The sequence below is a fragment of the Pituophis catenifer genome, unplaced genomic scaffold (genome assembly GCF_029215685.1).
Source record: "Pituophis catenifer annectens isolate HBS135680 unplaced genomic scaffold, rPitCat1.0.hap2 SCAF_6, whole genome shotgun sequence".
NCBI classification, from domain to species: domain Eukaryota; kingdom Metazoa; phylum Chordata; class Lepidosauria; order Squamata; family Colubridae; genus Pituophis; species Pituophis catenifer.
Window position 1 is genome coordinate 64,483,662 of NW_027256886.1, and position 144,179 is coordinate 64,627,840.

At 39.5% G+C, this 144,179-nt stretch overlaps 2 protein-coding genes across 2 annotated transcripts; both read left to right on the plus strand.

Annotated features, from left to right (window-relative positions):
• Positions 1-9,242: 9,242 nt before the first annotated feature.
• On the plus strand, positions 9,243-76,812 carry KNDC1 (kinase non-catalytic C-lobe domain containing 1). The gene is made up of 29 exons (XM_070945617.1): positions 9,243-9,474; positions 18,448-18,506; positions 29,582-29,728; positions 32,091-32,208; positions 33,718-34,664; positions 40,969-41,083; positions 43,206-43,277; positions 43,371-43,432; positions 45,897-46,055; positions 46,485-46,562; positions 48,496-48,571; positions 48,747-48,909; positions 51,231-52,135; positions 52,503-52,647; positions 55,400-55,479; positions 56,240-56,574; positions 59,870-59,963; positions 60,060-60,157; positions 62,194-62,414; positions 64,381-64,494; positions 66,792-66,939; positions 67,132-67,314; positions 68,188-68,349; positions 68,984-69,066; positions 69,804-69,954; positions 71,864-71,986; positions 72,116-72,175; positions 75,837-75,994; positions 76,584-76,812. The coding sequence occupies exons 1-29, from the start codon at positions 9,243-9,245 to the stop codon at positions 76,810-76,812; spliced, it is 5,517 nt and encodes a 1,838-aa protein (XP_070801718.1).
• An 11,585-nt stretch (positions 76,813-88,397) lies between these two features.
• On the plus strand, positions 88,398-91,291 carry VENTX (VENT homeobox). Its single transcript, XM_070946131.1, has 3 exons — positions 88,398-88,785; positions 90,036-90,271; positions 90,971-91,291. Exons 1-3 carry the CDS (start codon positions 88,398-88,400, stop codon positions 91,289-91,291), a joined length of 945 nt encoding a protein of 314 aa, XP_070802232.1.
• The last annotated feature ends 52,888 nt before the right edge of the window (positions 91,292-144,179 follow it).

Consider the following 144,179-nt stretch of genomic DNA (forward strand, 5'->3'; position numbering starts at 1 on the left):
AACCTGAAGAGACATTGCTCAGTATTCTGTTCTTATTTATTTTATTTTTATTTATTTATTTTGTCAAGCATGTATTAGATAACAGATATAAGTATAAACATGATTATGAATACATGAAATGGATACGTATAAACGGAGACATTAGGACAGGGATGGTAGGCACATTGGTGTGCTTATGCATGCCCTATGGGCTTCAATCACTCACACATCAAACACACAAACACACACCAGAGGTGGGTTTCAGCAGGTTCTGACCAGTTCTGGAGAACCGGTAGTAGAAATTTTGAGTAGTTTGGAGAACCGGTAGTAAAAATTCTGACTGGCCTTGCCCACTTCTATTCTCTGTCTCCCAAGTCCCAGCTGATCAGGAGGGAATGGAGATTTTACAGTATCCTTCCCCTGCCACGCCCACCAAGCCATGCCTACCAAGCCACACCCACAGAACCGGTAGTAAAAAAATTTGAAACACATCACTGACACACACACACACGATTTAAGATCACAGCTAAAGCTTGGGATTTAGCTCCGAATACAGATTATATATGCACAGAATTGTGCTATAAGTGAAGGCTACTAAAAATCCTATGAATATTTGTCATTTTCCAAGTACAAATATTAGACATGACTTGAATTACCCTGCTAGAATATTATATTGGAGCAGAAACTAGGTAGTAAGCACAATATTTTTAAGAATAATAAGACTGAAAAACTGGGTATTGTTTATTCTGTAAAGATTGTTACCCAATGCCAGTTGTGATTTCAGCTGAATGTGTATGCAATGTTTTAATGTTAACATATCTTCTTAGTGTAGCATATTTGTGATGGTCTAATCATACTGACTGTAATGCAAGATAGGTGTTGTTGGTTTTTTTTGGCAAAAGTCTTGTTATGTGCCTCTGTTGGCATGATTTCTTCTCCAGGAAAATGTACCCATTATTAGTCTCTAAGTGATTTTAGTGCTTCAGTAATTGAACTACTGAATTTAAGTGGAACTCCATCCAAACCAAGAATATTTAGGATTGCATCCTAAACTTGACTTTACAGATGCTCAACTTTTTTTCCATTCTCCACTATGAACTCACCCACTTTCTGCAGAAAATAATTAATATAATGACTCTGGAATAGTGTTCAAAGTAGGGTTGGACAAATTAATCTGGAGGTTGGGTTTGAAGGACACAGTGAATCATTAACAAGCCAACATTTCAGCCTGACATGTCAGATAAATCCAATTCAAATAGGTAACTAAGCAGGTATATACAAAAGTATGAAGGCTATTGCTTAACACATTGTAAGCCGCCCTGAGTCTCCGGAGAAGGACGGCATATAAATCGAATCAAACTATCAATCAATCAATAAGTATTTAGGGGCTACTGTGCTCTGGAAACCCTAACTTACCCATTCAAACTAACCGCAAGTAAATGCAAAAACATCGGCCAAAGGCAGCCCTTAAAGCAGTGTTTCACAATCTGTGCAAGGGAATTCTGGGAATTGAAGTCTACATCTCTTAAAGTTGTCTAGGTTGAGAAATTCAGGTAGTCCTTAACTTACGACCACAACTGAGGCCAATATTGTTACGTGAGATATTTGTTAAGTGAGTTTTGCCCCATTTTACAACCCTCCTTGCCACAGTTGTTAACTGAATCACTGCAGTTGGTAAGTTAATAACCTGACTGCTAAAGTGAATCTGGCTTCCCCATTGACTTTGCTTGTGAAAAGGTCGCAAAAGGGGATCACATGACCTTGGGACACAGCAACATTCATAAGTATGAACCAGTTGCCAAGCATCTGAATTTTGATCACATAATCATGGGGATGCTTCAAAGGTCGTACCTGTGAAAAATGGTCAGAAGTCACTTTTTTCAGTGCTGTTTTAACTTTGAATGGTCACTAAATGAATAGTTGTAAATCGAGGACTATCTGTAATGCCAAAGGAGAATATTTGTTGCTCAGGGTTGAAATGGTGCTCTCTGAGCTTGCTGGTTTTCTCCCAGATGTTTCATTACCCAAACTAGGTAACGACATCAGTGCTAGCAGCTGATGGGCTTTAAACCATCATGCTAGCACTGATAATGTTGCCAAGTTTGGTTAATGAAACGTCTGTAAGAAAACCAGCAAGCTCAGAAAGTACCAAGGAGCCCTCATAATGTCAAAGGTTCTCCAGTCTCTGTGTTAAGGCTTAGCCTGGGCTACTTGAGGCTATCACGATTTGTAAGACCCACATCCTAAAACTTGATCCCCTCAAACCACATATTCCTGAGACATTTTTCTGGATTCTGCTTCTTAGTTCAAGTGTTAATGCCACTTTGTAAGACCGCACTTTAAATATTGAGTCCAGTTTTGGTCGCCATGATATAAAAAAGATGTTGAGACTCTAGTAAGAGTGCAGAGAAGAGCAACCAAGATGATTAGGGGACTGGAGGCTAAAACGTGAAGAACAGTTTGCAGGAGTTGGGTATCTCTAGTCTAGTGAAAAAAGGACTAAGGGTGACATGATGGCAGTGTTGCAATATTTGAGGGGCTGCCACAAAGAAGAGGGGCTCAACCTATTCTCCTAAGCACCTGAAGGCAGGACAAGAAGCAATGGATGGAAACTAATCAAGGAGAGAAGCAACCTAGAATTAAAGAGAAATTTTCTGAGGGTTAGAAGAACAATCAGTGGAAAGCTTGCATTCAGAAGTTGTGGGTGCTCCATCACTGGAGCTTTTTAAGAAGAGATTGGACAACCATTATCTGAATTGGTATAATGTCTTCTGGTTGAGCAGGGGGTTGGTCTTCTAGAAGACCTCCAAGGTCCCTTCTAATCCCTGTTATCCTGTATTCCTGTATCTAGTCGCCATTGACTTGAGTCACCAAAAAACTCCGTAATTTATCCTTTAAAAAAAAAAGGCGGGAAGGCTCAGCGTTTCAGGAGCCGCCGGCTAAGGCCAAAAACCAGCCAATCAGCAGCCGCAGCGCGGAAACTTCTCCTCCGCTTATAGCGGAGTTACTCTTTAAAGGAGAGCCGGCGATGCCTCCCCCTTTTTCGGCCACCGGCCCGGAACAAGGCGGAGTCTCCCTTCTTGGCTCCAGCCCGGCCGAGGGCGAGGCAGCTCGGTTGCCAGGGGCGCTGCCTCGCTCGGCAAACACATTTGTCGGACGGCGCCGGGAGGGAGGCGCGGCGAGCCAACCCGTCGGGGAGGGGAAGAGACGGACCCCAACTAGCTATAGGGGAAGAACGTGGGGACGGGGCGCCGCTGGACAGGGGAGGCGGCGGCGGATCCCGGAGAGAGCCCGGCTGGCTGTTGGAAGTCGAGTCCTCTCGGGTCGCTTCTTGTCCCGGCGGGGGCCAGAAAGGACCCTCGGAAGCAGCCGCGATGGATGAGTTTGCGGAGGAGGAGTGCTGCGACTTCGATCCCTTGCCGGCGCTCTCGGAGGACGAGGTGAGCGGCTCCGGCGGCGGGAAAGCAGATTAACAGAGTTGGAAGGGACCTTGTAGGGCATCTAGTCCGGCTCCCCACCCCCGCCCCTAGCAGGAGATCCTGCACCATTTCTGACCGATGGCATTCCAGTCTCTTCTTGGAAGCTTCCAGGGATGAAGCTCCCACAACTTCTGAAGGCAACTTCTGTTCCATTGCTTGATTGCTCTCACTGTCAGGAAATTTCTCCTTATTTCCAAGTTGAATCTCTCCTTTTTTTTTTTTTTTTTTTTGCTTTAATTTATATGCCGCCCTTCTCCGGAGACTTACAATGCGTTAAGGAATAGCCTTCACACTTTTGTATATTTATACAAAGTCAGCTTATTGCCCCCACAACTGGGTCCTCATTTCACCTACCTTTGAAAGGATGTAAGGCTGAGTCAACCTTGAGCCTGGTGAGATTTGAACTTGCAGTAATTGCAAACAGCAGATGTTAATAACAGTGCTTAGTCCACTGTACTACAGGCTCTCCTTGATCAGCTTCCGTCCATTATTCCTTACCTGGCCTTCTGGTGCTTTGGAAAATAGCTTGACCCCCTCCTCTCTGTGGCAGCCCCTCAAATATTGGAACACTGCTATTATGTCTCCCCTGGTCCTTCTCTTCACTAGACTAGCCCATGCCCAGTTCCTGCAACCGTTCATCATGTGTTTTAGTCTCTAGTTCCCTAATCATCTTGGTTGCTCTTCTCTGCACTCTTTCTAGAGTCTCAACATCTTTTTTAGAGTGTGGTGACCAAAACTGGATGCAGTATTCTAGGTGTGGAGCTGCTGAGAGGGAGGGCATATAAACCTGCCAAGGAGTCTCTTGGAACAGCATCCCTCCCAGATCCTTCCTAACTTGGAAACAAGCGCAAAAAAAGTGATCTCTTTGTAACCTAAGTCAGGGTTACTCATCCTTGACAACTTTTAAGATGTGTGGACTTTGACTCCCAGAATTCTTGCTGGGTGGGGAATTTTGGGAGTAGATAACCACACTGGCCTAAGTCATAAAAAGATGCAGTACAGGAAGTCCTTGACTTACGACCCCAACTGAGCCCAAAATTAAGTGAGGTGTGTCCCATTTTACGACCTTTCTTGCCACAGTTGTTAAATGAATCATTGCAGTTAAGTTACTACCATGGTTGTTAAGTGAATCTGTTGTTAATTTATCCATTGACTTTGCTTGTCGGAAGATCACAAAAAGTGATTACATGATCCCAGAGCACTGCAGCTGTCATAAATGTGAGGCAGTTGCCAATAGTCTTGAATTTTGATCACAGGACCATGGGGATGCTGCAATGGTTATAAAATGGTCCTAGGTCACTTTTTTTTAGTGCTGTTGTAACTTTGAATGGTCACTAGTTGAATTGTTGTAAGTTGAGGACTACCTGTAATTGCATGAATCTGTCTCTTGTAGGACAGGTGGGTAAAGAGACTGCAAACCTACCACCCGAAAAGGCATGATTCAGCTGTATTGTCTTTCTCATGCAACATTAGTAAAATGTTTTAAGAAAGGGGCTGCTTTCAAACAACACTTTTTACTCTCCAGCCTGACTTTGGAATGCCTCTCATTGGAATCAATGACATGATCGGAGTGGGGAAAAAGAACAAGGCTGACTTTCATGCTCCTGGGGCTGAATCCATTCATACTTCAGTGTTTCCTTAACTTCCTTAACTTGTCAGTGGTGGGTTCACCCCAGATCGGACGAACTGGTAGCGGCAGCGGGAGGTTCTGCCCACCCGCCTGGACGTCTCTGTGCATGTGCAAAAGCGTCGTGCATAGAAGCACGTGCGCACCCACAAGCAAACCAGTAGCGGCCAAAACTGAAACCCATACTGGTCCTATCTGATCCATTACTAGTTGCCAGCTCATCTGAATTCTGTGCTATATTCACTCGTATCTGGTTGAAACAAGTATTTATCACTTCTAATTAAGTAGACTGAAGTGGAATTGTGTATAGGTTTCTGATTCATCCTAATATTAAGGGATGTTTTGCTAAAGAACGTGCCTGAGAAACTGTGTTTACAATAACTTCAGTACCATGACAATATTTCTCTTAATGAAAGTCTCTTTACAAGTATTATTAAATCCTTAACTGAGTGTAACATGGTTGAACTAATATACAGGGAGTCCACAACCAATGACCGTAATGGAGCTGGCCCATTACGGTTGGAAATTGTGATAGCTGTTAAGGGATATAAAGTGGCAATCATAAGTGATCTAAGTATGATTACCACTTAGAACCCCCCCCCCATCCCTGTTCTTCCTGATGCAGTTATTAAGCAAAATACGGGGTGCCTCGGGCCTCCCCCATCCCTTCGTGCTCTGCTACCTTCCCCTGAGGCCTGTTTCCCACCTCACTGTGCCCCACACCCTCGTCACCCTGCGTTGTCTATTGGTCGCTTATCTTTCAAAAATGTCCGGAGCCAGGGTTAAGGAAGGAGGGCAGGTCACTCCTTTACTGGGATAGGTGGCACTTTTCCAGAAGGGGCTGCCATTTTCTGGACAGCTGCACTGGATTGGGGGATGTGGAGTGAGGAGGAAGGTGTCGAGCCCAGTGGAGTTTGAAGCAGGCCCAAGACCTGCAAGTACCGGTGGGAGGAGATGGGGGCGGAGTGTCCTGCTGAAGCATCCCTGCAGTTGGTCTTTAGATGACCACAGGGACACTGCAATGGTCGTTAACTTCTGAATCGGATTGTAAATTGCGTTTGGGGAGGGCTGTCTGCCGTACCTTCAAACGGTCACTAAGTAACCAGTTATAAGTTGAGAACTACCCGTAGTACCTCCAGCTTTGCAGACAGCATGCTTATGAGAACGGGAACACGTAGTAGTTGCTGTGGGACTTTAATCTCCTACTTGTATGATCTCTATAGAAATCTGGTTGGTCGCTTTGAAAATAGAAGATTGAACGAGATTGGCCTTTAGTCCAAAATGTAATCCTTTGGGAAGTATTACATTCCTCTTCCAAAATGTTGCATTGCAACTTTAAATTGCATCTGAAAAACCACCTGGGGACGTACCTTTTGCTTTCCACTTATCCTTAGAAAGAGCTATGTCTCTTTTGTTTATTCATTTATTTATGGCCAGATGACATAATGAATGTGTGCTATTTATTTTTATTTATCGCTAGTATTTCTATGCTGCTCTGCTTCAAAACAGAGACTAGAAGTCAAGATAAAAGACAGCAAAGAAATCACAAGTAATATAAATTACAATAGCACTAACCAGCTGATGTAGATCAGAAAAGAAAATCTGACATCCTCCAAATGTTATTTCAGAGCCAAGTTTTTACCACTTTTCAGAAGCTTAATCAAAAAAAGGCTTTTAAAGAAATATTTGTACTCAAGCTGTTCCACAGGAGGAATGCCGCCAAAGCTTCACATAAATAAAAGCAAAACAAGAAGAAAATAAAAACATCAACATTTAAAAATCAAAACCAAGCAGATATCAAATAGAACTGCTAACCTAACCAATGTAGGAAATTAAATCCATTTTATTTATTGAACAAATTTGTATCCCATCTTTCAATTTCAATTTGGATGCTCAGTGGAACTTCTTCCCTTTGAAACTCAGTTCAGGATATAAAAATCCAGGAGTAACACATTTCAGCTAATTAACTGCTGAAAAAGTTATATAGTTCTTTGATGTCAACCTATGCAATTAAAAATAAATTGGAGTCAAATCTTTCCTTTTGAGTTAGAACACTATTTTTTTCTGAGGACAGAAAAGCAGAGGAACTCTGGTGTGTTTTTATCCTTCCGTTAATGCTTAAAATGCTTTCCCACGAATATGGCCACCCTCAACTGGAGAGAATGTTACTTTCTCATGGTCTGTACAGAATTTTTATACATTTATGCCTTTGCCATATGGTACAACCATTTATATTTACAGCAGTAGAATTGTAACCAGGGAGAAAGCATTTGCCATGGGGCTTAACTTTGTAGCACTACAGTATTCTTTTAGCAAGAGAGTATGCCTTCCATTCTTAAATAGGCTTGCCAGGAAATGTAGTACTGAAGCCAGAATGTTTTACAAGCACACTGGGGATTGAGCTAATTGTTCCATTCATTGGGCTTCTAATAAAAAATATGCTTGCAGGTGTTTAGGGATGCAGTGTGGACTCTTTATTTGAACGTTCCATTGGGACCATAATATTATTTATTTATTTATTTTCAGTTAGAGATAATTTTTTTTAAAAAATGTGGACAGAACAAATAGAATAAATTAAGAACACATGGAAGTGAGTAAAGAATGTACATATACTTTATAATAATAATGAAATCCTAATAAGCAATAAGATATTAACTGTCAGGCACAGAAAAACCAGGTCTACATGTGAGGTTCCAATTAAATTGATTTATTGCTAAACACAGCCTACCCATAAGAATCTTCTCAACTAATGGTTAGCACCTGCTAGGAGTTAGATAAAGCTCAATACAATTCAAGGAGCGGTTGGACTGAAGGCTGCACACCTAACGCAAGGTGAAACACAACCCCGATGCAGCCCTCAAAGAAATCGAATTTGACACCCCGCTCTATAGAAAGTGGCAAGGACAGCAGGAGGAAGATGTATTTTTTTCATGCGATGCAGAAAATGCAGGCACTGCTGTGCCCGCTTTGTCAGTGTCTTGCTGTTGAGCGACCAAAGCAGCTTACTCGTTAGCGGCATACAAGGAGGCCTAGAACTGGAATACCGAATACTGAAGCGGGAGTCATACTCCCCCTTCTACTGTTCTAGTGGGAATCATGAGTTCAAGAGGATCCCCAAGTCATGAACGCAATCCATATGTGGGAGGGTGAGGCTATCCAGAGCCAAAATTGGATACGGGTAGGTTATAACTCCAGCCTATAGAAGGCAGAGTTCATGCCACAGAGAGCTCTGTCTAAATCCCAAGTCTTCCCAAAAGAACTCAAAGAGACTCAGATGGTCTCACAAGACATTGTCTGAGTTAATCTTACTAGACTTTGCCCAGCTGGTATCCATCTCTGAGTGAACATGAGCAATTCTATTATGTGTTCTGGAGTGGATCTTCATTCTTACCCAAGAGACAAAGTGTAACCTTAGACAGAGCCTCTAAATACAAATCTCAACATGCAGGAAACATAGTGAAGTGCACATGTTTCACTGCTCTTACCACCATGAAACACTGCCAAATATAGCATGTAACCATGTTCATTCACATTGTTTTTCTTCATTATTGCTCCAAACATCTCGTCATTTGCTTTGTTTCCCACAGCTTCTCAATAATCAAAGAACCTGCTGGATTCTGCACAGGGCAGTTAAATGAAGTGATATAAAAATCAATAAAATGTCATAGACAATTTTTTTCTCTAGGGTTTCTCTTTAGATTTCCATGGCGGATTATGTGTTTTTCTTCCCACTTGCCTGTAGAAAAATAATATTTATATTGGTAAGAAGATATTTGAAGGGAAGAAAGAAGGAGAGAGCATGAAGTCAATTTCTAGTGTTGATCATGAGATCTTTGTTTTATGAATCTTCTGCGGTCGGATACTGTGATGCTTGATATAATTGATCAAATCCACTCTTCCGGATAAGATGCACTTGGAAGTTTAGAGATGGTTGCAGCTACAAATTAGAGAAACATTGAAAGAGAGGGGAAAGAAATCTAAAACAGCAAAATAGAATTTAGTAAGCAGGTTTAGAACAGTTGACCATGAAGGTACAACCTGAAATACAAGTACCTTTTAGGTTTTTGTCTTAGAAAGCTTTGAACTTTTTGGAAAAGTGTTGGGTTGGTGGATTATGCATTACCTGGAGCTAGCTTCATCAGGTTCACTGTGCTGAAATGTGGAGTAATTCTGAATTCTTGTCTTGGCAGGAGAATGTGTCGCTCGCTGATGTTCTTTCACTGCAAGATAGCTGTCTTACTGAGCAGGATATTTGGGCTATTTGTCTGGAGTGTAGTCAGTCTTTGAAGAACATTGCCCACTCTACAGTCTTCCAGACCCTTTGCATTACTCCTGACACTTTGGCTTTTAACACCAATGGCAATGTATGCTTCATGGAACAGATCAGTGGTAAGTATGCAGGCTGGTAGACGATTTGTTGAAAAGTAAAAAAAAAAAAAAAATCCTACTGAGAAAATGTAGTGAAACATTATATTCTCTCTGTCAGATTTCTACATGGATTTTAATTAGAGTGTGAACCATAATTTCTTAAATGCAACAATGAATGTCAGCTCACGTCAAGCTAAATTAGGTTATATCTACTATGTATGTTCATGTAGGTGTTATAGTATTGAACAAAGATTACTAGATTAAATTTAATGTGGTTCTAAATTAATTCTTTGTTCTAGTCTGTATTTTCCAGATGATTTTATGCAATAAATGCTACCATGCTTTTATATGAATGTTTTTAAACAAAAACAGAATCTGAGAGCCAAGAGAGGATATATAGATAGATTATATATTTAGTGTTCATTATATATTCTAATTGGAGAAAAGCTGACATTAACTAGCTCTAGTGGTAACATACATTATTTAATATATAAAAAGCTAAAACTAGCAAAAACAACCCCCCCTTTCCTTTAGTGAACAGATTTTATGTGTGTTCTGTGCATTTATTTTATTTATTCATTTAAAACTTTTATATAGCTGCCCCTTAAAACAACTCTGGGTGGCTTGCAACTAATAAAGCACTATAAAAATAGGATAAAATAATACAAACGGCATAAAAATCAACAGCGATAAAACTAAAAACAGAAAAACCTGGTGCGATAGCCTCTGATGCACCCACATTCTCATCCCGTCCTGGGCTCACCAGGTTTTAAGGTCCAGATATTAAATGATTTCTGGAAGGATAGAAAGATAGAGATCTGTCAATCACAGGGAAGAGGGTGTTCCATAGCTGCACAAAAATGGTATGTTTGAAAATTCCCATAAGATGGCAATATTTAAAGGAAAGAATCTGGAGTTTCTTACTTTTTTCTTTTTCTTTTTAGTGTAGGGTGATGTTATATTAGCCAGAAAAGGACAATGCTAATGCAGAGTAGTAGTTTGGCTGCCTAACATCGCTAGATCTATTTGATTCACGCTCGCGCGCGTCCCAAGGTGCACCACAGGATGAGCTAACTACACCAGAAAGAAAGATGAGTGGCTTTTCTGCTGTGTCATCTGGGGTCTTCTCCCTCCACCAAAGCCACCTCACAAACGGGTGTCACAACTGGAAAGATGCAGCACCAGCAGGATTCTAACCATCCGCAAGAAGTGCCAGCTAGTCTCCCTACTGAAGTGTACCTATTTATCTACTCGTGTATAACATGCTTTTGAACTCCAGAAGCTGAGGCAAGTGATGGGAGCTCATCCCGCCATACAGTGCTAGGACTCAAACCGCTGGACCAAAGACCATCTCCGGCGTCATTAAGTCACTGAACTGCCTCCTAAGGGACGTGGAGTGTGGCCCCACTATCCATTCTGGTAGGATGGATAGATATTCTCTGGGAGAATCAGTGCTTCAGATAATCTAGTCCCATGCCATGTAGGGCTTTAAAGGACATTGAATTGCATCTGGAAGAAAACTGGAAGCCAATGCAGGTCATGCAACAGGGGTGTAATCTTTGTGCATTTATTACCAATTGGCTAAGAAAGCATGGCTATGCGACAAAATATATTGTGGGAGATGAGAAATAAGCAAAAGTAAAGTTAGTACATTGATGGAGAACTCGCCATATTTGAAGCTATCTAACATTTCAACTTCTTGATATGGCCAAAGAAGCTATAATTTCTTTTGCCTCCCCCCCCCCGGCCCGGAGCTTATGTGTGATTTGTGACATTTTGGAAACCTTGATTAACTCTGATAGGTTGTGTTGCAAGATGATAAGTCAAAGAATGAATTGGAAGGTATGTTTGATATTTCTGATGCTTTAGATTTATAAGTGAAATTGTAGCTTGGTAGATAACAGTGGGTGGCAGTGTGAATGATATCCATGGACAGGGACCAATATTCTTACAGCTTTTCCTATTGACATTATACAAATCTCTAGAAGCCAAGCCTCAAGGTTCTGTAAGCACCATGTCCTATGGCTCTGGAGGAATCCACCTTTCTTCCAATTTCACTTTACTTACTAAAGGAAGATTGTGAAGAGAACAAAACCTGCTCATAGGGAACAATGGGTATCTTCAGGAGCTTGCTTCTTCTGTCAGAAGTAACACACTTGAAAAGGGGTGTGAGACTTGTATCACAATGCCTGGTGCTACTTTTCTCATTCTGACTCCCCCTTTGTCCCACCATAGGTGCTATTTTAAGGAAACCTTCATCTGAATCTGTTTTCGTAGTGTCTTATCTTTTTATGGTGGAAAGAATCAGTTTGCAATTAACTTCAGGATACTTGGGAAGTTTTTGAAGCATCAGCATTCTTTGTAACCAGCTTCACTCCATCCTTATTCTTGGTTCTTTTCAGTGAAAGTTGTGAGTTTTTTTTAAAAAAAGTTAAAAGATCCACATAATGGATGGGAAGATTGATAGGTTAGTGTAGTTTGTAAGCCAGGAATTTTTGTATCCGGGTCTCTGTGCATAACAATATAAGAAGATAATTTAAAAGAAAAGGAAATGCTCTCTTTGTATTGGGAAAAACAGAATTGTGACAGATCAGATCTCTGAAAAATACAAAGAGTGATCTGGTACAAATCTAGGGAATATTTCCTTGTTTGTTTTGAACCATAAATAGATGTTTTTATTTAAGATATTGGGAAACAGTGGGGGGGGGACCCCAAGATAGATTTTGGAGTTTGCTATTCTTAAATTTGTTGAAGTATTGAAGTATTGAGATGTTTATTACTTAGCAGAAAAGTTCAGAAAGAACACTGTATCACAGTGGAATGTTGAAGGGCTATGACCTTAGCTCCAGAAAATAGGACCAAGAACCTTACTCTGATAAGATGTTGGAGAAAATAGATCAAGGGTTAAAATTGGGGAGAAATAGCCTCACCGTGAAGGTTGTGGATGGGTACCTATGTTTCATGTTTAGTTGAGTAGAAATATAAATATTAAAGAGCAGATAATATAGGCCAGGAGTCCCTAGCCCTTGGTCTGCACAAGCTGTGGGTGAGCGGAAGAGCGTGCAAAACTCCATTTGCGCAAGCGGTGTGTGTGCGTGCCCTCCATTTGTGCAAATAGAGTTGTGCGCATGCATCCACCACTTGGGCAGAACCAGCCCATCTCCCGGCCGCCACCAACCAGCCCACAGAAATGTGAATGTTGGGGACTGCTGATATAAACAATTGGCAAATAAGACTTCCCAGATAATACTGAAAAGATAGCAACAGGGGGGAAAAATTGAAACGTCCTGAAGGTTTTGATAGAAGAAGGATCTTGTAAATTCTTAGGATTCAGAGAAAATTTTAGATTAAAACAAAGTGGAAAAGTGTCTCAATGGGCCCATTGCAGGTATGATATATTATTTTCCTCTTAAATATTTCCATTATATTCTTTGGAAGATATTAAATTGCTCAAGCTCCCTATGTGACCCAAAATAAATGGAGCAGATAATTTTGTCCATGTACTCATTTCTGTCATGCCAGCCTGACAAATTTTACCATGTTTCACGTTAACTTTCAAATTCCCATTTTAGCAAAGCAATTGTATTACTTCCAGTACATTACAATGCAATATACAGTGATATCTCTCTAAATACCTCCTCTAACTTTATTGGAAAGCCACTTAGCACTAATATGGCTAGAGTAACTTTGTCTACTCATTGGCTCTACAGTACTGACTTAAGATATGCATTTTGTCTTTGGGCTTTAGTTTAAACCAGGGCTGTCCAACTTTGGCAATGTTAAGACTTGTGGATTTCAGCTCACATAATTGAGGAATTCTGAGAATTGGGGAATTCGGGGAGTTGAAGTTCACAGGTCTTAGAATTGACAAGTTTGGACACCCTTGACTTAAACTGTAATGAATTTACATCCTCATTGCCTTTTTTCCAACCCTATCATATTTGGAAAGCCAGTTTGGTTTCTTTTGCAGGTTAGCTACATTCTAAAATGAAATTTATTTGAATATTAGTAGCTCAGGTTGGTAGTTACGTTGTTGGTTTGAGCTCCGAGCTTGGCAATTAGTTTGCAAATGTTTCATCACTGTTCGAGGAGACATCGTCCGTGCGTTTTGAAATGTGCTTGTGTGTCAGAACACTGGTATTTAAATACCTTTTTATGTGATGCAAATTAGTATGGATGTTGTTTATTCGACTACTTCCAAGTCATGGTCTGAATTTGGACTGTTTGATTTTCTCCTTCCTTCCAATTTCCCCAGCATTACAGACTTCTCCAGAGAACTAAAGAAATCTTCACATCTGAATAGGATAATTTGAGTCTGCTCATTTTGGGTTGTATTTGTTTGATGATCCATTTGTTTTCCTGGCTATCCATGGTATTCTTAGGAGTCTTCCCCAAAGAGAAGCATTCAAAATTCTCTCTCTTTCTATTCTAGTACTTCAAAGTCAACTTTTTTGCTTCCATAGAGTGCGACAGAGAAGCCATTTCCTGCATGATTCCAGTAGACACATCCCACCATCTGGATAACTTTTCCAAAGCTTTCATTCTTGTCTTGTTAAGTATTGGTCTGTGGCATATTTCTTGATTGCCGATTTCTTTTGCTGTTAATACTTGATTCTAAGAGGCAAAGGTTATCCATCACTTCAGTATCTTCACTGCCTTTTCTAAGGCTGTTTGCTGAACCTGTTATCATTAGTTGAGTCTTCTTTACATTTAATCTACCTCATTTTTTTCCACTACATTCCTCGATTTTTATTCCTAGGGTTTGCAGAAAATTTGTATTTCAGCTGCCAGAGCAGTGTCATCAGCAGAGCACAAATTATCGATAGATTTCTTCCTCCCAGTTTTAAAACCATGCTCATTTTACAGTTAATACAGTGTACTAGTTCATTCTAAAATCATGTAAATTAATAGACTGGCATACAAATGCACAACTGAAAAACCATATTGGGAACATTCATAATTTTGAAGTTCTACCTTTGGATATCTATTTTATTAAGAACTGTCCTCATGTTGTAGCTTGGAAAATTTAGTGTTTTTAAAGCCTCACTTGATTGAGGAAAAATTGAGTGTGTGGAGATATGAATAATTTGTCATGAATATGTTATGTTGGAGTTCCTTCCACAGTTTCTCTACACAGATAGCTTCTTGTTTACTTGTCCTAATTAATGCTGGTGTTTGTTCAGTCAGGAGCATGCTGATTAACTTCCGAAGGATATGCATAATTTTTTTCTAGGATGTTACATGGGGCCTATGCTGGTATTAACATCTCATTAATAAGATCAGGCAGAGCATTCTATGTGAACTAGATTTTTTCCCCCGGTGTCTAACAAATTATAGTGTGTTACCTCCTGTAGATTGATGGATCATTAGAAGAGTATGTGATTTCAAAAATCCATGCCAAGCTGACATCTCATGAGCAGCCACTTAATGGAAACTTTTTTTCATACATTCATGATTTGTCAAAAAATTGGAAATACTTAAAAGGTAAAGGTAAAGATTCCCTTTGCACATATGTGCTAGTCGTTCCCAACTCTAGGGGGCGGTGCTCATCTCCATTTCAAAGCCGAAGAGCCAGTGCTGTCCGAAGATGTCTCCGTGGTCATGTGGCCAGCATGACTAAATGGCAAAGGCGCATGGAACGCTGTTACTTTCCCACCAAAGGTGGTCCCTATTTTTCTACTTGCATTTTTATGTGCTTTCGAACTGCTAGGTTGGCAGAAGCTGGGACAAGTAATGAGAGCTCACCCTGTTATGCGGCACTAGGGATTTGAACCGCTGTACTGCCGAGCTTTTGATCGACAAACTCAGCGTCTTAGCCACTGAGCCACCGTGTCCCTTGGGAATACTTACTGTATCATTAAAGAAACTGATGCCCACAGATTGTGTAAATACTGTTTTCCAACATCCTTTTGTGTAATTGTTTATTGAGATATCCCTTAAAGTTGTATGAGAAACTAATTAAAGATCACGTGCTTGTTCCCTTCTGTCATTTCACTTGTCATATTTTCTAATCAAATGACCAGCTGATCAGCTTCAGAGGAATATATATTATTCTAGTTTATTGTCTATCTGGTATAGGTTTAGCTTCTGTAATTTATTTTATTCCATCACCTGATTCTACTTATAATCAAGGCTTTTATATAATGGGGCATTATAACATATCTGTGTATAGTATGATAGTATTATGTGTCTTGAGAAAATATTTTGTATCTGGAGTAGATGTAGAAGAGCACATCTTTTGGCCAATGGATCTCAATGGAAGGTGATACAATAAAGGAAATTGAAGGGCATGTTAAATGTGGTTGGCAAGCATTTGGCAAGCTAAGCATCATTTTCAAGAACAACCTCCCCCTATGCCTGAAGAGAAAGGTTTTCGATCAGTGTGTGCTACCTGCTCTAACATATGACAGCGAAACATGGACAGTAACCTAACAATCGATACAAAAGCTAAGAGTGGCACAAAGAGGAAAGATATATGCTCAGCATTACAAGACAAGATAGAAGGACCTGCACATGGATTAGAGAATAAGCAAAAGTATATGATAGCAACAAGAGAGTAAAAGAATTGAAATGGAAATGGGATGGTCACACAGCAAGAAGAACTGATGGCAGGTGGACTAAGGCAGTCATAGAATGGATCCCACTTGATAAAAAAAAAAAGTCAATGAAAGAGACCTAAAACAAGATGGAGCGATGACATCAGCAAGTATCGCAGGCCCAATTGGCAAAAGAAAACTTGGGACCATATGGATTGAAAACATGCAGAAGAGGCCTTCATCCTGCAGTGGATAGACAATGGCTAAAATGATGATTATGTGTTATTAAGCGTGGGGCAGTTTAGCAACTAGATTTGTCCAGGAGTATCTTCTGCTATTGTTCTGACCAGAAAGCTAGGGAAGGCAATTGTTCTGAAGGTTTTTTTCTGCAACTGCAGAAAAAGTCAAAAGTAAATGGACCTGGGTATGGTGGGGCATGAAGAGGACCCCAACCTGTGACATGTTTCTGCACACCAGTGGCCCTGTAGCTGTCTGAAGTCCATGACAGGTTTATGTATGATGGTGGGTGCCAGGCTTCCCCTACCTCCTGAGTCACTTTGTGATTGCTTAACAACTACAGCTGAGAGCTGGAATTGCAGTCATTGAGATCATTGATCCCAATTGTGATAAATTGAGCTTCAGGGATTAATGGCCATGATCCAGATAATAGACTTCCTGAGGTTCCACCAGCAACTATGACTGGCATCTTCAGAGGCAAGGTGGTTTGCAAACAGGGACTGTTTGCTTGTTAGACTGTTTGCTAACAAGATTAGGAGTCTTGTCTTTACAGCCACTGACTTCTGATTGGTTTTTAGCTAAGCTGGCTTCCTATTGGTACAGGCTGGAGAGGGCTGGTTTCTGATTGGTTAGGGTTAGGGCTTGTGCTTGTGCTTGATCATGATTGATTGTTTTGGTGGTGTTGGTTCTTGATTGGATCCTTCCACAGGCAAGTTTCTAACTTGCCCATTTTGGGAAGTTGATTCCTACTTGGTCCTGCTTTTGGGGCAAGATCTTGGTGTGGTGCAGGACAGGAACCAGAATAATGAAACTTTCCCTAATTTTTCCATGTATCTCTTTCATGAGCTTTGTATTTCAAGATTTATGTAGTTGATTAAGTAATTCTTAGGGATATTTGAGGATGACAGAGAATGCTGGGATGTCATGCTGTTACTTTCTTAAATCTCAAGACATTTATTTTTGCAGAGTGGAATTAGAACTCTGGAAGATTCATTCCCCCCACCCACCCCTTTCAACTTTATAGATCGTATTGTCTTCTAGAAACTGATGCATTATAAATGTTAAGGATATGAAGTTAAATGTAAACAAATTCCTCGGTGTTCTTCTGAAATATATTGATATATGACTGACAGTATTTGTTAAACATTAAACAAATGGAACAGCCCCAGAGAGCTTCAACAAGGTTGTTCTGTGGTTTTTAACCCACGCATATGCGCGCGCACAAACGCACACACATATTTTATAATAATACCAGCATTATTGAGGCTGCTAAATCTCATCATAAGTGCATTAACAGTACATTTTTAAGTTTCGTTTCACCCCAATGTAATTGTTGAAATGACAAGGGAACACATTCTGTGGAAAATGTTCTGATAGAATTGTCTCTCTTACTAATGAGGCAATGGCTTCGATTGTGATGTGTAAAAAGCATGAACTGAGCAGATTTGAAAGGCTATGAATAGTCTCTTCATTGTACTTGAATGTTTAAAACAAAATAATTGAGACACTTGATATGCAAATACATTCTTTGATCAACATATTGACAGCAAGTTCTTTCTCCAATGCTCCATTTAAAAATTTGATGCGATTCCACCCAAGCTGCATAATGTATTACATAGAAAATGTCGTAGATTTTGTGTTTGAAAAACTTCGCTTTGCTCACTAACGTAGATATTTTTAACATGAAATTAGACTCAACCTATTTTTAAATGGTTTGGAGCATTGTATTTAATGTATCTATCACATACATTTATATGTTTTGCAAAATTATAAAGACTCCAGGTGGTTTATAAGAAGAGATTATGTTACAAAGAGGAAAATCCGAACACTCATCGCTCTGAATAAAAACCAACATCTTTAAACTTAAGCTAAAGTATTACCATTTATTGATTTTTGATCTGTCGTGAATTGATTTTTTTTTTTAATTTGATTTATATGCCGCCCTTCTCCGAAGACTCAGAGCGGCTTACAATGCGTTAAGCAATAGCCTTCATACTTTTGTATATTTTATACAAAGTCAGCTTATTGCCCCCACAATCTGGGTCCTCATTTTACGTACCTTAGAAAGGATGGAAGGCTGAGTCAACCTTGAGCCTGGTGAGATTTGAACTTGCAGTAATTGCAGGCAGCTGATGTTAATAACAGTGCTTTAGTCTGCTGCACTACCAGGGCTCTTTTTTAAAAAGGTTTTAATCTTTCAATATGATTTTTTTTTTTAAAGATGATCCAGAAGGAGCTTTTGTCCCACCAGAGATTGATGAAACTGGTAACACATTTGAGGTAAGTAATGAACTCTTCTTGTACAGCTCAGAACGTCTTTAATTGTAAAGAAATGTTTTAAAAATGTTAAATGCTTGGTATGGTTCCAAAATATGAATATCTATCTGGTTCCTCCTCTAGAATTCAGTCAAAATGTATTCTATAAATCCTCTGTTGCCATTTTTATTTGGTTTGATAAATGTTTGATAAATGTATTCCTTTATAATAAGCATACTTTCATGTTTTGTGTGTTTCATTGTATGTATTTGTTCATGGGCTAATTATAAAGATTGTAGCAAGCTGCAACTTTATTTGGTATTGACTCTAAAAATAATGTTGGAATATTTTATTTTCTGGATAATTAACACATGAATCTTCCTAGTCTAATAACTCTTAAATGTTATTTAGGGTTGAATTGCATTAGAATCTTAATTATGCCCACTAATTCATTAGCTTCCAAGATCAGATATCCAAAGGCCTCATCAGTGTTGGTTTTCGACTGAGAATTCTATTATTTAAATTCTATTATTAAAAAGTAAGAAGTTCAGCATGTGTGGGAATCAATAGAAGAGAATATGTGTAGCTCAGGGTTGAACTATGGAGTCCTTGGTGCTATCTGACTTAGTTGTTTGCTTGCCAATGTTTCCTATTCAACTAGGTATATTATCAATGTGAGTCTGATGACTGATGATATTGCCTAGTTGGGTAATGAAACATTGGTAAGCAAGCAACAGAATTCAGAGAGCACCAACGACTCCATATGTGTGGGAATGTTAAGATGAATTCCCTCTTAGGTTGGGTCTTGCTAGAATGTGATATCTGAGCAGGTGTGGTATTTGTCCTACCTTGCTTAGACTTGGCAGACCCAGCTAATATAGGGAAGTGAAATTGCTAAGAAGTTCCAGGATTGTGGCTTAGACTGAGAAATCTAAAAAACATCCTGGAAGAATTAAAAATCACTTCCATACTTCTGCCAACAAAAATCCACAATCCAACCCTTAACATTATCAGGAATTCAGTAAAGTTAAAGGGGACTGTTAGATATTCTATCATATGCATTGATGTATTTCTAATTATTAGTTATTGTTTCTGAAATCTTGGCTGGTAGGACTGCACAGGTCTTCAAGGGATACTTTATTATCATAAAAGGTCAAGTAAAATCAAATTAATGTAGCTTTCTCACATCTGTTCAGTAATGTCTCAATTAATATTTTTTAATTTACTTCAATATTACCTTTACTCTATTTTAAAAAATTTTGTATTTTTAAAAATTATTGTAAGCTTACTTGAGAACTCAGTTGAGCAGAATGGTGAACTAAAGATCAAGAGTACTTATGTCTTAAAAAAATCTACCCGGTGTCTAGCATTTTAAAATAAATTCAATACATTATAAAATATATTTTGTCTTGCGAAAATGGTCACAGGTTACACAAGAATACAATTATGAAATTGTAAATGTCAAGGTGATTTTTTAAAAAAAACTTAAACAACTTATTGTTGTTTATTTGCTTTATTTCTGACCAGCCAAGATTCTAAAAACGAAAGCTACCTCTGATAATGTATTTTTCTGCATGGCATCAGATGAAATAGCTACAGGCATCATCTGAAGATGATTGCATTGGGCAGACTGAGCATATTTAGCCTTAAATAGGTTAATACTACAACCTTATACCTGACCTGGTGGCAAAGTGGCAGCCAGTAAAATTCTTAAAATAACATTATATTGCAGTGGCAGTAACTTGCTCAATGTTGCATTAGCCCAGCTTTCCATCATATTGACAGCCCTACACAGAATAAATTACGGTAATTAAAAACTGAGGTTATCAGGGCATGTATCAATTGCCTAAGCTGTCCCCTATCCAGGGGGAGACATAATTGTTTTATGAACTGAAGGACTTTGTCAATTAGGCTTTTAGTGACTCTGCTAGATCCATGAATATAGCTAAGTGATGTATCGATTCCTATGGGAATGCAGATCTGCAAGTGTTTTCTACATCTGGAAGCAACCTATCCGTAGGCTGTTATATAGATTCAGCAACAACTGATCAGCATCAGATCAGTTTCCATCCTGCTGGCCATTGCATCCAAACGTTGACCCAGAACCAAAACAGCCTCTCCTGAGTCAGAAATAATAGTGCAATAGAACATGACGCCATATTCTTAATCTGTTGATGACCACTTCTGCACAATCTCATAAATTAAGAGGCTCTCAGACTTTACAATGCAGATAGTCCTTGACATATAACTGTAATGGAGTCTGCCAATTATGATCAAATGTTATGATGGTCAAAAAATAGATTAAGTGAATGCGGGGGTCATAAAGTGAATGCTGGGATTGCTAAGTGAGCCAGTGGTTCACTATGGGTGCAGTTTTGCTGAAAACTGGAAGTCCCAGTATTCAAAAAAAACCTGCCAAAAATGCAATTATTGCAAACAGCTTTACAGGCCATATATCACTGAGTTGTCCTTGGGCTAAAGATTAATCTGGGAGTCCTCTATAAAACGTTGACTCCTAGAACAAACTGACCAAAATATTGATTCTAAGACTCCTTCCAATGTTCTCCTGTACTTTGTAAGTCATAGAAAACATTAGAATTTTATTTTTCATAGACTTAGCAATAATAATTTAGTTGTCAAATGGGATGAGGTGAGTTGTTCTTAAATTCCATACAAATAGAAATGTAGGTAGCAAAATTTCCAGCTTATATGTATTTACAGAAGATAGAAGTGAGAAGAAATGGTCTATTAGGCACAAGAATTCAGGAACCAAGGCTGTTCAAATAAGCACGACTTTATCGTCTATAAAAATCTAAATTATTATTTAGTGAGGAAGGAGAAGTAACACGCGTATCTTCCTAGCTGATGTGTTATTGCTCGCTACATTTCTTCCAGAACTGCATCTTTAGTCTTGAAGGCTGAGCTCTACAGATTTCAAGGGAATGAGAGCATGCCCTGTTCTGTCCCCGTCTCCACACACACACAAACACAGCCAGCCGAGGGTTAAGAAAGCACTTGGCACACACACAGGTTGTTATCTAAAACTTGGCAGCTATACAAGCATCGACTGCCAAGGGCTTTACTTCATCAGATAAACAGAAAATACATACAAATTGCAAATAGTCCAGTTCAAAACAAGGAACCTTCGGCAGATTTAGGCGTTGTTCAAGTGACTAGCCAGAGTTAGTTTTTGTTCGTCACAGAGTCTTAAACAGCCACCACACTCTCTTATATAGTCTCTGGGGTGTGGTCCAGTGACTCAGTTATAATCCCTGGCACGCCTCCTTAACTGCTGCAACCGTTTATCATGCCTTCGTTGGCGTGGATCCAGGAATGACAGATCACCTCCCTCACTCTCATCGGAGACACCTGGCTCCTGGCTAATCTCCTCTTCCTCGGCTGGCACTTGAGGCAGTGCCAGAGGGGCGGGGCCTGGAGAGGGAGGCCTGGCCGACTCCTCTTCTTCATGTTTGGAGCCTTCTTCCTCCGATGAAATAGGCTCAGAGGGCGGGGCCACAACATGCCCAAGCATTCTGCTCTCAGTTAATAATGGGACCACAGATTAATGGAGAGTATTGTGGAACAACCTATAAGCAGGGGTGCTGTTCAGCAGGTTCTGACAGGTTCTGGAGAACCGGTAGCGGAAATTTTGAGTAATTCGGAGAACCGGCAAATACCACCTCTGGCTGGCCCCAGAGTGGGATGGGAATGGAGATTTTGTGGTATCCTTCCCCTGTCACACCCACCAAGCCACGCCCACAGAACTGGTAGTAAAAAAAATTGAATTCCACCACTGCCTATTATGTACATATTTAAAAAGAGAATGAAAACCTTAGACCAGGGGTGTCAAACAGGATTTCTTCAAGGGCTGGATCAGCATTGTAGTTCTCCTCAGGCCAGCCGGAGGGGAAGGGAGGGGAAGATGAGATGAACACCTCCTGCAGCACTTTTCTGGCTGGCCAAAACAGGTCACAGGAGGACTGTGCGCCCCCCCCGTGCTCCGTTTTGGCTGGCAAAGTACTGCAGGAGGCCATCCAGGCCAAAAATGGGCGGCATGGAGGCCGCATGCACCCCCCCACACCCCATTTTGGCTGCCAGAAGCACCATGGGCTATTTCAAGGCCGGCCCCGCAGGCCAGATTTAAGCACCCTATGGGCTGCACCCGGCCTGCGGTCCTTGTGTTTGACATCCCTACCTTAGACTGTATGTTACTTTTTAAAAAAAATAGTTTCTGCCTCGAATTTGCAATTAAAACATAAATTTTTGCAATGTGCCAACACCGAGCATTTTTATGAAATGCTTAGTTTTTAAAAGCTTCCATCTTTACGGGCTTTCATTCTCCTTGTGGGAATTCCGTTTGCCTTCTTTTCTCCCTAAGTCGCACTTACACCGAAAAGAGATGACAGTACATTTCCAATAAGGTTTGCTACATAAATTCCCACCTGAGATTTCTTTAATAGATTCATTCTATTCACTGGCACAACAGTAGGCTTCTGCTGGGCCTAAGCAGCGTTGCTCGTGTCAGCTCAGCCTCAAATGGGCATTTGTCCATATTACAAAGCTACCATTCAAACTGATACCGCAGATTGCAAATATGGATTTCCGTTGTTCGCGGTATGTGAGTGCTCAGTGTTAAGAACATCTAAGCATCTAAGCTATTGTATCATACAGGTTTTAAAAATGTGACTCATTTAATTAACTATAGGAACAGCAAGCATTTCTCCCCCCCCTTTTAGCAACCTTTAAGACATACATAATTACGTTATTCTAAACAGCTTTGTAGCAGCTAGTGTCTGCAAAATCTTGTTTAAAAAACTACTCTGCTTTCTGTGTTTTTCCTTAATTTTATCTCTGCCTAACTCTATCTGTGTATATACAGCTGCAACTTTTAGTTTCAGTGCTTATGGGCAGATTTCTGTAAATGATACTGCTTAGAATTAGATCCATCTAATGTTTTCTTTTCTTTGGGCTTAAGGTATTTTCCCTTGACTTAAGAAAGGGAGATTATAAACTATGACTATGTGTTTAAATTCTTTTCTTGATCCAATAAAGGTAGTCCCTTTAAACTAATACACTTTTAGAAATAGTGTGCAAGATTTCAGGGCCTCTTTCCTCCTCTGTTCCTTTAGTCCTCTGTGTTGAGGTTTGCATATTTTCTCTGATCCTGCTTAAAGTTTTCATTATTATAACTACGCGAAACAGAATACATTATTGAGTTTCACTGAGTAAGTTTCAAATGGAAATTTAATCAGAATAAGAAGTTTGTCATACTCTTTTAAAAATGTCTGTTCTTTGCTCAGATAGGTTTTATAGAATGTAATATGATAAATGGATTGTTTTATTAAAGCTGAATATAAAAAAAAACAATTATACACATGCTAAAATAATTTTCACCCTGTGTTTGGTGATATTTCTGCCATTTAGATTTGAAACAGTTGTTTGTTGTCCAGAAAGTGGCAAGGAACCTCATTCCATACTTCAATTGAGAAGTTAGTATATTTTAAATGCCATTTGAAGGCAAAAATGAAGAAAATTAAAGGGGAACAATGGCAATAAGATAAAAATCTATATTAATTTCTTATTTATGATTTAAAATATCCTATCCATTTCTTTCTTGTTTTTGTCTCACATATGTTCAACACCTCTATTTCAGATAACAGTTATCTGCTTCTTTCATATTTTCTCGATAGATAAATTTCTCCCACTCTGGTTTTCCATAATTGCTGGAAGTTTCTGTCAAGCAGCCACCTCCATCTGAAACCAGCTTGTATTTTGAATTTTTCCAGTGTTCAAAGCTAGGTTGAAACAATAACATATTGCAAATATACTAGATAATTTTTAATGTCATGGTCTTGTCAGAGGTGTTGTAAGGATAAAATTTATGGGATGGAAAAACATTATATATGCATCAAGCATAGTATAAAGTGTCAACCAGCTAAAAACAAGCATCAAAAGTTCACTTAGAAATCTCACATGTTCTTTCAGGAAATTTCTAATTATTTCTTTGAAAGAGTTTCTGTGTGTTTGTGTGCACTTTTGAGTAAGTGCTGTCTCCTGGAAAGTCTCTGCAGTTTTCTTGGCAAGGTTTTTCTGAAATGGTTGTCCTTGCTTGCTTCTTAGGGCTAAAGGTGTATAACTGGCTGAAGTTTGCCTATCTGGCTAGTACCTAAGACAGGACTAGAACCAGTGGTGGGATTCAAGTAATTTAACAACCGGTTCTCTGCCCTAATGATTTCTTTCAACAACCAGTTTGCCAAACTGCTCAGAAAGTTAATAACCGGTTCTCCCGAAGTGGTGCGAACTGGCTGAATCCCACCACTGACTAGAACTCATAGTTTCCCATTTTCTATTCTTGATGCCTTAACCACTATACCAAACTACCTTTCTTTCCCTTGGAGTGCTGAATGATATTTGAAGGATCGAGACTGTTTTTGTTGAATGTACCATATTTTTCGCACTATAAGACACACTGCTCCCCCCCCCCAAAGTGGGTGGAAATGTCTGTGCGTCTTATAGTGCAAATGTCACCTCTGCCACTGTTCACCACCAGCAGGGAACTGTGGAGCAGCTGATTGGCAGTTGGATCGGCCTCCCGGAATACCACTGATCAGCTGTTCTAGGTGGCAGTGATCGGTGGCGGTGATCAATGGCAATTGGTGGCGGCGGTGATCGGTGGCGGTGATCAGTGGCAATCAGTGGCGATGGCGATCTGTGGCAATAGGTGGCGGCGATATGTGGCAATATGTGGAGGTATTTGGTGGTGAACGGCAGTCGGCAGCGATCCCTGCCGCCTAGAACAACTGATCAGCAGTATTCCGGGAGGCTGATCCAACCACCAATCAGCTGCTCGGCAGCAAAGGCTCCAGTGTTCCCCGGCGGCGGCAGCAGCTCAGCTCCGTTGACCGGTGGTGGGCGCAATGGAGCGGAGCCCTGACAAGCCACGTGCTGGGGCTGCGATAATGTGCTGAAGCTGACCAGGCTGTTTGCTGCAAGAACACTAGCCAGATAAATACCGGATGGATGCTGGGAGGCAGAGGCAGATTTTTTTTTCTTGTTTTCCTCTTCTAAAGCTAATGTGCGTCTTATGGACCGGTGTATCTTATAGTGTGAAAAATACAGTATATTTGATTGCTTTTTAAACAGTTCACGACTTGGAGCCCCTTGGAGCCAAAAGATTATAGGCCCCAATAGTAATCATTCTCAGAAACTCATCACTTCAAAGAATATATAAAACTCTGTGTCGAGCTCAACTTGCTTACTTTATCTGCTAAATAGCCAAATATATTAGCATAATTATTGCTTGATTGCATTTAACATATTTATAACTTACTTTTCAGCCAAGATTTGGTCTCAGAAAAGTTTGCTTTTAAAGCAGTGTCAAAACCATATGCTATATTTCTGAGTACTGCCATAGTTTTTTTGACTCACAATATATTGTACAACATGTGTTTAATATATTATATCTGGTCCAAATGTTAATATATCACCATAACTAAAGTTTTTCCCATCCCTATATCCCATTACCCCTCTTGATTTCTCCCATGTCCAATGTTGTTCATATTGCAAAATACGTATGATTTTATCTGCATCTTAATTCACAGAGTAGCAATAGCAATAGCGCCTAGACATACATATCGCTTCACAGTGCTTTACATCCTTCTCTAAGCAGTTTACAAAGTCAGTATATTGTCCCCAACAATCTGGATGCTCATTTTCCTGACCTCAGAAGGATGGAAGGCTAAGTCAACCTACATGAGTAGGTATTGTGGATAACTAGATCCTTTCTGGAAAATTCACTGTGCATGTATTAATATAGAAGCTATTCAGTTCAGTTTTTTCATCTGTGATTTAAAAAAAAAAAAAGAAACTGATCATTTCTATTCATTGCACTAATATACATTTTGTCTATAACTTCCATAGAATTGGGAGGGTTTATTTAAGCCTTTGCTAGAGCATGTCCAATAAAGGTGAGCCAATCACCCCTCTTTTTCATTTTTTGCTGCCGTGCAAAATTATTTGAAGATAGGTTCTGATTATTGATCTTGGTTTTGTTACCAATACAAGTAATTCTCGACTTGCCACAGTTCATTTAGTAAACGTTCAAAGCACTGGGGGAAAAAAATCATTTTTCACACTTACAAACATTGCAGCCTCCCCATGTTCATGTGAACAAAATTCAGATGCCTGGCAACTGGCTCACATTTATGACGGTTGCACTGTCCCGGGGTCATGTGATCCTCTTTTGCGACCTTCTGACAAGCAAAGTCAATGGGGGAAGCCAGAATCACTGTGTCACTAACTTAACAGCTGCAGTGTTAAGTACGACCAAGAAAGGTCGTAAACTGGGACAAAATTCACTTAACAAATGACTCACTTAGCAACATAAATTTGGGGCTGAATTGTGGTCGTAAGTCGAGGACTACATGTGTTTAACCTGAAGGGAATGAACCAAGTTTCCCTTCTTTTCTAGGAAAACCAAGAAAGAGTGGGGCATGCATTTATGTAGGGTGCATTTGTACAAAGATGCACTTGGACTGGCTCTACTGCTCTGGGAGCCCTAAAGATCTTCTGTTCACAATTTATGTCAGAGAGGCTTGTACAGTGGTGAAATTTCGATTTTTTTCACTACCAGTTCTGTGGGCGTGGCTTGGTGGGCATGGCAGGAGAAGGATACTGCAAAATCTCCATTCCCACCCCACTCTGGGACCAGCCAGAGGTGTTATTTGCTGGTTCTCCGAACTATTCAAAATTTCCGCTACCGGTTCTCCAGAACCTGTCAGAACCTGCTGGATTTCACCCCTGGGTTTCTACCTTTGAATTGTCCAACAAAACTTAAAGGAGACATTTTGCCAATTAATATCTGAATTTCTTAGATTACAAATGCCAGGTTTGCTTTGTAGCAAGCCCTTTAAGCTGTGCCTTTACCCATCTCTTGTGCTTTTTATGAAACCTGGCAATAGGGATTTCCAGTCTTCATTAAGTTTATGTATAAGTAAAAAATCGTATTTTCAGCAGGTTGAAATTTCTGCTTTGATCCTTTCTTACTTTTTCCCCCCTATCTTGTATTTCATTAAAAGAGTCCTTAAGAACTATTAACTCATTAGTTTTAATGAAGTTAAATTTATAATTCTTTTAAAATGTTTAAAGTATAACTCTTGGTATTGTTCTAAGAAAAATTTGGCAGAGGTACTTCACCTGTTCTGTTAAACTTGCAATGAATGAACTGACTTGAAGAAAGCTCCACCTAGTGGAAATCTGATAAACTACTGGCTTTGTTTTTAACCTGAATTTAAAAGAATCATTCATGTTGACAATATGTCAGAGTTGTTTCAGATACTATTTTCCATCCTGCTGATGAGCATGTGTATAAATCAAAAATAAACATATCATATTGCAATTTAGCGTGATGCATAAATCTATAATTGCATTATTCGGTATAATTAACTCTGCCATATTTGCTCCTTCCCAGAACTATGAAATCCTGATATAATGTTTCATTTGAGACATTGTAGAACTAGTTAAAGGTTGTTCATTACTTATGTTGTATTTGTGAAGGGTTTGCTTCTTGTTTTAGTGCAAAGATATGCCTCGGGAATCAGGGAAATGGGTAAATATTTTCCTTTTTATACTCTAACTCCAGCCTCCATGTTAGCTTAATACAGAGTTTTCCCCTTCAAGTATTTAGTCAAGAAAAAAAGAAGCATTCGCATTATTAAATATGAAAGTATACATTTAAAGATATTTCAAATATTCTATAATGGCATGTCAGTAAGGGTCCTTTTATATTGGACACAAAATGAGATATCCATCCATCCATCCATTCAATTTATATGCTGCCCATCTCCCAAGGGTGATACTAGGCTGCTTACAATCATTCCCTTACAAGGTTCAATAAAATTTTAAAACAATAGAGATCTTAAATATAAAATTCAGTGAAAATTAAATTGACCAATGTTAAGGTTATTGTTGTTGTGTTACCAACCAGCAGAGTGTAGAGCACAGAGAAACGTTGCTGAGAGCAATGAATAAGAGATGTGCAAACTGGTTTATCAAAAGTTTACTTTATAGTGAAAAAACAATCTCATAGTCTTTAAATCAATCCAAATCTTTCCCAGTTAAATCAGTCCAGTGATACAAAATCTTCTTACCACACAAACAGTAGTTGGTTAGAATAACAAACTCACTCTGGTTCACAACCCACAATGGTGGCAGATCCATCCAACAATGATAGCACAATGATCGCAACTCCACACACTATGGTAGCTTATCATCAACTGAATACGTTACAGTACCTTTCTTAAATACATTCACAACTAATTACAGCATGACTCAGCATTACAATGAATCAGCAGTAAAACTTTAAAGTCACACAATACATATTCAGCTTAAAGTTACAGTACACATATATTGCCTGGACAACTTGTTAGGCTCAAACCATACCCTAACGGGAGTAAAGTACACACTTTGAGAGGGTGGGAGGAGATGGGATGTTATCTAATCCATTCACCATCTTCAGATTGCCACATCCCCATTGGGGTGCCAGGCCAGTTGGCACAGCCATGTCTTCAAGCCCTTTCAGAAGGCCAAAAGGAAGGGTGTGGATCTCACCTCAGGGGACACGAAGTTCCAGAGGGTGGGACCCACGGCAGAAAAGGCCCCTCTTCTAGACCCTGCCCAACAGAATTCTTTGACAGATGGGGTCCACTGCATGCCCTTTCTGCCGGTGTGGGTGAGACTGTTCCTCAGATAGCCTGGACCCATGCCATGCAGGACTTTAAAGGTGATAACCAACACCTTGAATTTGATCCGGAAGCAAAACTGGGGACCAGTGCAGCTTGCAGAAAACTGCCTGAGGAGTGCATTCTGTAACAGCTGAAGCTTCCGGATAATGTTAGTTATAACTCACTGGTATCACTGGTTTTAATGAAGTGAGTTTGTGGTAAGTATACGATTGCCGTGATCGTCTAGTGGTAAGTATCCCTGCCTGTCATGTGGGAGCCCGGGGTTCGATTCCCCGACAGGGAGCCAGACATTAAGTTGGGTTTAAATACAAAGTGGTACTTGGTAAAGTGCCTTGTTTTTGTTTTTAATTTCTGCAGGCCCATCTGTATTCCTTGGGAGCTACTTTAACAGCAGCACTAGAGTATACAATGGAAACTGAAACAGATCTGGAATTTAGCCAGGATCTGTATGCTCTGCTTGGACAAATGCAGAAAGAAAATCCTAAAGAAAGGCCAGATATTGAGGTAAAGGTCTTGATTTGCCATCTTGAATAGCAACATTTATCCAATCTTCCTTTGACTGTTTCATTACAAGACAATTGGCTGAAGCTAAGTATGGGTAAAACAACATTACTAGAAATATAGGCATTATTGTTATATAGTATATGTTGTTTGGCATTAATATAATTTGTCATTTCCACATGGGAGTTACTATTCTTCTTTAACAAAAGAATAACACTTTGGAAATATATGTTTCTTTTATTAGTGCCTGAGTTTATAGGGGGCAAACATTCTAAATAAATATATGCAATGGAATTTTTAAAATAATACATTCCAAGGAAATGAATTATGGATCTAGCATCTATGATGCTAACAATAATAACTTACAATATCATGTGTGCTAACATAAGAAGTCAGGATTGTATGCAATGTTCGTTAATCAGAATACTTCACTTTAGACTTGGCAACTTGGTTTGTTTGGCTTAAATACTTTGACATTGGTCATATGTATATTTTATTTGCTTATTGCAAAAATGTATACTCTGTATTCTTTTGCTTATTGCAAAAATGTATACACTGCCAGCTCCCAAAGATTCAAGGCAGCTTACAAAACTCTCTAACAAATCTCAAACCCCACAATAATAGATAACATTGCAGTAACTCAGTTTTTTTTTTAAAAAAAAATCAAAACACAAATCCAATTTAAAGCTTTCTCAATTCCTCCCTCTCCCTCTCCAGAGGGTAATGTCTCAAATGTGCCAGTAAAATTCAGGGCTTTGTAGAAGGACAAAATTGTGGGAGGGCAAATGTACCTCAAGGGACAAGCTCTTCGAGGTTACTCCCTCGAGGTGGGCAACCTAAGTCTTCTATCCAAAGATGAAAACATGGACAGGATAATAGGAGAAGATCGCCTAGCCCTAGAAGGTAGACAGGAATCAACCCACATAAGTTTTATAAGCTGAGTCCAGCATTTTGAATTAAACACAGAAACCAATTGCCTTCTAATGCCAACTGGATAAAGGCTTCCTTGCTCATGATTTCTGCCTGCTGCTGCAGTAACACCCAGGAGCCCAGGAGAGCCCTCAAATCTACTCCTTCAGTTTAAAGTTGTTTTGGCCCATCACATGCCTCCAGATGCTAAATAACAATTGCTACTGCATATCTGGCCTTGGGTGATACTGTGCAACTACGTTTTTGCAGCATTCTGATGATATCTCATCCTAAACTAATATTTGATCTACCGAAGCTGCTTCATACAGATTTTTAATATCATGGGTGAGTCGAGCACAGATGGACATTTCCTCTTGTGATCTGGGGTACCTTACAATAAAGCAACCACAGGCTGGACATCTCCCCTCATGATCACCAATTAGAATCATACACACTCCAGAAGATTAGATTAGGTTAGAATTCTTAATTGGCTATGTGTGATTGGACACACAAGGAATTTGTCTTCTTCACCATTTGCGGGCAATTCAGAAGAATAAAATGATGGACGCTATTAAATGCTACTAAGAGATTATAGAAGCAAAGGAACATACACCCTTCTTCCACATTTCAGTCCAAGTCATCTATCTGACCAATCAATGCAGCTTTGGTCCCATGCCCAGGTGTAAACACAGACTGGAAGGGATCCAGATAATCCACTTCATTTTGATAAAGGCCCCAAATCTTTTCAATCTCACAAATATATCACGACAGCCTTCCAGAAAGTCATCAAACTAGCCCTTCCCCAGAATAAATCTTGAGCAACTTTGAACAAAGCTTCTGAATGAAAAGAACCCAACAATGACCTTTTCATTCACCATTTTCATCACCGCCATAAACTTGTGAATGGGTGTGTCCCATTGGGTTCACTTACACTCATTTTACCATTTTCAAGTCTAAAGTATAAATTTCTGGAGAGCAAAGTGCAATGCTTCGACTTGAGTTGCATTTTTAATTACATTTCTGTTTCTTGGAAATTGCTGTTTTAGTTTCTAGGAGATATTTCATGTTTACCATTGAAACTTGATTTACTGCTATAATATATTACAAACCTAATTCAAACCCCTTTTATTCATTTAAAATCCACTACCAAAAAATGAACGAAGGATGCAATTTTAACTAAAATTTAAGTACAAAAAAGATAAGGTATTTCCCCAATATAAACTATATTGCATTTTATTACCATATCTATATTTTAAACAGCATAAAATACTTTCAACTGTTATGCTACATAGTGATTTGTATACATGTAATAAATGGACAGTTGAAAAGAAATGATATATATAGGACCTCTGTAAATGCAAAATGCTGAAGTTTCCAAGGTAGTGTTAATCTATTGGATCATATGAAAACATAGCTAGATAATTGATAATGTCTTTCGATATAATTGTCATTGTAGGTTGTTCTATCATTATGCAAAGAGAAACTCAAGCTTTCCTCCCCAAGTGATATTTGCCAGGCTCTTTCAGCTACTGGAAGAAAAATGCTTTCAATTGAATCATATGGCACCTTTCAAGGTATAGTTTTTGTATTTTTGATGCATACCATGGACCTTGGAGTAATAATAATAACATAATGTTTGTAGCTCATGAACTGAAATCCAAAAACATATGAGCTGAAGTGACCTCTAGGTGTTTATGTACAGGAATTTTTTTTTAAAGGCAACACAGTTCTAGGCTGCATTAACAGAGGGATAGAATCAAGATCACGTAAAGTGTTAATACTATTTTATAATGCCTTGGTAAGACATTTGGAATACTGCATCCAGTTTTGGTCCCCATGATATAAAAAGATGTTGAGACTCTAGAAAGAGTGCAGAGAAGAGTAACAAAGAGGATTAGGGGACCGGAGGCTAAAACATATGAAGAACGGTTGCAGGAACTGGATATGTGTAGTTTAATGAAAAAAAGGACTAGGGGAGACATGATAGCAGTGTTCCAATATCTCAGGGGCTGCCACAAAGAAGAGGGAGTCAAGCTATTCTCCAAAGCACCTGAGGGAAGGACAAGAAGCAATGGATGGAAATTAATCAAGGAGAGAAGCAACTTAGAACTAAGGAGAAATTTCCTGACAGTTAGAACAATTAATCAGTGGAACAACTTGCCTCCAGAAGTTGCGAATGCTCCAATACTGGAAGTTTTTAAAAAGAGATTGGACAACCATTTGTCTGAAATGGTATAGGGTTTCCTGCCTAAGCAGGGGGTTGGGCTAGAAGACCTCCAAGGTCCCTTCCAACTGTGTTATTCTATATTCTAGATATAGATAGTCCTTGACTTATGACTATAATTAAGTCTGGAATTAATCGTAAATCATGCTGGTTGTTAAGTGAGTCATCACATGACCACACTCAACTTTATGACATTTTATACAGCAGTTGTTAAGTGCATCAGTGTGGTCATTAAGCAGATCAGTTTTTACCCAGTGAGCATTTTTCTCCCAGAAACCCGAAGTAAATGCCAGATTCTGGCAAGAAACACTATAAATCACAGTCATGTAACCATAAGATGCTGCAAATGGACATAAATGCAGGCCAGTTGCCAAGCACCCAAAATACAAACATGTGACAGAAGACAGTCAAAACTTCAAATCTAGGACACAAATAGCCCTGGGAAAGCTTGTCATAACTTCAAATGGTCATTAAACAACCAGTCCTAAATTGAGGACTACCTGTACTTTGAAATAATCTTCTCTTTTAATGGAAGTGTGAATTTCCGAGCCTCCAGCTTGGCATTGTGGACTTGTTGAAGTTTTCAAGCAAGCATATAAGCAGTGGTTGGCAATGATCTGTGTAACCTAATCCTATCCAGACGTTGCTTCCAGGCTGTGAGATGTTAGGGGGATTGCTGGCGTGCAAAATATCGTGGGAAGCCATCAATAGTTTGGTATTTTTTTCTTTCTTATTTAACTTTTGATAATAGCACTCCGTATTAATTTCCAATTCTCATGGCACCAACAAATTCAGGATGGGATGCGGAGGCAGGACAAAAAAAAATGCTTTTAATAAAATCCTCTCTCTTTGTATCTAGACAGTTCTGATGACATCTGGGAAGGAACATTCTATGAGAGCCCTTCGCCGAATGAAGAACGCCCAGATAATAACTTGGCTAAGACTAGAACACCATCACCAGAGGACTTGAAGTTTGCTAGAAGTGAATGTTCTTCTGGCACGTATGCGTCGAATGACGGAAACGGTGATGTAAAGACCATGAAAATCAACAAGAAGGAGGAAAGAGTTTGCTGCCAAAGTATTTCAACCTGGGTTACAAAAAGTCAAGAGAGGAACAGTTTTATGAAACACAACAAGGAGTTAGATGCTAAGCCATATGCAACCGGAGCGGAGAGAGATACGTTTGAGAGATACTGTTTAAGGAAAATTAGAACTTTTCCAAATGTTCCATTTAACTCTGAGACATACTCAAGAGCATGTTTATCTTTTATAGGGAATCACATTTCACCGACAAGGAAGCCGTGTCAGGGACAACCTGGTTGTACTGAGGACACTATCTTAGAAGGAACATTAATTCAGTGTGATCATCCTGAATCAAAATCAGAATCTCTTCCGCATAACAATTTCGGAGAACTTTGTCTGAGCCCAAATACATCTTCAGTGTATCCAAACCACATGACATCCAGTGATGACAAAGAAGCAGTGGATATTTTTTCATATCGTTACACCATTTCTGAAACTTCAGGCCAAAATAATCTATCGGATGCAACAGATGAAACAAGTCCTGAGTGCAAGGCATTAGAAAACTGTGGTGTAAGAGAATTCCTTAATGAAGCTCCTCTAAAATCAGGTCAAAACTCTTTGTTTTATATTAACAAAATGTCTCCCGCATTTATGGCCTTTAAGGAAGATGGATGTAAGTCAACCATGCTAAGTTCTCCTGAAGAGACGCACAGTGAGGGAAAAGACAGTTGGATTGAAGACAGACAAGATGATGACGGGGACTCAGAAATGAGAAACAATGAGGTAGCAAAAACAAATCCTTCATTTAAAAACTATTTTAATTAGTCTGGCACATAAAGCACTTTCTTTGTGGAGATGGGAGAGTGTGGCCCTACAATTAAACTCTTTTAACACATATATGCCATGGTGAGTTAGTGAGGCAACTTTTGATTACCAGCACTTTAAAAAGGAAAGTTTGAACTGGAAATTGTTAATAAACCTTTGGATTTGAAAATTCAAGAAGTTAAATTTAATGCAACTGAAATATAAACGAAGTAAATTTCTACTTTATCACACTAAATCAAAAATCACCATCTGCATACAAAATTTATTTTGAATCACATTACAGCCAATTTTATATAGATCAAGGTTCTGAGTCACTTTTTCTTTAAGATAATACATGTGTCATGTCAGATTCCTCAGGTAAAATGCTTTTCTCAGCAATTGGATATGTTCATCAATTCTTGGTGTAGTAAATGCTGGAGAAAGTGTATTGGAAAAGATAGCAACTTGTAGGTGGAGAATTAGAAGCAATTTTATGTCTGAGGCTGCTAAGGTCTAAACCAGTATCCCTTAGTTTATCACGTACACCAAGGTTTTAAAATAAGATGCCAGGGATATATGTAAGAAGTCCCATTCATGCAGTAAAATAAGATAAGCAGGCTATTATATGAGTAAAAATAAGGAACAGAGTAGAAACAGAGGAGTAAAATTTGCAGTTTGGTTCAGTGTTCAGGAATGATCTGCATGCTTTCTGCTTGCATTAGGTGTTCATTTTGGAAATGAACACTGTACAAATCTTGATGCGCTCTTCAGATTCCAGCTTTCTTAGTTTTAATGTTCCCATTTGTCTTGGAAACAACATAAATTTCCTTGATGCTTGATCGGTCAACTTTAATGTCACCCTCATGCTTCTATGCTCCTCTTTGCTTTATGTCAAAATTATATTGCCAAACCTGCTGCCTGCCAACTTCATAACTGTATCTTCAGACTTTTTAAAATGGCTTTTGCTTTGCAATTCATAAATAAACCAATTCAAGTGTGACTGAGAAGACTTTTTCTCTAACCTTAATTTTAACCTCGTTGCCTTGTCTCTTTTTCATGCAGTTGCCATGGCTTTTGAACTGCAATATAAAACTTTTTTGTATGCACTCTTCTCTTGCTTTGTTCTGATAATTTCAACCTCAGACTGTCATAGAAGTGAAAATCAAGTTGCCGGAAGACAATATATAATTTTCACAGAGTTACTATTCTGATCCCTAGATAAACCTGTTCAGAAGCTGGATGCAGTTTTCAGGAAATAATTTCTTTTATCTCTCAGAAATAGGAAATTATTTCTTTTTTCAAAAAAAAAAAAAAACCTAAAAAAAAATTCAACTTTTGTCCAGAAAAAGAATGTCCCCTGAAATATTGAAGCTTTCAAACATGGAGTAGAATGGATGCGGATGCAAAAATAAACTTAGAATTTTCCTTCCTTTTCTACTGTACATGAGCATTAAGCATTCACAAATGTTGTTCTTAATATTTATAAATGAGATAAAACTCTTAGCAGTAAAACATTGGTTCCTGGCAGTTACTCTTACAGGGCACTACAGGTGCCAGGAAAAAAAAATCTTTACTTAAAAAAGCCAAAATCTTAGAAGTTTGCCAAATCTGACAAGATGTTACAAGTCTTCTCAGAGGCTGTCCACTTTAATTTTTAAAATATTCTAATTACTTGAGGGGAAGGGATTGGGTCAGCTAGAAGGAAGACATATAGCATGGAATCCATAAGTGCCATGTTCCTAAGCCAGGGGTAGGCTGCTGGGGGTTCGCAGGGGTTTGAGAGAACCTCTAGCTAAGATTCTGGGCAGTTCGGAGAGCCCCCAAATCCCACTCCTGGCTGGTCCCACCCACCCCACCAGGAGTCTCCATGCAGCCCGTTTTGGATGCAGGTAAGTGCAGAGGCTCGGGGAGGGCAAAACATGGGCCTACTGGAAGGTCGGGAGGGCCTCCAGAGCCTGGGGAGGCCATTTCGGCTTCCCGGAGGCTCAAGGAAAGCTTCCGGAGCCCAGGGAATGCAAAAACACCCCACCACCATGGTGCAGGAAGCTGACTAGGCTAAACCCACCATGACCACGCCCACCCAGCAACTGGGCAGAAAACCCCTTGCTAAAATTTTTGAAGCCCACTCCTGTCCTAAGCCTTGTGTCAGCACTTCAAGCTGCATTGTACTCTAGTGCTGACATAAGAAGGAGAAGCGGAGGCGTCTGGAAAGGGACGTTTGACTTTTCACCTACTTATTTTGCCTGGAGATAATATCCCCTAGGAGATGGGATGGGAGGGGGGAAATTCCTTTGAGCTGGAGCAGTAGATTCGGGGTAGAGTGACTTGGAAGATGGCCAATGAGTGCAGGGGAGTGAGGAACGGAAACGGAGGGTTTTGGGTCTGGAAGTCAGTGTTGGCTGCGATGGAATCGGAGTTAGAATGTCGTGCTTAATAAATGGGAGTTTTTTTCATCAAAGACTTTGTTTGAAATGCAATTTATTTGAGACAACCTCGAAACTTTACACCTTGGCTTATCAAATGGTCCTCAATACTTCTGATGATGAGAGGGTGGCCCATACATAATAAAACTTCAGAACAGTTGCACTAGGTCATGACCACATTTGATATCAATATTGATTTGTTCTTGGTACTAGAGATTCCAGAATTTCAGGCAGGAGTTTTTCCTACCTAAACATAATTTTCTATCATGCCCAATAAACCAAATTGTAAGTTCACTGGCTTTCTTTAATTCTGAATATCAAAAATAACATAGAATCTTTCATGCTAAGTATGCTCCTTCACTGGCTGTTCCTTTTATCATTAATCTTTGTTCAACTCTATGACTGCTTAAAATTCATCTGGGCTCCAAGGGTCTTGAATTTTGTACGTAGTTATAGAGAAAGTGCTTTCAAAATTCAAATCTCATTGGAATGAGGTAAAAGTAAAATTCTGAAGATTCATTTTTATTCAAGGAGCAAAGGAAATAAGCTTTTAAAAAAAAACCACTGGAGGGGGGAACAGCCCCATCCCCAGGAGTGAGAGACTTGGAGAAGGAGAGACATCTAATGAGAGGAGCCCTTTCTGAAGAAATGGTAGACAGCAGAGAAATCAGCCATAGGCAGGGAAAGAGCCTTGGTAGTACAGTGGTCTAAAGCACCCTGTTATTAAGACCAGCTGCCTGCAATTACTGCAGGGTTCGAATCTCGCCAGGCTCAAGGTTGACTCAGCCTTCCGTCCTTTCTAAGGTAGGTAAATTGAGGACCCAGTTGTGGGGGCAATAAGCTGACTTTGTATAAATATACAAAAGGATGAAGGCTATTGCTTAGCACATTGTAAGCCGCCCTGAGTCTCTGGAGAAGGGCGGCATATAAATCAAATTAAAAAAAGGGGGGGACTGCATAGGCATCGGAGGACTGGAGAACGGGAGTGTGACAAGCAAAAGGGATGGAAGGCCAGGAGAGGATCATAGAGAAAGGATTGTCTCCAGTACTTGAGGGACTGCCACAGAGAGGGAAGGATTGACTTTTCCCCCAAAGAACTAGAGGGCAGGACAAGTAATGGGTGGGAGCTTGTTAAAAGAGAGCTCCGACCTAGAAGTAAGAAATTTTTTGACAGAACAATTAATGGAATAGCTTGTCTCCTGGAGTTGTGGGTGCTCGTCACGGGAGGTTTTCAAAAATAGACTGGACAGCCATTTAATTGGGATGGTAGAAGGTTTCCTATCTTCAGCAGGGGGTTGAACTAGAACAGGGGTCTCCAACCTTGGCAACTTTAAACCTGGAGGACTTCAACTCCCAGAATTCCCCAGCCAGCAAAGCTGAACTGGGGAATTCTGAACTAGAAGACCTCTGAAGTCCCTTCCAGATCTATGATCCTAGGTTCTAAATTCCAATTCCTCCTACTACCCTTCCCTACCTACCTTGATCCAAGATTCTGGATGCTAGATTACTGGAGTCCTTGGGCTCCAATTTAATTCTGTTGAATCCCAGCCCTGTTTGTAATAAGACCATGCTCCTCCACAGCTTCATAATGGTGAAAAGGATATCCCTGGCGTGTATCAGCAAGAGCTGGGTAGGTGAGCACAGAGGGCTTCCTCTGTCTAACCAGGTTTCAGGCTAGCTGTCTTAACCAGAAAAGGCAAGGACACTAGGAGACCATCTCACATCAGAAAATGCTATTTATTATTTTAAAAACACAGCCAGGAGCCCTAGGGAAAGAGTTGTCTCGGTTTTCTCATATCGCTCAACTACAATCCTGCTCAATTCATTTCTTACTTTTCTTCTTGCGGTGTTGTTGCTGTTCCTGGTCTTTGTCCTTCGTGGTTGCAAGGTCCTTTTGTTTTGACTGTGTTGTTCTTATAGCAAAACTATCCATCGTGGTCGAAGAAAAAGTTTGATTTTTCTGCTGGCTTGTTGCAGAGTCTGACCCTGATTTTTAAAACTACTAGGCCAAACAATCTCTCGGTGTTTAGTATGAGGCAATTTGAACTAGTGCTTAAGGCATCAAGCTAGAAACTGGAAGATTGTGAGTTCTAGTCCCACCGTGGGTTCAAAGCCAACTGGATTTGTCTAGTCACTTTCAACGAACCAACTCACATCACAACTCACATCAAATAGGAGGAGGAAGGAGGAAAAGATATCTTCCCTACCTTGAGTTATTTATAAAAATAATAAAGGCAAGATAAATATTAGTGCTTTTAATAGGATTCTGTCCTATTTCACTGGTCAATCAAGGTGGAAAAAAGTAACCCTCAAAATAACTTTCTGTGCATTTTCGAATGCCTTATTCACATTTTTTTTTCTTAGAGAAGAACATGAAACTTTACAATTGTATAATTGTAAAGTTTCATATTCTAATTCTAATATTATAACTATATAACTCGGTGCCTTCCGCTGTGCCCTTAAAACCTTCTTTTTCCAGCAAGCCGGGCTGGCCTAACATTTTTTAAAATGTTTTTAATTGTTTGTTATTGTTTTTAATCATGGGGCCAAATTTATATATATATTTTAATTGTATTTTAATGTTTGTAGTTTATGTTTTTACTTGGCTGTTCACCGATCTGAGTCCTCAAGGAGAAGGGCGGTATACAAATTTAACAATAAATAAATAAATAAATATAATATTGTATTATATTTGGATATTTATATATATGAAAGCTATGTTTTTTTAATTATGTCCAAGGGGAATATATTTCTTTGTGTGCTAGAAGAAGAAAAAAAGTAACTCTTTTGCATATTTATCTATATCGAAGGCACTAAGGTATTACTGAGAAGAGGTATCACCTATATCAGGGGTGTCAAACTCAAGGCCTAGTGTCTGGATCCAGCCCACGGGGTACTTAGATCTGGCCTGTGGGGCTGCCATGGAAACAGCAAAGTGCTTCTGCCAGTGAAAACGGGCTCCTGAGCTCCATTTTTGGCTGCCAGGGGCTCCTGCAGGTGTCCCCAACAGAAGTGACGTCAAGCTGGCCACGCCCACCCTGGCCATGCCCACCCCAGCCCCCCAAGGTCAAACACAACCCTGATGCGGCCCTCAATGAAATTGAATTTGACACCCCTGACCTATAACATAAATGCAATAACTTACTGTATTTTTCAGAGTATAAGACACACTTTTTCCACTCCTAAAAATGGGTGGAAATGTCTGTGCATCTTATACAGTGAATGTTGCTGAAGCCCTGCCCACCCGCCAGCCCACACCCTTCAGGTGTTTTCGGCCTCCATGCATTGCATTTTTGGCTTCTGCGCGTTGCGTTTTTGGCCTCCGCACATCCTGTTTTAGACCCATTCCAGGCTGCGGGGATCACCACAGCACATTGCTGCCGATTGCTGCTGATTGCTGCCTCCATGCATTGCATTTTCAGCCTCTGTGCGTTATGTTTTTGGCCTCCGCACGTCACTTGGAACTGGCCAAAAACGCAGCACGCAGAGGTGGTGATGGGCTGTGGCGATCCCCGCAGCCTGGAACAGCTGATTGGTGGTATTCCGGGAGGCCGATCCAACTGCCAATCAGCTGCTCGTGCTGAATCAGGCTGTGATAATGTGCTGAAGCTGACCAGGCTGTTTGCTGTTTGCTGCAAGGATGCTAGCCAGATGAATACTGATGGATGCTGAGAGGCAGAGGCAGAATTTTTTTTTCTTGTTTTCCTCCCCAAAAACTAATGTCCGTCTTATACTCTGAAAAATATGGTATGTTCATAGATTAACATGTATATACTGTAATTTCAATTTAACACACATTGTAATGAGTATGGCTTCAAAAACACTTTGTTTCTCAACTGTCCTTAACATTTTGCTTTCAGTGTGTTTTTCTGAAACATCTCTTAATACAGTACGGTAAACCCTTGAAAGATTATGAACTCTGGGCTTTATGCCATGAATGTTTGCTCACTTTGGAGACATATACAGATTATCCAGGTATGACCTTTGCTATTTTTTCTTTAACTAATGTATTCTGTTATTTTAATATTTACAACATGCTTCATTTTTTTTCAATGCTCTCAGTGTGGAATTGATACTTTTGAGACATGCATTTTGGCTTCCTGTTGTAGCTCGTAGCCAACCAGCTAATAAAAAGTGGCTGTGAAAGGATAAGGGACTATTTGATCCTTACAATAAAAAGATGGATTGTAAAATAAACTTCTTATATTTTAATGTTGACTATAACTTGGATATTATTTATCACCTATGTAATGAAAACTTGTAGGAGCCTCAGTTGCTAGAATATTTCACACCTTCCTTTTCGTAGATTGATATATCTTTAAGACATTCTTGAACAAGAATCTTAAACTGTGTGTAATGACACATGAATAATATAGTTAATAATTCATCACATTTCTATTTTATTATGACTATAAAGTCATTGTCTCCATGCCACCAAATACCACAAAGGAATTATAAAGTAAAGGCATGGTTCGGGAGGTTTTAACATAGCTATTTAATATCTTAAGATGCTTATTTCTGTAATAATAACTCAGGTGAGCATCTGTGTGTTCATCTGGCAGGTAAAAATTCCACTCTCAGTACAGATTGTTAATAGGTCCTTCTCTATTTATTTCAGAATTCTGGGCTTGCATGAATGTTCTTAATGCTTGTTTAGCACTTCATAAACTTTGCCAAAGACAATGATCTTATCTGCAGCTTTGGCATTTTGAAGAAATCTACCTTTATGCTTGTTTGTGTTTATTTTTAAATACCAACCTAATATAAGCTTGACAATTGCCTAAGGCACCATATTATATATTGAAATTCCCTGGAGTTTTGGATAACCCGAGCAAGGTGCTAGCCACTACGCAATCAATGACAGTATATCCAACCAGAAGGCAGTGGTGAAATCTAAAATTTGTTACTACCGGTTCTGTGGGCGTGTTTTGGGGGGGGTAATGTGACTGGGTGGGCGTGGCCAATTTTTTTTTAACTTTTAAAACCATTTTTTCTACAACCTCTTCGGCGAAGAGGTTGTAAAAAAATGCTTTCCAAAGGGTCTGACGATCCCAGCTGAGTTGCCTGATCGGCAGAGGCTTTTTTTCTTTTAAATGCCTCTGACAATCAGGCAACTGAGCTTGGATCGTCAGAGGCATTTAAAAGAAAAAAAGCCTCTGCTGATCAGGCAACTCAGCTTGGATTGTCAGAGGCATTTAAAAGAAAAAAAGCCTCTGACGATCAGGCTGGGATCTCAGAGGGTCAGCTCTGGGCAGATCTCAGGATCAGCTGGGATCCTCAGAGCCTTTTGAAAGCATTTTTTTACAACCTCTTCGCTCTGAAGAGGTTGTAGAAAAAATGCTTTTAAAAGCCTTTGACGATCCCAGCTGAGCCGCGCGATGATCAGAGGCTTTTTTTTTTACTTTTAAAAGCATTTTTTCTGCTGAAGAGGTTGTAGAAAAAATGCTTTTAAAAGCCTTTGACGATCCCAGCTGAGCCGCGCAATCATCAGAGGCTTTTTTTTTTACTTTTAAAAGCACTCTTTTGGCCGAAGAGGTTGTAGAAAAAATGCTTTTAAAAGTAAAAAAAAAAAGCCTCTGATGATTGTGCGGCTCAGCTGGGCATGGGGGGGGGGCAGGGATTTTTGCTACCGGTTCTCTGAACCAGCCGCCTCCATCGCTACTGGATCGGAGCATTTCACCCCTGCCAGAAGGTCAATGCACCAACATGCCAATTTTGTAGAGCAAAATTACCCTATCTTTAGGTTTACCTCAAGGGCTGAGAGATTTGGACCATCTTACTTTAACTCCCACATAAACTCAGGATTACAAGAAAATCCTCTAGGTATTAAATAGAGCAGTGTTTCTCAGCAACTTTGAGATGTGTGGACTTCAACTGCCAGAATCCCACAGCCAGCAAAATGTATCAAGGACACCCTATCTCTCAGTGGCTGCATAAGCTTCTAATGGACCTATGGTCAGGTAACAGTAGACTTTAGTCTGTCAGAATTCAGCATTTCATACTTTAATTATTATGTCTTATAACCAAATAATCAAAATAGATGTCAGTGATATTATAAGCCCTGTTAATATTGTTAATGTTATTGTCTATTTTCCAGCATATTTATGTTTGGATTCTGTAGTAATCAACCATGATGGAAGAATTTCTTTTGTTTCATATGGAAATGAAGGTAAATAAATACATGCTGCTGTAAATATTTTTAAGTTTCATTTAATTTGGCTTCAAAAATTAAAAGTGCTATTGCATTTTGTTTTATTTTTAGAATCGTTGGATAGGTTTTACTTGGCTCCTGAGACAGCAGAAGAGGGTTTTGTTACTGAAAAGGTATTAAAAAATATATGAACTTTGTGTTATATTTTAATGAAGATTCATCTTTAAAAAGGGCTATACTCCAAGACAAATTCTATCCAGATTTATACTATCTCTACATAGTTCCTTTATATTTCAGGCAGTGGTGGGTTGCCCACGGTTCACACCGGTTCTATAGAACTGGTAGTAAAACCAGCAGGAGGCTCCGCCCACTGACCCTGACATCTCAAAACGCTTCTGCGCTTGCGCAGAGGAGCATGCGTGCATGGCCCCATTGCGAACCGGTAGTAAAGATAAGTAGAACCCACCCCTGATTTCAGTATGCTGTAATTTTGTCTGCTTTTTAGTATCCTTTTTGAAAAGTGGAAGTTCTGCCTATAGGCCTTAATTATAAAACACATAGAAGATAAATTGCACGCTGTTACGTATGTCTTTGCTATTTGCTGGTAACTTATAAGATTGGTGGTCATATTTTTCATTCATTCAACTCTCACATATACAGAGAAGAAAAACATAGTTGCAAATAATGTCGTCGTCAAAAACAAGAAATAATTGAGATTTAAAAATCTGTGAAAAATGGATATGAAGAAGGCCAGTAATGATATGTGAAGGAGTGGAATGGAATGAATGGAATAAAATTGATGCTGAGAAAAAATTAATAAGTCAGTCATAAATTCTGTGGGAATGTTCAAACAATATAGCTACAGATAGACATCTTAAAGAATGTTAAGAGTGAGCTAAATGTCCAGAGATGCATCTCAGGAATTGGAACCTTAACTTAAAGTAAACAGTAAAGGCGACGGACTTTGTCAGATAGGCTAGATCCGTTACCAAAGTGACAAGGAGAAAATCATGGCTTAAGTCCAAAACAAGCAATGCCTAAGTGGCTCAGACAGATACCTCCCTAATTCATGTGGGTGTAAGAAGAAGGACGAAGTACTGAACAATCACACTTGCATGATTCTGTGTAGCCACTCTCAATACAAAAGTCTTATTTTACCTGTAGAATTGATTTGTGGATTACTTGGTGAGGCTGACATTTACATGATTTGATCTTTATCCCGTTTTTGCCATTTTTTGAGTTGATACACACAGGATTGTTCAGATGTCTTTGGATCAATCATTGGATATCAAACATCCATATATTCCTCCAGTAATTGGAGAGCTTTTCAAGTATTGATAAGACTGAGCTTTATATAAGGAGCTTCCTTAATGTCAAGCCCTGAAAGGGAAGAGTGCACATTTTCAACTTTATTCCATATTACAATGGCTGAATGATTTATTTGGAGATCAACTCATTAATAGGTGTTTGTGACTTGGTTTGATGATGAAGGAAAGTCCATTATTACACTCAATTGTGTGGCAGCCTAAGCTATACCTAGAATAGACTTATTTACTTGATCTGAACCCAAAGGTGCTTTTCAAAAGGCAACTGGACTTTGTTTTTCCTTGAAGACGTTTTGCTTCTCACCTAAGAAGAGTCTTCAGTTTTGACATGCTTCTTGGATTAGAAGCAAAACATCTTCAAGGAAAAACAAAAGTCCAGTTGCCTTTTGAAAAAGCATCCTTGGGACAGCCATGACCTGGATGACTGAGAATCTCCATAGATAGTTGATCTGAAGCTTGTAATTCATCTGTTGAACAGTTACGGTTTTAACCAGCACCCCAGTTTCGTGTTGATTTGGATGTTCAACCATGTGTATTTGTTGTGGCCCATCCACAGCCTGTGCAGCTAGTAGCTGATTCCGACAGTGAGGAGGCTGGTGTGGTGCTGCACCAGCAGCCTGTGCAGCTGGCACTTGAGTCAGACAATGAGGAGGATGGAGAAGATGTGGTGCCAGAGGCGGGGATTCAGCCAGGGCCTTCAGAAGCTCCCATAAGTGAAGAGGAAGAAGAGGAGGAGCCTCTTCTCGATGCACGAGTGTGCAGAGCTGCCAAAAGGCAGGAGTGGCTCCTCAGGAGGAGGTCTCTTCGAGAGTAAGGCTTGGGGCTAATTGGCCACTCCCCTAGCCTATTTGAGGAAGGATGATGACTGATGCAATTTGCAGGAAACAACTTCGTTCATATTCCTTCGTGTCTTGATTTCAGAAACGTTTTGATCGGCTCTTGCTTCCTTCTTATCAGTTTTCCTGCAAATTGCTTCTGGGCATTCTGCCAACCACAGTAAGATGATGGTTATCTGAAATACTGTGCCTCAGAATTGAGTTATTATTCTTTGGATTCTTGTCGGCTGTTTAATGAAGTTAAATTAACAGCCCTTGTTCAGAAAAGACTGGTTTAAACTGTACTTGTGTTCAAACAACTGCTAAGAAAGCTCATTACTAGTCCTTAATTAGTAAACTAAGGTTTGTATGGACTTTGTGTGTGTGCATTCTTTGGGGTCTGTAGCTGGGGCAGAACAGTATTCAAGAACAAGGAGAAAATAAAGTGAGGCTTGCTAGGTGACTAAGCTGCCTTTTCACGGTGCCATTTCCCACAGGCCTGTATTTACTGTATGGCTGCAATTTTGTGGAGAGCAGCAAGAAGCAATTTTCCACCTGATCACAAATTGGTGTTGCCAGGGAAACTGAAACATTTTCTTCTGAATATGGCAAGAAGCAAGCCAGAAGACCGCCCTTCTTTAGCAGATGCAATTAAGGTGAATTAAATTCAGCCATTTAATTTTCATTTCTATTTCTATAAACCAGCTTAAGTAGCAAATAAAATTTTCTATTGGGTTGTAATCCATCCAATTTGTGTGGTTGCCCTAATGCAGTGTTTCTCAACCTTGGCCGCTGGACGATGTGTGGACTTCAACTTCCAGAATTCCCCAGCCAGCTCTGCTGGCTGGGGAATTCTGGGAGTTGAAGTCCACACATCGTCTAGCGGCCAAGGTTGAGAAACACTGCCCTAATGGCTATTTTCAACACACCTTCATGGGATTTTATTAATTTTGAGCAACTTTGACTTAATTGTAATAAAGTTTCTCCATGAATTCAAATTATTTTGAAAATGCCTAGTTTTTTTTTAAATACACACCTCCTCTCTCTTATTGTCTGTAATTCAACATGAAATTTCATATTTCTAGATTTGTCGTAGTTATCTGCTTGAACAAAATATCAGCAGCAGGATGATTCTAGAAGTTTTAGCAAACGTGGCGTTTCAGGTATGCATTTTTGGTGGGGGGTGCATGTGTCTACATTTTATTCCAGTAAAGTTCAGTCTATTCAGACTAAAATTAACTTTGCTTCATGTATTATTTTAATCTCATTTCGGTTCAGTACCACAGTTTTAATAATCCATATGCAAGTTTTGTTTAAATAAACCACAGAATAATTAAACTGTTTTCAAAACTTATTTTAAAAAGTCTTCTTATAGACCATAATTGTAGAAACCATTCACGTTTCCACTACCTTATCTTAACAATGATTCCAAATTACAGAATCCAAATGCTATAAAAACATGAACGTCACATGTTTGTGTTCTAAAATATCTAAACTCTATTTGGACTTTAGAGTACAGCTCAGTAATGACCATTACTCCAACAGGTATAATATTGTAATTACAATAAAGTGCCATAAATAGCACCACAGCTTCAGGTCAGATATTAGATTTGAAGGTGATTTGACCACTGAATTGAATTGAATCAAATATTTGAATTGACTTGGAAAAAAATCAGTGAATTTCTGTGCATGCAGATATACATTTTATTCTACTGTAACTTTGATAGATTTGATTCAACTTTTTAAACACTGCATTATCACACTGCACATTCAGATCATATTGAGTGTTCAAATCAAATCACAAACTAGATCTTGGCTGATTTGCACGCTCATAATAAATTCAGCCTTTCCTTATCATTCTTGCTCTTACCTTATTCTAGGCCAATGAAGGAATAAATATATACAGTATCTTGTGAGGCAGGTTATATATTCTAAACATTTTATAAACTGGCTTTTCTGAGAGAGTCCAAAGCAGTATATGAGGTGTGTCCCTTAATTTCATTTTCTCGGCAAAAACTCTGTGGGAGAGAATGAGTGGAAAATTTGAGAGCCATACTTTAAGCATGCCAACATTTTAATCATTAGCAAATATACTCAGAGCATATATTTGGAATTCAATATCTTCAGGCGTCTCCAGTGGGAAAGAATAGAATTCACTACAATCCGAAAAGCACATAAGGCTCTATCTTGTTCAAATAATCTTTAAGAAAAAGACTCTAATGCAGGGGTGTCCAATCTTGACAACTGTAAGATCTGTGGATTTCAACTCCTAAAATTTCCCAGGTGGCTGGGGAATTCTGGGAGTTGAAGTCCACAAGTCTTAAAGTTGCCAAGGTTGAACACCCCTGCTTTAATGGCTTGTATCTTTCCTGTTAAAATTACATCCTTCATATAAATGGCAATATTGTGGTGCGAGAGGAGGAACATGGTGAACAAGTCCCACGCTCCCTCCCCCTATTTTGCTGTTGCTATGGCACCAGAACTGAAGTAGGCGAGAATATGAATATGTGTGTATGTATGTATGTATGTATGTATGTATGTATGTATGTATGTATATTCCTTCCGTCCTTCCTTCGATAGTTTTATGGTGACCTTGGACCTTTTCAAAGGCCATTTGGACTGCCAGTTGATTCAAGCAACAGAAAATAAGTATTCCAGTAACCTAACATTTTTTGTTCCTGTAACCTGATTTTTCTTTCCCTCTGCTTTGGGGAAAACTAACTTAACTTCTTTATTATTATTTTTTTAATGCATTGGGATCTTTGAGGTGAAAGAGGTTAAAAGCAGCCCGTACAAAATCTAGATAATAGTACAGAGGAGCTTCAACTATCATTCACAATAGGAAAACCATTCTAAATAGCCTAGATTTAGAACTGGCATTTAGCTCCAGGACTTCCTTCTATCTTTTATTCTTCTGACTTCCTTGAAATTGGAAGTATAAAGAATTTAGGCCCTTAGGCAGAGAAGAGGAAACATTTCTATTTCTTTCGGTGTTGGGGTGTGTGTGTGTGTGTGTGCCTGCAATTGTGTGCATGGATGCTGAAAACAGTATTTCTAAGACTTGACTTTTCTCATCCTTCATTATTCTGCTGATAGGACTTCAGAGGAGAGGATTCTTTTAATGTTAGCTGGCCTTTTCAAAATGAAAGTTGCTCGGGAAATGCTAACTTAGGTGAGTATTTTATTCTAAATACCTTGCTGTTCCTGATTCCTTTTTAATAAGAAAAATCTAAGTATAGGTGGCCAAACATGTTGGAGACTTCTTTTTTTTTTTTGTGGTCAACTGATGTTCACTTTTCTTTAAACAGCGTGCATCTTTCTCTTGTTAATTGTGTTCCCACTTTCAGGATTTTTGCCTATGAGCAATGAAAGTAAACTGATAGCAGTCAAAGGACCGGTTCCTTGCCAGTCACCTTTAAACAGAGAAAGGATCACATTACCAAATGCCTTCACTTCTTCAGCAACTCATTTTAAGCCTATTATTCTGCATCAGAAGGCAAATGATAAAATGTAAGTCTGGTTGTGTATTGTCCAGGCAATGATTAATTCCATGGAGTGGGAGGCAAGTTAACATTTATTATATACTATGAATACCATCTTTTGCACTGGGATGAAGCTAATCACATCCTAAAGATCTTCTGATTTTTGCAGAGAGAAACAAATTTAAAAATTTAAATTTAAACAAATTCCCCCCTCCCCCATGGGTCTGTTCCTTTATTCCTAGTTTTATCAACAGAGAAGTTTGGATGTTTTCAGTGCTGTCTTTAATTTGCCACAATTGAGTCTGGTTAATTTTAATGACAGTTCCTTTCAAACAAATCCGCTTCAAATCATGCTAAAAGAATATAAGTTTACAAAATAAAATAAAATTCATTTTAACACATTATGTTGCAATATATTATATGTAAATCAGGACATTTAGAATGCTGTGCATTACATTCTTTAATCATATTTTTCTTAACAGCAAACAACAACAACAACAACATTTAGCAGGGAAAAAAAGTAAACACCAGTTTTCGGCACAAATGTTGTAGAGCATGTGACCTTAGGGAGCTGCAAAGGGTTGTAAATGCAGGCCGGTTGTTGAGTGCCAAAAATGTGGTCATGTGACCATGGCGGGACAGCTATTGGAACTTCAGAACTGGGTCATAAGTATCGTTTAGGTTATCTGTAATAACTTCGAATAGTTGCTAAGTGACTAGTTGTAAGTTGAGGACTACCTGCTATATGAACTTAACACGTGAATATTTTTATTCTCCTACATTTATCCTAACACTTGGGGAACTGCAGCAAAATGTCAAGAACATTCCTGCCCTGAACTCTACGCCAGAATCTCCCAACCTTTCTGGGTTGGCGGCCTGGAGAGGGAAAAGAGGGGATGGTTTTGTGGGAGGGGCAGGCACATGCGTGAGTGGGAGCGCGAGTGCCTGTGATGCTCATGCGAACGGGACTGAAAGTATCCACCACGCTCATGCGAGTGAAGCCCTGAGTACCCGTGATGCTTGCGCGAGTGGGGCCACAAGTGCCCACAACACTCGCGCGAGTGGGACCACAAGTGTCCACGATGCTCACATGAATGGGACTGTGAACAAACACATGTGCACCAACCGGCCACTCATGTGGCCCAGTTGCAAATAGCCACGAACTGGTAGTGGGATGTGGCCCACAGATTGGGGACCCCTGCTCTACACAACCTTTTTTATTGGGGATTTTTTTTCTCCCCAGAACTTCCTTTAACTTTACACTGCTGTCCTGAAGCTCTGATTGGGGCTGGCTGCCAACCATGAGCCTATACAGGTAGTCCTTGAGTTACAACCACCAATGAGACCAACATTTCTGTTGCTAAGTTACACATTTGTAAAGTGAGTTTTGCTCCATTTTGCGACCTTTCTTGCCACAGTTGTTAAGTGAATCACTGCAGTTGTTTAAGTTAGTGACACACGTGAATCTGGCTCCCTCGTTGACATTGCTTGTCAGAAGGTCCCAAAAGGTGATCACATGACCCCAGGACACTGCAACTGTCATAAATATGAGTCACTTGCCAAGCATCTGAATTTTGATCACGTGACCATGAGGATGCTGTAATAGGTGCAAAAAATGATCATGAGCTACTTTTTTCAGTGCCGTTGTAACTTTAAATGGTCACTAAATGAGTTGTAAGTCAAGGACTACCTGTATTCGTTGATGTTTAGTTTTCTCTTCAACAAGAGAAGTTAAACATCTGAACTCCTAGTATAGTGTATGAGACAGTGGTGAAATTCAATTTTTTTTATTACCAGTTCTGTGGGCGTGGCTCGGTGGGTGTGGTGTGGCTTGGTGTGCGTGGCTGGGGAAGGATACTGCAAAATCTCCATTTCCACCCCACTCCAGGGGGAGGATACTGCAAAATCCCTAATCCCACCCCACTCTGGGACCAGCCAGAGGTGGTATTTGCCGGTTCTCTGAACTACTCAAAATTTCCGCTACCGGTTCTCTAGAACCTGTCAGAACCTGCTGGATTTCACTCTTGGTATGAGATATATGAATGTTTTCGTATCATGTGTTCTTTTAATTTGCAAAGTTACATGCTTCTGGATACCTAGAATAGACCTTCATTACCCATAAACCACTACTGTTTTGTTTCACATTTGTTTCACTACTATTGACTTTTCACCCCGATAAGCTTTCAGCTCTTGAAGTTGCTTTAGCATTTAGTAATATTACTACCATTAATAGATAGATAGTTGGTGTGAAAAATCACATTGATATAACTGTCCCAGAACCTTGTAGTAGAATAAAGCAGCTACCTTGACAAAGTAAATCTTATACCATATCATCTTCTTACTTTCCAGAGATGCCATTGCAACCCCCGTGGTAGACTGTGAAACTATGACAAGAGTAGCATCTGTGAGTAGCAGAAGTCCAAAACCTTCAATTAATGACAATGAAAATAAGACAGATGAGATTTCAAATTTGTCTCCTACCTGTATGATGCCTGGTGCTCTGGAGCAGAATGAAGAAGAACCAAAAATATTACAACCAAAGGATTCCGAGGAGCAATCTCCAAGCAATACCAGTTCCTCTGACCCTAACTTACCACTTTCTGACTCTTTATATGTGTCTCAAGAGAAATGCACTTTGGAAACATCTCCCTCGGCTAATCCCGACTCTACTGTCCCATCTAGTATGACTTTTGTAAATAATTTTCTTTTAAAACAGGACCCAGAGACAAGGGTGCTGACCCTTGTACCCGTGCAGATAGCTATATCGGAACAAATACCCAATAAACCCCTCCATTCAAAAGCAACTTACAGCTGTTGTCCGAGTTTACATCTGCTCCTTTCAGAACCTCCAATGACCTATGATGCTAATGGAGCCTTACAAACCAATTCATCCTTAAGTAATGTAATTAAAGATCAATTTGGTGATGTACAAAATAAACGTTGGGACATCAAAGCAAAGATGGGTGATTTGATGCCAACGACAATTAATAAAGAGACTCAAACCAAGTGCTATGAAAGTAATCCGTGCCTTGTATCCTGTAAGGAAGCCAATACAGATGCAGAGGGTAGATTCCTTTTATCAGATCACACCCAGGATACCTCGCTCGATCAAAATTCTACTGGTTCACTCGTCCTAGAAAGTTCTCAGCAGAATAAAGGAACGCAGAATATTGCCTTGGAGAGCCTTGTGCAACTTATCCAACAAGAGTTTGCATTTGATAAATCTCAGGACATTACTGAAGCCCTGGCTATAGGTAGGCTTTAATATTTTCATACCAGATTGCAAATACTAAAAAAAATAAGAAGCTAAATAAGACATGTCAATAATATTGTAATTTAGACAGGGGTTTGTGTGTTTTTTACAGTTATCAGATGGATACCTCAAAAAACTTTGCTATGTGTTTTTAGTATGCAAGTCACATATATAGGATAAAAATCTTGGCCTCTGCAGTTTTTGTTTGACTTGCTGTTGTTTTTATTGTCTTCCTAGGAATAAGACTTTTTTTATTTTCAACCAACACTGGAAAGAAATGGGAGTATGGGGAGGGGAGAAATAAACCCTAATAAGCTAACCATTTATTTATTTTTTTACATAACCCACTATTTTTTTTTTTAAATCAGGCAAATATATTTTCACTTTAAAGGCTCTCCAATACAATACATTCTGTAATGCAGTTTCTGAGAAATTTTGTGGACTTTACTGGGAAGAAAAATTGCTGGCAAATCTTTATGATGCAGCGAACGGTAGAACTCCTGTACCTGAAAGGCAAGTGATGCTTGCGTTTTACCTTTTAACACCAATTTTGCTTTTGCTTATCTTACTGTTCCGTTTGCCGTTTTAACTCCTCCGCCATTCCCAGCACCCATCTATCCAAATGGACTTTTGAATATATATATTGGCTACTGTTTTCACTGGCAGTTCAGAATGGACATCGGACGAATGTCTGGTTGCAATCTGGCGTGTGTCATTTGTTATGTCCCTGTTAGGGACGAACAGACTGAGGCAAGACAGGTTGAGGTAAAAGCTAACAGGATTTATTTCACTAACATTGTTCTAACAGGTTTACTAGCATTGCGACCAACAATGGCTGCTCGGCTAACAGGAGCAGCAGCTCTCAACCTTTGACAGCTCCTTATATACTCGTGCCTGAATTGAAACAGCCAATCAGAGCTGCATCTGTAGACTGGAGGGGAGCCTGGATACAGCATCATTATTCTGAATTCCTACACTTTTCACAACCGTGTCAGTACCATAATCCCTGAACACCAGCCCAACGTTTAATCTTTGTGATTAAAAAAAGAAGAACAAATACTTGAGAAAGTCATTGAGTAGGCATGTACTGCAGGATTTAAGAATTGTGTAGGAGCCTAAATTGATAGGCACATCTGTATAGGCATGAACATGAATACACGGACGTAAACATAAAGAGGCTCGGGAGAGACTATAAAACACTCAGTTGTGAGCATAAACTGCTTTGCAATCAAACTGGAATCTCTTTTGTTCCAGCTATGCAGCATGTTCTCTGGAGACTAGTTAGATACAAATATATTAACTCCAAAACTTCATTGAGCACATAATAAAGTTATCTAGCTTTTTAATTTCAGCATTAAGTGCAAGACAGACTCAAACCATATGGTTGGGTTTTTTTTTTTTAAAAAAAAAAACAGTTTATATCACAAACGCCTGTTTTTTTTGGCAGTGTTTCTCATGACTAATTTGGTGGATGGTGACAAAGAACATCCTTGCATGTCTGTTCTCTGATTAAGTCTCCAAATGGTTCATTAGCTTATATATGCCAAATATTGTCTACATACAGGGCAACTTTAGAGACCCGAAAAGACGGGAAGAGTTAAATTGTTTGTATTGCATATATTGTTTATCAAAAGGTCAGGATAGAATATTAGAGGGGTGGCTGTCAATCAATCGGCTGGATACTTCTTAACATAGATTTCTATGCCAAAGAATTGTTGGTGTTGAAGATCAATATGTGTGACATGGTTATTATTAGGTCAGATGGCCTCATTTTCCCCTCCATGAATATAGAGCAAACTTCGGAATACCACTCATCTTCCTCCGTTTCCCCATTTTTCTCTATCTTGTAAGGACAATTAGGCCTTTTCCCCATATTTTATTTTACTTTGTCATTGAGATTTCTCACCTCAAGAATATACCTGAGTAATACCTGGATTTTTTACAAAATTATTTAAACCCCAAGATAAAGTTTCTAAAAGCCAAACCCAAAATAATGTTTTTTTGTTTTAACACCAACGTTTTCAAAGCAATGAAGGAAGAATACAGCAGGAAGATTAAGACAGTAAAAAAACATGTACAGACTTACAAGTAGTCACTTAGCAACTGTTTGAAGTTTCAATTTACATGACTTACAACCTAGATCTGAAATTCTCTCTCTCACATAAACATGATCACACTTTGGGCGCTTGGCAACAAGGCTACATTAACAACTGTTTGCAGAGTCCTGCGGTCATGTGATCACATTTTAGGATGGCTTTGCTGAAAACCAACACTTCTGCTTTTCATCAAAACCATGCCCAGAGCAAATCAGTGATTTGCTTAACAATGGTGGTGTTTGTTTAATGACCGTTGCAAACTGAATCATAAGATAGGTTTTATAACTATTATGACTTACAACTGTAATGGACAGGCTTCATTACGGTCATAATTTGAGGACTATCTATAAATAAACAGAAGGGTTGGGCAGTAAAAGGTAATTTCTGGCATGTGTCTCAGCTATATACATATTATGGAACAAGACTTTGCTTACAGGTGTGCTAGAAATAGTGCAGTGTTTGATGCACACATTACATAGTTTATATACTTCCTCAGACCTCTTTCCACCATATGTTATTAATGTCCAAAATGACTTTCTGAATGCTGCTGACTTCTATTTTCATTTAGGACATTTGTGTTGCAATTCTGCTCTGACAAGAAAGTAAGGGGAGACTTCAGAAAACATGAAAGCTGAATAATGACTGGGAATTTCTTTGGCGCAACCATTTGGGAGTAGCAAGTGTAGCGCAAAAGGCAAACTCATTTTACTTTGGATTACTGCTACCTTCCCAAATATAGTGAAGAAAGTAGCTAGATCAGGGAACAGATAAATATTTGAAAGCGTGGATCAACATAAAGATAGGCTGGGTTTTTTTTTCTCTTTAATAGCCTTGTAGTAAAGGTGCCTGGAGAGAACAGGTGGCAAAATTGGCCACATGCATTTAAAGTTTTATCATTCACAGCTTGATGAGATTCTACCTGTTTAATGTTTTATCTGAGCCTTGGCTATCCACCTTATGAGACTTGTTCCACTGGAGAAAGCCCCATGTATTTTGAATGTCTAAAAGCTTTGAAGCTTTTTCATTTTTGACTGAAATGCACTCATACAGTACACCTGGAGGAAGATGCAAATACTTTAGCTAATCTTTGAAGTTTTCCACCTCCCAAAGTATTTCATTTATGAATATGTATTCAGATGTTCATCTCTTGCACTCTCCCTCATTTTCAGAATTAATGAACCACAATATTTGAGCAAGACTTTCCAAAGCAAACCAAATACCTTTCTGAGTGAGAATGAGGAAGCAAAAGGTATGAAATAGTTAGTGGGCATGCCTTACATCCAATGATACTAATGTCTACAAACCTGCAGCAGTTAAGCTATGAAGTAATAACCTTTATGACCTACTAGATATAAGGAGAAGAAGAGCAATGGGGATTTTCAAGTAAAGATTTATATCCTTGGAAAACTAGCTCAGAAGTGAGCCTGCTGGAGAAGGTTGTGCTAATGTTATTACTGTGTTGTGCACAGCCATCAGATTTAACATTTAGCTTTTCTTTAGTTGAAGTGCCATATATCTCAGGTCATTTAAATTCATGATGCTTCTAATGCTTCTCCTCATGAGATGAAAGAGTCTAATATATAGTGATACTGACTTCAATGTGGTTTGACCTAAAACAGTAAAGTATTATATATATTGATCAGAATGATGTTCAATTATGGATCTCTTCAGCTATCCAGATTAACAGTCAAGGATCTTCTGAAGATACCCCTGTTGCCAAAAGTTTGACTATCTAGAATGTATGGTCAAGTAGAGTCTGTCTTCTGTCTTCACACAGCACAAGCAGATAGAAGAAAAGCCATAATACTCGTTATATTTGAGGTCATGGGAAGAAAGCTGATCTTTAGATAGGGAATTGGCCTATAAAAATGTTAATTTGCTAATGCTATTAAACATAGCAAATATTATTCCTAAATCTTAGGACAATTGGCTTGAAAACAAACAACCACTACATAACTAATTTAAGGTATTAGAGTTTCCTTTCTTTGCTTTTTTCCATACAAACGCAGATCATATTGCTGGTATGGATTCAGATGAGAAGGAAGTTGAATCACAAACTCCCCTAGTTGGAATACAGACAGAGGGAGAACGTTTGCTGACCGAAAAATGTTGCAGTGGGCCAAGTGTTACAGAAACAGAACAAAAGCAAGAAGAAATCCAAGGAAGGATGGAAGAAGATACCTGCGCCAGCTCTTCCTTGCCTTCTGATTTGCCTGGATTTTGTCCTGGTTGGAGCAGCGCATTCTATGGTTCAGAATGGTTCAGTCTAGATGTACACAATTATTTTAGAAAACTTGGAAAACGAAAAGCTCATGGGACTCAAAATATTGATGCTAAAAAAATGGTAAGTCATCCTGTTTTCTCAAAACTGAAAAACTATGTGTTCACTTTGAGTAGAATGTGATATAAAGCAATACATTAGAGGGAGTCATGGTTATGGATTTTGGATGCATTCTGTAAGTTAGCCCATTTGAGGTGCCTTGGTTCAAAAATTGTTGCCATATTATTATTATTATTATTATTATTATTATTATTATTATTATTATTATTATTATTATTATTATTATTTCAATTTATATACCACCCTTCTCCTATTGGACTCAGGGCGGTGCACAGCCAAGGATAAAAAACATACAAAACATACAAAATTTAAAATCAATTAAAAGAATTATACAGCTTTGGCCCACAATTTAAAACAATCCAATTAAAACCCAATTTACACTTAAAAAGCTAAAAAGAGCTAAAAAAAGGGGGGGGGTTCACGCCAGCCCTGCTTGATAGAAAAGAAAAGTTTTTAGGGCACGGCAAAAGGCCCGGAGATCTGATATCCTTTGTATCTCCGGGGGCAAATCGTTCCAGAGGGCAGGTGCTGCCACAGAGAAGGCCCTCCCCCTGGGGGTTGCTAGCCAACATTGCCTGGCTGACGGCACCCTGAGGAGCCCCTCTCTGTGGGAGCGTACTGGTCGGTGGGAGGCTATCGGCAGCAGAAGGCGGTCTCGCAAATACCCAGGTCCGATGCCATGGAGCGCTTTAAAGGTGGTGACCAACACCTTGTGGTCACCTATGAATGCACTGTTTTGCCCAGTTAAAGAAAGAGAGTTTTAGTAATATACGGATAAAACCAGTTCATTTGCCATCTGGTGTTTTTATCAGAGAAATTACCATTGTAACCCTCAAGAATCTCTACCTTCAGGAAGAAGTTTGTTAAGCAGGCAAGAGATGACCTTTATTAAACCCCATGTTGAACTGTACTTAAGTTTTTTTTTCCTAACACAAAGAGAAACTGTTTGGGTTTGGATTATTGGATTCCTATTATTACTTTTACTAAATATTTTTCAATATGCAATTAAAACACCACCACCTCCTCTTCTTCCTCCTCATAACTTCAAAATTACTGAAATGGGAACTATGATCCCGATGGATTTATTGTCTATTGCAATAAATTGGTGATCCCAAAAGAAACTATGTATTTCGCCATCTCAGATGAATATTTAAAAGGGATTGGAAGTATTTCCTTATATATATATTCATGTTGTTTTCACATGCAAATCTTTGTTGCAGTGGTGTAAATGTATTGTTGATCAGGGCTGTGTAAATCAAGTAAAGTCAGATTCAAATCATCAGTTTGATTTGTCATCTTGAATTGATTTGGAATTTTGATATGATTTGGTTCAGAAATTCCAATTAAATTGTCAAATCAGGTAGATTTTATTCATATTTCTGTAAAGGATAAAACATTTTTCTGTTCATGCGCAGGAGTATCCAAACATTTCTAATCCACTGAGAAGCATTCTGAATTTACCGGTATTTTCAATTTAGAAAACAGATTTGATTTAGAGGTTCACTTGAACTGATTGAATTGGCTCTCCCAATCAAATATTTACAAAGCCCTAGGCAAGAATGATTTTACAAACGTCAGTAGGGCTAGTTAATATTTATATAGAATATAAATTCATTCTTAAGGAACTCTCAGAATTTTTATTAAGCTTTTAGTTTTCAAAGAGGAGAAAAAAGATAATAACTAATATTGTACTTTAGGCAAAAGGCACTCAGGAAAACAAGAAGTAAAATATGTTTTGTGTGTGAACAACCAGTTTGTATATCTCATAATAGAAAACTGGGATATAAATGATTTTAATAACACAACAAAGATGTTGAGCCATGTAACTGGCACCTGATTGTCTCTCAATATCTTTATAGTTATTTTTATTTACTTGCTGATTTTCCTGTCAGAGCAGTTAAAACATCAGTTTTTCAGTATTCTGAAGGTGGATGAGTAACTGAAATGTTAAATAATCTTGATGAAGAAACATTAACGTATTAACATTTCATTTACTCATGTATTTCTTAAGTACTTCACATAAAATGCAGAGATAGGCTAAAATAAGTCTGACTTACCAGTTTAATTATATTACTTCAGACAGAATGGTCAGATGTTGGAGAGCTTATATGAAACTGTTGAGAGACGACCCTCACTCTGTCAAAGACCTTGTAGTACTCATCTCAAACGATCTAAGTGCCAGAGCTCACTGTAACAGCATTGCCAAAAAGGCATTAAGAGTTGTTAACCTAATCTTGCGTAGTTTCTTCTCCGGTAATATTGTACTGCAAACTAGGGCATACAAAACTTTTGCTAGACCAATTCTTGAATACAGCTCATCTGTCTGGAACCTGCACTGCATATCGGACATTAATACAATCGAACAAGTAAGGGGCATCCATAAGCGCACCAGCATGCCTACCGTCCCTGTCCTAATGTTCCCTTTTATTCATATCCATTTCATGTGTTCATAATCATGTTTATACTTATATCTGTTATCTAATATACGCTTGATGAAATAAATAAATAAATAAATAAATAAATAAATAAGTAAGTAAGTAAGTAAGTAAGTAAGTAAGTAAGTAAATAAATAAATAAGTAGGTAAGTAAGTACATTATGGCTTCTTATACCTTCTATCTTCCCTTTCACATGTTGCACTGGATATGATCTAGAACAGGCGTGTCCAATCCACAGCTCACAAGCCACACACAGTCCTGGCAGCTATATATATATATATATATATATATATATATATATATATATGTATGTATATATATATATATATGTATGTATGTATGTATGTATGTATGTATGTATGTATGTATGTTTCAGCAACCTCTAGATGTCTAACCTTTTGGTTTGCCTGGACTACACTGAGTGAAGAGGAATTGTCTTGGGTAGCATATAAAATATAACTAATATATATAATAAATTATATCCTCGATTGGCTAGGAACTGGGAAGATCTAATATGAAGCATAGCACTAGAAATAGCATTTAGACTTATATACCGCTTCACAGTGCTTTACAGCCCTCTTTAAGCGGTTCACAGAGTCAGTATTTTTCTCCCAACAATCTGGGGCCTCATTTTACCAACCTCGGAAGGATGAAAGGCTGAATGAACCCTGAGCCCTGTCAGTATCGAACTCTAGGTTGTGGGCAGAGTTTGCTTACAATACTGTATTCTAACCACTACCACTACAGCAAGAAGCACTATTATTAAATATCCTTAGATTAGTTTTTATGCTACTCAGCTTCCCTTATCAGAAGTCTGCAGAGAAATGGCATCACTTTCATTTTGTTCTGCTTCTTCCACCAGGAACTTGACCAGCTGATAATGATTGAGACAAAAAGTTACAGAAAGAGCATAACCTTCTACCAGAGGCTGTTGTATAAAGAGAGAAGCAGCAAAGGTATATTTGGGGAATGAAATGTTAACAACTGTCTTATAGCAATTGTTCATCTGTGCTGATGCAACCTGGTCCTGATTGCACTTTTCAAATCTTGAGGTGGAGAAATAAAAGCTTTGTTGCCAAAGCTGGAGAGACAGATAGAAGAAATGAAAGCAAAGATACGGTTTCTTGAGCTTGTGAAGAAGTATCTCCAGGTAACTATGTGAGTTTTCAAAAATTGGGTGTGGACATATCAGGGAATGCCCAGGCTCCCATGCATTGACACCAGAGGTGGGTTTCAGCAAGTTCTGACCAGTTCAGGAGAACCGGTAGCGGAAATTTTGAGTAGTTCAGAGAACCGGTAGTAAAAATTCTGAGTGGCCCCGCCCCTATCTATTCTCTGTCTCCCAAGTCCCAGCTGATTGGGAGGAAATGGGGATTTTGCAGTATCGTCCTGGATTGGGGAGGGAATGGAGATTTTACACTATCCTTCCTTTGGAGTGGGGTGGGAATGGAGATTTTACAGTATCTTTCCCTTGCCATGCCCACCAAGCCAGGTCCACCAAGCCATGCCACGCCCACCAAGCCACACCCACAAAACCGGTAGTAAAAAGTTTTGAAACCCACCACTGATTGACACGCTATTCAGGTGACAACTGCAGTTGTCCAAAATAATTGCTCTAATTAGCTAAAGCTGCAAAGTTGGAGTCTTACTCATCTACACTATTTCTCTCTCTTTGTAAGAGAGCCATTCAAACAGACCACATACTAATGAAAGTCATTATGAAGTACAGGTGGTATTTTTGTGACGTCTGTGGAACACTGTTTGTATTTCCTGATGCCATCCATTGTTTTGTGTGGGAAGCAGGTTTGCCGTGCCACAGTATTCATTCAGTAAAAATTATTCAAATTTGAAGTACACGGCAAAATAAATCAAGCACCTTTAACAATCCTATTAAGCTAACGACTAATTTGTTGTGGATATCCCTATCCATTTTAAAGGCACTTATCTTTCGAATCCCGCTTTGATTTCTGGTTTTTGGATACACACAAAACTGACTTTGGATGGCTATCGTCAGGACCAGAGTGCTAAAATATAGTTCAGAGTGATGCGCTCGTGTGTAGTACTGGGGAGGCCACAAAATCAGCCTTGCCAAGAAAATGTATATTATATCTCTGTTGCTTCACAAAGCAATTATTGGAGACCTAGGAAAAGGTCCAAGAAACAATGCAAAACAAAGCAACACAGGAGCTTCACTTCACTTTTTAGAATGGGAGCTGTGTTGTTTCACAAAGCATCTTTGAAGCATTAATGGCCTTCCTGGGTTATCTGTCACAACAATGGAGAATCTCTGGTTCATTGGGAGGTGTGGATTCTTATCTCCCTAACCAGCCCAATCAATGGTTATGGATAGTGACAGTGCAACTTTAGCAACATTAAGAAACCAAACATTTCTGCCATGATTTCCTACCTTAATAAAGAACCACTCCAGATCTTTGCTGAAACTCTGCAGGTGCAGCATAGCTTGAGCACACAATTTGTGTGCGTAAAATCATATATGCGAGTCAATCTAGTGTCATGGTTAAGGCATTGGGTTAGAAACTGGGAGACTGTGAGTTCTAGTTCAGCCTGAAGCACAAAGCCAGTTGGGTAACCTTGTGCCGATCATTCTCTCTCAGTCCTAAGAAGGAGGCAAGCGCAAACCACTTCACCTCTTGCCAAGAAAACTGCAGGAACTAGTCCAGGTAGTTGGCAAGCGTCAAAAGTTGACTGGAAGACCACCACCCCTACTTATTAGTACTGCAGTTCCCCCTTCTAACTGTTAGAAATCCTGTATATAGCCCTACAGAACAAACAGTGCACAGTCCACATGTGCTTTTCTGCTTAACTGCAGAAGGAAACAGGAAACCTTTATACAGAGAAAAGACCTAGAACAGGGGTGTCAAATCTGCGATGACATGCCATCATGTGATGTATCACAACTTTTCCCCCCTTTGTTAAACTGGGGGGGGGGCAGTGCGTGACGCATCTGGCCCGCGGGCCATGAGTTTGACACCTGTGACCTAGGGTATACCATAGATGCAACTACAAAATTATAAACACTGCCATCTACTGGTTGAAGAATATACTGCTGCAGTTGTTGTATAAAATACATGAATACTATTCCAACATGTACCCCACATCTTTTGGAAGCATTTTTTTCCTCTGTATCTTTTCTGTTTGTTTCTTTCTTGTCTCCTTTTGCTGCAGATTATGTATGCAGAAAAATGGGGTGTTGAACCATGCAACTTTCTTACAGTGATTAATATGGGACAAAATGAAATGCTGGACATCAGTGCCTTAGATGGCATGCTACTTTTTTATCACATAAACAAAACTCCAAGTGAAGCTCAGTATAATGACAATCAGAATTGCCTAAGAAATCTTCAAGCTGGAACTCCACTTGGATTAATGGCATATCTGTATTCTAGGTACAGCCTCTTATACAATTCTACCAGAAATTATAGTACAATAAAATTGACTATCAATTCTAATCTTAAAACACTTCATGTTTTCCCCAGAAAAATCAGAAAATGTGATATTGGTCCATCTAGCTTGGTGTTGCTTCATTAGGTACAGAGTTTTATAGGACTTTTCCAGTTTTCCTATTTGTGGAAATATAGCAATAGCACTTACTTATATACCACTTTACAGTGCTTTACAGCCCTCTATAAGCAGTTTACAAAGGCAGCATATTGCCCCCCAACAATCTGGGTCCTCATTTTACCGATCTCGGAAGGATGGAAGGCTGAGTCAACCTTGAGCCAGTAAGGATCGAACCCCTGGCAGTGAGCAGAGTCAGCCTGCAATACTGCATTCTAACCACTGCGCCACCATGGCTCCTTGGGAGGGTATGCTTGTTAGGGTAAATGGAGAAAATTCAGTTAAAGGAGTTGTTAGGTTACAAGACCGTTTTTCTTTCATTTTTCAGTAATGGGAAATGATTTCCATTCATTCTGGAACTGGGATCAAAAGTCTTCAAGATCTTTAGGTCTTCTTATCCCAAATTAATTGCTATATAAATAAAGGCATTACTGTATTCCTGAATATACAGGTAGTCCTCGACCCAAAAGTGCTTTTTCAAGAGGCAACTGGACTTTCGGGTTTTTCTTTGAAGACGTTTCACTTGTCATCCAAGAAGCTTCTTCAACTCTGAATGAGAGCTTCTTGGATGAGAAGCGAAAGGTCTTCAAAGAAAAACCAGAAAGTCCAGCTGCCCTTTGAAAAAGCACCTGTGGGACAACCATGACCTGGATGACAAAGAATCTCCAGAGACAGGTAGTCCTCGACTTATATCCATTCATTTAGCAACCATTCAAAATTACAATGGCACTGAAAAAAGTAATTTACAACCAGTCCATGCACTTACAACCATTGCAGCATCCCCATTGTCACGTGATCAAAGCAAAATTAATGGGGGGGGAGCTGGATTGGTTTAATGACTGCATGATCGCTTAATAACTGCAGTGATTTGGTTGTGATCACTTAACAACCATGACCAAAAAAAAAAAGGTCGTAACATCGGGTATGACTCATTTAACAATTGCCTTACTTAGCAACCAAAATTCTGGTCCTAAATATGGTCATAAGCCAAGGACTATCTGTAAATAGTTAATTTGTACAAGAATTTAGACTAGAAAAGAGGAACGAGTATGGACCATGTTTCAGTGACCATCCCACTGGATCGTTTGTAAAAACAAGAAAAGAAAAGAATGATTGCTAGGCTAAAATTCTCACCATTTTTTGCAAACCTTTAAAAAGTCTAGTATGGGAGGTGGGGGAGAAGAAGCCTGCTGATTTCTTTTTCATATGTTCTTTGGTCTAGAGCATGGGTGTTAAACTCACGGCTTCATGTTGCCATCATGTGACGTTTTGCGACTTTTTTCCCATTCATGGAGCTGGGGTGGGCGTGGCCTGCATGTGATGCAGCTAACTCGCAGGCCGCTTGTTTGACACCCCTGGTCTAGAGTCTAGTGAAATGGCCCCGTCACGGAAAAGCTTAGGAAAGCAAGTTAAATTGTTACTTCTTAACTTAAAACTGTAGTACGCCTTTGTTATTACATTTTTAATCATCCATTCCAGACCAAAAGAAACTGTAGTAGCTTTGTCCATTTCTTAGGTGAATGCTTAATTCTGCAGGTTATAGAAACAGAATTGATTTTTAAAATTGGTAGATTGCACCTTAAAAATATTTTCGGCTCACAATAATGTCAAGAAATATGTTACTTGTTATCATACATTTTTTAAAAAATCTATTTTCAAAAAGAACAACAAACAGAAATTGCAATATTAACTGATATCTAATTGAATTTCCTTTTGCATCGTATTTTTTTGTCATTCTTGAGACCAATAAAGCATATTTTAGTTTACATTATTGTTTTCATTTGTATTCTTCAGAAATGCATTTTTAAAAGGCTATGTTCAACAGTTTCTATTCACTTTTCGCTATTTCTGCTCACAAGAGGAACTTTTACAATTTCTTCTGGATAGAATCAGAATTACCTTGCCCAGGTAGGTAATGAAATCCCACTGAAATCAGGTATATTTGAGTTCATTAGTATTTGAGTGGCCTTCATTATGTACCTTTTCATAATTATGAAGTATTCCTTACTTTGTAGTCAAAGGGCATAGACAAAAAAATAGTTCTTGTGCCAGTTGAAGTTTTTGCTACCTTTAGATTTTCTATCTGGATTACCAAGCCTTTTTTTTGTCATAATAACAAGACTAGCAATGGTGCTATCCTTAGCATTTCAATAAAGAACAAAGAAAGTGGTTGGCAGATTTCCTTATCTTCATTTCCTCTTATACCAAATGTCTTTCTAACATGGATAGGATCGGGTGATTGTTGATGGGTGCTTGAAATGGACCATTTAGCTACCTGTGACCTATTAGTTGAGTGATGATGTGAATTTAACAGTCTTCTGGAATAGTGCTATACCCATTTTAAAGATAAGTTTAGCACTCTTCCAAATGAGCATAAACCTAGTTGGGAGATCACAAGAAGAGGGTAACAGAGGGAAGTAGGGAGTGATCAGTAAGGAATGAACTCCATCCTTGATTAATGCTGCTAAGGAATGGCGGTCCTGGCACCCAGTCCACTTGATGGCCAGCATCACTAGAAATAGCCGAGATATGGCCGTGGTATCAAGCACTGGGGAAATCAGGAGATTCAGGCAGTTCAAATGAGTATAAAGATTTATTGTAAGCTTAAACTCTATAAGAATCTGAACTACTAACAGTCAAGGGAAATTAGTGGGAATTAAGAAAGGAATTCAAGGTGTGCTGGACTCTTGTGGGTGCACTGGGACTCATGATTGAAGATGCATTTTACCTCTCCCTTGGGTTCCGCCTGGTCATCTCCCACACATGGAGCCAGAATGAAGCAAGCAAAATAGAGTCACTTTCCTTATTTCAAGTAATAAAAACAGTAAAGTGAAAACTCTCACTGACAAAAGCAACTCCTCCAATAGTATCATGAATGACTTAGATGAGGGGATAGATGAGGAACTCATCAAATTTGCAGATGACACCAAGCTGGCAGGAATAGCCAACACTCAAGAAGATAAGCCCAAGATACAGAAGGATCTTGACAGACTTGAACATTGGGTGCTCTCTAACAAAATGAAATTCAGTGGTGAAACAAGTAAGGTTCTACATTTAGGCAAGAAAAACAAAATGCACAGATATAGTATAGGAAGTACCTGGCTCTTGGAGTCCTAGTGGACAATCACTTAAATATGAACCAGCAGGGTGCTGCTAAAAAAGCCAACACAGTCCTAGGCTGCATCAATAGAGGGATAGAATCAAGATCACGTGAAGTACCACTTTATAATGCCTTGGTAAGGCCACACTTGGAATACTGCATACAGTTTTGATTGCCACAATGTAAAAAAGATGTTGAGACTCTAGAAAGAGTGCAGAGAAGAGCAACAAGGATGATTAGGGGACTGAAGGCTAAACATATAAAGAATGGTTGCTGGAATTGAGTATGTCTAATTTAATGAAAAGAAGGACCGGGGTGACATGATAGCAGTGTTCCAATATCTCAGAGGCTGCCACAAAGAAGAAGGTGCTATTCTCCAAAGCACCTGAAGGCAGGACAAGAAGCAATGGATTGAAACTAATCAAGGAGAAAAGCAACCTAGATCTAAGGAGAAATTTCCTGACAGTGGGAACAATTAATCAGTGGAACAACTTGTCTCCAGAAGTTGTGGATGCTCTAACACTGGAAGTTTTTAAGAAGAGATTGGACAACCATTTGTCTGAAAAGGTGTAGGGCTGAGCAGGGGGTTGGACTAGAAGACCTCCAAGGTCCCTTCCAACTCTGTCATTCTGTTCTGTTATATCAGAACCACCAACACAAACTGGTAGAATCTAGTAGCTCTCTTTAATGGTTGAAATCGATACACTACAGGATCAGCATTAGTAAAACATTTTAAGCACAGCTCTAGAGCTCTTTCAAAGCAATACTAAACCATGTTTAAAGGAGCTGCACAAGACTTAATAAGCACTTCAGAAAGTGATTATTCCAAGCCTAAAGTGGCCAAAACAGTTACTGGTGCATTTTTAGACCAGAGGGGATCAGGTAGGGGATCTGAAGAAATTTCCAAGTGCATCAGTTTAGATTTGGTCAATTCTTTCACTGATGGCACATTCTTCTTTAGGCCAAAATATATAATTGGATTTCAACAAGGTTTTTTTTCTTGATTTTAAAAATTACATTTTTATTGTGTGTGAAGTAATAACTGAAACAGATAATGCCAGATGAAAACACCTGTTCATCATTTCTTTTTTTTAAATTTTCTTAGTTCCAGCCCAGAATCTTGTTCATTGTTCAGCAAAATATACCACCGCAGTTTCTTCATTCTTCAAGCTTGGATCGAAGACTGTTACACGGTAGACTTCAGCATAAACCCTAATTTCATGCGAATACTAAAAGACTTTATCATTTCTCAGGTAATTCATTGCTTTGACAGAGAGCTTGATGTAAATGTCTTCTAAATCACCTCTAAGTTACAGCATATAATATTCCAGTACATTATTCTAAATATAATTGGTTGAGAATGTGGGGGAATGGAAATAAAATTTATTTCAGATAAATGAAGACACAGTTTGAAGCAGAAGAATATAATTACTGACTTTTTGCAGGTGGTTCCACTCAATGGTTGTGGCAGACAGTTGCTGTCATTACTTAATAACATTGCTAGCAAGAAAGAGGGAAAAGTTTCTCAGTTCTGCAAGATGGAAGAATGGGAACAAGGGATGGCGATCCATGAAACCCGATCATTACGTTTTTCATGCAAAAGGGACTCCGGAAATGTTTTACAAAAGGTATGTAATTTCCCTAACTTGCTTTATATTCACTTATGATAACTATATCCAATGTTATTCCTTCTCACTGTGCTTAGTAGCCTTATTTAGTCTATTTGAAAGAGTGCCTTAGCTAAGTTATCATGGAAGGTTTACATCTAAATTAAGAGGTGAATCTTGATTTTGACTACGATAGAACTATCAGATGCTATGAAAGCTAGCCCTCCACTGGTTACGTCTTCTAATCTCCGTTTTTAGCTGGACAAAACCAAACAGCAGTTAATTGCATGAAATAATTGAGATGTATGATTTATTTTCATAAACCTAGTGGTTAAGGCACCAGGCTAGAAAGCAGGAGACTGTGAGTTCAAGTCCTGTTGTGGCCATGAACACCAGCTGGGTAAGTTTGGGCCAGTCACTTTCTCTCAACCCAACCGACCTTACAGGGTTGTTGTTGTTGTGGGGAAAATTATTGTTGTAAACATAATAAAGGTGGGATAGAAATGAATAAATAAAATAAATCTAAAAAGGATAAAGTTCTAGAAGGGATTCCTGTTTGGTCGTATTTGTAGAATTTGCTATTGAATAAGTTAGTGCTGAAGTTAAGAAAATTATGAGAAATTATTATGTGAGGAAAATCTAAGAATCTTACCTGACTAGCACTGATGCTGTTACCTAGTTTGGTAATGAAATGTCTGCAAGAAAACAAGCAAGCTCAGAGAGTACCAGGGACCCCTCATTTCAACCCCGAGTTCTCCTTTATTGGAATCTTACCTATAAATTTATCTTATATACCTTATATAAGAATATATATATTTAAATTATCTTATGTAAGACTGGTTTCAATTTTCCTTGTGAAAGATGTAGCTAATGGCTTTTGTCCTTCTCAAATAGCATCTTAGCTGGAGACTTTCAAAAGGCCCTGAACCACAGTTGTGTCATAGACCCATAACAGAAGAATTATCTGGCTTCTGCATCAAAATAGCTGAGGCTTCATACTTCTTAAATGAATATACTGTGCAACAACTTTGTTCTCAGCTGACATTATTAGAACAGGTAAGATGGATTTTCTGTCACCATGGTTTTAGCACTGTACTCTTTAAATATTGCTATGCTGTAACACTCCAGTTGTATATAACAATATATTCAGAATGTGGTGAAAGCACTGAATCCATTTTGAAAGACCAAAGTAGAGCTGTGTCAATAGCTTAATCCAGAGGTCTTCAAATTTGGTAGCTTTAAGACTTGTGGACTTCAACTCCCATAATTCTCCAGCCAGCACTGGCTGAGGAATTCTGGGAGTTGAAGTCTACAAGTCTTAAAGTTGCCAAGATTGGAAACCCCTGAACTAGAAGCTCTGAACCTGCATAGTTCCAAAGTTGATAGAAAATTGACCAGATGCTGACTTCTATCAGTGACTCACACTATAGAATGAAACTGATAAGAATGTATTTCAGTTGGGCTCAGGATTAGTTTTTTTTTAATGCTAAAATGGTTGTGATTGTCTTGACTTTTAATGAGTGAGACATGGATGGAATGTAAAGAAATACCTCCTTGATTTATTGGTATAATTGCTGCCTTTCTGGGTCATTTCCTAAGAGACTATGTGAGTTTGGATTAGAAAACACAATAATGGAGGCATGCAAAATAGAATATATAAACACGCGACCGTTTTCTTTCATCTGTTTAGGAAATATTCCATAAATGCCATCCAGTGCATTTTCTAAATTCAAGATTGCTCGGAGTCAAAGATAAAACCGTGCCTCTCCCAAAGTAAGTTTGCTATTTAGCCAACCCTGCTGATGAAAGTGGAAAGCTGCTGACATGCCAGAATATTTAGCCTCTGTTTAGCTTTAATTACAGGCTAAAGCTGTTATTTAGTAGCTCCTTCTATTGGCTCTGCAGAAACCCTTTGATGCTTTTTCTTTCTTAGGTGGATATAAAATGGCAGAATAGAAGGCAGTTCATTTAATGTGAACCATTGGAACAAATTTACGTCTAAGGCAAATGTTCCCAAACTTTCTCAGTTAAGGAAGCATCCAGCTATTCCTAAACTGTGGGCCATGATGCCTTGGGGCTTGTTAAATATGTTAAATATTGTACTAAAAGATATTTCAGAGCTCCTGTGAGTTCATTGCAACATCTCCGAGGTTATGGATCACGATACAGATAAAGTGGGGTGAAATAGGAACAATTTTAGAAATCTAGTTTTATTCCTGGCATCATTCCAGACTATTAAGGAAGGCAAATCAAAGACTGCAGAATTGTGGATAAATTATCCAAGGCATTTACTTGGTGCTTAGCCTTGTACTTGCCAATTATGATACATTCTGAAAATAATGTTTTTTTGCTGAAAATCTAGGTCACTCGTGTCTTTGAGCTTTGATCTTATGTCCCTTGGGGTTTGAAATAAATACAATCCGATTCGTTGCTTTCCTTGCAGTGAGTTGTGTTAGCTTTTGCATAGACTTAGGCTGTAAGTGTTATAAATTTTTTATTTTATTTTACAGAACTTCTTCCTCTGAATTGCTAACTACTCCGACTTATAACCTTTTTGCGAAAAACTGTGTCCAGGATGATTACCTTCTGCAGCTTTTAAAATATGCAGATAATGTCAGTACCTGGGTTGTTGCTGAGATTGTCACCAGTTGCAGCTCTAAGGTATGAATTTCTCTTTCATAAATGGGTGTGTATGTGTGCCTGGGCACATGATTCGTTATTGTGATTTTATTTATGTGATTAATGAATATTTCTTCTTTGAATAGAGTAGGATCATAATAGCAACAGCACTTGGACTTATATATCGCTTCATAGTGCTTTACAGATCTTTCTAAGTCAGCAAATTTCCCTCAACAGTCTAGATCCTCATTTTACCCACTTCGGAAGGATGGAAGGCTGAGCTTCCTTGATCCTTCCTTGATCCAGTCAGGATCGAACTCCTGGCAGTCAGCAGAGTTAGCCTGCAATACTGCATTCTAAGCACTGCGCCACCGTAGCTCTTTTGCTGTCAGAGAAATCTTTTGCTTTCTCTGAACTACATTAAAAAAAAAATGTAACCCAACTCCCAGAATCCCCCAGCCAGCATGGGGAAATTTATAAGTGCTGTTTAAGATATCTAAGTAGATGTGTGTCTTCAAGTTAGTGTTGACTCCTGGACAAATCCCTGCAGTTTTCTTGGCAGCATTTTTAGAAGTGGTTTTTCCTTGATGTCCTTCTAGGGTTGGGAGAGAATGACTGGAAGAAGGCCACCCAGTTGGCTTCCTGCCTAAGATGGGCTGATTTCTAGCCTGGTGCCTTAACCAGTACATTAAACTGGCACTTCATTTAATAGCATGATCAACAAATGGTCCAGGGCAGTCAGATGTAATTTATCTTTAGTATCTATTGTCTGACGTAATTTCTTTGAATAAATATAGCAACATTCCTTGCAGATACCGAAAGAGAAGAATTGCTTAATTGTTTACACTTTTAATTATTTTTCTTTTTTTATTACTTTTTTTTCTAATTTCCTACATTTTATCAGTTTTTAAAATTCAGTAAAGTTGTATTAAAAAAGAATATATTCTATGAATTCTGATATTTTATGCCTATTAAATAGTGTATCATCAGGTACAGTGGTGGGTTTCAATTTTTTTTACTACCACTTCTGTGGGCGTGGCTTGGTGGGCGTGGCATGGCTTGGTAGGCATGGCTTGGTGCGCGTGGCAGGGGAAGGTTACTGCAAAATCCCTATTTCCTCCCAATCAGCTGGGACTTGGGAGGCAGAGAATAGATGGGGGTGGGGCCAGTCAGAATTTTTACTACCTGTTCTCTGAACTACTCAAAATTTCTGCTACCGGTTCTCCAGAACTGGTCAGAACCTGGTGAAACCCACCTCTGATCAGGTATTACAATTTGCATGCTATATATTTTATTGCATGATGATAAGCTAATTTTAATGTACCATGGTTGCTTGTTCTTGGTTCTTTGTTTTCTGTTTTCATATGTATCAATTGGTTTTATTGTTTATTTAGTTTTATAGAGTTTACAGATTTAATTTGCCTGGATGCTTTATTGTGTTTGATCACATTTTATCTTGCTATAGTTTGATCATTAACTAAAATAAAGTCTTTTTCTCTCGCCCCTTCTCAAAAATACACATGATTATTACTTAGTAACCAAAAACTACTTGGAAACCAGAGTTTTCGTAGCTGCATAATAAATCTAATGAAGAGGAGTTTCACGGGGAAAAAACATATACAATGCGCTTTGTGGTTTCAGCAAAAAAAAAAAATAACAGTAATTTATTTAATCTGACACCAAATCTCCTCTTTTTAGTGAGCATTTTGCTTTGGTTGCCAATGGGTAATGAATTTTATCACATTTAGCTAGCTGGAATTGAAAGCATTTAGCTATTTCCAGTTGTCTTCATATAATGATGATGCCCTCCCTGACTGTGTAGCAAAAAATAGAGTCTTTGCTGGAAATGTGTTTTTTGACATTGAGTGCTGGGCATTTGAAACATGGGTTATACACATTGGCAGAGAATACTGATAAATTTTGTTTAAAATGTTTTCTGATTGTTCTCCAGGTACAGATGAATTGGGTATCAAAATTTCTCTTCACTGCCAAGTGTTGCTACAAGCAAAGAAATTTTGCCACTGCGATGCAAATCCTGAGAGGCCTGGAAAATCTCATTGTCAGACAATTGCCTGTGAGTACTATGCCTAGTTATTAGTCATTTATACAGGCAATATACTTTTTTATAATATTTGGAGCATGCAAAGGATGCATTCCACTCGTAACATTCAGAAGACTAACATTTATTTTGATTTCTGTTCAGATTTGGAAAAACTTGCCTTCTAAAGTTTCTGACATACTGGAAGAACTGAAGGCTGTAGAGGTACAGTAAAAAATAAGCTCTTTTCTCTCTATCATGAATGGAAATCTGGGCTGTTCCTCAGAAATGTTTGCTAGCAAGCCCAGCTTCAGGGTTGTTTTATGTTTTTTTCTGCACGAGATGATCAAATGCCTGTCATGCTATACAGGTAGTCCTCAATTACCACAATTGAGCTCAAAATTTCGGTTGCTAAGTGAAACATTTCCTAAGTGAGTTTTATCCCAGGTTACGATTTTTCTTGCCACCGTTGTTAAGTGAATCACTCTACTTGTTAAGTTAGTAACATGGTTGTTAAGTGAATCTGGCTTCCTCATAGACTTTGCTTATCAGAAGGTCGTAAAAGTTGATCACATGACCCCATGGATACTGTAGCCGTTATATTTAGTCAGTTGCCAAACATCTGAATTTTAATTGCATCTGAACAGGCATGGGAGCTCTAGGCCAGTGATGGTGAACCTATGATATACATATCCCAGGTAATACACCATTTTTTGCGGGACTCTCTGGATGCTTTTGAAAAGGGATCCCCAACGTCCGGTCTGTGGACTTGCACAGAACCATGGCAGGCCAGAAACCGGGCTATGCAAACAAGCAAAGTCCCATCTGCTGGAAACAGGCAGCACACGAAACCATGCTCCTTTCAGTCTGCAGAAAAAACTCTCTCCATGGGACCGGTCCCTGGTGTCCAAAAGATTGGGGGCCACTTCTCTAGAAGTTATACGAGAAGGCCTTATTCTTGCCCAGTCTCCAAGATGTCCGAAAATAACATGAGCATTTTCTGGGGCGCCAAAGGCCCAGTGAGAACACCGTTCTCTTGCACTCTCTTCCAGAAGATCCAGAGGCAAAAGTCTGGCGCAGAGGTCCAGAGAGGCTTTTTTTTGTCTGAGGTGTGTGTGTGTGTGTGTGTGTGTGTGTGTCAGTGGTGGGTTCCTCCCGGTTCCGCCCGGTTCCGCCAAGCCGGTAGTGGTGACGGTATAATGTCACCGAACAGGTTCACCCCCCCTGCCCCCCCAACGCCCCCCGCATTATTCTTACCTTTTGCCCCACCCCCAATCTATTGCTGCCTCTTGAGTCCCAGCTGATGGGCTATAAGGAAGAACTGTTTAAACTCTTGCCGCGGGGCTTCAAAGGGCCGCCCTACAGCTGATCAGTGGTAAAAGGCAGTTTGGTGGTAGACCGGTGCCTGAAAAAATAAATGGGTAGACCAGTGCCTGCAAAAATACATGAGTAGACCAGTGCCTGCAAAAATAAATGGGTAGACCGGTACAGCTCTGCAAGCAGTTAAAAGCCTGGTAGACCAGTACCTCTGCTAAATCCTAAAGGATTGTCACATGACCATCAAGCCACGCCCACAAAATAAGCCACGCCCACAGAACCGGTAGTAAAAAAATTTAGAACCCACCCCTGGTATGTGTGTGTGTGTGTGAATAACAGAGAAGAAAAGTCAAGGTGGGCATTTTTAAAAAAAATTGACGCCATCCCCAAAGGTTCACCATCACTACTCTAGTCCAACATTTTCCTTCATCAAGTGTGAGACAATAATATTAGAGACCATTTCCAGTCATCTCAGCTTAGAGATGACTGGAAATAGTAAAAAAGTGCACATCATCTGTGCCTTCCTTTATACATATGCTTCTCTTGTCCACAGGTAGTCCTCCATTTACAACCACAGTTGAGCCCAAAATTTCTTTTGTTAAGTGAGACAGTTGTTGAGTGAGTTTTGCCCCACTTCATGACTTTTCTTGCCCAAGTTGTTAATTTAGTAACAAGGTTGTTAAGTGAACCTGGCTTCCCCATTGATTTTGCTTGTCAGAAGTTCACAAAAGTTGATCACATGACCCCAGGACACTGCAACTGTCATAAATATGAGTCAGTTGCCAAGCATCTGCATTATGATCATGTGACCATGGGGATGCTGCAACAGTCATGTGAAAAAGGGTCCTAACTCACTTTTTTTCAGTGCTTTTGTAACTTCAGACGATTACTAAATGAAATGGAAGATTACCTGTATCCCGCTTCCGTGCAAATCTAGCTGGAATAAATACATCTCTGAGTCTGTCCTCAAGAAACTTGAAAATTTGGAGGAGGAGAGCTTCAGTAGTGGGTTTCAAATCCCGGTGCTACCGGTTCGCTATTGGTAGGGCGCAGGCGCACGCTGCGCCCTACCAATGCACAGAGCATTTTTGATGATGTCTGGGTGAGTAGGCGGAGCCTCCCGCCGCCGCCACTACCGGTTCGCCTGAACTGGGGTGAACCAAGAGCAACCCACCACTGGAGAGCTTACTTTATATTTTCAACGTTTGCATTCAAGGCTTCTTCCTAGGATTTGATGGCAGCCTTCAGAGAGACAGTTTCCAAACCAGAGACAAGTTTAAGGCTGAGCAGAAAATTAAACGAGATCTTTCTGATCAAGGGCTGACATTGTGTCAAGTCTACATGCTGGCTTTGCCTTTGCTGGAAATCTTGTCCCCATCTGCTCCGCTTAATGGTTTATCACTCCCTTGGGCCAGCTAAGCTCCAAAATGTTTCTTGTAAATGTCATCACCGTAGCCTTTCTGACAGTGAGTGAATGAAGAATTGGAAGGCTATTGGGGACTTGTTTTTGTTTTTAAAAATCTGTTCTCTTATAAACAGAAAAATAAACACAAATTGAACAATCCATTCTCTGGTTTCTATTTCCCTCACATTCTGTCTTCGGGTTTTTTTTTTAGATGCAGTTGTAACATTTCAGATTTGATTGCAAAAGAATATTGAATTATATTTTTCTCTAGCTCCTGCATTGCGGGAAGGGAACACTTTAAACACTGACTTTTGAGAAGTACAATACCTTGTTTTTATTACAAGTAAATTTGTCCATGTCTTCTGCTTTTAGCCAAAAGAAAATGATTGTTAGTAGTGTAGGTATATATATGTATTTGTGATAGGCAGTATTTGTTCCTCCAATGATCTGGATCGCTTGTGTTTCCTTGAAAGGGCAACATTTTGCAAGACAGAGAACATTTTGCAAGTGCTCTTTATATCCTCCAGGACTGAAATCTGGCATAAAAATCCATATCCAGATATAAGACATTATTATATATTATTTACATTACATATTACAAAGTGTATATTATACATATATCCATTATTGTTCCCAATTCTTTCTCTTTAAATATTCTCTTTAAATATTATACAAAAATGTTTGTTACAACATAGCAAAGACTTTGCCATAGGGGTGAAATGCTCCTGGTTCGGACCGGATCACCCGCTGAGTTGCCTGATCGTCAGAGAGGCTTTTCAAAGCATTTTTTAAAATGCCTTTCTGACGATCCCAGCTGAGTTGCCTGATTGGCAGAGAGGCATTTTTAAAAAAATCTCTCTGACGATCCTAGCTGAGTTGCCTAATCAGCAGAGAGGCTTTTCAAAGCATTTTTTAAAAAGCCTCTCTGGCGATCCTAGTTGGGTTGCCTGATTGCCAGAGGCTTTTCAAAGCATTAGAAAAAATGCTTTGAAAAGTTAAAAAAAAAAAGTTGGCCACGCCCACCCAGTCACATTACCACCCCCCCCACCAAGCCACGCCCACAGAACCGGTAGTAACACATTTTACATTTCACCACTGCTTTTCCACCAATGGTTATGCCCTGTTCTAAGATGTCTGCCTGCATGTCTGTGTTTATTATTTCAGGTATTTTTAAAAAGTGACAGCTTGTGCTTAATGGAAGGGGAAAGATTTAAAACACTGCCAACAATTCCATCGGCTCACATACTAGCTATGCACATACAGCAACTTGAAACTGGAGGATTTACGATGCGAAATGGCACCTACAGGTGGACCAAACTTAGGTAATGTTTTTATGGCATGGAATTTACTAAAATGGAATACAGCCTTGCAGGTTAATATACCATGTTTTCCCCAAAATAAGACCCTGTCTTATATTTTTTGAATCCCGAAATAAGCGCTTGGCCTTATTTTTGAGGCGGTCTTATTATTTTGGGGCGCTGGAGCAAGACGGGGCTCCTCTTGCCATTTTACCCCATCTCCAGCTCTGTCTCCGTAACCCTAACCAGAGGAAATGGTAGGGATTGGTTGCGCATGGGTTTAAATATTTTTGGAGAGGGTTTATTTTCGGGGGGGGGGGATTATTTTAGCTCGTGAGCTCAAAAGCCCGATTGGGCTTATTATCCGGGGAGATCTTATTTTCAGGGAAATAGGGTAGCTTAACAATAATGTTAAGAAACATATTCTGTATATTAATTTATGAAATAATTAAAGGCAAGATAAATTGAACGTTTTGATTATTTATTGTAGAATGTTTTATATACATTTGTTTTTAAAAAATTGAATATTAAGCGCCTAACACAATGTTTATTTTCCATCAAATATGGGGAGAAAAAAGCCTGACTGGTTTCTTTCTTCTTTTCTCTTTTTAAGAAATATTGCAAAAGTTGTAAGCCAAGTTCAAGCATTTCAAGAAAACCCCTACATGTTCCCACCAGATTGCCAATTACAAGATTTCTTAAGACAACGAATAGCTTTTCTTAACAATGCAGACATCTTCACATTAGCAGCTGACAATTATGCCAACTTTCATCAGAAACCTGAAAAGCAATCTCGAAAAATCCAAGATGCATTACACAGGATGAAAGCAATGTTTCAGTAAGGTTTATATACATCTCTTGAGCAATTTCTATTTAAAGAAACATCTTCCTGGATCAACTAATTACTGAATAGCTGTACAGATAGTCCTCGATTTATGACAATTGAGCCCAAAATTTCCATTGCCAAGCAAGGCAATTGTTAAGTGAGCCATGCTCCATTTTATGGCATTTTTGCCATGGTTAAGCAAATCGCTACAGTTGCTAAGTGAATCATGTGGTCATTAAGCAAAACTGGGTTCCCCCATTGACTTATTTTCATTAGTTTCATTTGAGTTTATTCCTTGAAATGGATACAAAAAAATAAGGGTTAATAATTCCCATTTAGAGAATAAACGAAAATACACGATGCCTTCAAAAAAGTAAAAGAATTGAAATGGAAATGAGCTGGTCACATAGCAAGAAGAACTGATGGCAGGTGGACCAAGACAGTCATAGAATGGATCCCACTTGATAAAAAGCATCCATGAGAGAGACCTAAAACAAAATGAAGCAACGACATCAACAAGTATTGTGGGGCCCAACTGGCGAAGGAAAGCTGAAGTCCGTATTGGTTGGAAACATGTGGAAGAGGCCTTCATCCTGCAGTGGATAGACGATAGCTAAGATGATGATAATGATGATGATGATGATGATGATGATGATGATGATGATGATGATGAATCACCATTTTGAAAACAATGTTGATTGAGATTTGCATTCGGCTCAGTTTCTCTTTGGAACTGCCAATCCTTTGGAGGCATTTGCAAGATTCCTGCTGTTAGTTTCTTCATTTAATAATAAGTTAGCTTCAGAATAACATATCAAAGGCGTGTAAAGAAATTAATATTAAATATTTTCCCACCTTTATTTTGCTTTGAAGACAGAGGTTACAGATAAAGATTAAATCTAAGTATATCTTGTCAGAAGACCCAGTTTTTCACAAACATTTCACTATCTTAACAACAACAACAACAACAACAAAACATCAGTACAATCACATCTGGAGAAACAGTGGCATCCATAAGGGTGAATCTACAAAATTAAGGGGGTGATTAGAACTGCACAATCAAAGCCTTGCTCCTTTTTAATGTGTGATGTATTCATGATACACAAAAGGGGCCAGGCTTGAATTGTGCAGTTGTGTCCACCAACCTGAGCTTCTTGACTCCCCTTTGGAGATTTCTGCCCAGAAACTCATTTCGTTGCTAATTAATTGATCACCAGATTAAGCAGGTTCAGAATTGGAACTGGTCCTGCCATTATTTTTTCCAATAAAGTTTGATTCCTCGAATTTCATAAATCTGCTGCATGTTCTCTGTGGTTTTTGCATAAAAAGTCTAGTGCAGAGAAACTGCCAATGGAATAAGAGCATTGAACATATCCTGAGCCAACATCTGTTACTATATGGCCAAAGGAGAAACTGGAGACAAAGGTTGACATTAAAAAAAAAGACAAGTAGCATGTCAGCATGCCAAGTAATACATCCGCCAAAAACAAAACTCCGACGCAGGTAGATTCCTCAAAGAACATATTGGATACAGCATATCAGCACAGCTAGTGAAAACCAACTCTAAAAGTTCCCACAGTTGTCCCCCAAATTAAAAGAGTGAATATTTCCCTCCCCAGATGTCACCGGTTACATTGTCCAATGAGAGTAGCTGGGAGACTGCTTGTTCACTCCTCTGTTGGGATGACCTTGGTTCCCATAAGAAAACCCTTTGTTTTGACTGGTAACTGGTCTATCTATTTCCCCTTCCAAAGTTTGTGGCAAATATGAGGCAGGAATAGATGGCTTCAGCCAAGCTCGCTTCAAAGTTGACACACTGGATGTAACCCATAGGCAACCAATTACCAGCCACTAGTTTAGCTCAATGGTGACCTGAAAGGTCTTACCCTGATTATTTGAGTAACTTGCTACAATTTAGGAGTGGACATAACTAAATTCAAAACAAAACCCCACAATGGCCATATGGCTAGGGCCCTTGATTAAAACTAAGTAACAATTAAAGTCTTCCATCTGACAACTTGCAGGAGATCTGTTGAGAGCTCTGCTTGTTGCTTGGGAGAGAGTAGAAGATATCAAAAGACAAAAAGATGCATCAACAGGAGATGGTCCTACCATTTCTAGTAAGTGCCTCCAAGGGAATGTATTCCTCTAGTGACAAAATGAGGGATGCAGTGGCTTAGTGGCTAAGACACTGAACTTGTTGATTGAAAGGTCGGCAGTTCAGCGGTTCAAATCCCTAGTGCCGCATAACAGGGTGAGTTCCCGTTACTTGTCCCAGCTTCTGCCAACCTAGCAGTTCGAAAGCACGTAAAAAATGCAAGTAGAAAAATAGGGACCACCTTTGGTGGGAAGGTAACAATGTTCCATGTGCCTTTGGCGTTTAGTCATGCCAGTCACATGACCACGGAGACGTCTTCAGACAGCGCTGGCTCTTCGGCTTTGAAACAGAGATGAGCACCATTCCCTAGAGTCGGGAACGACTAGCACAAATGTGCGAGGGGAACCTTTATCTTTACCTAGTGACAAAATATTTTCTGCTCTCAATTACCTAATGCTACCTGAGTACTCACATAGTATCAGCCTCCATAGGTAATAAGAAAAGAAAATATTTAGTTGCCCATGTGCTCCTAATGTTCTTCCACATCTATTAGTTTTGGGGGTTGGCATGGCCTTCTAAGATTGAATTCTCAACATACAGAAATGATTAGACCTGAATCTGGTTTCTTGAGTCAGATTAGCTAAACTGAAAGCAGAGACTTATTTATTTTTTTAAAAAAATCATGTTCAGTATCTATTCTTCTTCTTATACCAGCTCTATTTCTATCTTATGGTTCTAAGGCAGCATATGATTCCTTTTCAAGAATAATTTTCATACAAATTTGCAAACATGATGTGTTTCTATGTGTGCTATGTATTTGATTGGAGTGATGTTTTGTATGCATGTACTTAACTTTCATTACTTTTTTCTGTAATGTATCCTATTAAAACAGATCACCTGTTAAACAATTAGTTGCGGACACTGATTTGTTTCAAAGGATTTAAATCCTTCATTTAAGCTGAAGACCCCGTTATTCCAGCAAGCCGGTCTGATGGGACAATAATTTTAATCGGGTTTTAAATATGGGTTTTTAACATGGTTTTATAAGGGTTGTAGAATGGGAATTTTAAATTCGGCCAAAAATTGAATTATTTTAATATGCTTTTTAAATTTGTCTTGTATATTGTTTTATTATCGCTGTTCACCGCCCTGAGTCCTTCGGGAGAAGGGCGGTATAAAAATATAATAAAATCAAATAAATCAAATCAAGTATTTATTATATCACCTAGAGGTAATTTTCATATTGAATCTGAAGAAGATTAATCATAGTGATATGTTTTATTTTGTTTGAAAACATTTTTTATTTTCAATTTAGTCGAATCTATGTTTTTGAATTTTTATATGGAATTATTTTTCAAAAGTTTTTAAGCTGTAAAATCTGTAAAAATTGTTTAATCATGAGCAAATTTGAGCAAGTATTTCTCTGTAAATTACAGTGTCAAAATTATTTTAAAAGAACCTCTTTCCACCATTATGTCATTCTGTGCTATGCTGAGGACCTAAAGTACTTTCCAATAATTGACTTGAAATTTTCTAAAATCTGTTCTCAGATGTCAACATATAAGTTACTTTTTAAACTCTGCTTATATTTTTATATGAAGCAATCAGTATTTTCAAGCCAAAGTATTGCTTTTAAAAATATCTTATGATATGATGTGAAAATAAATGATTGAATCTATAGGAAACTTCTTGTCTAATTGCTATTTTTATTGAATTTTCTGATTTATTTTGATGTTGACTTGAACATAGGGAGAATCAGGCATTTTTAATACACTATTAATGCAAATTGAAACATTTTATTAATATACCTGCAGCAACCTCTTATCCAGCTCCAAATTATTTTCAATAAAGTTTGAGAATTTGTATGAAACTATTTTTAGAGTTTATACTGCTAAACCACTGAAATATATTTTTTTAGTCTGGAATCCATGCTATAACTTCCTGCCCTGATCAAGAGCATAAGTAGATATGGCTTATCAAGTTAGTAAGGCTGAAATTTATAGAACTTTTTGCTGGAGGGGTTAAAGCTATTTTTTAAAAAATGTAAAACAAGCACTTGAGCGAATATAATCAAATATTAACTATGGCATTTTAGCTATAATATTCATTCTCTGAGTCATGAACAAAATCAAAAGAAGGGAAGAAGGCTTTTTTTAATGTCAGGGACAGATGAGATTATTCTCATCTAATCAGAGTCACAAGTTATATATTATTCCCTCTTGCCTCCTTCAGCCTCATCTCACTATTTTAGCTTTCAGGTCGAATAACCTGAAGTTTTTAAGAGATGCATCAGAGAAGGCTTTCTGGATTTGAGCATGTTTGCAAATTACTTTGTCTAAGAATTACCATTCCAATCTATTTCTAGACATTACTCTAGATCAGGGGTCCCCAACCCACAGTGCATGGACCAGCACTGGTCCGCAGCATTCCAGAAACAGACTGGGCAAACAAGTGAAGCCCCATCCATGGGATGCAGGCAGCACGGGAAACTACGCCCCCCTCTGGTCCATGGAACAACCTCTATACGGAACCGGTCCCTGGTGCCCAAAAGATTGGAGGCCTCTGCTCTAGACAGATGGGTGTATTGCTTATGGAGTCACTATAAATGTAAGGCTGAGCAAAAATACCACTTTTATATGTGCCCTTCCATGTTTATTTGCATTTCTCTTAATTAAATTTCATTTATCCATAATATTTAGTTTATGCTGACTTCAGAAGAAAGAACAAAGATGGAAGATGGGAAATAGGCTCTATTATTATTATTTTTTACAAGAATTGAATAAAGTAATTAATGAAGTCAGAAAAAAAGTTTCAGGTTAACTAATGATTTAGGGCAAAGCATGGAATAAAGGGATGAGCAAAAAGTACAACTAAGACCATAAAGGAATAGAAATGCTAACATAGTATAAATGCTAGTTACCAGTATATGCTACTTCTTTTTTAAAATAGATTTCTCATTTTGGAAGTTACTTTAAAAATCCTTTTAGAGGAATGATGATAGCTGTATCATATACAGCATTCTTTTTCTTCGTAATTGCTTATTTATCCAGAAGGTGGCACTGGAAACCTATGATTGTAGTTTTAGAAAATATCCCTCAGGGATAACCTGAGACTCCATTTCATCAAATACAAGTACTAGACAGAGGGAGGGAAGGGGAGAGAGAGAGAGAATGTGAGTATTGTGCTTAAAAGTTAACAAATGTATTGTGGTTTAAGCTTTTTCTGGTGAAAACTTAATACATCTCTATTAGTCTTTTAAAGTGCCACCTTCATTATTCTTTATTAGTTGCTATTTTGAAGAAATCTTAAAGATACATCAAACTGTGCAATAAAACATATCTTGGTATTCCATTGTTAAAATAAATCTACCAAAAAAAAAAGAAAAAAAAGAAAGACATTTATATTCCTATTGGTTCCAGAGAAGTTTATTTATTAAAATAAGATCCACTCAAATCCAGTGAAGCAAAAGTTGAAGGTGTCTGAAAGAAATGATTTTACAGCAGAAGTTGAGACGCTGAAGATCCTTAGTGTTGTATTCCAGACCCAAATTACTAGCTAGCTAGGCTGTCAATCTTAACAATCTTCTTTGGAGTGCCACAGGTTTGACACTCTCAATTTATGGAATGACATACAGATTCTCAGCAACTCCTCCCCTAGTTAAATATGCTAGAAAAATGTCCCTCTTAGATTTTTTTTTAAAAAGCAAGGTTAGCCTAGTTAAGCTCAATTGCCTTTGCTTATCTAAGAAGTATATATTTCAATATATTAATAAAAATCATTGGCTGCAAGTCAATATATAATTATCTGTTGGTTCTTGGGATGATACAGGGTTAGATATAATTCATAGTACTCCAGTGTTAAAGCAGGTCTATTTATAACTTAGCCATCAACTCCCACCTCTGAGAAGGAGATCTGGCTACGTTTCAAAATAATGCCATAATTTACTTCAGAAATAGGCACCCTAAAGTCTAGAGATCAAAGGCCTGTGCTATGCATTAACTAATTATTTAATTATACAATTTATTTTATATAATTTAAATTACACACACACACACACACTATATATATATATATATGCAAGTGTTGGCGTATTTGGGTCTTTTCCCGTGTAAGATTGTTACATATATATATATCCGTGTTTTCCCGAAAATAAGACCATACACACACACACACACACACACACAATTTAAATTATACAACTTAAACAATTATAAAAGTTAATACAGGTAATCCTTGATTTACAACCACAATTGAGACCAAAATTTCTGTTGTTAAACGAGACAGTTATTAAGTAATTTTTGCCCCATTTTATGACCTTTCTTGCCACAATTGTTAAGTGAATCACTGCAATTACCGTAAGTTAATAATGCGGTTGTTAAGTGAATCTGGCTTCTCCATTGACTTTGCTTGTCAGATGATCGCAAAAGGAGATCACATGACCCCGGGACACTGCATCCGTCACAAATATGAGTCGGTTGCCAAGCGTCCAAATTTGGGTCATGTAACCATGGGGATGCTGTGATGGTCATAAGTGTGAAAAACAGTCATAAGTCACTTTTCTCACAGCCGTTGTAACTTTGAGTGGTCACTAAATGAACTGTTGTAAGTCAAGGACTACCTGTACAAAGATTACTTGGCTCCCTTACTAAGAGAAATTGCCACTTGTACTATAGCATTTTAGCCATTTACTTGTGCTTAGTTTTTCTGAAAAATTGTTATCACCACGATTTACCAAAAAAAGAGGATAACCTCAACAAAAATCTTAGATACTAAACTTTCATCTTCTCTCACATTAAAAAGTCATGTTATATACCGTTATCATTACATTATTAATGTTTACTTGGCAATAGAAAACGGCGATTAAGCAAATTTACTAACATAGGCAATCCAGTGGTTTAAAATCAATATTTCTAAACCTCATCAACTGGTCTAAATAGTTCTTCAAGGAATGTGTTTGTGGTGTGTGAAGAACTCATCAATATTCTTAATATCCCAATATTAAATCAATATTAAATATCCCACAGTGAGCTGAACCCACTAATTGTTTTTCCTTTAAAACCCCAAAAATATCAAACAGAAGAAACAGGGTTTGTGTTGGATCATAACTTTAAAGCCTATACAGCCTTATCACACTTTGAATATCATAAGATAACATTTTGTGTCTAATTTTTGTGTCTGTCATAGCACAACTTTTTGGCTTGTTTGTTACTCATTGCTCATGTGCTCCTATTTGTGAGCTCTTATGCAATTTCTATTATACTGCATGTGTGCCTATAAAGCATAATTGCCAGGAAATCTAGATGAAGGATTAGGCAACAAGATCATCGTGTATATAGGAGTAGAGATCATTAGACAACTTGGGCAAAAAGATATGTTACTACAGAAAAAATTGGCCATAAATGATATTGCTACATTCAATTCAGGTGAGTTATGTTTTGTTTGGGGTTGAGGTGAGGTGGGGTGGGGATGAGAAAAGTGCTTTAAAAGTCTACAGTTAATCTTGCCTGGGAGAAAAACAGCCCCTAAAGAAAAACTAAGTTTCCACACTTGTGAAACTCATCTATTCTGGAAAAATCCCAAGAAAAATTCATTGATCTGATCTATAGTGCATAACCTGAAGGGAAATTCCTTTCTAATCAGATGAATGGTGTTAAGATGATCACGACAAAGTTCTATCTGTCTCGTCTTCCTTTATTTGTATTGCAACAGAGAGCAAAGAGATGGCAATCCAACATACAAAATCCACATCTGGACAAAGCACTTTTGTCTCACGGTTAATGTAGCCATTAAACTTTGCTACCGGTATTATTGATCTTGCCTCTCAAGTTTGCCAAGACCAAGAAGGTAAGCATTCCAGGAGACCCAACACATCTAGCTACAGGAACCACTCATAGATGCTCCCATTGTTGAGAAATGATCAAAAGATTTCACTGGCTAGATCCAGTTTTCCCACCGGGAGATCCAGAAATATATCAGTTTTACTAATGCAGTTCCTATTTGTATTAATTTATGAATAATCAGTTGAAAGCATGCAAAACAAACTTAAAATTAGGCTATTTGTTCATCTTTATGCTGTATTCTGAATAAACAACAAAAGACCTTAAGAAACAGCCTTTTTATCACTGAGTAAGGTCAGTCTCAATTCCTGGATGACCTCATGGATATGTCAGGATTCTTCCTTTAACAAAACAAAAGTAATTTGGAATTCCTTTCTTTGAAGAGTTTCCCATCCCACTCTACTTTCCAATCTTAGGTTTTTCTGAATAACTCTGACTTTGTTTAGAATTGCAAATTAGCTAAGGTCATTTTGTAACTCCCTTCTTGATCCCTCTATCCTGAAGATGCTACATAGTTTTCTCTAAGCTATGCTTTCCAATTGTATTGGAATAACAATTATGGTAGTTGTAATCCTAACACAATTGGAAGTGTAGGAAAAAAGATTGGGAAAAACAATCGAGGGGGTCTTAATGGAAGACTTCCTTGTTCAAAGAAGACATCTAGAATTGAACTATGTCCTTTTTCCAAGAGAAAAAACAACAACTTTGTGATGAGAATAGCTTGTGAGAACATTGTTGGAAGTGAACAAAAATGCTTTCCGCAGCACTTTCTGGTGCTCAAGTGTTGGTTTTGACACTTGTTTTAGAAAATCCACAACATGATGTTATTGCTACTCCAATTATTACAGTGCAGGGGATAGAATAATATTCTGGTGGTTGAAGGTGATCTGGCATGCAGAGCAAGAGAACAAGAAAAGTGGCACATAAACAATTTTCTTCCAATGCTGAGCATTGCAGAGAGTGGCCCACATCACTGGATTTGGTATTACTGATCTGCACACAGTATATGATCTCTGATTTGTTTCATGTTTACTTTGTTCTGGGCATTCTTTTATGAATTTGTTTGTTTATATCTTGCCTTTTCTCTGACAGTTCAAGGAAGGAGGTGTCCCTAATTATATTTCTATGACTACTACCTTGGGAGATATGCCGGAGTGGCTATGTCTGTGACCGGCTTAATTATCCAGTAGGTTTTATCATTGCATGCAAATATTCTGGATTTCTCTGATCAAACACCTATAACATAGAACACCCATAACATAGAATAATAGAGTTGGAAGGAGACTTGAAGATCTTCTAGTCCAACCCCCTGCTCAAGCAGGAAATCCCATACCATTTCAGACAAATGGCTGTCCAGTCTCTTTTTGAAAACCTCCAGGGATAGAGCACCCACACTTCTGAAGGCAAGCTTGCTCTTACTTTTAGGAATTTACTCCTTAGTTCTAGGTTCCTTCTCTCCTTGGTTAGTTTCCAATAAGAAGTACAGTTAATTTCCATAAGAAGTATACTTCGCTGGCTCTTCATAAGAGTGATACCTATAAATATGTTACAAACACAAATCACCATTATAATTGGCAGACTTCTTACATGTTTGTAATTTCGTGCATTGTCCAAATGCATATTTAATCATATACCGGTAGTAGCTAAAACAAATTTATGTGAGTTAATTCAGAATTAGGCATGGTTTGAGGCCACCAAAAGCTATAAGTTTGGGTACAATGAGTGGATTTTATGCATCTCAAACAACAACAACAACAACAAAGCCCCACACACATCAGGCTTGAAACTGCTTGATTTGGTATTTATGTTTCCAAAATTTGGGAGGGGAAAGGATTTGGAAAGTCTTTCTGAAAGGTGCCTCTGCACTTGATAGAAAAGATCATACATTGTTCCCACATTCATCTTTAAGGTAACACAATAATTGAGTGTGCAAATGTAGCTTGAACAGTGGTTGCACTCATCTCCAGCGCCCCTTCTTTCATTTTTTTAAAATATCACCATATGCTTGTAATTCAAATGTCAGGGGATTAACCCTGACATCAAAAACTTATTTCCTGCTTTATAAAAAATGAATCAGTTTAAGAAACATAAACACTTCAACAAAAGCTGTATAGCTTTGGAGGCCATATGAAATACTTTCTTAATAAATGACCTCTGTCACTTAAGCTGCACTCAAAGGAACTTGAATTAATGTCGTTCTTTTAACCTTCCGTGGAAACTGTGAGCACCAAAGTTTGTTGTAGAGTTATCCTTTTAAAAGTTATCCTTACAATATAAATATGGAGCCTGAGTGGGGTAGGAGGCTAATACCTCCTACTAAGGAAGCATTTAACTCCAGCTGCCTGCAATTATTGCGAGTTCAATTCTCACCAGGCTCAAGGTCGACTCAGCCGTCCATCCTTTCTAAGGTGGGTAAAATGAGGACCCGGTTTGTGGGGGCAATAAGCTGACTTTGTATAAATATACAAAAGTATGAAGGCTATTGCTTAACGCGTTGTAAGCCGTCCTGAGTCTCCGGAGAAGGGCGGCATATAAAAATAAATAAAAATAAAAATAAATAAATAAAATAAATACAAATTTATATTGATCAGGAGGAAATGATAAAGGCATCGGGGGAGGGGGGGAAGGACTAGATTTTTTTTTTCCTATGGTGGAAATAACACTACAAACAGATCAATTGATCCAGTTTCATCTCCTTCCATAAAACAGACAAATGTGTGAATCAAACTAATTTTTCAACCTCTCCTCTCCCTCTGTGTCTCTATAATTGGACTACTAGGCTGTCCAGTAATTCAGCCCAAAATATATGAGGCCATGGCTTTTGACAGCTCCCCTCTCTCAGAAGCCATTTGTGATGATCAAATCCGAAGCAGCAACAGCCACAGATGCACCTGAAGTCCTCTGAGAAAGGAGTGATAGAGAATGACTTCAAGCCCTATCTTATTTATTAAGTAATAAATTACCATTGTTAGTTGGAAGAGAGAGAGAGAGAGAGAGAGAGAGAGAGAATGTCAGGCGCTGACATTGGCTCCATCTAACTCCCAAGTATTTTTTTTTCATGTGAAGGGAAGGAGACACCATTGGTACAGATTGTGAGGGAGGAGGAAGTAAACGGAGGAGGAAGAGGAGCAGAGAAAAGCTCTGTAAAACCATTTCCAATGACCTCAGGGCCACAGACAGTCACTCTGCCATCCTCCTCTCTCTCTCTCTCTCTCTCTCTCTCTCTCTCTCTCTCTCTCTCTCTCTCTGTGTGTGTGTGTGTGTGTGTGTGTGTGACACACACACAATCTCCTGCTGTCCCCAAATCCACCAAATGAGTTTGACAGCTCTTTTAAGGCAAGGCTACCAGGCTAATCATGCTCCTGTTGGATAAAACTCCTTAAGCAAGCAAGAGGGTTGCAAAATGTGGATGTGAAGACAAATTGGCCCCAACCAAATCTCCTCTTGAGCCAGGCGACTATTTACTGTCCCCCATGGCCTTTTGAAGCCACCCCTCCCATAAAGCCGGGGCAATCGGTGGGGTTGAGACCGAGCGGCAAAGGATATGACGGGGCCTGTAAATCGCTTAACCACCGAGCGACCTGAGCCCTCGGCAGACACCTTGGAGCCAGGCCCGGCCGGCTTTTGGAAAATGTGTGAACAGCCTCTTTTGTCGGGGGAGGCCCGATGATAATTAGACGGCGCTTATCTGCCCCTTTGATGTTTGTTTACTCCAGCGGCGCTTGCCTCGGGGCCGCGGCTCATAAGGGAAGGGACGCGGGCGGGCACGCCCAGCCTGGACACACAGCCCGAAGCCAGCGCGCCATGACCAAGGCTCCCTTCTCCGTAGAATGGCTCTCCCAAAGCAGCCGGCCCAGCAGCAGGCATGCCCAGAGCAGGCCAGAAGCCAAGGAGGCCGCCCCGTCCGAAGGCGGCCGAGCCCAGCAGGAGGATTCACCGGCCGGGGAGAAGATCCCGAGTGAGATGAAGCTGGTCCCCAGTTCACAAGAGCCGCCTCCGGGGCCTCTCCCTTCGCTCCAGAAGAGCAGGCCGCCCTTGCCTTCCTCGTCCACAGGTACCTCCTCTCGTGCAGATCGCGGGTTTCCTGCTGAATTCTCTTGCTGCGGCGCCCGCGGGCAAAGATCGGGCTAGAACGGGGGAAGAGGCCCGGGATTGACTGATGGAGGCATCGGGGGCAGGACTGGCCTCGGTGTTTTGTGCTTTAGATCAGGCGGTAGGCAGAGAATACGGTGCAACAGAGACGGTTGGGTGCTCCCAACTTAGCGTGGCTCCCACTGGAAGCGTGGAAGGCAGCTTCCATTACATTTAGGGAGATTGGATTCCAGTCCAGAGTAAAATGGGAACCCCAAGTTGGAGACTCCCGGTTGTCGTGTTTTAACTAAAATAAATGGTAGGTAGGTAGGTAGGTAGGTAGGTAGGTAGGTAGATAGGAAGGAAGGAAGGAAGGAAGGAAGGAAGGAAGAAAGAAAGAAAGAAAGAAAGAAAGAAAGAAAGAAAGAAAGAAAGAAAGAAAGAAAGAAAGAAAGAAAGAAAGAAAGAAAGAAAGAAAGAAAGAAAGAAAGAAAGAAGCCGAATGATGTGCTTCAGCCTTCGAGCCTTGCCTTTTTTCCAGAGAAAAAGTTGCTTCTTTGCGTAACTATTGAAGAGGGCCTGTGTCAGATTAAATCAATGGCTTCAACTTCGCAAACTTTGCTGCATGTAGAAGGAAATTGAGTACACTGTGTTGTCTGGACTTGGGCTTATTAGAAAAAAGCACTAGCTCCGCTGAGTTACGTTTACTAGAGGGCAACCTAAGCCGAAGAGGAGTGAAACTGGAGGCTGGGAGCCTCTCTTTGCGCTTTCAGAGATAGGAACGGGCAAGGTTAAAGACTCCTTTTAAAAAAAATAGTCCCAAGGTTCACTTTAAGGAAGGAGTAGTTTCATTTATTTCCCATCCCAAGTTAATGGTTAATAAATCTGAATAGGTTCTAAATTGTATGAAGGAGTTGGGCATATTTGGGACCCCTTACCCCACGTTCGTGAACGCTGCCTTTCCATATTTTTCTTAATACCTAAACGTTTCCGAAATGCGCTTTTTCAACCTTCCTCAGTCAGATGCGCTCCAGATTCGTGGGTCTGTAATTTCCATTATTGGCCAAGCGAAGTCATAGGCCGGTCTATCTGGGCATGGTTGCAGCCCAGTCCATTTCTAGGCAATAAGATTGAGGAACCCAGTCACTTTTTCTTCGGGAAGGGAAAACGGGAAACGGGTTTGCTCCTCTGACCCCGGATCCTTACCCTATTTTTTTTTCCCGGATTGGTTAGCTGCTTCCAAAATGCCGTGGAGCACTACGGAGTGCGGGTCCGACGGCGAAGGAAACTTCTCCGAGTGCCAAACTCCAGACGACGGTGGAAGCCGAAACGCGAATACTCGCCGTTTGCGCACCGCTTTCAGCTTGGAACAGATCAGCACCCTGGAGAGCTCTTTCAAGCGGCACAAATACTTGGGAGCGGCGGAAAGGCGCAAATTGGCCAGCAAAATGCAGCTCTCTGAAGTTCAGGTAATACGAGAAGCCGGTAGAAAGATTTGGGGGGTGGAGGTAGGGGAGAAGCAATTCTATTTCCAAGATGTAAGAAAGGATATCGTTCCATAATCTGTGGCTCTCTCATCAACATTCTGGACCCTAATCTAATTTTGCCAAAATTCCTAGGCCTATCGTCCTTTTCATTGGAAAGGGAAAAGAGATCCGGAAATTGGAGTTTTCAACAAGGTTTAAGGATAGATGTTTGGGCTTTTTAAGATAGGCTAAGCCAATTTAAGAGAACCTTCATCCAGATGAGTATGAACTGAATGTATGAATTTTAACCAGTGTTGCAACTGCTTCTCTGGTAGGTAGGTTTATTTTATTGGGCTAATGTGCTGTGATTTAATGTATAGAGAGGGACATTCATTCCTTACCATATTCATTCTCCAGCTGGTGACCTCCCAATGTATTACAAAAGCCATGCCTAGTTTGTCTTCAGCTATAATGGTTAGGAATTCTAGGGAGGCTTTTGTTGCCTTTGTGCATCTGGAAGGCACCAAGTTTTATAATATCATAAAACAGTATTCATTTCAAACCCTGCCATTATATATCCCAACACTGGATATCAGCATTTGTTTCTTCACTCTATTGGAATATAAAGGCAGAAGAATGGGACTCTACATATGTGCTAATAAAGGATACCGATTTATCTCCGGTTTCTTTCTATTTCTGCAGATCAAGACGTGGTTCCAGAACCGACGGATGAAGCTGAAGCGTCAGCTGCAGGAGATGAGGCCAGAATCATCCTTCCATGGTGTACCATTTTATGGTCACCTTCCTTTTGGACCTCAAAGTGGTCCCTTGTCCTATGTTTATTCACCACCTCAACAGACTTTCACCAGGAGGGATTCCTCTGGCATTCCTTTCCCTCCAGTGCCCCCTCCCAACCTGGATCCCAGAAACAGCTCTGGAGGACAGCCAGGCGCTATCTGGCCGATGCCTTTTCCTTATTTTGTGGGATACCAAGACCCAAGAACAGTGTTCATGACTCTATGAAGGATTTTAATGACCAGTAACAGTCAATTTGCACTATTTGCACTTGATGTTTTCATCAAGTGATTACCAAGAGCTATATAAATTTTTGGTCCTGGACAGATATGCTGCAAAGAGCTTTTTTTTTTTTTTTTCCACAGAGATTTACATATTGAGTGAGTGGGAAAGTGATACTTATGTAAAGACAATGTGTGCAGTATTCATAATAGCTTCAACAAAATCTTGAGGACTTAATCTGGAAGTATTCAGACAACAAAGATTTTTTTCCTGGATGCATCAAAGGCAGCTGTTGTTGGGGGAAACTGATCTTAAAAGGGTTTCTCAAATGAGCTTATGCTTGATAAGGAGTTAAAGAATCTTTTATTATAAGAGTTGTGCAATAAGGACATCACACGTAAGTTACAAGCCATGTGTTTTTAACACTGCAGGAGCAATAAGCAAGTTATATTTAGTTCTGTAAAAAAAAAAAAAATGGCCCTTATTCACAACCAATAACAAATTGGCTATGTTGGCAAGTAACATATTCATTATGTTATTCATAACATATATATATGTTATAGAATAACATATATATACTGTATGTTATTCATAGGCGCTCCCCAATCTTTTAATTTTTCATTAGCATTATTGACATGATACAAAGCTTAATTTATTGTTAAGTATTGTTAATTTGAGGTCCATTGTGGAGATGCTTAAAATAATATGAATATATGAAACGAACATATATTGAATCAGACCACTAGAGTCTCTTTGCAATCATTGTGATTCTGCCTGGCAGCATCTCTTCAAGTTTTAAAGCATCAATTTTTCCAGCCTTCTGTGAAAATGCTGCAATTTAAATCTGGGCCTTTCTACATGCAGCATAAGTGCTCAATGAACTATATTTTTTTTCTCAGGGATCTGTATGGGAACCACTTCCGTTTGTAGCTATGCAAACATCAGATGGCATGGAGAGAGAATCGTAATAGTTATTATGTGCTTTATTTGTTCAGCCATATGCATTATTGGGATAATACTTGTTAGAGCTGTACTTTCTAGGTCAGAACTGTGATAAACCAGAGCTGACTTAGTAAAGCTGAGATAATAAATTTTTACAGGCTCCCTAAGGTTACATTTGGGTGCCAGATAACTCATAAATCTCCAAACTGGCTGGTAAACTTGAGAGAGATCGATCTGGGTAGCAAGGCAAATCTTTAAAAATGACCTCATTCTCTTCTTTCTTGAATTATTTCAAGCTATAGAATCAATTCCAACAAGAACTGTATCCAATTCTTCTTTCTCCTTTTAGAAAATAAGTCAAATGTCTTTACTTTAGCCAGGTTTTCCACATTAAACTAGTTCGTGATGTTTTTAATTGTTTTTAATCCAATTTGGTTTTCTGATAGATTTTTGTTCTCTCTCTTGAATACCATCTAGGCACAAAGCCAGGATTTAATATATACATATACATATACATATACATATACATATACATATACATATACATATATATACATAAATAGTCTCATAGTATGTAGCATTATTATTTTAACCCTCCCCTCCCCCAAATATCTGCTAGTCAAACTCACCTCTTCTCACATATTGACTTAATATTTTTATTGGTCAATAGAAAGTTTTTTTAAAAAAGTTTCTGGAAAAAAATGTTTGGGGCCAATAACACTTTTTATTAGGGAAACTAGGAAAAGGGGGAGTTATAGAGGTAAAAGTCAAGTTCTCCAGGTGGTCCTCAACGTACGACCACAATTGAGCCCAAAATTCTGTTGCTAAGCGAAACATTTGTTAAGTGAATTTTGCCCCATTTCACAACTTTTCTTGCCACCATTGTTAAGTGAATCTCTGCAGTTATTAAGTTAGTAATATGGTTGTTCAGTGAATCCGGCTTCCCCATTGACTTTGCTTGGAAGAAGGTCTCAGAATGCGCTCACATGACCTGGGACACTGAAACCATCATAAATATGAACCAGTTGCAAAGTGCCTGAATTTTGATCATGAGATGCTGCAATGGTTGTAAATGTGAAAAAATGGTTGTAAGTCACTTTTTTCAGTGCTGTTGTAACTTTGAATGGTCCCTAAATGAACTGTTGTACATCGAGGAGTTCCTGTACAATGCATTTTATTTATTTATCAACCCTGTTGATAGACCTACAAGGAACTTGCAAACTAGGGCAGGTTTATTCCTGCCAATTACCTTAAATGTAAATGAGTTGCTATGAATCAGCCTTGGACAATTCCATGCAGGGTTTTTTTGGCAATATTTTGGAAGGGACTTGTTTTCCCTTCTTCCTAGGGCTGAGTATGACTAGCTCCATGTTAAAGTTGGAGTAGAACTCCTTGTTCTTTTGACTTTAATTCAACGCCGTTAACCACTACACCAGACTGCCAATTACTTTAGGGGTTTACTATTTTTTTTATCTTAGGGAAAGGATTATTCTTCACTTTTAAGTGAGCTGCTCCAATAATACCCTTGCCCCTGCCAACCCAAAGAGTTGGCAGGGTCAGGATAAAAGTTTAATGCATTTCACTCTACTACATCTAATTACCATGATATACTGTGTGTATTATTACCACTAACAATTTTTCTCCTTCCATGATATTAAAATGCTACCAAGCTTTGACTCTGCTTTTAGTCTTTTTAAAAAATTTTACATCAAAGTCAGCCACCTAATGATAAAACATTAGCACTTTAAATAATTTAAAGTGGCTTTAAAACGGTCATTTCATTTTGAATCTTGGAAATATGTTCCAGGAGCAAGATCAATTATATGGTGATTGCTCTGATTTTGGTTAATATCATGGGCTAAATACAGATAATTAATACCCTTAAACAAATAAATGTTGAATAAAAGATACAGATGAACTCAGGGTTAGACTATATTTTGGAATTCCACTTTCATTTTTTCATGATGTTGATTTTCACCTAATAAAAATTCTATTTTTATTTGAACTGCTTTAGTCATTCACTGGTTTTCACCTTTTGATAAAATGTTCTGGATGCATTCGGGTTTTGTTATTCTCCCTGGGGATTAGAATGGAAAAAATAAGGGTGTCCCCAAAAATTATTCCATTCAGATCTGGCCTAAACTGTGGCCCATATAATCACTTATGTGCACATTACACACACATACAAAGCCTATTTTCAAACATATGAAAATGTATGTCTTTCCTAGATAACCTTCAATAGGAAATTAAAAACAACTTGGATAAAAATGCAACTTTGAGAATATGTGGAAATAAGCCCTATGATACACTCAGGAATTTGATAGCATTATAGGAAGAAATGTGAACAAATTTCTCAAATCCAATGCTGTCATTTGGTTGCTGCCAAGCTGAAACTGCTCTTCACCTGGCCCATTCTACTTTAATGTAAACCTAATCATATGTTTCAACCTTTTCTTTGTTGCTGGGTTACTTAGTCTCATTCTCCTGATAAAACTGATCTGATGTCCAGTATGTTAAAATAGGAATTGAACAAGCATTGCCTTTTTCCAATTGCATTTAATTTTTAGGAATGCTTAACATAAATACATAGTGTTTGAGCTTCTCTCACCCATGACAATGAATCCAGTCTGCATCCTGTATTCCTTAAATTAACTACAATTCCAGATGCCTACATACCGGTAGTATATTGCATATATACTTGCTTGTGTGCAGCATGCTAGATGGCCAGAAGAGATGGCATGTAGGCTATTACATATTCCCAGGGGTGAAATCCAGCAGGTTCTGACAGGTTCTGGAGAACTGGTAGCAGAAATTTTGAGCAGTTCGGAGAACCGGTAGCGGAAATTTTGAGTAATTCGGAGAACTGGCAAATACCACCTCTGGCTGGTCCCAGAGTGGGGTGGGAATAGAGATTTTGCAGTATCCTTCCCCCAGGAGTGGGAAGGGAATGGAGATTTTGCAGTATCCTTCCCCTGACACACCCACCAAGCCACACCATGCCCACCAAGCCATGCCCACAGAACCGGTAGTAAAAAAATTTGGATTTCATCACTGCATATTCCAGGTATTTTTCCAGATTTTACTAATCAGGCATAAGAGCAAGGAACAATTGAAGGTAATACCTTGATATGGAGAATAAAAGATCAAATGGTCAATGAGATTCTAGAAACAACTATTGAAGTGGGTAGGAGTAAACCTGAAAATCAAAAAGAAGTCATGATCATGTCTAAGAAAAAGAGGGGGGGGGAAGTTAAAGGTAATGATTTAGAAAATCCTAATGTGTCCAAATGAATCCAATAATTTTCCAAGTCATCTGTAATGATCTATGATTGCCAAAGGGTTCTACAAAAATGGATAAGCTTCCATGCTTTCTTTGCCAACTTTCACAAACTGAACAAGCCTTTGGGATTGGGTCTTCTTAAAATAATGGAATTGCTAATACAAGGCGGATATTATCACTTGATTTTTAACCAACAAAGCTACCATCTCTTGATTTTTAACAAAAAAAAAATGGAATACATTCAATATTGTAGTATTTCAAGATTGGGCAACAGAAATCTAATATATACAATTCATACTAGAAGGGACAACCAATGACAGAAACACACTATATTTTTGAAGTTTACTTTCTTCATACCAATAGCGCACTTCTAAAAATGTTGTTGTCAAGTTTCCGAAAGATGTCCTAATTAATTCATGAGCCTTGAAAGCTTTGCAAGTTGACATTTGTCTTCTAGCATGTTGGACAACCATCTGAACAAACTCCTGTCATTAGCTCTGCCCATTGACCACTGATGGGGGCTGAGGTAAAAAATGAGAAAACAATATATTGTCTATTCTTGATACACAAGAATGACCCCCTATCTATAGCAATGGCATGTTGTAGACAACAGCAATGAAAACAAGCTTTCAGCTCCTAAAAGAATGGAGACTCCACTCTTGATATGAAAGAATTACCAGATGAGACCCGATGGCCAATCTTTTGATCCAAAGAATGAAGAAGTTGAAATTTGGACCCTAGGAGCAGACAAATGCAAAAAGAAAATAACACCTAGCAATAGAAGTCAGTCTTATCAGTCAGATTAAGGGGTTGTTGTTTTTCTCTCTTCTTTTTTCAGGCTGAGCTCAAGCTATCTTCTTTTATCTATTCTGACATAAAGGAGAAATTGTAAGATAGAAATCTTGGTTGATTGTAAAGTAAATACCAACAGGTTATCTCACATCGTATCTGCATGTAGGCTGAAGATAATAGGTACTTCTAAGTTCCTACAGGCAATGTATCCAGGTTAGACAAATGGTTGATTGAATTATTTTATGGATTATCTGAAGTATTGAAAAAATGTTCAGAAGTCGGTTTAGGAAGGACCATATAAAATTTCTTGGGGGTGGGGGGAGGAGGGTATATTTTTCCTTTAGTGAAGGCAATTTAAGCAAGGGGAAAAGCTTTTCAAAATGCTTTCTTCTCCATTGTAATCCAATCAAAGCACAAAGGCATTTCCAAATGGAAGAGGGTTGAGGGAATTTACATACCTGCCTTTGGAAGAAATAAATCAAATACAAATGACATTTATAAGTGGCATTAATAATCACACACTTCTTGCTTTTCTAAATCCTTTTCCTTCACCAGATAACGTTATTCAAGTGTGATACCTTGAAAAGGCCCAAGGATGCTTCACTCAATTATTTTACCTTTAGGGCAGATGACAAATGGCCTTAAACAAACTTAAGATGCCAGGGCTTGAACTGAAAACAGGAAAGGGAGAAGTGAGAAAGATCAGAGAAGATGAAAGAAAAGTAGAAAGAGAAGAAACATGTGGAATATCATAAATTGAATTCACTCCTGTCTTTACCAATAAGAGCTACTTACTTATAGATGCCCATATTTGGAAGCTGTCCATTATAGGAGCATGAATGACATGTGCCTACTCTGATCCCAAAAAGATCAATACAAGTTCAGACCTGTTATAGTGTTCTGCCCAGCTACAGATCCCAAAGAACACAGCACACACAAAGTTTGTACAAAACTTAATTTACTAAAATAACTCAGTCTTTTTCAAAACAAAGGTTGTTAATAAACTTTCTTAACAGCCTACAAGAAACCAAAGATAAAGTAATCACAATCTTACTAAGGTTGACAGAAAGCCCAAAAGCAATTTGCAGAGAATCCAGACGCAAAGTAGAGTGAACTAAAGTTGTTTCCTACAAATTGCTTCAGTCGGCGTTCCTCCTTAAATAGGCTAAGGGAGTGGCCAATTAGCCCCAAGCCTTATTCTCGAGGAGACCTTCTCTTGAGGAGCCACTCCTGCCTTTTGGCCACTCTGCGCACCCGTGCATCGAGAAGAGGCTCCTCCTCTTCGTCCTCTTCACTTAAAGGAGCTTCTGAAGGTCCTGGCTGAATCCCTGCCTCTGGCACCACATCTTCTCCAGCCTCCACATTGTCTGACTCAAGTGCCAGCTGCACAGGCTGCTGGCGCAACACCACCAGCCTCCTCGCTGTCAGAATCAGCTACAATCCGCACAGGCCGCTGACGGGCCACAACATATAGAAATATATTCATATTGTAAAGTTTTCCCTGAACTCCCAATTCTTTGGATGGCAACTGAATTGATATCGCTACCAAAACAACCAGCCATCTGTAAAACTGAACCTCCAAATAAGTTGGCAGAGCCAATGTTACAGATGACATTTTGCTCTTTTAATGCAAGTACAGCTCTTCCTCAACTTACAACAGTTCATTTAGTGACCATTTGAAGTTACAATAGCATTGAAAAAAGTGACTTATGACTGTTCTTCACATCACCATGGCAGCATCCCCATGGTTACATGATCAAAATTTGGATGTTTGACAACTGATTCATATTTATGACGGTTGCCATGTCCCAGGATCATGGGGTCCCCTTTTGTGACCTACTGACAAGTAAAGTCAATGGGGAAGCCAGATGATCTTAACAACTGTGTTAATAGCTTAACAACTGGGGTGATTCACTTAAAAATGGTGGCAAGCAAGTTTGTAAAATGGGGCAAAACTGACTTAACAACTGTCTCACTTAGCAAAAGAAAATTTGGGCTCAATTGTGGTCGTAAGTCGAGGACTACCTGTACACAAGATTTACAATCATATTGTTGTGACCTAGGCCCACGTAGTTAATATTAAATGCAAAACAGTTCCAAAAAACAAACAGATTTTATTAAAACAGCTGAGAATTAATTCATTCTCAGTTTATTCCAAATTAAATGAAAGCAAAGTTCTCAAAACACCTTCAGTTTATCTCTGACCTTGGGATAATGCCAAAGGCTTTTCTTGGCAACAGTTCAGGAACAGAAGACGCTGACAAGAAAGAAATATATCCAAACACGAAGCAAATCTCTCAACAGTTGTTTTCCGGCAAAGAGGCCAAGAGCTGTTGCTGGTTTTTTAAGCCTTATGGGAGGGGCCAATCATCTCTTGGTCCTACTCCCGAGTCGTCCTCTCTGCTTTAGCTGCTCCTGCCTTCTGGCAGCTCTTCTCATACGTGCACTAGGAAAAGGCTCCTCCTGTTCCTCTGCCTCTCTACTGTCAGCCTCTGGAGGCTCCGAAGCCCGTGCATCACTCCCCGATGGCCCTGGCCCCATCTCTGCCTCCGACGCAGAGCCCTCATCCGGGCCTTCCCCAGCCTCCAGGACTAGCCCATGTTCTTCCTCAGCCTCATCGCTGTCCGACTCCACTGCCAGTTCCGCAGGTTGCTGGTGGACCACAACACATATAGAGCCCTTCATCAGAAAGAATGAAATCATAAGTTTAATTAATTTCTACATTAATAAAGTACATGATCCAAGGCCAAATATAGATAACTCTTGAGCTGCTTGCAACCTTTGACTTTTTTTTTTTTTTTTTACAATCCATGGACTTAGCAGCATCTCATCTACTTTTTCCAACCATGGAAAGCCAAAAATAGCCCACAACAGAGAACTGCCAACTCAAGTGTTTAAAATAAAATACACTGAAGCACAAACAAGTGAGCTGTATTTTAGCTCAGGTTATTATACCATCCCAGCCTATGTTGATTCATAATTCTCAGTGCTCATATTAACTTAGAAATTAGGCCAGCTTTTTGCTTTGTGTGAATATGTTACCACGCTGAATTCCTTCCTCTCTAGGGGCAAGATACAATGGCTACTTATAAGCACCTGATGGAGAAAAACCAGTCAAACCAACTCATGTTAAGATTATTACACTAATATTCCTTTTGCAAAAAGTCTAGATTGCTTTCTGGAAGCTTACATGTTGCTCAATGATATTTGAAATGCACAATTATGAATTACAATTATGAATTATGAATTATGAATTAAGCTATTTCCCTACAGCAGAGGTCTTCAAACTTGGCAGCTTTAAGACTTGTGGATTTCCACTCCCAGAATTCTCCAGCCAGCATAGCTTAGCTGGTTGAGAATTCTGGGAGTGGAAGTCCACAAGTCGTAAGGCTGCCAAGTTTGGGGACCCCTGCCCTAGAGGCTTGTATGTCTTTTTTAAAGGCTCCACAAACTTTCCTGTGGATGGATTTCCTCTGAGATGGGTTACTCATACTTTCAGTCTCCGATTTTCAAGTGAATGCTATGAGAACTGGCAATTGTGCCAACTTAGATATACAATTTAACTTTATCCATCCATCCCTATTGGTGTCCCCCTCTTTTTGAATAGAGATGGAAAGTGTTAAAGTAAAAGGGGAATTATTAATTCCCTATTGTATTTACTAGGAAACTTCAATAACTTTCACAGACAGTCCTCTCCTCCCTTGATTCGTTGTCAAGCAGAGACTAAATGCCTTAGCTTTGTCACTGATCACTGTAATCTTTAAATCTTCCATCATGAGAAAAAGAGAAAAATCTTGAAGTTGATGAGAAAGGTAGAGAAATTACAGCCTCTGGCTTTATGTCAAAGTTCCTTACTAGGGCAACAATGTGGTATTCCAGTACCAGATTTCTGATTAACCAGATCAACAGATGCATTTCCCCAAAGCCAATTCCTCAGATGCTTTCAAACTTGAAAAGAACCCAAAGGGGATATTTAATTCACTGAAGATTTTTTTCCAGCCTGGTAGCCTCTGGCTATAGTAGTTGGTAGTAGCACAAAACTCATGTCACATGGTGTCAGACTTAAATCATGCATCCATTTTATCTATTAGCCAGGAGGATCTTATCTTACTGAAGTTCTTTCTCTAGAGCAGTGTTTCTCAACCTTGGAAGCTTGAAGATGGGTGGACTTCAACTCCCAGAAACCCCCAGCCAGCAGTGCTGGCTGGGGGATTCTGGGAGTTGAAGTCCACCCATCTTCAAGCTTCCAAGGTTGAGAAACACTGCTCTAGAGCAACACCTCTGTGGGAGTGTAAGCCTCATACTTTTCTTCCTCGCTGACAGTAAGTAATGAACATCTATGAATAAGTCTCCAGGAGGGAGGGCAGATAGATACTGTGGGGCACATCCCACTGTATTGTTAATTTTTAACAACCTTGTGCAGTTATTACATTTCTCAATAATGTTGCAAGTTTTTACCACCCCAACAATACATACAGTTTTGGATATCTCACATCATCTCTGGCACAATATATGACATGTTCAGGCTGCATTTAAATTAGGCATGCAATGAATAAAAATAGTCAATCCTGGCTTGATTGAGGACTGCTGGATATGGCTTATTCTTAGCCAGGGGTCTCCAACCTTGGCAACTTGAAGCCTGGTGGACTTCAACTCCCAGAATTCCCCAGCCATCTTTGCTCTGGGAGTTGAAGTCCGTCAGGCTTCAAGTTGCCAAGGTTGGAGACCCCTGGCTAAGAGTAAGCCATATCCAGCAGGTAGCAAAGATGGCTGGGGAATTCTGGGAGTTGAAGTCCATAAGGCTTCAAGTTACCAAGGTTGGAGACCCCTGCTCTTAGCCTTAAGTTTAGAATTGGTTTGCTTCTTAATGCAACCCCCTTGCATTGTAAGCTCTTTATTTTTTTAAGAGTTAAAGTGACTGTTTTATACCTCCTCTCTCTATCATTTCTTTTAATCCTTTTAGTTTCACTTAAGACCTATTGTTGTAGATGCTTTGTGCTGGTTAATGGCAGCAATAAAGATTGATTTGATTTGGGAGAATGAGAGAAAAGTTTCCCAAACGAAATGGCACCTAACACTCCGAATGAAAGCATGGCGTGTCATTTACATTTAGATATGCTCCCTGGACAGTTGCCCCTTCTCTCCATCCTTGATTGCCACTTGACCAAAACAAAACAACAACAACAAAAAAAACAAAAACAAAAAACCCTTGGAAATACAGTGAAATCAGGCAGGCCACTTGGGTTTTCAGTCAATCAAGCCAATCAATCCATTACTGTCATTTATTTATTTATTTATTTATTTATTTATTTATTTATTTATTTTTCAAATTTCTATACCGCCCTTCTCCTTTCGGACTCAGGGCAGTGAACAGCCAAGTAAAACACTTTATATACAAAAATTAAATAGATTTAAAATAATTAAATAATTTGGCCCATAATTTAAAACATTTCAATTTAAAACCAATTTCAAATTTTAAAAACCCCATCATAAAATCAGGACAGCCCGGCTAACTGAAAGAGGTAGGTTTTAAGGGCCCGAAAAAAAGTCCAGAGGTCTGGGATCACTCGTATCTCTGGGGGTAGAGTGTTCCAGAGGGTAGGTGCCACCACAGAGAAGGCTCTCCCCCTGTGGGTTGCTAGCCGACATTGTCTGGCCGACGGCACCCTGAGGAGGCCCTCTCTGTGGGAGCGAACTGGCCGGTGGGAGGCAATTGGTGGCAGAAGACGGTCCCATAAGTACCCCGGCCCTAAGCCATGGAGCGCTTTAAAGGTGATCACCAACACCTTTATCATTGACCTGTGATTAATATGACTTCATAACAGAAAAGATCAAATGCAAGAAAAACCGAGGACCAAGAAAAGAAGATGGCCGTGAATGAGTGGAATAGAAGAGGGTGCAAGCCTTGACTTGGGTCTTCTCTGAATGAGTAGCTTTTTTTCTACCATTTGGCCAGACAAGCCAGCAGGGAGTTGAGCTGTTTAAGCCAAACCCTGATGTCCCCAGACACACTGGAGCCAACCTTGGAGCTCTGCCACAGTCTTGTGAAACCATTTTAGATCCAGTGGTAACTGGGGAGTTCTCACCCTACAAGTCATTAGGCCTAATTGACATATATTATCGCTTCCTTTGATGTGCAATTAACTGTCTATTAACCAGAAAAACCTCTTCCCCTTCTACAAGGAGCTGGGGAGACTTTAAAGTATTGATAGGCAGCCATTGCGCAATTGGAAACTGTGGAAAAGTGGGGGGGGGAAGGATCTGGATCTCATCCAGTTGGCTTCAGCATGGAGGCAACAACATGTGAAAAGGAAGGAAAGCTGTTAAGGGACAGCTGGTTGTGAAAAGGGGTGGCAAAAGGAGGGTGAAAGGAACCGACATGAAAAGGACAGTCCCAGGATTGTGCTACAATAGAGAGACCTTGTCAAACGGTAAAATATGGAAAAATCGAAGAAGCACTGAATGAACCACAAAGGCCAAAGAGTGGGACACCTTCACACACCCATCGCATTCATAATGGCCAAAAACATTCCTCGGTTTCAGTCATCATGTACATGGATGGCATGTGACAGATTCATAGGTGTGTGGATAAACATCAGGTGGCCCTTCAAAACAGTTATGCAGTGCAGCTAAAAAGTTGCAAGAGCCATTTTTCACTCTCCAAATATGACCACCATATTATAGCTTGTCTATGATATCTTTCATACAGTATATTGAGAATAGACGGATCAATAGAAAAGTAGAGAATGCTTTATTTTGGGACATTTTAGATATAGTATACCTCTACTTTTGCACATTGAGCTACATTGGGATGGAGAATTTCAAGATGTCCTTAACTTATGGCTTACCGTTGGGATGCTTTATTAGTTCAGGAATGGGACAGACTGCAGGATGGGAGAAAGAAAAAGCCACAACTAAGTCTCCACCACCGTGGAATGAAACATTCTTCCACCACAACATAAGATCAAAAAGCATAGCCAAAATAAGTTGCAAACCATCCCGAGAAAATCTGAAGCCAACTGTAAGGGAAAAACATTTGCAGAAAACTGGAGGAGTGACTTCAGCAGTTAAACAGCAGCAATCCTGCAAACCCCATCAAAGCCATCCTCAGTGAAGCCATGCCCTAAACATTAATCAGAATAGAGCTGGAAGAGACTTGGAGGTAACAGTAACAGAGTTGGAAGGGACCTTGGAGGTCTTCTAGTCCAGCCCCCTGCTCAAGCAGGAGACCTTATACCATTCAGACAAGTGACTGTCCAATCTCTCTTTAAAAACCTCCAGAGATGAAGCACCCACAACTTCTGGAGGCAAGCTGTTCTACTGATTCATTGTCCTCACTGTTAGGAAGTTTCTCCTCAATTCCAGGTTGCTTTTCTCCTTGATTAGTTTCCATCCATTGTCTTGTCTGCTTTGGAAAAATAAATTGACCTCCTCCTCTTTGTGGGGGCCTCTCCAATACTGGAATACTTCTAAGCAGACTTCTCCTTCAGTTCTGGTGCCAGAGAGATCAGGAAAGCACTCCTTAAGGCCTTGTGTGAATATGGAAAAATTTGTTTACAAATCTCTTCCTAGGATATTTTATCATGCTGGCTTTTTGACACTCAGATCTCAGGCCAGAAGCTAATGAGATTTAGATTTACTCTCATCAACTGTATTTTAGCCCCCCCCCACCCTCCCAGTCTTATTACCCCTTCAAAGCAAAACCCCCTCACTGTGCTTTAATTTTCCAAACCAGGAGGGAAATGGGTGGGCCAGGAATCCTAATTGGCAAAGAAATGGGGATAAGTGTACTGTAAAGGCAATGGGGTGGGACAGGGCATCAAATTATGCCCTGTGTTGTCCAGTCCTTTAGTGGGACAAAGTGCCCCTATCTTCAACTACTTCTACTTTTTTTGCCAGAGAAAAGGCAAGACAGCGGGACAGGTTAGTGCTCATGGGTGCTTCAAAACAAAAGTTTTTTTTTTTAACCTGGTTAATCTGGTTGATGCCTAATTGACCACCTAATAGCAGGGATCATGACATCAAAGGGCCAGCTAAATAAACTTGTTAGCATTTCCAAAGAGGCGGTGAGTGTTACAAACAGCCATCAATTTACCCAGGGTTGATACTTAAAAGGGAAACTGCCCCTCTGAGCAGATAATGATGTGTGATCTTAAATGAAGCTTTGTAGGGAGTGGGGAACTTACTTTATTATCTCCATGCAAAGTCTGAGGACAATGAGAGTCTGGAGGGAATGAGGTGGGAGCTGCCTTACTCCCGATTCCTTTGATCAGCAAAGCTTAGCCATGAAGTAGCTGAGAATCCCAGCAGACAGCTGGCGCCTGGTCCCGGGTCCTCTTTTTCTTTCTTTCTTTCTTTTTTTTTTTTACAACCTCTGCAGGCAATTGATTGGAAGGTTATTCTCTAAAAAGGAACAATCGCCTCTCTCCATGTGCCTTATGGTCTTGCAGGAAGTGGTTATGGGGGAAGAGGGCAAAAATCCCTACATTTTTCTTGGCACAAAAATATAATTCCAGGGAAGATTTACCTGTTGAACCTTTGCCGGACACATTTTTATGGAAGGACTGAAAGGGGGCTAGAATGAAGGGGAAATGACCCAAGGGGAAGATTTACAACCTGATCTTCCAGATCCGATTGTTAGAAGGATCATGGGGAGATCTAATGGTCATTAAACTGAATTGACAAGGGCCAACTTGATTCACACCAGTAACTAAATAAGGGCCATTTTATTCAGGATTTTGTTTCTTGTAATCTATTTCCAGCTTGAAACTCTTAGGGAAAAAAAAAACTTCCTAAAGATAGTGAGAATGGGATAACCTGTACTTTCAAACCTCTTTCTGTTTGACAAAGGCCCTTTTTGATATCAAGTTTGTTTGCAGTTTTGGAATCAACTTAATTATATCCGCAAAGGAAACAGCCTTACATACAAGCCTCTTTTAAGCTAGGAAAAGGGTTACCTCTTTCAATATTTGTTCCTGAGTCACTTCTGTGTTGACATACAAGAGCGGACTGGCTCTGTGTTTCCCAACTTCTGCAAACTTCAAGTTATAAGGACTTCAGTTCCCAGAATTCCACAGACAGTTGAAGTCCTCACATCTTAAGGCTGCTTAGGTTGGGAAACACCAAATCAGATGAAGAATAATTTCCCCTGGTTTATAACTTTCAATATTGTAGCTTCCTCTCAAGCCTTATTGGCACTGACTCAAAAGGTGGGCTTCACACAATCAGGTGTGCAGATACAATTTGCCTCTGTCACCTTCAACTTTCCAGTTTTTAACACAGTTTGTGGATGTCCTTGTGATCTCCCAGGCAACTACTAACCAGATCCAACTCTGCTTAGGTTTTCAAGATCAGCCAATACGTTTTCATCTGCTAGCCTCCCCTGTTCAGCTGTGTTTATTGAGAGTCTGCAGAGATTCTCAGTCACCCAGGTCATGGCTGTCCCAAAGGTGCTTTTTCAGGAGGCAACTGGACTTCCTTATTTTTCTCTGAAGATGTTTCACTTCTCATCCAAGAAGATTCTTCAGCTCTGTCGGAGCAGTGGGGAATGGAAGGATTTATATTCCTTGCAAACTGCTGGTCATTTGCATCCTTTAGAGGGAGTAGGAATGGATTTCCAGAGAAAAAATTGCAGACTACAGGAACCAGGAGCACTATTCAGGTGACCTTGAGGACACAGATAAATCTCCAAGTGCTTCCATGACCCTCTAAAAGGATGCAAATGACCAGCAGTCTGCAAGGAATATAAATCCTTCCATTCCCCTGCAAAGGGGAATCCTTCCATTCCCCATTCCTGTCTGCAAGGAATATAGATCCTTCCATTCCCCACTATCCTGTCAGAACTGAAGAAGCTTCTTGGAGGTGAAGCAAAACGTCTTCAAAGAAAAAACAAGAAAGTCCAGTTGCCTCCTGAAAAAGTACCTTTGGGATGTGTTTACTGAGCATATTCATCTATCTCATTTTGGCCCTAAAAATGATATCCATTCCAGTGGTATAATATTTGAGCTGGTAAGACTTTGAATACTGGTTTTAGAATGCAACATTTATTGATTCCTGCTTTAATTTAATCCCATTATAATTTAAAACAAAAATTGTCATCCCTTTCTCAATGGTTGACACAAGAAGGGTCTCATAAGACCAAGCATCGACTCAGCCTCAGAATTTATGCTTGTTCCGTCATAAATTCTGTTTCTGACTCTGGATATTAATAATAAACACTCACAAAATATTTTGGGACAACTACCAGTATTTATGTATAGTCTTTACTCCACACACTGAATGAGCAAACAAAACTACTTTGGGGCAGGTTTAAGACCAGATGGATATTTTTAATTTCTGTATCAGTTCACATCTTTTTTAAATTTTAAAATTAATGTTTAAAATCTCATAGCATTATTTATTTATTTATTTATTTAATTAATTTTTTATACCGCCCTTCTCCCGAAGGACTCAGGGCGGTGAACAGTCAAAATAAACATATATATATAAATGTGAATAGAAGCAATAAATAATAATTAAGTCAATTTGGCTTATCAGTTAAGTTAAGTTCTTCAGAATAAAATTTATATTATAATGAATTATTATTTCAAATCATTGTTAGATGGCAGCAAAGAGTCTTGTAAATGAGGGTATACAGACCCAGTGTTTGGATACACAGAATAAGCTAAATCAAAAATAAAAATAAATTATATTATGGTTTTGCCTATGCACAAATCAGTCTTAACCAGCTGGCCTTCTCATTCCTTTTTTCTACTACATAAATAACTTGGTTGGTAATACACATATATTCCTAGAAATGGTGTTGTGGAACCTGGATAAATGAATTTCTGGAACAATCTGTCAAATAGTCTCCAGGGGTTTGTCAGCTTTTTAAAGAGACTTTGCATAGTTTAACTGCCTTGCCTTGCAACCTAATGTAAGTCAACATGAAAATTCATGGAAAAAAATATTGTCCCTTCTACCCCTTTCAATTACTTTTTTGTGTAATTTTGTTTAAAAGCCTAAGGAATCCTGTAGCATGAATGTCTGAAAGACACTCTTAAGTTCATCCATTTCCAGAGCCAAATCTTGATATCATACCAATTATGAAAATTGATCGCTGCCATTAATGCTGTGCTTAAAACTCTAATATTTCTGGTCATTGATGCTATCATCAAAAATCAGTGTTACAAAAGACCGGTTATTTTCAGTCAATGAGCTACAGTTGGCAGCATTTTAAAAAGCAGTGTGTTCAGTTTGAAATATTTGCTTTGCTCTAAATTGTTTAGGAGGCTTTTCCCCTCAAAGACAAGAAGAGCTTTGATAGATAAGTTTTGCTGAATGGATAATTCCAAACTTAAGATGAAAGAGGGGAATAATCCTTACAATTGAAAGGAAGGCAAATCGGCCCGCAGAGTAAGTTATATGAAAAAATTTTTCTCCGGATTTTGATTGCATAGGAGCAATAGTTTACAGGGTGCCTTCAAAAGATTCCTGTTAAATAGTGCTATCTGATTAAAGCCAAATGAATTTAGCGTATCTATTCACATTGAACATAAATGCATCAAGATAAAAGGATGACACACCAGCCCTATAATCTTAAAATTAATTACTTTAGTGTAATCCCACCCAGAGGAAGAGGCACCTTCTATGAAACTGACTTCAGGGTGATCAGTAAAATCAGTTTGGATCTATGATAATATTTTTAAAGAGAAACAATCATAGGACTCATTGGTATTGAAATATTAATGTATGCTTCTAGAACCTTGCTTTGCAACTGTTGATAACTGGATAAAAAATAAAAAAACCCAAGAATTTTACGTAATCCATTAAGTAAAATCCATTAAAGGAAGACTTGAGTTTTTTAAACATCTAATCTCCCTTAAAATACTCAGAATGGCATATATACCCTTTGCCAGGGGTGAAATCCAGCAGGTTCTGACAGGTTCTGGAGAACTGGTAGTGGAAATTCTGAGCAGTTTCAAGAACCGGTAGTGGAAATTTTGAGTACTTCAGAGAACTGGCAAATACCACCTCTGGCTGGTCCCAGAGTGAGGTGGGAATGGAGATTTTGCAGTATCCTTCCCCTGCCATGCCCACCAAGCCACACCACGCCCACCAAGCCACGCCCACAGAACTGGTAGTAAAAAAAATTGGATTTCACCACTGCCCTTTGCTCCAGGTAGGCCTCAATTTACAACCATTTGTTTAGTGACTGTTCGAAGTTACAATGGCACTGAAAAAGTGACTATGAACATTTTTCACACATCCCTTTAGTCATGTGATCCAAGTTCAGATGCTTTGCAATAGGTTCATATTTATGATTGCTGCAGTGTCCCGGGGTCATGTGATCACCTTTTGCGACCTTCTGAAAAGCAAAGTCAATGGGGAATCCTGATGCCCTTAACAACGGTGTTGCTAGCTTAAAAACTGCGGTGATTCACTTATTGACAGTGGCAAGAAAGGTTGTAAAACGGGGCAAAACTCACTTCACAAATGTCTTCCCTAGCAACAGAAATTTTGAGCTCAATTGTCGTCATACGTCAAGGACTACCTGTATTCATTGACAGTCAAAAGGCATATAAATTTAATAAATGATGTTGAATGTTTGCCCCAACCACATGAATTCAATTCAACTAATAGGTGTGGGGCTAGTAATGCTCCATTGCGGTGGCGATTTGAAATTGGTTTTCCTCAACTAATTTTAGCTATCGTTATGTAGGAAGTTAGCACCCACCCCTTTCCTAGAGGAATGAAATATTCTGGGAAATATTAAAAAGGCAGAATAGTATGTTTTCCTGGATGAGAAATGGAGAAGCATGTTTTAAAGACGAAGCAGCTCCCATCTTCCTGCCCCACCCTTTGTCAATGGGCCAGAGGCAGAAACTCAATCTTTGTCAATGGACCATCATCTGCAACACAATATGACCCATCTAGCAACAGAAACTAACACAATAGGACCCATCTAGCAACAGAAACTCACCACATGGCACCTGGGAAGATTACATCAGCCAGCAAGGCTAGATAAGAACCCCACCCCATGGGAGTCTGACAACCAATCAGGATACTCTTTCTGGGCCCCAGGAAGTTCAAAGCCAGAGAGGGCATAAAACCCGGGGACTCACTGCGTCTCGTCCTTTTTCTGTTCAGGAACTCGAACCATGTGATCCTGTCCACCATTAAACCATCTTTCCAAGCAGTCTCCATGTTTCCAGTATCTTTTTCCCCACTTGGAGCTGAACCCAGAAGGATATTTCTTCCTACAGTTAGAAATGAAAATTTATGAAGAAAGATTGTTTGTGAATGATGCAACAATTCCCATTACTTAGTTTCCTTTAGTCCAATACTCTGAATTACTATGCTGTAACTATTTTTCTCCAATATGGCTAAGCAGGGTCACAACAGCAAGCTAAAAAGAAGGGAAACAACAACAACAACAACCAAACCCAGAACAAATCAGCAAAAGCCCCTGTTTAAATAGAAAGCAACATATAATAAACATAAAGCAAACATTAAAAAGATATTGAAATACTAAAAATTATAATGTAAACGGAATGACTCTGTGTTGCTTTCTTGCAGGGCTCAGCAGAGACCAAAGGTTATTTCCCAACAGCTGTAATTGTTTCTCTGACCCAACTTTCATTTTTTTTATAGCCAATGGTAAGATAGCATTTGTTACATCATGCAATATTTATAATAATGATCGTGGAATGATGTGCGAATAGATCTTTGTTTACATAATAAACTTCCATGCAATATGTCCAGTCTAGGAATGTTGATTTGGGCTTAAGACTAGCCACACCCAGTTCCTGCAATCTTTCTTCATATGTTTTAGCCTCCAGTCCCCTACTCATCTTTGTTGCTCTTCTCTGCACTGTTTCTAGAGCAAGGGGTGTCATATTGGCGACCCGTGGGCCAGATGCGTCATGCGCAGGCCACGCCCACCCCAGCTCCATGAAGGGGAAAAACATAACGAAACGTCACGTGACAGCAACGTGACACTGCGAATTTGACACCCGTGTTCTAGAATCTCAACATCTTTTTTATGTTGTGGCATTGTGGCACAGAAAGAAGGCATTGGTTATTAGGTATTGGGTGTGCTGGAAAGAAGAAAAAAGAAAAACCTAGTTGCCCTGCAGCTACAAAATCTGCAAAAAAACTTGGCATGTACAGTACTAGATATCAGCAAATAAGTCCACGGAACCATCCAGATTGTTTGCTGCCCTCTTGTGATCATTGAGATTTTTATAGCTCAAGGCAAAGTCTTTTCAATTTTTGGAAACATTGAAGTCACATTAGGTCCATTTTTGATTCAGTGTCATACCTCAGGTAGCTTTTGTTTTCTGGATCTATCAGCCAATGAAGATCATTTTGTGGAATGAAAAAAAAAATTCTCACCTTGCATTTTTTCCTCTTTTGTTGCTTGTGTAGATGTCGGAAGAGTTTGGGCAAGTGCAGACTTGCCCAAGAGTGTCAAGAGTGCCACCCGAGGTGTTGATTTCTATTGTGTTCTCCTGTATTGCTACCTTTGTTGTATATGCCTAAAATCCAGTCTCCCCATCTAATGCATTTAGCATGTGTTCTGGTCTATTAGATGAACAGAATATTGTCTCCTATGCCGAATTTAATGTTGCAAACTAATTCTTCTTGCTATCAGTCCCTTCAAAAATCTTCTTATCTGCTCTAATCAACAACTAGTCATCTTTTTATCCCAAAGAAGCTGCTTGGATGGGAAGCGAAACGTCTTCAAAGAAAAACCAGAAGGTCCAGCTGCCTCTTGAAAAAAAGCATCTTTGGGACAACCATGATCTGGATGACTGAGAATCTCCATAGACATTTAGTCACCTTTGTATTTATTTATTTATTTATTTTTACCTTAATTCACAGCGCTTTCAATTTCATATTTTGATGTGGGGCCAGCAGCAATCTTATGACCTTCCTAAATTGGAGAATTCAAGTAAGTCAAGGGATCATCTGCTTTCTCCTGCTCACCCTCTCTGGAGCTAAGACAAGTGTGGCTTGTGCAATCAACATTTCTTGGAAAGAACACCAGTCTTTGTTTCTACTGTTCAGTCACCAGCTTCTTCTGGACAATGTGGAGTAAAAAAAAAAGGTCAATGATATCTATGATAAACCTGAATTCGCCATCTGGATAGCCTACAAATTGGGTTTATGTTGTTTCCTGAGATACTCAGAGAGAAAGGGATGGTGATAAGTGGGCAGAAGGATGATTATAGGAACATTCACTTACCCCTTTTATCTTGTTTTTCTCACTGAATGGAGTGGGGAACTCAATTTACGCCTTTCCTTGCCACAATGTAACTTAGATGGAGAATTCAGGACATTCATTTCAGGAAGGTAGATTCCTTTTCTTACCATTTTCAAAGGCACCACCCAATGAGAGAGGGCGAGGAAGCATTACCCCGAAAAGAGCCTGGATAGCTCAACAGACAGAAGCACTGTAATTTAACACCAGCTGTCTGCAATTAAAGTAAGATCGAATCTTGCCAGGCTCAAGGTTGACTCAGCCTTCCATCCTTTCTAAGGTAGGTAAATTGAAGACCCAGCTGTGGGGGCAATAAGCTGACTTTGTATAAATATACAAAAGTATGAAGGCTATTGCTTAACGCACTGTAAGCCGCCCTGAATCTCTGGAGAAGGGTGGCATATAAATCAAATTAAAAAAAAAAAAACCTGACTCTCCCAATCACAGTGGGCAGAGAAAAATAGCAAGGGCAATTTGATAGGAATGGCAGAAATGCAAATTTTCTATTTTTCAGGGTTCTGCCGAATGGCAGAAAAAGAATAATAATTTATTCTTTTCATGTACTAAGAATTTGTTGATTCACCTCTCTGCATCAGTGGACTCCCCACCCGATCCAATGTAAACCTTGGAAAAGGCATTTATTATTGTGCTTTGACCCCAGGTTTGATTGAGAACTGCCCAGAATTTGATAGGAGATTTGTGGCTATATAAATGTTTCAAATAAATACATAAATAAATTCAAGGTGACTTTCTGCCTTGTTAATGCATCTTGTACTTTAAATTTAAACAAGATTAAAGATTTACAACATATTTGTAACAAGTTTAAATTTAAGCAGGATGGGCTTTCTTAGGGTTTCATATTACACAGCAAGGCAAATGTAGGCACTTGGGATATGGTTTCTAGGAGAACTCTAAAAAGACTAATTAAAAAGAACATGAAACGACTTAAATAGATATAAGGAACAGTCTCCAATATTTAACATTCAGTGCAAACCATAAATATTTAAATAGTGGTTAGCAGTTGGGGAATATTGTAGGAAAGGGGAGAGCGTGTTACTGAATATTTCTTTCACAATGTTTTTCTCCCTGTATTTTTATGTTTTATCTTTTTGTATCTTTAAAGTATCTTTATTCCTGTGTGATTTTTGGTTAGGCTTATGTAATTTTTAAAAGAGATAATTCTGACTTAAAAGTAAGTCCTATTGGGCAATATAGTAATGTATATTACTATAGCAATAAATAGAGTAGTGATTTCAAGGAGCCTGACTTCATCTCAAATTTGGCAGCCTATCGTGTTATTAACTCCTTGCTTTATTTTTGCTATCTTGATAACTCAAAGACTTTGACTCGCCTCTTGCTTGCTACTTCAGCACCACGGACAGCAACGGGCAGCACGGAGCAGATTCCCTTCCTAGCCAAAAAGTTTCCATCTAAGCACCTAAGCTGATAGTGGCCTCTGAAATGCCATAGCTTTTCTTGCTAGCTTTCAGGCTTAGTATTTTTATAGTCTAGATCAGAAAATACCAACCTGCTTAGTCTTGAAGACTATTTGATGAGTTTCTTGAAAAGGAAGTCTAAAATAAACCGTTCATAGAATTCACTAATTTGATTGTTGTTGTTGTTGATGATGATGATGATGAAGGAAGGCCTCTCAACCCACCAATGTTTTGGGACATTTCTAGTCCATTAGCAGATTTCCAAATCTGACCTTTCAAAAGTTGCATTGAAATCCATTGTCTCATTGGAGCTACAGCTCTATAAGCCTATGCTGCTTTACATCCTGTACAGGAGTTGCCCCATTGAATCCAAGGAGGATTGGTTTGTTGGTTTGTTTTTGAGTAGACATGAAGAACAGCCAAGCCACCACCATTCAACCACCCCCAGCCCCGATTAATAGTAAGATGGTCCCTTCAAGCCATTTCATAATAGAAGTGGGGTTTTCATTTCCCCAAATGAAATCCTATTGAAAGGTAAGGATCATCTTCACACAGCTTTGCAGGAAACCTATGATCTGGTTGACTGAGAATTTCCATAGACATTTAGCTATCCTACGTTTTCTCACTTTCTTCCCATTATTTCAAACCATTCTTCAGTACAGAGTCCCTTTGTATTTATATCACGTTCAGTCAAATGGACTATTTATATTTTCCTCTTTCCGCAGGACGTCCGATTAAAGAAGTTCTGAAATCAAGTTTTAAAAGTCAAGGTGTTAACCAATAGTTCCTTCTTTCCTTGCTTTTCGAGGGTTCACATGAGATCTTTGGAACCTTACTGACAACATCTTCCAATGTCCTTCAGTTCTGGTGCAGAAATACTTTTAATTTAGTTAACTAGGGTAGCTTTATTACTAACCCCGAATATCCCAGCACCCCCGACAATTGCAGATTCCCTGTAGTTGTCTATCTCCACACTTTGCTTCCCACCCCCCCCACCCCGTCTCCACACCCCATCTCTGGAATATTCGAAAGCTTACTTTGCTATTTTGAGCCACTCGGAGCTACCTAATGCTTTTGTTGCATGTGAATATAAACTGAGAACACCCTCATGGGGTATTTGATCTGGGACCCTCCATTTTACTAAAATAAAAATCACTTGCTCCCCACACAGTTCCGGTGACATCAGACAGCAAGGAAGCGCAGATTTGCTACATCGCACGGCCCCTTAGCAGGAAGGGTTACTTTGTCATTTCTGCAGAAAACTTTTGATTTCCCAGCATTCCGTTGGCTTACTAATGGGAAGGGCGGAAGGCATCTCAGCCATCCATCCTTTTATTATTTATATTTATTCTTATTAACTTTATATTCTGTCCATCTCCTGTCAAGCGACTCAGAGAAGCTTTTGCCCTTTGGGGCTCATTCTGGGCAGTTGGTGTCTTTTTTTTTTTTTTTTAAATTTGATTTATATGCCGCCCTTCTCCGGAGACTCAGGGCGGCTTACAATGCGCTAAGCAATAGCCTTCATCCTTTTGTATATTTATACAAAGTCAGCTGGGTCCTCAATTTACCTACCTTAGAAAGGATGGAAGGCTGAGTCAACCTTGAGCCTGGCGAGATTCAATCTTTATACAAAGTCAGCTTATTGCCCCCACAACTGGGTCCTTAATTTAGAAAGGATGGAAGGCTGAGTCAACCTTGAGCCTGGTGAGATTCGAACCTGCAGTAATTGCAGGCAGCTGGTCTTAATAACAGGGTGCTTTAGACCACTGTATTACCAAGGCTCTTTGATGGAAGCCAAGGCTAATGGGGAACCCCATCCCTAACCCCCCCCCCCTTAAAGCTAGGCATTGGCTCACTGCAGCCTCGAGTTTTTTTCTGATTCACAGCTGGGATTCGCGAGGTTGAAAGCACTGAGAGTTTAAGGCAATCGAAAAAGCCGAGGAGTGTTTCTTTTAGGGGTGGTTGATTATTTTTTTTTTTCTTGGGACTCGCTGTGCAAATCTCGTCCAAACCCACATCCGCCCAGACACACTCGCCCCCGCTCCTTCTCAGTCCCCTGCCTTGACCGGAGCCCAGTCCAACTTTTGGATGAAATATTTAAACTCAAAGATTGGCTCAGGTTCTCCGTTAGGGCGCCGGGATTACCGCCCTTTACCCCCCCCCAATGCCCCCTCCCCTTTTGCTATTTCAGAGCATAATTTCAACTCAATTGAAATTCAGTTCTCATGGATTGCCAACCAGGCTAATCAAAGGAAGGAGCTACCGCCTTCGCTCCGGGGGCTGCGAAACTCCTGCTGTTCACGGGATGCCGGCAGGGGCGATTCGGAAAACCTTTGCAAGCTGTCGACACGGGCAGCGAACTTGGGGGAAACAGAGAACTAAGGAGCGTTACCAGATTAGCCATTCCTTTCAACTCAAGGGTCTACGCAGTGTGGTTTTTTTTTAAAAAAAAAAAAAGAGCCAATAAGGCAACCAAGGCAGGAATCGACTTTTTGAACATGTTCTTGAGCAGGGGTCTCCAACCTTGGTAACTTTAAGCCTGGAGGACTTCAACTCCCAGAATGCCCCAGCCAGCAAAGCTGGCTGGGGCATTCTGGGAGTTGAAGTCCTCCAGGCTTAAAGTTACCAAGGTTGGAGACCCCTGCTCTTGAGGACATTCCTGGTGTCACCAGAAGGTCTTCCTTTGCTGGCCTTTCAACCCTTCCCGCAGGGGCTCTTTAGCAATTGGCCTTTTGGTCTGCTTATTCTGCAACGGCAGGCGTCAGATTGAGTTGATCGGATTTGGCGGTGACCCCCCCCCTCCGCCCCGATCTCCTCGAGGGTGCGAAGGCGACCCCTCGCTGATCGGGTCCGACGCCTGAGTCTAGCTCCTCTCTTCCCCCCCCCCCCACCCTCCTGGCCGGCGGCGGTGCATCGGCAAGCGATCAGCCGCTAATGTTTTTTTTTTTTTACAAAGAGGATCAAAGGCTACGTTAGATAAAGAAATGACTCGCAAGAGGAGTGGGGTGGAGGTGGGGGGGGCGCCTGGAAAGGGGAAGCAGCGATTTAATCGCCGTCTGGGCGGCGATTCCACGTGGCTTGCCGGTAAATCGCAGCCGCTTTAAAAAAAAAAAAAAAGAAAAAGAAAAAGTAAAAGGTTTGGCCAGGTCGAAGTTAATGGGATTGCCTGCTTCGCCCCCTGGGATATCGAGAGCGAGGTAATCGCTCTTAAAAGTCACACACTTCAAAGGGGATCCCCGTTGCGCAATTAAATGCTCCAGGCTGGAATTAAGACTCTGGCTACAGCATCAGGCTACGATCGCGGCTCCTGCATTCTCTCTCCGCCCTCTAGCGGACAAAGGGTGAAGTACACAGCTCGCGTGTCTCAAAGGTGCTTTTTCAGGAGGCAACTAGTCTCTCTCTCTCTCTCTCTCTCTCTCTCTCTCTCTCTCTCTCTCTCTCTCTCTCTCTCTCTTTGATTTGATTTATATGCCGCCCTTCTCCGGAGACTCAGGGCGGCTTACAATGCGTTAAGCAATAGCCTTCATACTTTTGTATATTTTATACAAAGTCAGCTTATTGCCCTCACAATCTGGGTCCTTCTTCTCTTCTCTTCTCTTCTCTTCTCTTCTCTTCTCTTCTCTTCTCTTCTCTTCTCTTCTCTTCTCTTCTCCTCTTCTCTTCTCTTCTCTTCTCTTCTCTTCTCTTCTCTTCTCTTCTCTTCTCTTCTCTTCTCTTCTCTTCTCTTCTCTCCTCTTCTCTTCTCTCCTCTCCTCTCCTCTCCTCTCCTCTTCTCAACAGTTTTGCTTCTCATCCAAGAAGTTTCTTCAGCTTTGACAGGATAATGGGAGGGGGGTGGGGGGAAATGGAAGGATTGATGTTCCTTGCAGACAGATGGTCATCTTACTGTTGCCTTCTGGCAGAAGATACAGAACAATTAAAACTCGGACTGCCCGTTTTCTGAATCATTTTTATCCCAGAGCTATAATTGCACTCAACAATGAACTAAAGGGCCATCATCACTGAGCTGTTGGACAGCATTACTTGGTCTGTTGTGTGGATATTTGGGTGGTTTAGGGGTGGGGAATTGTGGTGGGTGGGAGTGTGTTTGGGGATTGTTATGTGTGTTGGACCTGGTCTTTGGGTGTTCAGTGAATTTTGTTGTATGGGTATATTGTGTATACATGTACAATGACAATAAAGTTATTATTATTATTATTTGCATCTTTTTAGAGGATCATTGAAGCACTTGGAAGTTTATCTTTGTCCTCAGGGTCACCTGAGTGGTGCTCCTGGCTCCTGTAATAGGCATTTTTTCTTCTTCTGGAAACCCATCCCTACTCCCACACCATTCCAAGGGTGTTCATCCCAAATTGTATAGCTAAAAGTCTGTAGAGATTCTCAGTCATCCAGGTCATGGTTGTCCCAAAGATGCTTTTTCAGGAGGCAACTGGACTTTCTTTTTTTTTCTTTGAAGACATTTCGCTTCTCATTCAAGAAGCTTCTTCAGCTCTGACAGGATAGTGGGGAATGGAAGGATTCTCGTCCAATAATGACCCCCTCCTACTCTCTCCTCTCCCAACCCGAAATCCTGAAAAAACACAAAGCTTTACCCCATATTTGCCTCATTCCAGAGCCCGGCCAGATAACTATTCCATGGAATTCTGCACATAATTGAGATTAATGAATTGCAAATTCATATATGACTGTTTCCCATGAGTTTTAATACTTGGCAGGCTTTTTGTCACAGGAACAAATATTATTTGGGATTTGGGCATGTCTGCTTTAGAACAATCGTATGCATAAAGACTTGGTCATATTAACAAAAAAAATCAGTTAACAATAAACAGGCCAGGTTCTGAGTTCATCAAGACTTCTAATCTAATTGGAAGTTAGGTTTACTCTGTAAAAAGGTCAAGATGAGCTTAACCAATTTAGGGCAGCTGTACCAGACTGTGATGCAAAACTTAGTGGGTGCTTGTTATCTTTACAATGTATCTGTTTTTCTCCCAATCATTTGATTGGCTTGGCTCTGCCTTTATACCCCCTAATTGATGTCTTTCCTTATCTTCATCTTTCCATCAGAAAGGTCAGGGAGACTGACTGACAGTGTGCTTTGTTTTACATTCAGCCCCTTTGTAGTTATCAATTCAGTGGTAATTGGTCAGTCTTGCAAGTTCTGATTAGAGTCACTTGATACAGTCACGCATAAGGAGGAACGTATATTAATTTTATCTCTTGGCCTCAGTCATGAACTATGATAAAGGATATTCTGGCTATTCATCAAATAGGCCAGTCCTATAGTTTAGCTTAAAATAGAGATAATGTAAATAAACAAAGACAAATATCCACACATCTACATTTAAACATTTTAGTTCTTTTTGTTGTTTTGATTAAGGTTGGGGTTTGTTAGCTACGCAGAGCCAGCCTATAAATTGGTTAACTAAGTGCAAAAGGTTCAGAAAATATACAGGTAGCCCTTGATTTACAATCACAATTGAGCCCCAAAATTCTGTTGTTAAGTGAGACATTTATTAAGTGAAGTTTGCCCTATTTTACCACCTTTCTTGCCACAATTGTTAAGTGAATCACACAGTTGATAAGTTAGTAACCCGGTTGTTAAGTGAATCTGGCTTCCCCATTGACACTGCTTCTGAGAAGGTTGCAGAAGGTGACCACATGACCTTGGGACAGAGCAACGGTCATAAGTGTGAACCAGTTGCCAAAATCTAAATTTTGATCACATGATTATGGGGCTGCTACAAAGGTCGCAAGTGTGAAAAATAGTCGTCACTTTTTTCAGTGCTGTTGTAACGGTCACTAAATGAACTGTTGTAAGTGGAGGACTTACTTTCTGTAGTCTGTCCATAAGCTTGACATCTTCCTACTTATCAGATTTAGGTACCACCCATCTCACTTCCTGTTGCATTAGCAGTCCACACATTTCGTTCACTTTTTGTACTCAAAACCAGTTCAGCCTGGCCTCCAAGTCACCCATGGTGTCCTTAAAGGTAAAGGTTCCCCTCGTACATATGTGCTAGTCGTTCCCGACTCTAGGGGGCGGTGCTCATCTCCATTTCAAAACTGAAGAGCCAGCGCTGTCTGAAGATGTCTCCATGGTCATGTGGCCGGCATGACTAAATGCCAAAGGCGCACAGAACGCTGTTACCTTCCCACCAAAGTTGGTCCCTATTTTTCTACTTGCATTTTTTATGTGCTTTCGAACTGCTAGGTTGGCAGAAGCTGGGACAAGTAACGGGAGTTCACCCCGTTACACGGCACTAGGGATTCAAACCGTTGAACTGCCGACTTTTCGAATGACAAGCTCAGTGTCTTAGTCACTGAGCCACCATGTCCCCTATGGTGTCTTTAGGTCTATACAATTTCTATATATATTTATATGTTTATAATATAAAAGGGTTATTTTAATGCATTGAAATGAACATCAACATTTCATGGATCAATCTTTAAGGAGGAAAGAGAAAGGTATAAGACTAGGCAAACGATATTTCTATATCTTTTCAAAATAAAAATTGCTCATTTCACTTAACAGAGGGGGAAAAAAGGTTTAACTTTGCATGAAATGGTGGGTCCTGCTAGAGAAAGTTCCTTTTTTAGCCTCTATTATATGCCAGAAATAGACGAGAATAATGGAATACAGTTGAAACCATTTAGTCAAATGAACAGTGAAAAATTGGGACAGAGAATGTTGAATGTAGAATGTAGAAAACCCTTTCATTGGGTTTTCAAATATAACTTGAGATTTTACAAAAAAGAAGAAGTTTAAAAACCAGAACAATTTATATTGGATAACTGACAAGTCAATTCTTGCTAATGTTAACTTTAAATTTACAATTTGAAAGTCACAATTAAAAATGGCAACTGTGCTATAATTGAGATAGTTCATAGTAAAATTAATTTAATAAGCCAAAACTGTAGGTGTCCTAAACACTTATCAAACTAATGCAGTAAAAGGGGCACTAAAAAAGATTCCTTGCCTAAAGCATAATTGTTATTCCAGTTTAACAACTGTTCCTTTTAATTTGAAATTAAACATGCTGATTTGCCATTTCCAGGATAATAAATTCTTGTACAACCCCAAACCCAGCTTGTTTTTCTGTCTTCAAAAAGAGTTTTATAGGGAGAAATTAACAAATGAAGCTTCTTCTTTTTTTCTTCCAAGGGCATTTGATAAAAGACAATCCCCTTCTAAACAGCTGTAAATCCATTCTGTTAAAGACAGATTGACAGAGGCCTCTTGAAAAGTTTGCCATCAAGGAATACAAAGGCTGATCAGTTTGATGATAGGCAGGAATTTCAGCACTAAATCAGGGATAATCAGCCTGTGTCTTCCATATGTTGTTCAATTATGGGGCTTGAATTTACAACATCTGGAAGGGGAACATATTGCCTACCTCTGGGGTAGGAGAATATGAACTTTGCATTTTTTAGTCTGCCCCCCAAATGATGGGAAAGATCCATCTTTCTAGAAGTATGGAAATAGGTAACAGTCTTCTATTTCTTATTACATTCTATCTCCAGGTAGCATGAATACAGGTAGTCCTTGGGTTATAAACATTTGTTTAACAAGCCTTTGAAGTTACAATGGCACTGAAATGACCAATCATTGCACTTATAACCTTTGCAGCATCCCCACAGTTATGCGATCAAAATTGGGGGACTTGGTAACTGGCATATATTGATGATGGTTGCAATACCTCTGTGTCATATAATATATGTTGGTATATACATAATTTTGTATTTATTTTGTCAGGTTTATGTAGTGTATATCTGAGCTGTATGCAACAAAATTTCATTTTAATGTATGCTGATTAGTGTACATTCAAAGTGACAATAAAGTTATTTTAAGTTCTAAGTCTATCCCAGGGTCATGTGATCGCCAGCTTCCAACAAGCAAAGTCAATGGGAGAACCACAGGATTCACATTGTTGTGGCTCCGTTACCTGAGCCTGTGTCATCGGTAGGAGAGGACTCCGAGAATGAAGAAGAGGAGTTGGCAAGGCCTCCCTCTCCAGGACCCTCCTCTCTGGCAATGCCTTCGGTGTCCGCTGAAGGGCAAGAGATAGGACCGGGGCCAAGCACGTCCACGCAGCCACAGATGGACAGTGATGAGGGTAATGAGTCTTGGCTGGATCCATGCCAGTGTCGCAGAGATAAGCGCGCGCAACAGAAGAAAAGGCATGCCCGAGATTAGGCTGAGTCACTGGACCATACCCCACAGGATATAAAAGGGAGTGTGGTGGCCAGTCAAACCTTGTGACGAACAAAGCTGAAAGCTTCCATGCCATTCTGCATTGCCAGACTTTTTGCTATAGACTTTGCTGGATTATCTCTGGACTTGATTGACTCCGTAATTATTGAGCTGTTTCTTTTGATGTACCAGGAGTGGGGAGAAGTTATCTCTCCTCTTCGTAAATAATAAACTCTTGGCAGGCAGCCACTAGGTTGTTGCCAAGTTCTGTTATCATAAGGAAAAGGATTTTGCCGGCTGGTTTGGTCTTTAACTCTTGAACGTCTGTTGGTGTGTGTGCGTGTGGTTGGGGACAGAACACACATAACAATGATTTGCTTAACCGTGGCAAAAAAAAAAGGTGTGACTCACTTAACAGACAGAAAATTCTGCTCCTAATGTTATGGTCATAACATGAGGACTACCCTGCACATGATTTGACATGGTACAACGAAGGGCATTCTCTGTTCCCATGCGCCTCTCTTATTTCTTTTTGAAATAACTTTAATTGGAACAGATTTAATTCCTGGTTGGTCTGATGCAGGCCTAGCAGTTCACCTTCTACGCGTGGGGGAGCCATAACATTTGTCTCAAAAGTAAGGTTACCAACCATGTGGGAAAGTTTAAATATATAAAATTGGCTTTTTGAAGCATGGCAATAAATCCAGGACCTCTGCTGATATATTCTGAGCAGAACAGCTCAGATTTTCCCGAGTGATCCAGGGTGCTATGCATTCCTGCGGTGAGTAGTTGAGATAGGCCACCAGATGGCGGAGTCATAGCAACATTTTTTTTTTTAATTTGATTTATATGCCGCCCTTCTCCGGAGACTCAGGGCGGCTTACAATGCGTTAAGCAATAGCCTTCATACTTTTGTATATTTATACAAAGTCAGCTTATTGCCCCCACAAACTGGATCCTAATTTACCTACCTTAGAAAGGATGGAAGGCTGAGTTAACCTTGAGCCTGGCGGGATTCGATCTTACTTTAATTGCAGACAACTGGCCTTAAATTACAGAGCTCTGTCTGTTGAGCTATCCAGGCTCCTGTAGTAGTACAATAGTAACAATAGTAGTAACAATAGTAGAAGAGCTCAGATAATCATGTTCTGAGGGCTACGGTGCAGAAATATGATTTCAGTTTTAACCCCAAAGATACTTTTGCACCACTTTGATAAGTGTGCATCGTTTCCCCTTCTTATATTTCCCTTCTTTTTTCTATTTAAGTGTTGATTGTCGCAAATGTGCTTTTTTTTTTCAAGAGGCAACTGGACTTTCTGGTTTTTCTTTGAAGATGTTTCACTTCTCATCTAAGAAGCTTCTTCGGCTCTTTTGGATGAGGAGCGAAATGTCTTCAAAGAAAAACCAGAAAGTCCAGTTGCCTCTTGAAAAAGCACCTTTGGGACAATCATGACCTGGATGACTGAGAATCTCCGTAGACGTTTAAATGTTGATTGCTTAATTCTTTCTTGTAAACAATCCCCAAATGTGATTGGAAGGTTTAGCCACAAGGTGGACTGCAACCCTTCAGTGCCAGAAGGGAAATCATCACCGCACTGTGAATAATGTCTGGAAATACATTCTTATTACAAAGTGCAGTTTTGAAAAACAGAGCAACATTAATTCACATATGTGCTAACATCATAAAATATCTCCCTCCCTCCCTCCCTCCCTCCCTCCCTCCCTCTCTCTCTCTCTCTCTCAAAACAAAACAAAAAAAAGGCTACTTGTTTAAAAAAAACCAGCATATTTTACAACCAACAATCTGCAATTCTGGTGGTGAAGGTTCTTCTTGACATATTATTCCAGGATCCTAAAAAGATTTTTTTAAAAAATTAAGTGCATACACCAGAGAACTTGTTCAATCTTAAGATATATTACTGAACCCTGCCCAATACAGCTGGATCAACTATGCTTGTTTTATTTGCTCCACAGGTACAGATAAATTTGATCTCTCTTTTTGACAAAAAGAATAAGATTCAACACATGACTGAAAGCAAGAAACAATCAATTGCAATTGAAGATTTTCAGACCGTGGTTGGTTAGAGCCAAGAAACTAAAAATGTGATTTATGTAACTGTGAAGCCAATTAATGTGGAAATATTTCTTTTATTTTTGGATCTGTGAAGAACTGATAGACAGAGACGCAGACCAGCAAGAAAGCCAAGAGTGCTAACTAGTCCCTGTGAGGCAAAGCAGCCTGTAATTTGCAGAGAAAACCATATAATAGATGGAATAAGAGAGGGTGAAGCTCTCTTTTGCAGCACTTTATTGTACAGTCCAGAGTATTACCACACATCTCTGATTTTAAGAAGGACATGTTGAGCAGAATTTCTCCAGGTGGTTCTTTTTTCTCCTTCCTGGAACAAGCTTGGTAAGCATAAAGAGACACAGATCTTCTAAAATTTGCCTACTACCAGATGAACTAGTAGGCCAGAGAAGGCTTGCAGGGTTAGATTACAAAATTCAGTTAGTATGACCACTGGGTATGTTTTGCTGGGTTAGAAAGAATTCTAATATATCTGGAAGGGCTATAAACTGAAAGCTAGTCCTAAAGCAATTTTAGGGGATAATAGGCCTGACTGGTAGGACGGCCACTTGATGTTCTTCAGGTATTTTGAGTACAACCAACATAATTGCTTAGCCTGGCCAGTCATGAGGCTAATTAAAACTGAAATTCTTTGTTAATATTTCAGGTGTGCTCAGAGAGGTGAAGGGACTCAACAATGACCTCCTCTCTGCATTCTATACAGTTGAAAGAAACCATCAGCTAATACAAACTTGCTGTAGAGGTTAACGTGTTTAGGAGAAGAAATAGTAGGCAAGAAGCATCAACAGGATATTTCTCATCTCACGAGGAAGAACCCACTGCCAATGCAGAACCTACTTCTAATCCCTCCTTTGCAGCTCCTGAATTCCCCAGAATTGTCTGACTGGCATAAAATTGTTAAAATAGCTGTTCAAACCGAAGCGACACTATTTCTGAACCAAACAACACATCTAAACACATGAGGGATTTTATTTATTTTTATCCTACCTGTATTAGATTTATAAATAACTCAAGTGCAAACATACTTAATACTCCTTCCTCCTCATATTTTCTCCACAACAACAATCCTGTGAAGTGGGTTCAAATAAATATAAATATAAATATAAATCAAATTAAAAAAAAAATGAGAGAGAGTGATTGGCCCAAAGTCACCCAGTTAGCTTTCATGCCTAAGGCGGGACTAGAACTTGCAGTCTCCTGGTTTCTAGCCTTAGCCCATGGGTGTCAAACTTGCAGCGTCACCTTGCCGTCCCATGATGTTTTGTGATGTTTTTTGTCTTCGTGGAGCCCGGGTGAGCGTGATGCATGATGCATCTGGCCTGCGGGCCGCCAGTTTGACATCCCTGCCTTAGCCACTAAGTTTGAGAGAATCCTCAAATTTGCAGCAATCCTTTATGAGGAAGGGAGGGAGGGAGGGAGGGAGGGAGGGAGGGAGGGAGGGAGGGAGGAAGGAAGGAAGGAAGGAAGGAAGGAAGGAAGGAAGGAAGGAAGGAATTCAAAGAGGGCACTATCAGGTGCTAAAATGGAAAGGGGGAAAAATCATAAATACATTTTGCACATTGCAAAACTTCATTGCACCTTGTTCTTTCTTTGAATATCAGAAGATGGAGACAACCTTTCCCCCTCTATAATATGAAAAGGAGAGGATTTGTGTTGTGTCTGCAGAGTGGAGCAAGGAGATAACTTTAGATAGAACTTTCAAGGTTTGTTCAGACTAAACAAATTGCAGCATTTTGCCTCTTGCCCCGACTAGTTTAGGCTACCCAGTTGGGGAATTCTTAACTCTTTAGCCACCGACCATCCTATCCCCTCAGTTCTCCTCAAGGAAAAAACAGGAAGAGAGATGTTTTTTAAATTTTGCCCAAAGCCTTGGAAAAACGAGGGGTACCTAGCATGAAAGTAAATCTCAAGGTGTCTTCAAACCACATACTGTACAGTAACTGATTTCTAGACATAAAGAGGCATAAGATAAAAGTAAAAAAAAAAAAAGAGAGCAATTGAGAAAAGAGACCAAGAGAATTCCAAACCAAACAAAGTCTATCTAAATAGGCTAATTCCATATTGCTTACTTGAACAATATCTTAGATTTTAGAACAGGGGTCTCCAATCTTGGCAACTTTAAGACTTGTGGACTTCAACTCCCAAAATTCCTCAGCCAGCAAAGCTGGGAGTTGAAATCCACAAGTCTTAAAGTTGCCAAGATTGGAGACCCCTGTTTTAGAACATGTGGAAAAGCTATTGCAGAAAAGATGACATGGATAGAGCTGCCTTCCCCTGGTTTTCCTCATGCTAGGAATCCTATGCTTTAGGCTAGGATTGGGCTATGAGAGAGTGACTCGCCCTTTACTATGGCCCCTTTACAACCTGTGGACTTCAACTCCCAGAATTCCTGAGCCAGCATGGATCAGGAATTCTGGGATTTGACGGTCTCCAGGTCATAAAAGGGCCATTGTTGCCCACCCCTCACCTAAATGATTTGGTGAACTTCCACAGCTGAGGGTGGATTTGAATCTGGATCTCCTCTGTGTCTTGGCAATACCTTAAGCACACTGGATCACATCTGGAATTTGCCAATATTGTCCTCCAGATCACAGGTTTTCCAAGCTGTGTTCTGTGGAACTCTAGATGGGAGTCAATAAGAGACTAAGGTCAAAGAAAGTTCAATCAAAGGCAGTCAGGTTTGCTTCTCAATTGACATATTGGGATTGTTTTTTCCTGTTTTGAAAAATATTCCTTTGAGAGAAGGAACTACCACGCCCCGGTTCAATTATCTTTCTAATAGCTATTGGAGTCAGTAACCTTCAATGACATTTTTGCATTTCAAATGCAGAATGAATTGCTTTGCATTTGTTTGGGCTATCCATCCCCTACAAAAACAAAGATAATGACAGAAGACATGGAAGGTAGTAAATCAATTAAGTGGTTCTGTGATCCCTTAAATCCTTTATCACACTAAAGCAAGGGGAATCTCTTTTCATCCAGTTGCAAATTCAGTATCTCTCAGCCCAAATCACATTGAGGTATCTGCAGTCAGACTTACAAGAGTGCTCCCTACCAATAAAGGAGAATATTTATGGCTCAGGGTTGAGAATATTTGTAGCTAAGCACTGATGATATTATCTAGTTTGGGTAAAGAAACATCTGCAAGAAAATAACCTAGGTCCCGTCTGTGTTCCCTACACTGTTGAGGGCAAACAGAAACTCAGTTGCCACTGGAAAGCAGGAAAATATATATACTGCTCAAAAAAATAAAGGGAACACAAGCAGAAGACATCCGAGATCTGAATGAATGAAATAGCCTTATTAAATACTTCGTTCTTTACATACAGTAGTTTATACACTGCTCAAACAATTAAAGGGAACACAAAACTACTGTATGTAATGAACAAAGTATTTATTAAGGCTATTTCATTCATTCAGATCTCAGATGTCTTCTGCTTGTGTTCCCTTTATATTTTTGAGCAGTGTATATATTAAAAGTCCACCCTCCCCTTCCTTGTATTTTGGAAAACTATGGACCAGGGTCTATGGATATTCTCAATAATCCAGGTCATGGTTGTCCCAAAGGTGCTTTTGCAAAAGGCAACTAGACTTTCTTGGGTTTTTTTCCCCCCTTGAAAATGTTTCGCTTCTCATCCAAGGAGCTTCTTCAGTTCTAACTGAATGGTGAGGAATGGAAGAATTTATATGGAAGGCAATATAAATCCTTCCGTTCCCTACTGTTTAGTTTAGAACCGAAGAAGCTTCTTGGATGAGAAACAAAAGGTTTTCAAGGAAAAAAACCCTAAGAAAATCCAAAAGCATATTGGGACATATGAGCTAGGGTCTCAAAGGTGCTTTTTTCCAAAGGCAACTGGACTTCCTTAGTGTTTTCTTGGAAGACGTTTCCCTTCTCTTCCAAGAAGCTTTGTCTGGTCATCAGAGAAGCGAAACGTCTTCCAAGAATTCACCAAGAAAGTCCAGTTGCCTTTTGAAAAAAGCACCTTTGAGTGAGATAACCATGACCTGGATGACTGAGGATCTCCATACACATATGAGCCAGGAAGCATCTAATAATGCCAGTAGATGGCAGCAGATGGCTTGATGTTGGTTTGGCTGGTCAGCTAAGCAAGCTAAAGCATAGTTAGGGTTTGAATGGAAGGGCAAGAACTACTAAAGCTGCAAGGTAGACTAGAAAATACACAACACACACACAGGAAGAAGGCAGTGACAATATACCTCTATGTTTCTGCCAAGGGAGTTACCTGGATGTGAGCAGGAAAAATTCCTAGGGACTGAGCAAAACTCAAAAGAGGCTTTTATGACTATTGTGTGCAGGAAGGGAGGATTGGCAAAATATATTCCTATCCTTCCCCTTTCTGCTGGAGGGATTTTTCTACTGCATCAAAAGCTCTTCAAAGATGAAAGAAAACTTTCTATTCATGAAAGCTGCATTCCGGATGAATCCAGTCAGATGAATCTCGGTGTATATTCACAATTATTTCCGTTCCCGTTCTTGGCTTTCTACTGACTGCAATTTGTTTTTACTTGAGCGCTGGTGGCCAGTTCTTGCAAAACCTGTGTTTAAGCATTTGAAAAACTGAGCTGTTTCCCATAACTTAGAGACGTTGACTTAGAATAACTTTAAAATGAAATTCCTTTGGATAAAACACATTTCTCTTATGAAAGTAACAGCTAAATGCACACAAATGTATTAGGATAAACTAATTAGGGATGTGCAGAATTTGGCAATTCGGGATAATAAGGCATCTGGAAAGACATCCTATGAGGACTAAGTTAAAAAAACCATAGAGCTTGCAAAAGAGAAGAGTGAGAGGCAATATGATAGCAATCTACACCGGTTCTGTGGGCATGGCTTGGTGGGCGTGGCATGGCATGGCTTGGTGGGCGTGGCTTGGTGGGCATCGCAGGGGAAGGATACTGTAAAATCTCCACCCACCCCCACAAAATCCAGGGAAAGGTTACTGCAAAATCCCCATTTCCTCCCAATCGGCTGGGACTTGGGAGGCAGATAATAGATGGGGGTGGGGCCAGTCAGAATTTTTACTACCGGTTCTCCGAACTACTCAAAATTTCTGCTACCGGTTCTCTAGAACTGGTCAGAACCTGCTGAAACTCACCTCTGAATCTACAGATATCTAAAAGTCTGTCAAAGTGTGATGGCAGACAAGAATCAGTGCGCTGGAATTAAAAGAAAAGAAATTTAGGCTGAACATTTGACTGTCTGCCATTGCTTCCCAAACCTTCCAAAACACTTATCAGAAAGTTGTTTTTGTTCAACATAGGTAAAGCAATTTAAGTTAATTTAAATCTCCCTCTTTCGTTTGGGAATGGGTTTGTGTGTTGTTACTGGAAGTTAAACCACTTTTGTCCAATTTACCCAGGTTTGGAGAGCACAGCTGTAAGCAATGGAGCAGTCTAGCTAGATCAGTGGTGGACTTGGGGCTTTTACTATGTGGGGAGATGAAGTGGATTCCATCACTGAGCAGAAGGTTGGACTAGATGATCTATTACAGGTAGTTCTCGACTTACAACCACTCATTTAGTGTCCATTTAAAGTTACAACAACACTGAAAAAAGTGACTTATGACTGTTTTTCACATGACCATTGCAACATCCTCAGAGTCATGTGATCAAAATTCAGATGCTCATACTTATGAGAGCTGCAGTGTCGTGGGGTCACGTGACTCTAACCCTAACCTTCTGTGACCTTCTGACAAGCAAAGTCAATGGGGAAACCAGGCTCAACTTACATCTGGGTTAGTAACTTACTATCTGTTCACTTAAACTCACTTAACAACTGTCTCACTTAGAAACAAATTTTGGGTTCAATTGTGGTCGTGAGTCAAGGCCTACCTGTTTTATTTTTTTTTAATTTATTAAATTTATATGCCATCCTTCTCACTATCAAGCAACTCAGGGTGGTCTGCCATTATTACTTCTTAAGTAAATCAAGACACTGGACAGACATAATACTTCTTATTTTCTCTGCAACAACAACCTTGATAGATAGGTTGGGCTGAAAGAGAGTGATTGACCCAAACTCACCCAACCAACTTTCATGGCTAAGGCAGGACTAGAACTCACAGTTTCCTGGTTTCTAGAGCAGCACCTTTACCACTACACCAAACTGGATACTATTCGCTCCTTCTATGGATCCCACTCATACATGTTATGCCTCAGTCAAATATTTGTCATCATGTCTCACAGAGGCACGATGTCCAGTCAAAGAAATTTCAGGAAATGATGATGATTTGTAGAGTTGGTCAAATAATTAGAAAGTTGGACCAGGTTGTCTTTTGAAAAAGAGAGGGTTGTATTGTGTACCGAATTTATGCTGAGGCTGGATGGTTATCTTTGAGGGGTATTGTTTAATATCAATGGAAGCTCTTTGAGAGACCTCCTAATTATATTCATAGTATGAGAAGTTCTGCTTTTAAATTGCCATGTAACATAGGGTGTTGTGATTTCTCCCTTTTTGCCTGCTTCCCCCCCATTTCCCCTCTAAAAGTATTTTGCTATATTTCTGTACCTGTCGTTTTAATATCACCATGTTAAAAAAAATACCTGGGTTTTATTCACTGTGATTTTGCAGGGTTCAGATCAGTGGTGGGTTTCAAAATTTTTTACAACCGGTTCTATGGGTGTGGCTTGGTGGGCGTGGCATGGCATGGTGGGCATGGCAAGAGAAGGATACTGTAAAATCTCCATTCCCACCCCACTCCAGGGGAAGGTTACTGCAAAATCCCCATTTCCTCCCGATCAGCTGGGACTTGGGAGGCAGCGAACAGATGGGGGTGGGGCCAGTCAGAATTTCTACTACCGGTTCTCCGAACTACTCAAAATTTCCGCTACCGGTTCTCCAGAACTGTTGAGAACCTGCTGAAATCCACCTCTGGTTCAAATGTAGTTTGCCATGTTTTTTGCAGGATCCTCTGAATACTTCTGTGGGCTGACTTGTTGACTTACACAGAAGCATTTTTAATTCAGGAGCTGGAGTTTTAAAAAATATTTGCGATTCCATCACTTACTCTCACTGTCTCCCACATCTCTTTCACCTTGTGACAGATGGCTAATTTAGATAGGGCAGGACACTAACTCTTAAAGTATCTGTCAAATTGACCCTGTGATAAAAGGCTTCAATAGATGCAATTCAGCTTTTATTCCAGTTCATATAATCCTATCCATACAAAAGAGAATTGGTTAAAAAGCACACTGAGCCTTATAATTCTAGACCCAGCAAATGGGTTTAGATGGACATTGTTATTGATTTAGCTTTGCCCAATCAGTCTCTTCAAAGACTGCCTTTTACTTAACTCCCACTTTCTGACAAAGTAAGAATAAATGCTCAGGTGAAAAAAATAACAAGGGGAGAAGGAAAAAAACAATAATTTGCCTTGCCTTTGAACATCCAAGCACAAAGTCCAAAAGTTATCTCTATAACCATTATCTCCACAAGGAAAGTGTGCTGAAATCCAAGTCTTTATTCAAGGAGATATGTAGGTAATTTAGTTGGGCTAAGTGCCTAGATTTTAATTGGCATTCTGTAGAAGAATGATTTGTTACCTTCCCTGAGTTTCCCTATTTCTTTCCTCCCCAATCAACTTTTTATATCTAAAAAATTGGCATCATTGATTTCAGAAGTGTGATTTTTTTCTATTAAATATTGGAAATAAATATTTTCTACTGGATCAAAATTGGCACAAGCTTCTATATTTCTATAGTCCATATTTCTGATCTTTGGACAGGATGATTCAGAGTTATGTTTCTTTTATCCTAGAGTAGACTGAAAGAAGAAATAAAGAAGGGATAAGAACTCACTAGCTAGATAGTTCAGCCAGGCTGGTGGTGGCCAGTCATAATTATCTTTTATTAGGAAACCCTTTAAAGAGGATTCTGCAGGTCTGGCCTACTGAAAAAATTAGGAAACCAATCATAATGGTTGTCTGTAATAGCAGATACTCAGTTTCAGACAAATGTTTTTTTTCTGTTTCTTCCTGGAAATGTTGGCAATTGTAAGTTGACTCTGTTACAGTTGATTCTGTAAACCGCATAGAGAGGACTGTAAATAGTGGTGGGTTGCTATCAGTTCGCACTGGATCGTGCAAACTGATAGCAGCGGTGGTGGGAGGCTCCGCCCACCTGCTCGGATGGTGTGAGTGCACGTGTACGCATGAGTGAATCAGTAGTGATGGGATTTGGAACCCGCCCCTGGCTGTAAAGCACTGTATATAAATGCTATTGCAATTGCATTTCAACATAGAGAGCATATGTTCTGCCACTGGCCACTCGCACACAACTGTGCCATGCCCAGTAAGCAGAGGTGTTATTCAGCAGGTTCTGACCAGTTCTGGAGAACTGGTAGCAGAAATTTTGAGTAGTTCGGAGAACCGGTAAATACCATGTCTGACTGGCCCCACACCCATCTATTCTCTGCCTCCCAAGTCCCAGCTGATTGGGACTGGGGCTGAGGAAATTGAGATTTTTCAGTAACCTTCCCCTGGAGTGGGGAGGTAATGGAGATTTTACAGTATCCTTCCCCTGCCATGCCCACCAAGCCATACCCACCATGCCATGCACACAGAACCAGTAGTAAAATTTTTTGAATCCCACCACTGCCGGTAAGCCATTCAGAAAACCATAAATGCCTTCCATCCTGTGCATAGGGTGAAATAGGTAGGTAGGGCAAGATCAGGTCAAAGAAAAACATTTCAGGTTCCACTGACTACAGCAGAAAGAGTAGGCTTCTTTAAAATCACTTCAGTTGTAAGTCTGCAGATATTACCTTTTAAATATTTACTTACTACCTGTTAACCAGCAATAATCTATTCTAACTCCGGTGACATTGGTGAATTGGATCTAGAATGCCATGTTAGATGCAGCTGAATAAATAGACATGAAATAACAAGTCACTACATTCTTTTACTAATTTAATTTGGATGAAAACCTCAGAAGTAGTTGGACCCAAGTAGGGCTTTGTTTGGTTTGGAGATTTGTGTAAGATTGTACAACTTGATGGAAAAAATCATGACACCAGTGGATGAAAGTTTGAAAAGGGGCTTTGAAGATATTTGGATGAATGTGTTTACCGTTGTACTTGATTAGAAAGTCCATGGGAGAAGTAGCAATGAAGATTCATTTTTCCTCAGTAACCGTACAAGTTAGAGGTTCAGGTTAGAGTGGACTATCAGGGAGGAAAGTATGATTCCATTCCCCCCGTACTACAGGTAGTTCTCATCTTACGGCCACATAATGAAGCCCAAAGTTTATGTTGCTAAGGGTGACATTTAAGTGAGTTTTGCCCCATTTTACAAACTTTCTTGCCACGGTTGTTAAGTTAGCAACATGGTTTTTAAGTGAATCTGGCTTCCCCATTGATTTTGCTTGTCACAAAAGGCTGTTCACAAAACCCCGGGACATTGCAGCCGTCATAAATATGAATCAGTTGCCAAGCATCTGAATTTTGATCACATGACCATGGGGATACTACTACAGTCATATGTGTGAAAAATGGTCATAAGTCACTTTTTTCAGTGCCGTTGTAACTTTGAACGGTCACTAAACGAACTGTTGTAAGTCACTGTTGTATCTGTAATCCTGTGGCATTGAGTGGGTTCAGCCAACAGTAGATGATCTGGTTTCTAATTTCTCGCTGTCCTCCTACTTAGAAGTAGCCCCCCTACTTCTAAAACGTCTAAACACTTGTGAAATTGTTCAGATTTCTGTGAACTTGATGATGCTTTTACAGAGATGGTTTTATGGCTGTACAAAGCAAGTGTTAATTCATTCTTATTATTAATTATTAACTTTATATGCCACCCGTCCCACTCTCAAGTGACTTTGGGTGGCCTGCAGCTTTATAAACAGTGGCGGTTGCTCCTGGTTCGCCCCGGTTTGGGCAAACCGGTAGTGGCAGTGGTGGGAGGCTCTGCCCACCCACCCAGACATCATAAAAAACACTCTGCACATGCGCAGAAGTGTCACGCACTCGCAAAGTGAGCATGCGCACCCGCATGCTACCGATAGCGAACCGGTAGCACCGGGATTTGAAATTATAGACTGATTATAAATACATAAAATGATAAGAGCAAGCAAAGATTAAAAGCATTCAACATTACGAATAAAATGTTTAAATTAATTTAACATTTTAATGTTTTAAAATTAACATTCATCTTGAAGGATCACAATCGAAGACAGTAAAATATGGCGGGGTGTGGAAAATCTTGTTTGTGAATGAACGGAGCCCTGACTTTTCCAAGTTTTAAACTGTTCTATCTTCTTCCACTTTTTGTTCCTTTCTAAGACTTTCAGCCTAAGCACTGAGTTTAATCTGAGATCTCCAACATAGTATTCAGCCCTGCCTCTTCTTTATTTCTATCCACCTGGCTACTGCCCTAATTTATTTGGTTAAGTTTATTTTTGATAAAATAATACAAGCCCTAGCATTGTGAATCATTTCTATTTCTGTGAAAGACCATGAACATATAGGCCCAGGGCCATTCTTAATTTTTTTTTTTTTTAAAGCCTTTGCTTGTAAATGTGCCCACCAGCCCAGGGAAAAAAACTTCACACAAACCGAGAACTGACAGTGCTTGTGTGTTGAAAGGAATAAGAGTTTAGGAGTTTGTCTGGGATGCATTGTCTTCTGAATTGGCAACTTTCCTATGGCAGCCATTTTCTTTATGTGCCTGCCACTCCTAACATGTGCTCCTGGCCAAAATAAAATGAAATAAAATAAAAACGGGGGCCCCTGGGCTAAACGATGTTTTTCTTAACTCGATCATTTTGATAGTTTTCGCCCTCTGCTTCTGTGTTTTTGCCTGGGAACCGATAGATTAATTTTATTTATTTTATTTGCTTTGTCTTCAGTAGCGCAGGCCTTCAAAGAGCTGAGAATGTTATGAGCTCAAATTCTGGGAACAGAGCAGAACCAAATCTTATTATGACTGTCCCATCTTGGCTTCAAAAACAAGGAGGAAGCATCTTCTCTTCAGCCTGAAAGAGCTGGCATGCTTATTATCAAAGGACCTTGAACAAGTTGTTGGGAGGCCCTGCTTAGAGGGATAGCTTGGAAACTACCAGAATTGAATAATAGTTTTTTTAAAAAATCTTCACATTTCATGTAGACTTTCCAAATGCATTTAGGATTGTTATTGTAAGAGTATAGAACTTTACAGAACCAGGACACATTTTTTCAGGTACCACACTGTTTATTGGACATCATAGATATAATAAAGGTTAATAGATCCCCAAAGTTTCAAGCATGGGTCTCTCCCATTGCCTTCTATGCTGATGCTTGAAACTGGAAGAGGCAAGGAATGAAATTGAGCTCTTCTGCATGAAAATGAAGAGCTCAACCCATGAACAATAGGCCATCCTCAAGGATACAGCACCTATAGTAGATCCCAGCCTGCATAAGCCTGGTTGGCCTGCAAACCTGAAGTATTTCCTCCTCTATGGAACTCCCAGCTACACATTTGTAGTAGGCAACAATGGTTGGTTTACATACCCTGCTAAGTCATTATATTGTTTACTTAGATTTGTTTTAATACACTGTCACATTGTGGCCCATAAGCCAAGCAGGCCAAGATTTCTGGCTTGATATTAAAGACAACCAGGACTCTAAAGCTGTTCAACAAACTATGTTTAAAAACCATGTGTGAATCTAACTACTGTATATAGAAAGCCACCCCCCCCCTCAACTTGGCACACTCTAGGTTTCTTAAAATTGCGGTTCTCATAATTTTCAAATATAATTTTCATAATCAAATTTGCAGATGATACTAAGCTGGCAGGAATAGCTAACACCATAGGTTCAAGATCCATCTGGATCTTGACTTGAACACTGGGCCCTATCTAACAAAATGAAATTCAATGTAGAGAAAAGTAAAGTCTTACACTTAGGTAAGAAAAAGCAAAAAGCACACATATAAACTGGAGGAAACCAGGCTTAATAGCAGTGACTGTGAGAGGGATCTTGGAGTCTTAGTGGACAATCAGCTAAATATGAGCCAGCAGTGTACAACAGCAGTTAAAAAAGCCAATGCAGTCCTAAATTGCATTAACAGAGGGATACAATCAAGATCAAGTGAGGTACTAATACCACTCTATAAAGCCCTAGTAAGACCACACCTAGATTACTGCTTCCAGTTTTGGTCATCACACTATATATAAAAAAAAAGTTGTTGAGATTCTAGAAAAAGTGCAGAGGAGAGCAACGAGATGATTAGGGGACTGGAGACTAAAACATATGAAGAACGGTTACAGGAACTGGGCATCGCTAGTCTAGTGAAGAGAAGGACCAGGGGAGACATGATAACAATGTTCCAATATTTGAGGGGCTGCCACAGAGAGAAGGGGGTCAAGCTGTTTTCCAAAGCACCTGAAGGCCAGACAAGGAATAATGGATGGAAACTGACCAAGGAGAGATTCAACCTAGAAATGAGGAGGAACTTTCTGACAATGAGAACAATCAACCAATGGAACAGCTTGCCTTCAGAAGTTGTGGAGCTTCATCACTTGAGACTTTCAAGAAAAGATTGGACTGCCATTTGTCAGAAATGGTATAGGGTCTCATGCTTGAGTGAGGGGTTGGACTAGAAGAACTCCAAGGTCCCTTCCAACTCTGTTAATCTGTTAAAAATGTCCAAAAACCAAATTAATAGTTCCTAAAGGGTGATGGATTAGAGAAAGCTGTTCTTTCTGTGCATATCAAGGCTTACCAATAAGCCAAGGGAAAGGAATTAATTTTTATCTGTTGACTTTGTGCTTACTTTGTGGTGAATCTATCCACCATATATGTATTTTCCTGCCCTGTGTAATTTCTGCAGACCTCACTTTATTCTTATCATTTCACCACAAGGACACAATCTCCCCACAAGATGTAAGTCCCCCCAAAAAAGAAAATTTATAGTTTGGGAGGAGATACTGCTCAGGGGCAAAGGCTATTCTGAGAAAAATCCTTTGGGCTAAACCAGGGATGTCCAACCTTGGCAACTTTAAGATTTGTGGACTTCAACTCCTAGAATTCCCCAGCCAGAATATCCACAGTCTTAAAATTGTCAAGGTTGGACACCCCTAATCTAAACTTGGAGACATCCTGCTAGGTCAATATTAATAGTATTGGGATAGATGGACAGTGATCTGGACTCAGTAGAAGGCAGCTTCCTATATTCTTAATTTAAAAGGCCACACCAGATTAGTTAAAAGAAGTATTACTTGCGTTCATAAAGTAAATGTAAACAAATTTTGCTACATAGATTCCCTTATTCTTATTCAATATGAGCATTAGATGCCACTTAAGTCAACAGCTAGGGATGCGGTGGCTCAGTGGCTAAGACACTGAGTTGTCAATCGAAAGGTCGGCAGTTCAGCGGTTCGAATCCCTAGTGCCGCGTAATGGGATGAGCTCCCGTTACTTGTCCCAGCTTCTGCCAACCTAGCAGTTTGAAAGCACATAAAAAATGCAAGTAGAAAAATAGGGACCACCTTTAGTGGGAAGGTAACAGCGTTCCGTGCGCCTTTGGCATTTAGTCATATCGGCCACATGACCATGGAGACATCTTTGCACAGCGCTGGCTCTTCGGCTTTGAAATGGAGATGAGCACCACTCCATAGAGTCGGGAATGACTAGCACATATCTACGAGGGGAACCTTTACCTTTTAAAGTCAACAGCAGTGGACAAATTCCCCTGTTTAGATAACCTTCTCCATTTCCAGTCTGAGATTTTATTTCTTTCTTTCATTTTCATCACAGTCACATTTATATATTGAGCAGCAAAAGCTGAATTATGGTAGCTGAATACAGATAGTCCTTGACTTACAACAGTTCATTTAGGGACCACTTGAAGTTACAACAGCACTGAAAAAAGTGACATGGCCATTTTTCACACTTACAATCATTGCAGCATCCCCATGGTTATGTAATCTATACAAAAAGTTACCTGTACAAAACATAAAGGTGGGATATAAATATATAAATAAACATTTTAGGCACCTCTTAAAACCTAGCTCCTCACTTAGGACTTGCCTGTCTGTATGTTATGCAAATAGTACTTATTTTTAGTTTTGCGCATTATTGTAATGTAATAGTTCCATTGTAAACCAGTTTAAGATTTCATGTATTAAGAATCGGTTTATAAACACAAAAAACCCCATAATATATCTTGTTCTTCTAAAATCGCGAAGAATGAAACACCTGGGCATAAAAGGAATCCCACTGTGCATAAGTAGGCACAATCCTTCAAGAAACTGCATTAGCCATGCGCTTCTGACACCTTTCTTACATTCTTGTTTTAAAGGCAGTGTTTCCAGTTTTGAGTCCTTAACAAAAGAAGTCTCTTGTTCTGAGGGGGTCAAGAGAGAGGCATTTTTAAGACCGACATTTTACAAAATGAGCAGCTCCTTATAAAACTGAGAAAAAAGGTGCTTTTTGACTATAAGGAACTTGCTGATAGATTTCAGAGAAAAAAACTCCCACATTTTAAATTAGTGTAATCCTGGTTTTTCTTAAGTAATACAGGTTATTGGTCTCCACACATGGAACTATAAACTAGCCACTTTCTTCTGTACCATCACACAAATAATAAATACAAATACAAATAACATTATTGATTACTGGCAACTGCCTGGATTAATCCCTGTAGCTTTTTGGGCAAGATCTGCGAAGTGGCTTGCCTTTGCCTCCTTTCTAGGGCTGAGACAGAGTGACTGGCCCAAATCACTCTGCTGGTGTCATGCCCAATACAATACAATTCTAGTACAATATCTTAACCATTGCCCCAAAGTAGGGCTGGGTAATTTCTCCTTTGGCTTCAATCACAGTGAATATTTTATGGCTTTGCATTTACACACAGCCCTTCATTTCCCCAGGACAGGGGTATCAAACTTGTGTCATCACAACGGAGTTGTGTGACTTATTGGGACATTCCCCCTTCACTAAACCAGGTGGGAGCATGGCCAGCGCATGACGCATCTGACCCGGGGCCCCCAAATTTGACAGCCCTGCCCTAGCATAAATCCCCATCTTAATCTCTCTACTCCACATTCCACACTCAGAAAAAATGACTAAATGATTGTGCTTGATTGGAGAAATGTAGATTAGTTTGTGTTTGAAAGCATAAATCACTTTTAAAGGGGAAAAAACAATGTTTCCTTTTTGGTACTGTCTACATCAGGAGGCAGGGGGATTCTGGGAGCTGAAGTCCACAGGTCTTAAAGGAGTTAAGGTTGGACACCCCTGGCTTATATCATACTATTTTTTTTTACAGATTTCAGAACTGGTTGTCCTACTAATTTCCTATGGGACTGATTTCTAGCCAAAGAGGTCAGCATCTCAATAATGCTATTTAGAAATAATGGATTCATTACTTACGTTGCACAGCATTGCAATTGCTTGACTCTCTGGCTACCATTTTGGTTTTCTCAGTGCTGTGTGGTGAATTATGGTAATTAGATCAAAGGGGAAGATGTTCCCCTTTTATTTTTATTTTTTTATGTTTTTAATTATCCAATAGTGGGAATTTTTGCAGACGCAATGGGGAAAATACTCTGCAATTCCCTTTCTCTTAAAATAAAGAAGACTAGATTTGAGGCAGGCACGGATTAGGGAAAGTGTTTTTTTTTTATGGCTGAATAATGCAACTTTTGAATTAGAACCATTTAGAAACAATACATTGAATAACAATGGAAGCAGGCAAGGCAACAGGTAATGTCTACCTGACAGCCTTTATGTCTTTGAATTTCAAAGCTGTTTAACAAGATCAAGGCTTTTTGCATGTTCCCAGCGGCTCTATTCTTTTTAATAGAGTGAGCAAGTGCAACAAGACAGAAAAATCTAGTATTTTGATAGTTATATCCCAAGAGGCTTACATGAATTCAGTAGCCGGACACACATCCTCTATTACGGGCTTACAACAGTTCGCTTAGTGACTTATGACTATTTTTCACACTTATGATCATTGCAGCATCCTCATGGTCAGCTGATCAAAATTTAAACGCTTGGCAACTGATTCATATTTATGACGGTTGCAGTGTCCGGGGATCATGTGATCTCCTTTCGCGGCCTTCTGACAAGCAAAGTCAATGGAGAAGCCAGATTCACTTAACAACCAACAACTTCAGTGATTCACTTAACAACTGTGGCAAGAAAGGTCGTAAAAGGGGGCAAAACTCAGTGAACAAATGTCTCACTTAGCAACAGAAAACGTGGGCTCAATTGGGGTCGTATGTCAAGGACTACCTGTAATGAGGTTGTCCCTTCTGAAATGCCCTTTTCAGTTCAACTGTGGTAGCAATCTTCTCCAACCTGAGTGAAATTACAACTCATTGTATTCCCTAACCACTGTGGTACTAAGCTGGGGGTGATGGAAGTCCCAAAATACCTGGAAGCCATATGGAAGTGGGGAAGTCTTACTATAGCTTTCTTCAAGTGAAGCTTTCTTTTACTGAAAAAGAGGAAGATTAGAGGCATAATAGTAGTTTTCAGTTATTGATACTTTGCTGTCTTAGAAATGATGGAGTTCAGTGGTGGGTTGCCACTCCAGTGAGTGGTTCTCACTGGATCGGGTGAACCGGCAGTGGTGGTGGCGGGAAACTCTGCCCACCCGCCCCGCAGAAGCACTGCGTGCATGCGTGAGCGCACACACGAGCGAACTAATAGCAACGGGATTTGGAACCCATCCCTGATGGAGTTGATTTGATTTTTGTTGCTCCACAGTATAGAATTAGGACCAACAGAAAGAAATGGTAGGGAAGCAGGCTTCAACTCAACACCAAAAGCACTTAATGATAAGAAATGCACAAGAGTAATGGAGGCAATTTTGCAGGTTCTTCTTTACAGAGATTTCAGGGAATCAAATACAAATTTGTTGTAGTTAACACTTACAGTATAGGACTCTGTAAACATTCAATCTTTGCTCTGCTATCAAGCTAACCTATTCTCATTTTTTGGGGAAAGCTGAAATGGGAAGGGGGAGAGATCTAGAAACAACATAGGTCGCCCTCAATTCCAAAAGGGAAGGGTAGAGATATAATCAATAAGATGAGTTTCGGTAAAAACATAGTATTTCAGTTCTACCATTTCTCCCTTTTCTATCTGGTCATGAATTTTACAGTCATAATTTTGGTTCTGTATAAATGTTTCCAAGAAGAAAAAAAATAACACAAATGTCAGCACGAAAAAGCTTCTAAATTATTTCTGGTTTGCACAATGCACTTAGGCTAAAATGTGGTACAAACCCAAGCTGTACTTCTTCCCTGGCCTGATGAGCTCCAGGTGTATTACAGCTATTCTGAATCTACTTAATTTTATTTTGCTTTGGGGATCTATACACTGATCCTTATTATATGGAAACAGAGCTGGAGAAGGACTTATAATGCAAATAAATAGTTCAAGCTATTTAGGTACCTATAGACTAAGCCATTGTGCCTGTTAATAGGTAACAGCATTCTTGCTACTAAAATGTAAAAGATGTGGTACTGTGTTTGGAAGAGGATAGGCAATCAATATTTTTAAGCAATGCATTCTACTCTAAAAGCCTATTTAATTGGCAGTATATCCCACTACGTAAAGATGCATAGGATCAAAGCTTTATTTTCCCTAACATAAACCAAAAAGGCTAATATGTGAGCCCATTGAAATAACCTATACAGATGTTTTACTATTAGAAATAGAAATAGAAAGAAATCATATTTATTCTCTAAAGCCCACAATTTAAATTTTTAATGTTAAGCTTATTCATTATAGAACTGTAAGCCTGCAGCTCTAAATCTTGATGCTCTTGGAAATGAGGCATATTTCTCTTTTTGTGTCAAGGGACTTATAGATACCTGAATGTTTATGATTCATGAACCCACTTATTAAGCAAGAAACATTTCTTCATTTGGGCTATGCTTAGGTGCAAGTGTGCATGGAACTTTACGTATAGGATTACACTGTTACCTGTGACACTGTTACCTGTGTGTTATTACAAATAACCAGTTGATTTTTTAAAAACCTACACCCCCAAATTGTAGTTTATTCTTGGGGTTTTAGAGTATCTAAGCAAAGACAGCATTTGGCATACAAGACAAAAATGAATTGGAAAGTTAAATGCTGCCGTTTTCAGCAGCAATTCCCCTTTAAATGAAGCTTTTTAACATTTTTAAAAGTTGCAATAAGCTTTAGGAACATTGGACCTGCGCACAGCCATATAAATGTCAGCAGGTAATTTTTTGGGCTTAAATTTAGCCATGGCAGAAGAACCATTGTGCATTGATACAGAACTTAAAACTCCCCAAGCACACAAAATGTATTGATTGTGGAACTCCAAGCACACAATATGTATTGATTGCTTGCATACAATGATTGCTTATTCCTATTTGATTTAGAACTGCATGTTCACCATGTATACATTTTTATACTCAGAGACCCGGAATGTAGTTAAAATGTTGTCAAAGCTCAATCTGTACACATTATGGAAGCACCCCAGAGTTATTGTCCCACTATTTGACCTTTGTATTGTTTCTGACACAATTTGCCAACCTTAATAAGTAAGATGTACAAATTCCAGATCAAATATATATAATTTTATTACTAAATCAAAAGCAACAGGTACAAATCAAATGAAGCTTTGCAAACCAACTGAATCGTATTTCACAAAGTGGCATACAGGCATAATTATATCATTTGTTTAAATACAATATATGAACATGCATACTTTACTACTTTATTACACAGCAATCCTATGTACATTTGTTTGGAAGTTAAGATGAATGTATGCAAGTGTGGATGTTGCTGAAATTTATTCACAAAACAACATGCAACAGAAGGCAATCATTTTAATGCAAATGTACAGATCGATGAGAAACCTGTGGATGAAAACAAAGAAAACAGATTTTTAGTTTAATGTAAGTATGGGTACGACTGAGATTTATTCACAATATAACATATACAGAAGGCAAAAAGAAGGCAAATGTACAGATCCATGAGAACCTGTGGATGAAAACAAGGAAAATAGTTTTACTGGCTGGGATGCAGTAACATGGCATTTCCTGGCATCTAAAAGTTCTTACTAACACCTCTTGCTTTTGGCAGCTGTAAAAGAGAGAGAGGCTGAGAGAGTGGGGGTGGGGGGGGGTGAGAAAGAGAGAACCTAAAACACCACACCATACAACAGAAGGCAAACATCTTAACAATGCAAATGTATAGGTTGTTATTCAGAATTTACATCACACTGTGTTCAATGAAACATATTCCCAGAAGTGCAGCCACAAATGTTTTTAATTTATTTTGTGGCTAGCACTTTAGCAAACTCCTTTGTTTCTCACCTATCTTCTTCTAGGTTCCTTTTCTCCAGAACTGCAGTGGCTCACCTAAAAATAAAAATAAAGAGAGTTACAATATAGTAAGGATCACATTAAAAATTCCATGACGACCTGTGGATGGAAACAGGAAAAATGGATTTTGCAAGCTGGGATTCCTTACCATGATACTTCCTGGCATCCACAAGTTCTTTTACTGACACCTCTTGCTTTTTAGCAGCTGTAAGAGAAAGAGAGAAAAACAAAAATGTAATTTTTCCATCAGGGAGTAGCTGTTGCATTCTGCCCCTTGCCCTGTTTAAAAGCAAAGTTTGAATCAACAGATTTTTTTTCAAGCCAAGCCTGGAACTATTCAGCTAGGCTTCGAAAAATTCTCCTTGCAAGTAGTAAATTACTTTGTTCTTAGGCATGGATCAAGTGGGCATGAAACCCACTTGGAGCCCTGATCGGCTGGGATCAACAACCGCGACTCGATCTCCCCGGCCTGCTTACTTGAAAGGTTTTTCAACCTCGCTTGGGAATGCGTCTGAAGGCGGGAAAATCCTGCAGGGCCGATGCTACACTCCATCGCCCCATTTTCCCATGCCTTATGCCTCTTTAAATTCGAACTATCAAAGAAGTATATGCATAGGAAAAAGGAACGACGAGCAGAAATCAAGGCAATCCGGCTCTTCGGGGAGGACGGACGGACGGACGGCAGGACAACCTGAAAGAAAAGAAAAAGAAAGAAAAATCAGGCATTCGCTGCGAGGCATCGCCAGCGGATTAAAAAAAAAAAAGATACTTTCCCCAACTTTTCCTTTGCTGCGTCTGGCCCCGAAGGCGCTACTACTCACCAGTATTTCCATGGCTGCAAAAACCTGCAAAAGAGAACAAAGCAAAGATTTCGCCGTCCCGTTTGAAATCTTGGAAGAGAGTTGCTTGCATTTCCCCAGCCAGGGAGCGCTTTTACTCCCATCGTAAACTTTTACGATGAAAAGAAAAACCCCGCCCGGGCCTAAGTCCCCATTGCAAACAAAAGAGCAGGTCTTACCTGGTGAGCTCTCTGGGATCCCAAGTGCTCCGGGGCTGGCTTTCGCTCCGCATTTTTATGCTGGTTCGAGACCTTGAAGTTACGTTAGCAAGACAGTGTGGCTGTTTTTCTCAGGCGCTAATCAGCCTGCCCCTTCGCCAAGGCCTCGCAAGCCGCACCTGCAAGATACCAACAATAAAAAAAAAAGGGGGGGCTGGGAAGTATCCCTTTTGCGGGCAGGACGGGGGTCGGGCGAGGGGGCTGAGAGGGGCATCGCCTGAGAAAGCCGGTTATCGGTTGTTTTATTCCCATTGACGTCAGAGATTGGCACGAATGAAGAGATTTTCTACTCCAGGAAGAGTTACTCTTTCCCCCGCCAAAAGGCCCTTTAAAAAAATTTTTTTTTTTCACAAAGCCATCTATCAAGATAACTTTTCAAGGCCCAGCCTAGCTCTCCATCAGCTTCTCTGTATTGGCGAGAGTCTTTTCGGTTCAATTCTTCAAGGAAAAAAAAAAGGAGCAAGCAACTTATTTTCTTCTGCATTGCTATTGCTTACATACATACATACACACACACACACACACACACACACACACAAAAGAGAG

What these genes read in the sequence shown, in the direction of transcription:
- KNDC1 (XM_070945617.1), top strand. Translation starts at nt 9,243, where the DNA reads ATGTGGAGTAATTCTGAATTCTTGTCTTGGCAGGAGAATGTGTCGCTC. An exon ending in TACTGAAGCCCTGGCTATAG is followed by an intron (nt 52,136 to 52,502) that starts GTAGGCTTTAAT and finishes TTTTTAAATCAG; the next exon opens with GCAAATATATTTTCACTTTA. An exon ending in CCGGAAATGTTTTACAAAAG is followed by an intron (nt 67,315 to 68,187) that starts GTATGTAATTTC and finishes CTTCTCAAATAG; the next exon opens with CATCTTAGCTGGAGACTTTC.
- VENTX (XM_070946131.1), top strand. Translation starts at nt 88,398, where the DNA reads ATGATAATTAGACGGCGCTTATCTGCCCCTTTGATGTTTGTTTACTCC. An exon ending in CTTGCCTTCCTCGTCCACAG is followed by an intron (nt 88,786 to 90,035) that starts GTACCTCCTCTC and finishes CGGATTGGTTAG; the next exon opens with CTGCTTCCAAAATGCCGTGG. An exon ending in TGCAGCTCTCTGAAGTTCAG is followed by an intron (nt 90,272 to 90,970) that starts GTAATACGAGAA and finishes CTATTTCTGCAG; the next exon opens with ATCAAGACGTGGTTCCAGAA.